The sequence below is a fragment of the Plecotus auritus genome, assembly GCF_963455305.1.
Source record: "Plecotus auritus genome assembly, chromosome: 10".
NCBI classification, from domain to species: Eukaryota; Metazoa; Chordata; class Mammalia; order Chiroptera; family Vespertilionidae; genus Plecotus; species Plecotus auritus.
In genome coordinates this window covers 6,811,555-6,955,733 of record NC_137785.1, presented here as the reverse complement: position 1 = coordinate 6,955,733, position 144,179 = coordinate 6,811,555, and the positions used below count along the sequence as shown (strand labels likewise).

At 43.0% G+C, this 144,179-nt stretch overlaps 5 protein-coding genes and 1 pseudogene across 12 annotated transcripts in view; 4 read left to right on the top strand and 2 right to left on the bottom strand.

Annotated features, from left to right (window-relative positions):
* Nucleotides 1-25,703, top strand: part of LOC308236426 (uncharacterized protein) — a 34,628-nt gene extending 8,925 nt beyond the window's left edge. Inside the window, exons 4-8 of one of the 2 annotated variants that reach the window (XM_080646097.1) lie at nt 10,971-11,044; nt 13,890-14,016; nt 18,877-18,950; nt 20,072-20,227; nt 22,922-25,703. In XM_080646097.1, coding sequence (XP_080502223.1) covers nt 10,971-11,044; nt 13,890-14,016; nt 18,877-18,950; nt 20,072-20,227; nt 22,922-23,035 — 545 coding nt within the window. In that variant the 3' untranslated portion in view covers nt 23,036-25,703. Of the gene's footprint in view, nt 1-10,970; nt 11,045-13,889; nt 14,017-18,876; nt 18,951-20,071; nt 22,642-22,921 lie in introns of those variants that run through there. The other variant, XM_080646096.1, reaches the window with a different exon arrangement.
* LOC308235771 (ATP synthase F(0) complex subunit C2, mitochondrial-like) lies at nt 6,779-7,337 on the bottom strand (the record flags this gene model as incomplete). Its single annotated transcript, XM_080644887.1, has 1 exon — nt 6,779-7,337. The coding sequence occupies one exon, from the start codon at nt 7,335-7,337 to the stop codon at nt 6,915-6,917; it is 423 nt and encodes a 140-aa protein (XP_080501013.1). The 3' UTR covers nt 6,779-6,914.
* Nucleotides 25,704-33,050: 7,347 nt separating the features above from the next.
* Nucleotides 33,051-59,834, top strand: LOC308235441 (uncharacterized protein). Its single transcript, XM_080644260.1, has 5 exons — nt 33,051-33,217; nt 39,200-39,344; nt 40,583-40,709; nt 56,692-56,765; nt 58,080-59,834. The coding sequence occupies exons 2-5, from the start codon at nt 39,330-39,332 to the stop codon at nt 59,307-59,309; spliced, it is 1,446 nt and encodes a 481-aa protein (XP_080500386.1). The 5' UTR covers nt 33,051-33,217; nt 39,200-39,329; the 3' UTR covers nt 59,310-59,834.
* A 20,735-nt stretch (nt 59,835-80,569) lies between these two features.
* On the top strand, nt 80,570-118,527 carry LOC308235435 (uncharacterized protein). Of its 6 annotated transcripts, XM_080644235.1 has the most exons (6): nt 80,577-80,734; nt 107,962-108,048; nt 108,596-108,695; nt 110,272-110,398; nt 113,186-113,259; nt 114,339-118,527. In XM_080644235.1, the coding sequence occupies exons 4-6, from the start codon at nt 110,365-110,367 to the stop codon at nt 116,607-116,609; spliced, it is 2,379 nt and encodes a 792-aa protein (XP_080500361.1). In that variant the 5' UTR covers nt 80,577-80,734; nt 107,962-108,048; nt 108,596-108,695; nt 110,272-110,364; the 3' UTR covers nt 116,610-118,527. The 6 variants fall into 6 exon arrangements, with proteins under 6 accessions (XP_080500360.1, XP_080500361.1, XP_080500359.1 ...); XM_080644234.1 differs by lacking the exon at nt 108,596-108,695 and having other exon boundaries at nt 80,570-80,734; nt 107,902-108,048; XM_080644233.1 differs by lacking the exon at nt 108,596-108,695.
* Nucleotides 118,528-123,408: 4,881 nt separating this feature from the next.
* Nucleotides 123,409-124,082, bottom strand: LOC308235326 (large ribosomal subunit protein P1-like; annotated as a pseudogene). Its single transcript has 2 exons — nt 124,033-124,082; nt 123,409-123,729 (listed from the first exon to the last, which is right to left on the bottom strand). The product of its transcript is annotated as a large ribosomal subunit protein P1-like (transcript).
* A 2,035-nt stretch (nt 124,083-126,117) lies between these two features.
* Nucleotides 126,118-137,726, top strand: LOC308235325 (uncharacterized protein). The gene is made up of 5 exons (XM_080644080.1): nt 126,118-126,256; nt 127,744-127,890; nt 128,946-129,072; nt 133,217-133,290; nt 134,375-137,726. Exons 2-5 carry the CDS (start codon nt 127,876-127,878, stop codon nt 135,914-135,916), a joined length of 1,758 nt encoding a protein of 585 aa, XP_080500206.1. The 5' UTR covers nt 126,118-126,256; nt 127,744-127,875; the 3' UTR covers nt 135,917-137,726.
* Nucleotides 137,727-144,179: the final 6,453 nt, after the last annotated feature.

The window sequence follows — 144,179 nt, the reverse complement described above, 5'->3', positions numbered from 1 at the left end:
GTAGTAAATATGACTTAATTGTATGTACTTCAGTATAAACTGAGTGGCCAGATTATAAGGATCTCTGATGGCATAATAATCTGACCACTCTGTGTGTGTGTGTGTTTGTGTGTGTGTGTATACATTCATGCACTGGGCCTCTAATATATATATATATGTATATATATATATTAGAGGCCCGATGCATGAATTCATGCGTGGGTGGGGTCTGGCCTTCCTGTTGGTCAAACTCCTGGTTGAGGGGACAATTTGCATATTAGCCTTTTATTCTATAGGATATACACTGAGTGGCCAGATTATTATGTGTTCAGAGATCATAATAATCTGGCCACTCAGTGTATTTATCTATTCACTTGTTGACTAACCTCTGCATTGCTTCCAATTTTTGTAAATTATGAATATGCAGCCCCTTGCAGGCTTTTGTGTAGATAAACGGCTTAACTTTTTGGTTTAAGAGTAAGGAGCCCTATTACTGGATCCTATGGCAAGTGTATGTTTAGTTTTATAAAAACCTCCAGACCATCTCCCCAAGGGGCTGTAGCATTAGGCATTTTCAGCAGCAGTGATTGGAGTTCCAGTTGCTCCACCATCACAAAGGCATTTGGTGGAGTCATTGTTCTGGATTCTGACCTGTTTGATGGTGGTTAGTGTTGCTTGCTTGTGCTCTCTGTTACTTCTCATTGTTATAATGTGCATTTCCTTAGTGACATAAGAGGTGCAGGATCTTGTCACACTGATTTTCTGTGTGCATATGTTTTGTAGTGCTGTGCGTTAAGGTGTTGGGCCCTTATCAGTCATGTGGGTTCTTTTGTCCATGTTGAGTTTGAAGGCTTCTTTGTGTGTTTTGCGTAATTGTCCTATACATGTTGACTTTTTTGTATATATGTATATATATTTATTGATGTCAGAGAAAAAGGGAGAGCGAGAGGTAGCTAGTAACATCAGTGATCAGAGAGAATCATTGATTGGCTGCCTCCTGTACACCCCCTACTTGGGATCGAGCCCGCAACTTGGTATTGTGCCCTGACCAGGAATCGGACTGTGACTTCCTGGTTTATAGGTGGATGATCAACTGCTGAGCCTTTCCAGCTGGGCCATGTTGACTTTTACAAATATATTTTCTCATCCTGTGGCTTCTTGTTTTTTTTCCAGTTGAGAATGCTATATTTATTGTTCTTGTTTTGTCTTTAATGGTTGAGTTGACACATTGGGGTTTCCATTTTAATACAATGGATTGAAATACAAACTTGGATATATATTTGCCTTTCAAAAATGTGAAGTGTATGAAATTAATGTAGTTTTATCTATATATAGAAAAGGCCTTGCCCTAACCGGTTTGGCTCAGTGGATAGAGCGTCAGCCTGCGGACTCAAGGGTCCCAGGTTCGATTCCGGTCAAGGGCATATACCTTGGTTGCGAGCATATCCCCAGTGGGGGGTGTGCAGGAGGCAGCTGATCGATGTTTCTCTCTCATCGATGTTTCTAACTCTTTATCCCTCTCCCTTCCTCTCTGTAAAAAATCAATAAAATATATTTAAAAAAAGAAAAAGAAAAGACTGATATTCAAAGTGTCCCCACTGAGTTCGACCGGGTGACCGAGAGTTCTATCAGTCACTATGACATGTGCTGACCACCAGGGGGCGGCGCGGAATGAAGGAAGGCCCTGGCTTGCAGCTGGCAGCTGGGGAAGGGAGGCCCCAGCCAGCAGCCAAAAGGAAGGCCCCAGCTGGCAGCTGGAAGGCCCTGATCGGCCCTGATTGCCGGCCAGGCCTAGGGACCCTACCCATGCATGAATTTCGTGCACTGGGACTCTAGTATTCAATAACATGGAAGTTATATTTGCAGCTATTGTGTCATTTCTGGAATAAACACATAGTGAGTCATATATTGAAGGAGATGAGTTGAGATTTAAATTTTGTCTCCTTACATGTCAAGTCAAATGAAGTCATTTAATTTATTTTAAACTAGGGGCCTGGTGCACAAATACATGCAGGGGTGTGGTCCCTTGGCCCGGCTGGTTATTGCTGTATCGCCCAGTCCCCACCAGGGCCAACCGGCTCGGAGAAGGGTTCGCAAGAGGTTGGTCAGCTCCGGGAGGTTGGCTGTGGAAGCGCCCAGACTACCATGGGGCAACTCCTGCTTTGAGCTTCTGTTCCTTGGTGGTCAGTGTGCGTCATAGCGACCAGTCAAGCTGTCAACCAGTCATAATGGTTGCTTAAGATTTATATATATAGACTAGAGGCCGGGTGCACAAAATTCATGCACAGAGAGGGGTGTCCCTCAGCCCAGCCGGCACGCTGTCCAATCTGGGATCCCTCTCACAATCCAGGACTGCTGGCTCCCAACCACTCACCTGCCTGCCTGCCTCCCCGCCTGATTGCCCCTAACTGCTTCTGCCTGCCAGCCTGGTCACCCCCTAACAACTCCCCTGCCAGCCTCATCGACACCTAACTGCTCCCCTGCTGGTCCGATTGCCCCTAACTGTTCTCCCCTGGCAGCCTTGTCCCCCTCAACTGCCTTCCCCTGCCAGTCTGTCCCTCCCCAACTGCCCTCCCCTGCAGACCTGGTCCGCCCAAACTGCCCTCCCCTGCCAATCTGGTCCCACCCCAACTGCCCTCCCTGCAGACCTGGTCCGCCCCAGCTGCCCTCCCCTGCAGATTTGGTCCGCCCCAACTGCCCTCCCCTGCAGGCCTGGTCCCCCGCAACTGCCCTCCCCTGCCAGTCTGGTCCCACCCCAACTGCCCTCCCCTGCAGACCTGGTCCGCCCCAACTGCCCTCCCCTGCAGGCCTGGTCTCCCCCAACTGCCCTCCCCTCCAGGCTTGGTTGCCCCAACTGCCCTCCCCTGCAGGCCTTTTCACCCCCAACTGCCCTCCCCTGCAGGCCTGGTCACCCCTAACCGCCCTCCCCTATTGGCCTGATCGCCCACAACTGCCCTCCCCCGGTGGCCATTTTGTGGTGGCCATATTTGTCCACATGGGTTTGGGCATCTTTGACTACACGGGAGTGGCCATTTTGTGTGTTGGAGTGACAGTCAATTTGCATGTTACCTCTTTATTAGATAGGATGGTACAGCATCATTATAAAAGTAGTTCTTTTTTTTCCCAGTCCGATATCTTCACTATTGCAAATAGTGCTGCAGTGGATATATGGGTGGGTATATCTTTTTGAATTTGTGTTCTCTGTATAAATCCCCAGAAATGGAATCGCTGTGTTACCTGGTACTTGTTTGTACATATTGGAAAACCCTCCATTGTGTTTTATTGGTGGCTGCACCAGTGTGTTTATGATCTTTCTGACAGTGCATGAATGTTCTCATTTCTCCACTTCATTGGTAATGCTTGTTGTTTTTTGATTTATGGATGATTGGCATCCTGTTAGGTGTTTGGTGGTATTTCATGGTGGTGTGCATTTCCATTTCTCTGATGATGAATGAGTTGAACATCATTTAATATGTTTATTGGGCATCTTTATGTTCTGTTTGGGAAATGTCTAGTCAGGTCCTCTGCCCATTTTTCTTTCTTTTTTTTTTTTTAATATATTTTATTGATATTTTACAGAGAGGAAGGGAGAGGGTTAGAGAGCTAGAAACATCGATGAGAGAGAAACATCGATCAGCTGCCTCCTGCACACCTCCCACTGGGGATGTGCCCGCAACCAAGGTACATGCCCTTGACCGGAATCGAACCCGGGACCCTTCAGTCCGCAGGCCGATGCTCTATCCACTGAGCCAAACCGGTTTCGGCTCCTCTGCCCATTTTTCAATCATATTGACTTTTGGTGTAAAGTTGTGAGAGTTCTTTATATATTTTAGATCTTTAGCTTTTGAGGATGTAACATTGTTGGACTTTTGTTCTTGTTATTTTGTGGTTTCTTTTGGTATGCCAAACTTATTATTTTGTCATCTCATTTCTTTATTTTGACTTCTTAGTTAGGCCTAGGAAGATATATCCAAACCAGTATTTTTAAGAGTGATGGCAAAGTTCATTGACTTTCCTTTGTTCCGGTGTTTTCAGGTCTTATATTTTAGTTGTTAATCCATGCCGAGTTCATTTTTGTTCATGGCCTATGAACGGGGTCTAGTTTTATTATCTTTGCATGTATCTGTTCCTTTTTTGTCACACCACTTGGTGAAGAATCTGTCTTTACCTATTGTGTATTCTTGACTTCTATCTAATACATTAATTCACCATATAGCTTTGGACATTTTTAAAGTTGTGTTACTTCTGTTTTCATGTTGATTTGTAAAAGTTCTGTATATATTCTGGATATTAACTACTTAGCAGACAATATGCTTTGCAGAAATGTTTTTCCATTTTACAGCTTGTATTTTGAACGCACTGACAATTTGCTTTAATGTGAAGTTATTTTTATATGGGTTGTAATGCCTTTTGATTATTATGCTTTATTTACCTTTTTAGTGCTACAATAAAAAATTAAATGTCATAAAAACTTTTCTTTTTGGCCTAGCCAGATTGGCTCAGTGGATAGAGTGTCAACCTGTGGACTGAAGGGTCCCGGGTTTGATTCCGGTCAAGGGCACATGACCAGGTTGCAGGTTGGACCCCCAGTCGGGGCCATGCAGGAGACAGCCAATCAATGAATCTCTCTTAATGTTTCTATCTCTCTCTACCTCTCCCTTCCTCTCTGGAATCAATAAAAATGTATTTAAGGAAAAAACAAAAACTTTTTTATAACTTTTTATTTTAATAGATTGAGTTATTAGGTTTATCTTTAAATCTTTTATCCATTTTGGTTTAATATTTGTACACGGTGTTTCATAACAGCCCAACTTCACTCATTCTTTTCCACGTAGACATCTAAGTATCCCAACACTATCCGTATATGTGAGAATATGCTTTACTTCTTTGTGGTTTAGGCACCCTTGTAAGAGATTATTTTACCTCATGCGGGAGAAGTTGTAAGCAGCCTCTTTATTCTACGGTGCTTCTTGTTTGTAGTTGTTGTTAATCCTCACATGACATTTTTTCCATTGCTTTTCAGAGAGAGTGGAAGGGTGGGAGCAAGGAGGGGGAAGAGAGAGGGAAACATCGATGTGAAAGAGACACATCGACTGCCCCTCCTGCACAAGCCGCAACCCAGGTGGGGTGGGAACTTGCAACTGAACTATGTGCCCTTTTACGGGCATTCAACCCGCAATCCTTAAGTGCACAGGATGATTTTTTTTAAAATATATTTTTTATTAATTTAAGGGAGGAAGGAAGAGAAGATAGAAACAGCAATGATGAGAGAGAGCCATTGATTGGCTCCCTCCTGCACGCTCCCCACTGGGGATTGACCCCGCAACCTGGGCATGTGCCCTTGACCGGAATCAAACCTGGGACCCTTGAGTCCACAGGTCAACGCTCTATCCACTGACTCAAACTGGCTAGGGCAGTGGTTCTCAACCTTCCCAGTGCCGGGACCCTTCAGTACAGTTCCTCATGTTGTGGTGACCCCCAACCATAAAATTATTTTCGTTGCTACTTCATAACTGTAATTTTGCTAATGTTATGAATTGTAATTAAATATCTGTGTTTTCCGATGGTCTTAGGCAACCCCTGTGAAAGGATCGTTCGACCCCCAAAGGGAGAACCACTTGGTTAGGGCAAGGATGATTTTCTAACGCAGAGCCACACTGGCCAGGGCCTCCCGTGCACCTTTGTTTACCTCTGTCTTAATGTGTCGATGACACTTTTATTTAACACCAGTTTTGAAATATTTTTTTAAATCAGGAAGCATGATGCCTTTAAGGTTATACTGTCTCTCCCATGTTTGTTTTGGTTCCCTGGTGTCCTGTGTCATTTCATATCAATTTTAGGATGAGGTTTGCTAATTTTGTGAAAAGTGTCATTGGGACGTGGATAATGACAGCTTTGAATGTTTATGCCAACCTTGGGTACCCGTGACGGCTTATCCTGTTAGCATTGCAGTTTAAGGTCATTGCATGTGTAGTTCCTTATTGAGTTCTTTTTATTTCTTTTTTTAAAAAACATTTAATCACCTTTATTCATTTATTTTTTGTTTGTTTTTGTTAATCCCCACCCGAGGAAATTTTCCATTGATTCCTAGAGAGAGTGGAAGAGAGAGGGGAAGACAGAAAGAAACATCAGTGTGGGAGAAACACATCAACCGGTTGCGTCCTGCATGCGGTGGATCCTGCAACCAAGGCATTTGCCCTTGAGGGGAATGGAACCTGGGACCCATTGGTCCGCAGGCCGACGCTCTTTCCACTGAGCCAAACTGGCTAGGGCTGAGTTTTTATTTAATGACAGCCAGCACTATTTTATTGTTTTTAGAGGAAGAGAGCAATAGGGGGAGGGAGGGAGAGAGAGACCACATTCTACACAACTGAACTACTTGGGGCAAGGCGAGAATGTCCTTTTCTTTTCTTTTTTTTTAATATATTTTATTGATATTTCACAGAGAGGAAGGGAGAGGGATAGAGAGCTAGAAACATCGATGAGAGAGAAACATCGATCAGCTGCCTCCTGCACACCTCCCACTGGGGATGTGCCCGCAACCAAGGTACGTGCCCTTGACCGGAATCGAACCCAGGACCTTTATGTCCGCAGGCCGACGCTCTATCCACTGAGCCAAACCGATTTCGGCTGTCCTTTACTTATCTGTGGTACAGGCACCCTTGGTGAAGATCTTTCGACCCCATCTAGGAGAATTTCTATGTAGGCCTTTTATTCTCCCTTGCTTCATTATTTCCCTTAATCTGTGTATTACAGGTTTTTTGTTTCTTTGTTTATAATTTTTTTATTTTATTAATACAGTATTTATTAGTCTTCCTTTTGTCAAACCCTGAGCCAACCACTTTCCCCAAGCTGCCTGGGGAGGTATAGGAAAAGGAACATACAGGGCAGACAAGACACGGGAAAAAGAACTATGGGAGGTGGAGACAGCTCCTTCACATGGCGAAGAGGATGAGAAAGGCCGCCATCAGGCAAAAGAGCCCCATGGCCTCTGAGAGGGCAAAGCCCAGAATGGCGTAGGAGAAGAGCTGTTGCTTCAGAGAAGGGTTCCTGGCATAACCAATGATGAGGCTCCCAAACACAGTCCCAATTCCAGCCCCAGAGCCTGCCACCCCTACTGTGGCAGCCCCAGCCCCAACGAACTTGGCTGCTGTGTCGATGTCCCTTGAAATGGCACTGGTTTGGAAGCTGCGGCTAGAAATAAGCCAGGTCAGGGGACGTGGGGCTGCCAAGCTGCTGAGGCTCTCATCTGTCAGTGTCTCTGGTCCTTTCAGCACCACTGAAGACATTGACCGGCTCAGCTGAGAGGCGCTCCTGACCAAGGAGGGGGTGGACACAAACTTGGTGCAGGCATACATTTTCAGGGGATGAGGGGAGCTGCTCCCAGTGCAGAGAAGACAGAGAGGGGCCTGTTTATAACTTTTTATTTATTTTATTTCAGAGCGGAAGGGAGAGGGAGAAATAGTTAGAAACATCAGTGATGAGAGAGAATCATTGATGGTCTGTCTCCTACATGTTCTCTACTTGGGATCGAGCCTGCAACCCTGGCCTGTGTTCTTGAGAGGAATGGAATCCAGTATCTTTCATTCAGTTCACAGGCCTTTCCTCTATCCACTGAACTAAACCGGCTAGGGCCGAATTACATTTTTTTGATAACAAGCTTTGAAGTATGTTTTAAAATCAGGAAGCCTAAAGCCTTTAATTTCATATATTCTTTTCACGATTCTTTGGTTACATGGAGTCCTGTGATATTGACATTAATTTTAGAAAGAGCTTTTCTGTTTCCACCAAAAGTGTCACTGGGACTTTGATAGGGATTGCTTTGAAGGTTTAGGTCACTTTGGGTACTAATGACAGCTGATACTGTTAGCATTTCACAGTAGGGTCATGGAATGTGTTTTCCAACTTACTGATTTCTTCTTTAATTACAGCCAGCACTGTGTATACGTTTGTGTATATATAAATATATATGTTTTATTTTCTTAATCCTCACACAATTATATTTTTCCCATTGAGTTTTAGAGAGAGTGGGAAGGAGGGGCTGGGTGGATTGAAAGAGAGAGAGAGAGAAATACCGATGGTGAGAGAGACACATTGTTTGTTTGGCTTCCTCACACGTCCCAAATGGGGTTGGGATCCAACCTGCAACCATTTGGTGGGTGGCCCCATGCTCTAACCACTGAGCACACTGCAAAGGGCAGCCAGCAGTATTTTATGATTGACAGCATACAAATCATGTGCTTCTTAGGAAGTAAACTGTTATTATTTAATTTTCAATTATGCTGTTATTCATGCAAACACATACTTAATTTGTTATTTTGTATTAATTTCATGAATGTGCAGGAACACAGCTAACTTCGTTGGTTAGTTTTATATACTATGTTTGGAGAAATTAATTGTACGCATATATATTATTAGAAATGTAGAATCTGTGATTTGCAATACAGAATTCTGTCACCTTTTTTTTTTAACATATTTTATTGATTTTTTTACAGAGAGGAAGGGAGAGGGAATTCTGTCACCTTTTAATGTGATCATTTTATTTATTTTCTATTTTTATTGTGACCATAGGAACATCAAAGGGAAAGAGTTGCTTACATTTGCCAAAATACCTTATTTTCTAAAGTTCCACAGGAGAAATCAATATTTTCTATATTTTTCTACATACAAGGAATCTTCATATGTTCACATTTTAGTGTTGTGTAGACTTTTTAAATTATCTCCAGAAGTATATATATATATATTTTTAATATATTTTATTGATTTTTTACAGAGAGGAAGGGAGAGGGAGAGAGAGTCAGAAACATCCATGATAGAGAAACATCAATCAGCTGCCTCCGGCACACCCCCCACTGGTGATGTGCCCGCAACCAAGGTACATGCCCTTGACCGGAATCAAACCTGGGACCCTTGAGTCTGCAGGCTGACGCTCTATCCACTTAGCCAAACCGGTTAGGACATCCAGAAGTATATTTCTTAAGGATTATTTATAAGGCACATCTAATAATGAGAAGGTCTGATAATGAGAAAGTTTTGGAGCTGGAAAAATTTTGACCTCTCCATTGTTGATGATCTGTTTTGTCAGTATTCTTCTTGGATGGTTTTTGTTCATTTATCAGTTCCGTGTTTTATTACATGTCCTTTTTTTACCCCCAATATTATTCCGCATAGAAACCCCCTAATGGTCTTAGAGGAGCTGTTTATTCCAAGAAAAGTTATCTTTATATGCTTTCAAGGTAGTATTCTGGAATTCATGATATTTTCATTGTTTTTTTTAATCTGTTCTCACATTTCTATTCATTCTACTTAGACTTCATTGAGCTGCTTGTATTTGTATGTCTCTTTCTCTAATTGTTAGGATCTTAAAAGATTAATTTTTTTTAAAAAATATATTTTATTGACTTTTTTACAGAGAGGAAGGGAGAGGGATAGAGAGTTAGAAACATCGATGAGAGAGAGACATCGATCAGCTGCCTCCTGCACACCCCCTACTGAGGATGTGCCCGCAAACAAGGTACATGCCCTTGACCGGAATCGAACCTGGGACCCTTCGGTCCGCAGACCGACGCTCTATCCACTGAGCCAAACTGGTTAGGGCAAGATTAATTTTTTATATAAGCTACCTTCTCCTTTTCATGATCCTGTCTTTATGGGATCCTCTTGGAGGTCGATTTGTTAATGTCTTAGGAATTCCTTAAATTGTCTTCACATTTCCACGTTTGTTGGCTTTTCTTAATCAAAATTTTAATGAATTAAAATTTTAATGATTTATGTACAAATTCTTAGATTGTTTAATTTTATTTTTAAAATATATCTTTATTGATTTCAGAGAGGAAAGGAGAGGGAGAGAGAGATAGAAACATCAATGAAGAGAGAGAATCACCAATTGGCTGCCTCTTGCATGATCGGGGATCGAGCCTTCAACCCAGGCCTGTGCCCTGACATGGAACCAAACCGTGACCTGGTTCATAGACGGACGCTCAACCACTGAGCCACCGCTTCCAGGCAAATTCTTTGATGTTTTAAGTTGAAAATGTCTTTCATTAATGATTCTACTGTATTTGTTACTTCTGGTATTATATTTTTCAATTTCCCCTTTGGTGTGATGTTTATAAAATACTTTCTCATTCCATTTTTATTTTGGTTATGTAATATTCTGGTGATATTATTTAGTTGTCTTTTTTTTCTTTTGGGCTTTAAGATATTTAGTTCCATTCTTTTTCAGGTAATTAATATATTTCCATTAATGCAGTGCCAGTTTGATTACATTTATTTTGTTTTCCTGATGGTACACTTTTTCTGTTTCTTTGAATGACGTGATATCTTTTGTTGAGATTCAGGAATTGTAAATAGGCATGCTTTTGAACATGCTTTCTGTAGGAGGAAACACATAATAACCATCTGTGGCACAAATTCTACTTTTGGCCAACACTGTTTTCAGGGTCTGTATTTGTGGCTAGGTTCTCTGTTTAATTTCCTAGTTGGAAATGTTCTCTGTTTCTTTCTCAGACCCACAATATCTTTTCAGGCTTGATACACATCTTCCGTACCGCAATCTTTGTAGGGCTTGAACACTTTCTCATTGTTTGTTTGTAGCAGCCACTGCAGGGCACTCACCATGTACTGCCATTCTGTTCTCACTGTGTCATCCACAACAGACACTTGTTATTCAAGATGCTTCAAAATAGGGAGATCATTGAGCATGTACTTCCCTCATCTCTCTCTCTCTCTCTCCAGCGAAGAAACTGGGAATTGGGAGTGTTTTTATAACATTGCCATTGTGTTCCAAGGTGTTTGAGCAGGTATCTTTGGCAAATGTAAGCAACTCTTTCCCTTTGATGTGAGTTTTCTTCATTGTACCTATCTTGAGCTTTATTTGAATTCTTCACTTGCTCTTGGAGTACTCCAAAATGTCACTTGGTCATTACTTGCTGGTAAGTTCAAAGTGCACTCACCTAATTGTCAAAACCTAAATATTTGTTTTCTTTCAGCTATGTCATTTGAAGATAACCAGGACTTTATGCCAAAGTACGGAATACAAGATTTATTCTCTGAAATAATACTGGTAAGATATAAATGGTGTTGCTTGACAATGTACACTTAATGAAAGCCTTTCAATTTGAGGAAGAGTGTGATGAGAACGGAGGATATTAATATAAACAGAACTAATCTGAAATAGTCTGGTATAATAAAAGCGTAATATGCTAAGTGTCTGACCAATTGGTCAACCATTTGGTTAACCATGCAACCAGTCGCTATGATGTGCACTAACCACCAGGGGCAGATGCTCTGACCAGTAGATTAGCTTGCTATTGTGGTCTGACCGATCGGGACTCAGCGAGAGGGCCTGATGCCCTGGAGAAACACACTGATCTACCAAGGGTACCTCTCTGGCCATGTTCCTTCTCTGGCTGGCTGGCCCCCATCCATCCCCATCGGGATGGGCTATCGCTGGCCAGGCAGAGGGACCCCACCCTTGCAGGATATCGTGCACTGGGCCTCTAGTTAACACAATAAAATTCTTGTTACCTAAAGAGGTCACGTGTATTATGCATTTGAGAAACCTCCCAATTTAAGGTAAGTTGCATTGGGAGATCTGTGCGTTTATGCACATGAGGGTCGAAAACAACTTTTTACTGTTATGCATTCATGGAAAGAAAATCTGGATAAACTAGTCTGTAGAGTAAATAATCATTTGAATTGTTTAAAATGTAGGGTGGGATTATACTTACATTCAGTCATTTCTAAAATGTATAGATTTATAATACTCTATACCTATAAAATGAAAATGTGCTCTATTTGGCAATCTTTTATGATTTTTTTTATTTAAAAATATATTTTTATTGATTTCAGAGAGCAAGGGAAAGAAAGAGGGAGAGGAAAACATCAATGATGAGAGAGAATCATTCCTTGGCTGCCTCCTGCATGCCTACGATGGGGGACCCATTCCGAAACCAGGGCATGTGCCCTCACTGAAAATGGAACCGTGACCTTGTTGAGACATCGAAGCTCAACCACTGAGCCAAGTTGGCTGGGCATATTGGCAATCTTTTCATCAAGGATTCATTATTCTTCCTCTGACAATATTTTTGCTTATTTTTGGTCTATAATTTTAATATATTAGGAAAGCTTTTACAGTATTTTATTGATTTTTTTTACAGAGAGGAAGGGAGAGGGAAAGAGAGTTAGAAATATCGATGAGAGAGAAACACCGATCAGCTGCCTCTTGCACACCTCCTACTGGGGATGTGCCCGAAATGAAGGGTACATGTCCTTGACTGGAATCGAACTCGGGACCTTTCACTCTGCACACCGATGCTCTATCCACTGAGCCAAACAGGCCAGGCTAAGAAAGCTTTTTTTATGCAACTATCTTGGTTTAATGAATATCACAAAATGGTACTTATGAAACAAGTGTACATGTTTAATGAAATTATGACTGTGACTAAAGGCCTTTCTATCTCCCATTATCACCAGAGTACACATAATGGAGATAGCAGTTATCAATGGATTGAACATTGGAAAAAGTTTAAGCAAGAGTCATATCTTAATCATCAGACAAGTGAACTTGCAGAGGAGCATTATAAAAGTGGAAAAGTCTTTGACCAAATGTCCAATCAGAACATACATGTGGTTATTCCTATTGTGGAGAAGACACACAAAGGATGTAAATGTGTCCAGTCTTTTCAGCAGTCTTCAAATTACACTGAACAAGAGAATATTCATGCTAGGGAGGAGGCTTACAAATGGAATCCGTGTGGGAGTCTCTTTAGTCAGTATTTTAGCTTTTTTTTCTTTTTTTTTTTTTGAAGTACATTTTTATGGATTTCAGAGAGGAAGGGAGAGGTAGAGAGAGATAGAAACATCAATGATGAGACAAAATCATTGATCGGCTGCCTCCTGCACACCCCACACTGGAGATTGAGTTCGCAATTTGGTCATGTGTCCAGACCGGATATCAAACCAAGTGACATCTTGGTGCGTGGGTCAGTGCTCAACCATTGGGCCACATCAGCTGGACCAGGCAGTAAAATCTTGTTCTAAGATTATTCATAGTAAATTTCCAATGAGTATTGAGGGTCCTATGTGTTCAATTCCATGAGAACTGAATTCCATTGACAAAGTCTTTTAGTGCAAAGTTCTATGTGAACTTTTCCTTGTGTTTTCTTTTTCTGTGTATTCAGAAGTATGGCACATGATGCAGAAACATTGCCATCACAAGTGAAAACTGAGCTTGTTACACATGTGGAAACACAGGCCCCATCACAGAACCTGGATCAGAATCTGTGTCTTTACAGAAGTTCATTCCTTTGTGGTCTGCTTCACACTTGAGAAGAAGTCCATATACTTCCAATCCAGCATGACATTGCCAGCTGAGAAACATGCACTACTGAAGCTGAACGATGCAAATGCAGCACTCAGAAATCCATATGCCTGTGTCCATGCCTTAATTTAATGAATTTTAAATATGTTTTTATTGATTTCAGAGAGGAAGGGACAGAGAGAGAGAGAGAATGAGAGAAACATCAATGATGAGGGAAAATCATTGATCTGCTGCCTCCGGCACACACCTTACCTAAGATGGAGCCCACAGCCCAGGCATGTGCCCTTGACCATAATCGAATCTGCGACTCTTCAGTCTGCAGCCCGACACTGGCTACGGTCATGCCGTAATTTTAAAGCTTATTTTCCTGTAAAGGTAAATCTCTACCTTGGATTTATGGACATGCGTCATCCTCATTTGTCAGTGTTAGAAAACACATCAGAGAATGTTACGGGTCAAAGTGATCTTATTGGATGATTCTGGATACTCCCCTAGGTCCAAACCTCTTCTCCTGACACTGTTTTCATGTTGGATGACATTGTGAATTCTTCTGGTGACCTCTTGGTAACTGTGTCTTTTCTTTCAGGGACTGTTGACCTTCAGGGATGTGACCATAGATTTCTCTCAGGAGGAGTGGGAATGCCTGGACCTGGCTCAGCAGAAGTTGTACCTGGATGTGATGTTGGAGAACTACAGCAACCTGGTCTCCCTAGGTGAGGATGACTCCTTCCCAAGTTCCTACTCCACCCGCAGGGTTTTATTTCCTTTATTTTAACATCTCCAGGGGCTTCTGCTTTCTGTGTTAGATTCTTCCTCTCAAGGAACAAATTGCACCCTAGCTGGTTGGGCTCAGTGGATAGGCTCAGTGGCCTGCAGACTGAAAGGTCCCAGGTTTGATTCTGGTCAAGGGCCAATGCCAGGGTTGCAGGCTCACTCCCCAGTAGGGGCGCAGGAGGCAACATATCAATAATTCTCTCTTATCAATGTTTTTAACCTCAGTCTCCCTTCCTCTGAAAGCAATAAAAATACGGTTTTTTAACAAGAACAAATTGGGGATTCTTTGGAGTAGTAAACAAAGGCTTTGTGATGTATGTGAATTTGGAACTCAGTGTTTGCACACATTACATGTTGTCTACACTAATTAAGGTACTATCACAAAATAGTATTTTGGATAATAATTTTCTAGAATATTATAACATTCTACCATGTCTTCTAGCCAGAGGACAACCTAGATTGGAAAGGGCAAAGCCTCTATCAAAATTCACACTCCATTTTCCTTTACTTTTTTAAGATTTTGTTTATTTTAGGGAGGAAGGGAGAGTTAGAGAGAGATAAAAACTTCAGCTGGGCATTAAGTGATGTATTTGTATGTGCCCTTACCAGAGATCAAACTTACAACGTTGGTATATGGGAACGATCCTCTAAGTAACTGGGATTCCTGGGCAGGCAGATTTGATTCTTTCATGTAGGTCTATATATTTAGGCTTCTATCATGTCTTTTCATGGCTTGATGTATTATTTCTTTACTAGTAGCCCTGCGCACGAATCCATGCACCAGTAGCTCGCTGCTGCCTTCCTGTAGCTCTCTGCCCGGTGCCCCACCCTCCTGTATCTACCTACCCCCACCCCACCCCTAATAGCTTGCTGCCCTGCCCCCTCCTGTAGCTCTCTGCCTCCCACATGCTTGTTGCGCTGCTCCCATCTGAGCTCTCCGCTGCCTGCTTGTAGCCAGTAGCTCGCTGCCACCCTTCTGTAGCTCTCCGCCCGCTGTCGCGCCCTCTTGTAGATCCCCCTATGGCCCCCCTCATAGCTTGCTGCCCTGCCCCCTCCTGTAGCTCTCTGCCACCCTCTTGTAGCTCACTGCCCCACCCACCTGCTGATCCATGATCCAGTTGCTACACGGTCGGTCCTTAGGTCTCACGGCGTAATGGGTAATTAGCATATTCCTCTATTATTATATAGGACTAGATGCCTGGTGCACGAAATTCGTGCATGGGGGTGTGTGTCCCTCAGCCCAGCCTGAACCCTCTCGAATCTGGGACCCCTCAAGGGATGTCTGATTGGATCGGACCTAAACGGGCAATCGGACATCCCTCTTACAATCCAGGACTGCTGGCTCTCAACTGCTAACCTGCCTGCCTTCCTTATTGCCCCTAACCTAGCCGTGGGCAAACTACGGCCCGCGGGCCGGATCCGGCCTGTTCGGCTGTTCTATCCGGCCCGCGGAGCCGAAAGAGCGGAAGGTTCTCTTGCTCTCCCCTCCGCTCCTTTACTTTGAATTTATATTAGTTCACACAAACACTCCATCCATGCTTTTGTTCCGGCCCTCCGGTCCTGTTTAAGAACCCATTGTGGCCCTCGAGTCAAAAAGTTTGCCCACCCTGCCCTAACCACTTTTGCCTCCAGGCTAATCACCCCCTAACTACTCCCCTGGCACCCTGTTTGCCCCTAACTGCCCTCCCCTGCAGGCCTGGTCACCCCTAACAGCGCTCCCCTGTAGTCCTGGGTCCCCCACAACTGCCCTCCCCTGCAGGCCTGGTCCCCTCCAACTGCCCTCCCCTGCAGGCATGGTCCCCCCCAACTGCCCTTCCCCGAGGCCCAGTTGCCCCCAACTTCCCTCCTCTGCCAGCCTGGTCACCCCTAACTGCCCTCCCCTGCAGGCTTGATCGCCCCCAACTGTCCTCCCCTACAGGCCTGTTCCCTCCCAACTGCCCTCCCCTGCTGGCCTGATTGCCCACAACTGCCATCCCTTGCAGGCCTGGTCCCTCCCAACTGCCCTCCCCTGCTGGCCATCTTGTGGTGGCCATCTTGTGTCCACATGGGGGCAGGATCTTTGACCACATGGGGGCATCCATCTTGTGTGTTGGAGTGATGATCAATTTGCATATTACTCTTTTATTAGATAGGATAGTAGTGAATAAGACTTCATTGTATGTACTTCAGTGTATTTATCCATTCACTTGTTGACTAACCTCTGCATTTTTTCTCATTTTTATAAATTATGAATAAGCAGCCCCTTGTAGGCTTTTGTGTAGATAAAAGGCTTAACTCTTTGGTTTAAGAGTAAGGAGCCCAATTACTGGATCCCATGGCAAGTGTATGTTTAGTTTTATAAAAACCCCCAGTCCGTCTCCCCAAGGGGCTGTAGCATTAGGCATTTTCAGCAGCAGTGATTGGTGTTCAAGTTGTTCCACATCACCAAGGCATTTGGTGGGGTCAGGGTTCTGGATTCTGACCTTTTTGATGATGGTTAGTGTTGCTTGCTTGTGCTCTCTGTTACTTCTCCTTGTTTTAATGTGCATTTCCTTAGTAACATAAGAGGTGCAGGATCTTGTCACACTGATTATCTATGAGTATATATTTTGTAGTGCTGTGCGTTACGGTGCTTGGCCCTTTTCAGTCATGTGGGTTCTTTTGTCCATGTTGGGTTTGAAGGCTTCTTCGTGTGTTTTGCATAATTGTCTGGTACATGTTGACTTTTTTATTAATGTTGTAGGGGCCTGGTGGACGGATTAGTTCACATTGGAAAGAAATTAATTAGAAGAAATATTTTAATATCGCTATTTTCCCTTTCTCTATAATAGAAGTGTCTGAGATGAAAAAAAATGAGTTAAATGTATATGAAAAAAATATATACCATAAATTAATAAATAAACAATAATAACATGATATAACAACAAAGACCTGATATAAAAAGAAGAAAAATATGATATAAAACAAAAAAAACATGATAAAAAGACAACATTGATACAAACAATGTTTGATAAATTGATTAAACTTATTCTAATATCTCCTTATATACCACATTAAAGAGTGAAATACTAACAAAACACCTAACAGGATATCAATCATTTAATAGTAAAAACACTTCCCGAGGGCTTAACTAATTACCCTTGTGATGAGGTATTTACAATTTTAACTTTAACGTCACATGCTCTTTGAACTCGAGACAAAGCGACATATAACTAGCCATGTCTGAATACGGATTCAGGTAGGAATATTCCTACTCTGTCTAGAGTTTGTCCTTGTGATTTATTAATAGTCATCGCAAATGCTGGCATCAAGGGAAACTGTCTTCAAATTAATTTGAATGGGAGGCCAGTGTCAGACGGGGACAAATATCGCACATATTTATTATTATTATTTTTTTATTTCTTTAAATATATTTTATTAAATTTTTACAGAGAGGAAGGGAGAGGGATAGAGAGTTAGAAACATCAACAAGAGAGAAACATCGATCCGCTGCCTCCTGCACACCGCTACTGGGGATGAGCCCGCAACCAAGGTACATGCCCTTGCCTGGAATCGAACCTGGGACCCTTCAGTCCGCAGGCCAACGCGCTATCCACTAAGCCAAACCAGTCAGGGCAATATTTATTTTTCAATTGCCAGTGCGCGTCATATGTTCTGGGTGGTCGGACGGATGTACGGTCGGTCACTTAGACTTTTTTATATATATATATATATATATACTAGAAGTCCAGTGCATGAAATTTGTGCACGGGTAGGGTCACAAGGCCTGGCTGGCGATGAGGGCCGATCGCGCCTTCCAGCTATAGGCTGGGGCCTTCCTTCCCTGGCTCTCAGCTGGGGCCTTATTTCCCTGGATGTCAGCTGACGGCCAGGTCCTTCCTTTATTCCAAGCTGTTTCCTGGTGGTTAGAGAATGTCATAGCGAGCAATCAAACTCCCTGTCTATTGGTCAAACTCCCAAAGGGAGACTTTGCATATTAAATTTTACATATATAGATTATATATATAGATGTTGGTAATATTATATAGTTGTCTTTCTTTTCTCATTTTCCGCTTTAAGATACTTAGTTCCATTCTTTTACTGGTAAATGATATATTTCCATTAATGTAGTGCCAGTTTGATTACATTTATTTTGTGTTTCTGGTGGTACACTTTTTCTGTTTCTTTGCATGACTTGATATCTTTTGTTTAGGTTCAGGAATTATAAACAAACGGGGTTCTAAACATGTTTTCTACAGGAGGAAACAAATAATAACTATCTGTGGAACCCACTTTGTATTCTGTCAAAATGGTTTTCAGGATCTGTATTCCTGGCTTGATTGTCTGTTTAACTTCCCAGTTGAAATGTTCCCTGTTTTTTTTCTCAGACCCACAGTATCTTTTCAGGCCTGATATACATCTTCACTACCGCAGTCTTTGTGGTGCTCGAACAGTTTCTTGTAGCAGCAACTACAGGACACTTACCATGTGCTGGCATTCTGTTCTCATCCTGTGTCATGCACAACAGACACATGTTCTTCGACCTCTATCTATCTATCTATCTCTCTATCTATCTATCTCCAGCAAAGAAACTGGGAATTGGGAGTGTTTTCATAATATTGCCATTGTGTGCCAGGGGGTTGGAGCAGGTATCATTGGCAAATGTTAGCAACTCTTTCTCCCCCTTCAATGTGAGTTTTCTTCATTGTACCTATCTTGAGCTTTCGTTGAATCCTACACTGGCTCATAGAGTACTCCAAAATGTCATTTGGTCATTACTTGCTGGTAAGTTCAAAATGTACTCACCTGATTATCAAAACTGAAAATTTGTTTTCTTTCAGATATACCATCTACGGATAACCGAGCCTTTATGCCAAGGCCCAGAATACAAGATTTATTCTCTGAAATAATACTGGTAAGATATAAAAGGTGTTGCTTTGATAATGTACACTTAATGAAAGCCTTGGAATTTGAAGAAGAGTGTGATAAGAAGGGAGGATATTAATATAAACAACTTATCTGGGACAATTATCAAAATAAATTTCTTTTTACCTAAGGAAGTGAAGTATGTTATGCATTTGGGAAACCTCAAAATTTAAAGTCAGTTACATTGGCAGATCACTGTGTTTGTGCACACGAAGGTTGAAAACAAGTTTTTACTGTAACGCATTTTTGGAAATGAAATATGGAAAGACTAGGAATTTGCATAGTCTGTAGTGTAAATAATCATTTCCATTCTTTAAACTGTAGGGTGGGATTAAACTTCGTCATTCATTTCTAAAATGTATAGATTTATAATGTACCTATAAAATTAAAATGTGCTCATTTTGGCACTTTTATGATTTTTTTATTTAAAAATATATTTTAATTGATTTTAAAGAGTAAGGGAAAGGAAGAGGGAGAGAAAAACATCAATGATGAGAGAATCATTCATTGGTTTCCTCCTGCATGCCTTCCACTGGGGACTGATCCTGCAGCTGGGCCATGTGCCCTTACTGAGAATGGAACTGTGATCTTCGTGTTCATATGTCGAAGCTCAGCCACTGAGCCATTCCAGCAGGCCAATTTATTAATCTTTTATTTATTCATTATTATTATTGTTATTTTAAAATATATTTTTATTGATTTCAGAGAGGAAGGGAGAGGGAAAGAGAGAAACATCAATCATGAGAGACAATCATTGATCAGCTGCCTCCTGAATGCCCCCTACTGGGGATCGAGCCCACAACCCAGGCTTGTGCCCTTGACTGAATTGAACCCCGGACATAATCAGTCTGCAGGCTGACGCTCTGTCCACTGAGCCAAACCAGCTGGGGCAGTTTGGTAATCTTTTAAACAAGGATTCATCCTTCTTACTCTTACAATAAATGTTTTGTATTTATATTTTGTGTATAATTTTAACATATTAGGAAAGCTTTATTTATACAACTATCTTGGTTTAATGAGTATCACAAAATGGTTCTTATGGAACAAGTATACATGTTTAATGAAATTATAACTGTCACTAAAGGTCTTTCTATCTCCCATTATCACCAGAGTACACATAACGGAGGTAGTAGTTATCAATGGATTGAACATTGGAAAAACCTTAAGGAAGAGTCATATCTTAATCATCGGACAAGTGAGTTTGCAGAGGAGCATTATAAAAGTGGAAAAGTCTTTGACCAAATGTCCAATCACAACATACATCAGGTTATTCCTATAGTGGAGAAGACACACAAAGTATGTAAATGTATCCAGTCTTTTCAGCAATCTTCAAATTACCCTGAACAAGAGAATATTTATACTGGGGAGGAGGCTTACAAATGGAATCCGTGTTGGAGAGTCTTCCATCAAATATTCAATCTAAATATAATGGAAAAAATGCATAATAGAGAAAAACCTTATAAATGTAAAGGTTCTGGTAAAACATGTATTTCACCTTCAGGTTGCAGTGTAAATCAGAAAATTCATACTGGAGAGAAGCCTTACAAATGTAAAGCATGTGGCAAAGCCTTTAAATGTCATTCATCTCTTATTGTACATAAGGGAAGAATTCATACTATTGCAAAATTTTATAAACTCAGGGAAAATGGAACAGACTTTAGTCAATCCTCAAGACATACTCAACATCATAGAAAGCATACAGGAGAAAAGTATTATAAATGTTCAGAATGTGGGAAAGCCTTTAGCTGGCCCTCAAACCTTATTTTGCATCAGAGACTTCATACTGGCGAGAAGCCTTGTAAATGTAAAGAATGTGGCAAATCCTTTGGCAGGCCCTCAGAACTTACTAGGCATCAGAGAGTTCATTCTAGAGAGAAGCCATATAAATGTAGAGAATGTGGCAAAGCCTTTAGCCAGTTTTCACACCTTACTTATCATCAGAGAGTTCTCCCTGGAGAGAAGCCTTATAAATATAGAGAATGTGGCAAATCCTTTCGCAGGCCCTCAGAGCTTACTCTGCGTCAGAGAATTCATACTGGAGAGAAGCTTTATAAATGTAGAGAATGTGGCAAAGCCTTCACCTTGTCCTCACATCTTAATCTGCATCAGAGAGTTCATACTGGAGAGAAGCCCATTAAAGGTAGAGAATGTGGCAAATCCTTTTGCAGGCCCTCAATGCTTACTCTGCATCAGACAGTTCATACTGGAGAGAAGCCCTATAAATGTAGAGAATGTGGCAAATCCTTTCGCAGGAGCTCAAACCTTACAATGCATCAGAGAGTTCATACTGGAGAGAAGCCTTATAAATGTAGAGAATGTGGCAAAGCGTTCAGTGAGTCCACAAAGCTTAATCGACACCAGAGAGTTCATACTGGAGAGAAGCCTTACAAATGTAGAGAATGTGGTAAAGCCTTCACACAATCCTCATCCCTTAATAAACATCAGAGAGTTCATACTGGTGAGAAGCCTTATAAATGTATAGAATGTGGCAAAGCCTTTAGCCAGTACTCACACCTTTCTTGTCATCAGATAATTCACACGGGGGAGAAGCCTTATAAATGTAGAGAATGTGGCAAATCCTTTGGCAGGTCCTCAGACGTTACTAGGCATCAGAGAGTTCATTCTAGAGAGAAGTCTTATAAATGTATAGAATGTGGCAAAGCCTTTAGCTGGTCCTCACACCTTACATCTCATCGGAGACTTAACCATGGAGAGAAGCCTTATAAATGTAGAGAATGTGGCAAAGCCTTCAGCTACTCCTCATCCTGTAATCAACATCAGAGAGTTCATACTGGAGAGAAGCCTTTCAAATGTAGAGAATGTGGCAAAGCCTTCAGCTATTCCTCATCCCGTAATCAACATCAGAGAGTTCATACTGGAGAGAGTTCTTTCAAATGTAGAGAATGTGGCAAATCCTTTTGCAAGTCCTCAGTCCTTACTAAGCATCACACAGTTCATTCTGGAGAGAAGCCTTATACATGTAGAAAATGTAACAAAGCCATTTATCAGTGTTCCTGCCTTACTCTACATCAGGGAGTTCATACTTGAGAGAAGTCTTACAGATGTGAGGAGCATGGTAAGTCCTTGACCAGCGGTGAGAACTTAATGAACATCACAGAATTCATACTGGAAAGAAACCTTTGAATGTGAATAATGTGAAAAGCCTTTAAAAGGCAATGTATTACTCTACTTGATCAACTTTAGAACAAAAAGAGACCTTACAAATGTAGAGAATGGGCTAGAGCGTTTATCTCTAGCTCAAAACTCACGGAATATCAGAGATTTTATAATGGAGGGAAGCCTTACACTGTAAAAAATGTGAGAAAGACATTAGCCTGTGGTCAAACTTAACATTTTTGTAATTATTCTAAAGAGAAATAGCAATAATATAAACTTTTCATCCAGCCCTGGCTGGTTTGGCTTGGCAGATAGAGCATCAGCCTGTGGACTCAAGGGTCCCAGGTTCGATTCTGGTCAGGGGCATGTGCCTTGGTTGCGGGCACATGCCCAGTAGGGAGTGTGCAGGAGGCAGCTGATTGATGTTTCTCTCTCATTGATGTTTCTGGCTCTCTATCCCTCTCCCTTTCTCTCTGTAAAAAAAAAAAAAAAAGAAAAAACCAATAAAAATATATGTTAAAAAAAAAAAAAGAATGTTAAACATCTTATGGGAGTGTAACTTTAAAAAAAAATCTTTTCATCCAAAGATTTAACCATGGTTGGAGTGTCTTTGAAAATGTTAAAATTATGCCTTAAAAACTATGAGGCATATGTCAAAGTGTATATCCTCATTTGTATCTCATACAACATCTGATAATTATTACTGGATCGAAGCCCAGCAGATATAAATAATGTGGGAAAGTTTACTCAGTATGCAAACCTTAACCAACATCAGAATTCATACTGGGGAGAAACAATACAACTTTTTTTTTAATATACATATATTTTATTGATATTTTACAGAGAGGAAGGGAGAGGGATATAGAGTTAGAAACATCGATGAGCGAAACATCGATCAGATGCCTCCTGCACACCCCCCACTCGGGATGTGCCCTTAACCAAGATACATGCCCTTGACCGGAATCGAACCTGGGACCCTTCAGTCCGCATGCTGACGCTCTATCCACTGAGCCAAACCGGTCAGGGCGGTCTGGCAGTCTTTAATCAGCATCTGTAGATTTTTCCTCACATTGGAATTCATTCTAGAGGGAAACCTTAAAATTGAAGAATGTGGGAAATCGAATAATTGGACCTACAGCTTCAGTGAATACCAGGGATTGTAATTGGGTAAAAGTACAGCATTTATGATATAGGAGGAAGGACTTTAAAAAGATATATATAGTTTACAAAATTCCAAGGAATTTATGTCTTAAAGTGACTTAAAAGATGTAAAAACTTTATCGAAGTTTGTAATTGTTTATGAATTTTAATGGATCACTGAATTTATACTGGATTGGTAGCCAAAATGCCTTTCAGGTATTTCTCTGCATCGTAAGGTTTATTACACAGTGTACTCCAAACTTTAAATGTACTTAGGTAATATTTTGTATACTTGAATATATAAAAAGATTTGACGTTTCCAAATGTACAAGTATTTAGTGTGTTATCTATTTTATATTGAAATCTGGGGAGGTGGAGTCTAAGGTGGTAAATTTCTGTAGAAGAGGACAAGGGGATATAGATGTCGTGCCAGGTTAGGTCATAGCACTGGGTCAAGCACTCAAATTCCTTAGTAAAGTTGGTCGGGTCAGTGGAAAAAGACCTGAGATGCCTCTCAATCTGTGTGAGGCTGGACATAGGGAATGGGACGTGGACTCAAACTGTGTCCTCAGTTCCTGCTACCTTCCTCAGGGGTTGAGTTGGCGTGGGCATAGAAGAGGCTGTTGAGGAAGGCAATCTTTAGGTGGCATGAGAACAAGTGTTAGATGGGAAAAGGCTGTTTTGGAGCTTGCATTCTTGGGAGTTGGGCTCCACGGGCTGAGGGAGCAGGTGGTTGCTGGTTAGGAGGGTCTGGTTTTGGGAATCTACTGCAGGTGGGAGAGGGGATGTGTAAGGGAGTGGAGGTTGGCAGTCTGCTGGGTCAAAAGTAGATTCAGAATCAGAAGTGTTAGGGGTATGATGTTTTGTGTGCGGGAGGAAGACTCATGGGTAGAGCAGGACTGAGAAAGAGGATTGGGATTGAAGGATGAAAAAGGCCTGACATAGGGAATCTCTGACCATTTTCCATTGCAATGATGATTATCTAAATTACCCCATGTGATAAAATTGAAAGTGCTGTTTTCATGCCATTGACACTTGTTATTTATTTTAGTGATCACCAACTGGTGGTCTGCAGTCCACTGGTGGTCCATGAGGTCCGAAAAGTTGTCAACCGCTGATCTAGTTTATGTTGTGGCCAAACAGTGTTACAAAATAAAGTGAGGTGATTAGGCATGATCTATCCCACGAGTGTGCAGAGGGAGTGTGGCATGGCCCACCAGAGAGGAAGGGTGAGCGACAGACCGCAAATCCAAAGGTGACTGTTTAGGGCAGGCATCCCTGTTGCTAAACACATCACTAAGAGAAAGGAGAGGTGGCCCCAATCCAGAAGGACCCAAAGCCAAATGCCTGAGGAGTCTTCTGGCCTAGCAAATAGGACTTTTGGATGAGAGACTTTCGAGAAGGAGGTGAGAGAGAGTGGGCAGTAGACTTGAGACAAGGGAAATTGTGGGACTTCACTCTCCTAGAGAAGATTGGCTAGTGTGGGATGGAGGTTCAGCAATGAAGAAGGGGAGATGCCCACTCCTGTGCCCTCCTGGGCTGGCTGGGGGGGACCCCATAAGGGAAGATGGCCTGAGAAACCAAGATGGCAGCATATGTAAACACCTAAACTGCTGCCTCGCACAACAATATCAAAACTACGACTAAAAGACAAAATGGACACCATCCAGAACCACAGGAAAGCTGGCTGAATGGAAGTTCTACAACTAGAAGAAAAGAGGAAAGCACATTGAGACTCAGAGGAGCTGCAAAAGGCTGAGATACGGAGGCTCTCACGCAGAGAGGACGGGCAGCTGTGTGCACAGGAGGCTGAGTGCGTGGCTGGCTTTCTAAAGCGGGAAGTAGAAGGAAACTCCCGACTGCACTCAACTCCAGTCCCGGGTGAGACCCTGGGAAACCAGACTCATTCAGGGTGAATCTGGATTGTCAGGAAAAAGAAAGCACACTGAGACTCAGGAGCTGTGGAAGGCAGAGTTCTGGAGGTACGCGCGCGCGCAGAGGACTGCCTGCTGAATGCACGGGAGGCTGAGTGCACGGCTGGCTTTCTAAAGCGGGAGGGAGGCAGAAGCTCCTGACTGCGTTGAACTCCAGTTCCAGGCAAGTTTCTGCGAACCCCGTCTCATTTGGGGAGAAACTGGACTGTCTGGCAGCAGGCGAAACTCAAGGGCGGCTTTCTCTCAGAGGTGCTTGCAGCGATTACCAAGGGACACTGAGACCCAGGGGCTTAATAGGGCAGGGCTGACGAGAAACCAAGGCTGTCTGCTCCGCCCTGAAACTCTGCTGCATCCAAGCTGGGCACAGAGGCTGTTGCAATTTTACAAGTCTTACCTCATAAGAGTGTCTCCAGCACAGAAGTGTTTCCAGCGTAGACACAGCTGGTCCTCACAGCCATTTGGCCTAGAGGTCAAATCCAGTGAAACCAACAACAATCAAGACTTAACTACAACAAGGCTGAGCACAGAGTCCACAAAGGGGTGCATCAAGAGTGTCCACCTCATGCCGAAACCGGTTTGACTCAGTGGATAGAGCGTCGGCCTGCGGACTGGAGGGTCCCGGGTTCGATTCCGGTCAAGGGCATGTACCTTGGTTGCGGGCACATCCCCAGTGGGAGGTGTGCAGGAGGCAGCTGATCGATGTTTCTCTCTCATCGATGTTTCTAGCTCTCTATCCCTCTCCCGTCCTCTCTGTAAAATATCAATAAAATATGTTTTAAAAAAAAGAGTGTCCACCTCAGGTAACTGGGGAGGCTGAGCCACTGTGCCCAAGAAGACACCTACCACACAAAGCTACTCTACCAACTCAGGAAAGCAGCAAAAATCCGGAGACAAAGAAACATCACAAATGAAAGAAATGGAGGAAAACAAACTACTAGATATAGAGTTCAAAACCACGGTTATAAGGTTTTTCAAGAATTTCCTAGAAAAGGCCGATAAATTTAATGAGACCCTGGAGGATATGAAAAAGGACCAGCTAGAAATTAAACATTCACTGATTGAAATAAAAATATTATACAGAGAACAAACAGCAGACTAGAGGACCACAAGAATGAAGTCAAAGAGTTGAAATACAACGAATCAAAAAACACTCAGAAAAGAAAAAAGAATCCAAAAATTTGAAGATAGTGTAAGGACCCTGTGGGACAACCTTAAGCGTAGCAACATCCGAATTATGGGGGTGCCAGAAGAAAGAGAGCAAGATACTGAAAACCTATTGGAAGAAATAATGACCAAAAACTTCCCCCACCTGCTGAAACAAAAAGATTTACAAGTCCAAGAAGCGCACAGAATCCCAAACAAAAGGAATACAAAGAGGACCACACCAAGACACATCATAATTAAAATGCCAAGAGTAAAAGACAAAGAATATTAAAAGCAGCAAGAGAAAAGCAGTTACCTACAAGGGAGCACCCATACGATTGTCAGCTGATTTCTCAACAGAAACTATGCAGGCCAGACGGGAGTGGCAAGAAATATTCAAAGTGATGAATACCAAGAACCTACAACCAAGATTACTCTACCCAGCAAAGCTATCATTCAGAATTGAAGGTCAGATAAAGAGCTTCACAGACAAGAAAAAGCTAAGGGAATTCATCACCACCAAACCAGTATTATATGAAATGCTGAAAGGTATTCTTTAAGAAGAGGAAGAAGAAGAAAAAGGTAAAGATAAAAATTATGAACAACAAATACATATCTATCAACAAGTGAATCTAAAAATCAAGTGAATTGAAAATCTGAGGAACAGAATAATCTGGTGAATATAAGAGAATCAGGGGTATATAAAGGGAGTGGACTGACAATTCTCAGGGGGGAAATGGTGTGGGAGGTGGGGGAAGAGATTAGATAAAAATCGTACACCTATGGATGAGGACAGTGGGGGGCAGGTAAGGGCAGAGGGTGGGGTGGGAACTGGGTGGAGGGGAGCTATGGGGGGAAAAAGACGAACAATTGTAGTAATCTGAACAATAAAGATTTATTTTTAAAAAATAAGGTAAGGAGGCCTGATTGAGGCTGGCAATCAAGTCACTTGAGTAGGAATCAGAGGTAATCCCAGGACAGACGAGCTGACACTGCCTACTGCTCTCCAAGTAGCAAACTCAGGGCAAGCGAAGCCAGGGCACTGGCTCCCCATCCCTTTAGAACCCTCCCGGGTTTTGGCACCAAATGTTAGGATATCAAAGGAGGAAGGCACCAGGCCAGAGTGGTGAGGGATTACAAATTTATTCAATCATCCCCTCACCAGGGGGCTGAGCCTGGATGGCTCCAAAACCCAGTGACAGGAGTCACAGGCTTTTAAAGGACTTTTGGTAGGGTTTTTCTGGGTGAAGAATTCTTTATGCATACCACAAGAGGAGATAATGGAATGTGGTTCCCGAAAGTGAAATATGGTTTCAGCAGAGAATGTCCATAGTGAAATGGGCTGAAAAGCCAGTTCCCAGGGGAGGGGTATCAATTCAATTGCTTGACCAAACCTAACATTAGTCAGGTCCTAGGCAAGAATCTTCCCTAATAAGAGGGAATCCTTGCCTAAGCCTGTCTATTGTCTTTTGCACCCAGAATCACATTCCTTTGGAATATCAGGGTAACTTCCCCCTTTCCAGAGCCCTCAGGACACAACCAGTGCCCCAGGGGCTGACCAGAAACCCTCTCATTATTATGTTAATTTTCACTGTTAATTAAGGTGTGTACTTACATAAAAGACATGTGTCAATCATTTTACTTTTCATCCACTCCCAGAGGCTTTCCCACTCGGCTCTCCCCCACCTCCCTAATCTATCACCAGTAGATTTCATATAACCCACTTGCATCTTCTCTTAATTATAATGTATAAAATAAGGTGCACAACTGCTGTACTGTGGAACATTATCTCAATTTGTTGAAATTTTGCTTCCTGGCATTTGTGGACAGTTGGGCTCAAATAAACCCACAAGAATTCTTTATAGTTTTGAATGTTTCTTATATTGATGGGAAGATGTTAAGATATGAGGAATCGGGCAATGTATTTCACCGAGAGTTAAACATCAGTCAATATCCATCTAAGAGAAACCTTAACGGTATAATGTGTGTGGGGAAGACCGTATCCAAAATTGCATCCTTGAAGGGTCCCCATGTGTTTTTGGACAGCAATGTTACAAATGACAGGAGTGATGATTGTCAGGAGGAAAATGGAAGGCCTTTTTCTTTGCTGTAACCTTCCATTCACTATGAAAAGCACCTGGTAATTACCCGCAGAGATGGCTGACTTCCTTAGTTCCAGCTGCCTCTTCTTCAATGGCAAGACCGAGGGGCTGAGAGAGCAGGCTGCCCGCCCCACTCCCCCCTCCTCACTGAGGTTTTAAGGACTGATGGGAAATTGGAGGCAGGAATTTTCTGGTTTCAAACCCAATCTGCCTGCCTTTGGAATTTTCTGTAACTTCATTGTAAGAATGTGTTACTGCCTTGTGAAGTTCCTGGGAAAGACACCTCCCTGGGACATGTGCAGCTGAAGGGCAGACCAACCAGTGGCTCTAAGCACAGCCTCTGGGATCTGGAAAACTGAATTCCCGTGATTCCCTCTGTAAGGTTCGAGGCACAGGAAACAAGGTCGGAGAGCCAGGCAAGTCAAAAGGAGGAACTTTAATCTGCACTCCGGCGAGGGTCACTGGTCGGAGGGTGGGGCCAGTGAACCCTCGCCAAAAGGGAGTTGAGGCACTTTTTTTATACAGCTGTTCAGTGAGGGCGGGGGAGCATGAGCTGTGGGAGTTTCCAGGAAGGAACCAGTATCTATGTCACCATCTGCCTGGTGCACTGGTCCGTCACGGGTTCCAGGAAGGAACCAGTATCTGTGTCACCATCTGCCTGGTGCACTGGTCCGTCACGGGTTCCAGGAAGGAACCAGTATCTGTGTCACCATCTGCCTGGTGCACTGGTCTGACCCGGGTTCCAGGAAGGAACCAGTATCTGTGTCACCATCTGCCTGGTGCACTGGTCCATCACGGGTTCCAGGAAGGAACCAGTATCTGTGTCACCATCTGCCTGGTGCACTGGTCCGTCACGGGTTCCAGGAAGGATCTAGTATCTGTGTCACCATATGTCTGGTGTACTGGTCTGTTGCGGGTTCCAGGAAGGAACCAGTATCTGCGTCTCCATCTGTCTTGCGGCTGCTCAGTAATAAAAACCTAATGCGTGTGAGATGGCCTTGGGACTGGCAGGTGCATAAAGGCTGGAAGGAGACTGTTAGTGGACACTCACTGCAAGTGAGGGAACTAGGATTGAAGTCTGGAAGCAGGAGAAATCATGTGGGGTTTTTTTGTTTTGTTTTGGAAAACCATGTTTTGATCTAGTGAAAAAGTTGACAAACCTTTTGCCAATAGCAAGCAGAAGAACCACCTGGGCAACCCAGAGACTGATAAGAAATATGAAATATTGTTGCATTAAGAGATTCAGTTTTGGGTGGTTTACATAACAGATAATGAACTTGAGATGCTGACTGTTAAGGACTGAATTGTGTTCCCTCAAAATCAATATTTTGAAGGCCTAACCCCCAATATGTCTGTATTTGTAGATAGGGGGTTTAGGGAGGTCATTAAAGTTATATGAGGTCACAAGAGTGGGGTCCTAATCTGATAGAAGTGGGTCCTGATAAAAAGAGATAGAATAACCTGTCTTTACATATTCTTGGATTTTTATATAGATAATATTATCAAGAAAGGATAGTTCAATATTTTTTTTTGAACTAAGTTGGCAATGTTTCTTTCTGATGTGTTTATTTAAATTTGGAATAGGTATTACATTCAAATGCTTCATGAAATAATAAAAGGTGTGTAGTGAAAAAACAGTATTTAAGGTAATTTAATTCAAGTGTTGGACACAACATTTGTTTTAGTAATACAGTTTACCTCCATTTTCTTTAAGAGGTTTATTTTAAAGCAATGCTATTGTCCTAAATGATCACATGTCTTAGGCACCCAAGTCTCATATCCCAGGTCGTGTCCCTCTGAAAGGCTCTGGAACTCAGCCATGTTGAGTCTTGGTCTCCCTGGGGAATGAGGAAGGGAGCAGGAAAGGCTGCTGGTGTATGAAATTGCCCGTCTACCCAGGGAGAGTTGAAGTTTCACCTTCTAGTTCTTCCTCCTCACACAGACCATTGCAACTCTTTGTTTAACGAAAGTGCTTACATGAATTCCAATTGCAATCATGTTCCTGGGTTCAAGCCCCTCCCCACCTCCAGCCCCTCCCTGAGATCCCAGTTCTGGCCGAGTTGCTTCAGCCTCACTACCAACATCTGCCTGCATGGCCCAGCGGAAGGTGGGGGCAAATTAGCTGCTGGCATTCTCCTCTGTTCCATTTGTGTATGTATATGTGTTAATCCAGGATCACTACCACTTGGTTACTCTTCCTTTGTAAAATGTTTCTCAGTGTAAAAAAGTGAATCTTCCAACTTTTCTATATTTGAAGTGTTTTGGCTGTCCCACATCTCTTTGGCTGTCCACAGCCAAAATTGCCTTGGAATTTTGATGGGTAATCTACTTATTCTGTAGAAGAGGGAATATTAAGGAATGTCTAAATTTATTTGTATCTGCTTTCTTTAGCATTGTTATGGCATTTTCAGTGTAGAAGTCTTTCACTGTCTTTGTAGAATGGATTGGTCTTTATGTATTTGTCTTATTTTGTACTTGTATTTGCAACGGTTATTTTCCAACAAACCTGGAAATCTTTCTGAATACTTTTATAATATACTAGAGGTCCTGTGCACAAATTTGTACACAGGTGGGGTCCCTTGGCCTGGCCATTGATCAGGGCTGATCAGGGCCATCTTGCCCAGTCCGGGGGAGGGGCCACGGGAGGTTGGCTGTGGGAGCACACTGACCACCAAGGGGCAGCTTCTGCATTGAGTGTCTGCTCCCTGGTGGGTAATGAGCATCATGGTGACCGGTCCTTCAGTCAACCAGTCCTTCAGTCAACTGGTCATAAGGGTCGCTTAGGCTTCTATATACAGTATATAGATTTGAAGTTAAATGAGTTTGTCACTGACTTCCAAAGTTCACTATTGGGAATGGAGTGGGATGTTGACCAGCAGACATCATTGCCCGAGGGTGTTTCATTCCATTATCGATTTCAAGGAGGAAATCCACAGGAATGTCTGAAATTTGGAGATCACTCTTAACACACCATTTCTGGAGGTTGCATTTGCCCCTGTGGATTGTATCCTCTGCCACAGAGAAGGCTCCTGTTTGATGCAGGTAAGGCTTCATCGGGGTTTCTGTCAGGGCATTCCCCTCCGTCCCATTGGTGTATGGATCTGTGTTAATCCAGGATCACACCCACTTGCTTACTCTTGCTTTGTAAAATGTTTCTCAGTGTAAAAAAATGAATCTTCCAACTTTTCTGTATTTGAAGTGTTTTGGCTGTCTCACATCTCTTTGGCTGTCCACAGACAACATTGCCTTGGAATTTTAATAGGTAATCTACTTACTCTGTAGAACACGGAATATTAAGGAATGTCTCAATTTAGCATTGTGTCATTTTCAGCACAGAAGTCTTTCACTGTCTTTGTAGAATGGATTGGTCTTGACATATTTGTCTGTTAGTTATATGTGGTGTGTTTTCTGGCTTTGGGTGGCAATACTGAGGGTTGATATTTTATTGGCCTAAACCTAAAGTGAAATAAATATTTATATAGGTTAAACATAATCCTCTGGTCTGATTTACTCTAAATTACTTACTCTAAAGTAAATAGTTTCATAAAGCTCCAGGGAATATCTATATTCATAACAATATTGGAAAATAATCAAAATAAAAAAATGGTGATGAGACTAAGTAAACTTATAATAGTTATTATTTTTATAACTTTAAAATATTGTTGATTTTTAAATTATTTTGTTTCCCAAATATAAGGAATACTAACAGGAGGGAGTCTACATTAGGGTATAGGGATTACTAAATTAATGACATTCATATCAAAATGCACTCCCAGAACACAAAAACTTCCAAAGACCACAACTTACACACAAAATTTTTATCCCTTGAAAACACCTGAATAAAACTATCTCCCCCACAGTGTTGTTTGGGACCTTATGTCATCAGGTGCCTAACCATGAATGGATATCTGGGTCTGTCTCTGACACCCCCATCCACCTGCTTCCCTAACTCAAGCTGCGTCTCCATTCAGATGGGGGGACAGGGAGGGGCTGAGAGAGCAGGCTGCCCTTCCCCTCCCCCTCCTCACTGAGGGTTTAAGGATCCAGGCAAATCAGAGGCAGGAAGTTTCTGGTTTCAAACCCAATCTGCCCGCCTTTTGAATTCTCTGTCACTTCACTGTAAGAATGTGTGACCGGCCTGTGAAGATCCTGGGAAAGACACCTCCTGGGACATCTGCAGCTGAAGGGCAGGCCAGCCAGTAGCTCTAAGCACAGCCTCTGGGATCTGGAAACTTCTGTGTGAATTCCAGATTCCTCCTCCCCTCTTTATGCTTTGCCACAGCTGCCATTTACTCGCTAGCACCCTAATAAAAGAACAGCCCCTCTACCTGGGGAGCCTTGTGCCATCAAAGGGCACCTGGCCCTTTCCTCCCTTTAAAGAAGTAAAATAAACGCCCTCTCCCTGCTCCTGTCTCTTCTCTCCCTTGTGAATCCTTTCACAGCCCGTCACCAGCCAAACCCCAACAATGACGTGGAAACTCCACCAGGAAGGGCTGTCCCTGTGGGAGGAGGTGAGGGAACCAGGGCTGCCCCCCTGCTCCTGCCCCGCCCTCCCTCCCTCTGTCCCTGCAGCTCGGCCCCTCCCCCATCGGGATTCGCTCAGCTCAGGCTCTGGCCCCGCCCATCCCGCAAGGGAGGAGCATGCGCAGTTCCGTACAGACGCGGAAGCGTTTGTGGAGGGGAAGGTGGCGGTTCCCCCTGAGGCGGTGTTTGTGCTTTAAAGCTGCTGCTCTCCGTCCTCCTCCCAGCAGGGAAGGCTGAGGGGCGCTGCAGGCGCTGAAGTCCTTGTTGAGGTCCCCGCCCCGGAGCCCCTCACGGCGGTGAGTCCGCGTCCCGGGCGGCTGCGCAGTGGAGGCGCCGCGTTCCTTTGGGCGGAAACTGAGGCCCCGGCCCGCGGTCTGTCCGCCTTTGGCTGTGGGCCACCGCCTGCCGCGTGGTTTTCCTGCTGAAAACCATTCCCGGGGCCGCCGGTCCTCCCCGCGGGGCTGAAAGTGTGGTCAGGGGGTTCCCGCCCTTTGCGCCCCTCCCCCCGCCCGGCGCTTTCCGCCCAAAGAGCCCGGATGGCTCCCCGGCCTGGGGGTCTGCTCCCCGCCTTCCTAGGCCCACCCCCATTAATAAGGGGTCTGAATGCCAGGGGAGCACAGTTTCCATGGGGTGGGGCTCAGGGGGAAGAACGCGGTGTCCCCAGAAGAGGTGACCTGCCCGCAGGGAGGGGCTTTGTGGGAGCGGTGACTGCGGGGGGCGGGGAACCGGGCTGGGGGGTCAGGAGAGGGAGTGAGAGAGACAGACACGTGGGAGGGAGAAAGGGCAGTGAGGGGTCCACAGAGAGGGGGCCCATAGGGGGTGTGGGAGGGACTGGACGGTGACGGTAGGAGTGAGGGGGTAACTCGGGAAAGGAGCCTGAGGAGGAAGGAAGTGGGGAAATAGGGAGGAGGGGGAGCCCAGAGAGAGGAAGGGGAGCTGAGAGGGAGAGGGTCCTGGTGAGCAGAAGTGGGGGCCACACAGGAGGAGGCACGTCAGACAGACACTGGTTCAGAGGAGAAGAGTTAGGGGAGCGAGTGCAGGGACAGAAAGGGGGGCTCAGGGATGAGGGGGCAGAGGGGGAAGCAGCACGGAGTCAGCCAGCTGTGGGGAGCAGGACAGACTGTAACAGGCAGCAGAGGGGCCAGAGGCGTGGGGTGGGGGGGAGGACTGAGAAGTGTGTGGAGATGGGAGCAATCAGAGAGACCCGGAGAAAGAGCACCTAAAGGGAAATAGTAAGTTTCAGGAGTTTCATGGCCCAGGTGTAGGGACAGACAGACAGAAAAGTGGAGAAAGATGGAGGGAGAGGGAAGTGAAATATAGGAAAGAACCACAGTGGAGAATGACAGTGAGACAGAAACAGATCCATGGACATAAATACTTTGTAGTGGGAAGGAGGGGAACCCTAATTTGAATGAGAGGTGAGCTGATGGGATGTGGATGATTAAGTTGTGATATATGGGCTTGTGTGTTTATATGGTTAAATTAACTACTGAATTATTTAAACATTTGAGAATTATAAATTTCCACTTTATAAGGTTTGCTTAATATATACTTACTAGAGGCTCAGTGCATGAAATTTGTGCACAGGGGGTGTGTCCCTCAGCCCAGCCTGCACCCTCTCCAATCTGGGACCCCTCGAGGGATGTACGTCCCTCTCACAATCTAGGACTGCTGGCTCCCAACTGCTTGCCTGCCTGCCTTCCTGATTGCCCCTAACTGCTTCTACCTGCCAGTCTTTTCACCCCCTAACCACTCCCTGCCAGCCTGATTGATGCCTAACTGCTCCCCTGCCAGCCTGTTTGCCCCTAACTGCCCTCCCCTGTGGGCCATCTTGTGACCACATGGGGGCAGCCATCTTGTGTGTTGGAGTGACAGTCAATTTGCATATTCTTTTATTAGATAGGATAGAGGCCTGGTGCATGGGTGGGGGCCGGCTGGTTTGCCCTGAAGGGTGTCCCGGATCAGGTTGGGGGTTCCCTTGGGGTGTGGGGCAGCCTGGGTGAGGGGCCTGTGGTGGTTTGCAGGCCGGCCACACACCCTCGGGGACCCAAGCGGAGGCCCTGTTATCTGGGATTTATCTATCTTTTATAATTGAAATTTTGCAGCCTTGAGCACAGCAAGCCTCCTGCTCGCTTGGTGGCTGCAGCCATTTTTGTTGGGATTTATTTATCTTTTATAATTGAAACTTTGTAGCCTTGAGCGGAGGCCAAGGTAGGCCAGGGCAGGTGGAAAGCTTGGCTTCCTTCATCGCCGGGGAAACCCAAGCCTCCTGCTCTCTCCGTGGCAGCAGCCATCTTGGTTGGGTTAATTTACATGCTCGCTCCTGATTGGCTGGTGGGCATGGCTTGTGTGTGTAGTGGAGGTATGGTCAATTTGCATATTACTCCTTTATTAGATAGGACTAGAAGCCCAATGCACAAAGATTTGTGCCAGTATGGGCCTTTCTTTCCCTGGCTGCCGGCACTGCTTTCGCTCTGGCCGGAGCCACCTTTCTACCTTCCTATACTGCTCAGAGGCCCAGAGTGGGGGGTGTGGGGTGGAACGCCCCCAGCCTCTTGGCGGCCCCATATGCAAGTTAACCGCCATCTTTGCTGGGTTAATTTGCATACTCAGTCTTGATTGGCTTTGGGTGTCTTGAAGGTACGGTCAAATAGCATGTTTGTCTATTATTAGGTAAGATTAGATTCCATTTGAAACCCTTATTCACTCATAGGGGAGACTTGTATGTTCCTCATGGGCCCCCTGTCATTTCCTGGGATGGCAAGAAAGAGGTGACTTGGGACAAGAAATGACTGAGTCTGCCCCCACAGAATGCTTTTTATCAAGGAACTAGGAGCCCAGCCTTGTGAGCGCCCACGCCCTCTCTGGCCCCTCAAGCAGCCATGGCCGTTGCTGATCAAGCCCTTCCCCAGCGCAGGTGCCCGGAGGCCCCTGCCTCCCCACCCCCAATGCTGGGGCCCGCAACCTCCTGCTGTCCTGTGAACCCATTATGGTGTCTCGGCTAATTAGCATAATTCTCTATTTTATATATCTATATAGATATTAGAATGATCAATCTTTTTTACTCTCCCATGGATTTGCATTTCCTATCGCTGACATTTCATTCATGTAAATAGTCATTAACTGCTGAAATAATCATTGGTGACATCTCACAAGCAGCTATTACCATTCTTTGCTTATATAAGGTAGTCTCCACCTTTTTAAAATTTTAAATGTACAAGTCATTACATTAAAAAAACAACCACCCTAATTGTTTTTGTTTGTTTGTTTGTTTTCTTACACTGTTCCCAGAGGTACTTCAATACCGGCTTGGTGCATGGAGTGGGCGGAGCAAGCTCCTGTTCCATCTCCCTGCTCCAAAAATACATCCTAGCTGATAAAAGAGTAATATGCAAATTGACTGTCACTCCAACTCACAAGATGGCTGCCCCCATGTGGACACAAGATGGCTGCCACAAGATGGTCAGCAGGGGAGGGCAGTTGGAGGGACCAGGCCTGCAGGGAAGGGCAGTTGGGGGGGACCCAGGCCTGCAGGGCAGAGCAGTTGTGGGGGACCAGGCCTGCAGGGGAGGGCAGTTTGGGGGGACCAGGCCTGCAGGGGAGGGGAGTTGGGGGGGAACCAGGCCAGCAGGGGAGAGTAGTTAGGGGCGATGAGGCTATCAGGGGAGAGCAGTTAGGGTGACCTGGTCAGCAAGGGAGGGCAGTTGGGGGGGACCAGGCCTGCAGGGGAGGGCTGTTGGGGGCAACCAGGTCAGCAGGGGAGGGCAGTTGGAGGGACCAGGCCTGCAGGGAAGGGCAGTTGCGGGGGACCCAGGCCTGTAGGGCAGAGCAGTTTGGGGGGACCGGGCCTGCAGGGGAGGGCAGTTTGGGGAGACCCAGGCCTGCAGGGGAGGGGAGTTGGGGGGGAACCAGACCAGCAGGGGAGAGTAGTTAGGGGCGATGAGGCTATCAGGGGAGAGCAGTTAGGGTGACCTGGTCAACAGGGGAGGGCAGTTGGGGGGGGACCAGGCCTGCAGGGGAGGGCTGTTGGGGGCAACCAGGTCAGCAGGGAGGGCAGTTAGGAGTGACCAGGCCAGCAGGGGAGTCATTAGGGGGTGATCAGGCTGGCAGGCAGAAGCGGTTAGGGGCAATCAGGAAGGCAGGCAGGCGAGCAGTTGGGAGCCAGCAGTCCTGGGTTGTGAGAGGTATGTCCGACTGCCCGTTTTGGCCTGATCCCGGTAGGCAGTCGGACATCCCTCAAGGGGTCCCAGATTGGAGAGGGTGCAGCTGGGCTGAGGGACACCCCTCTAGCTTAATATAATGTCCTCGAATAGAGGATGTATCAGATATTAAACTGATAAGAACAGATACTACACTTAATCTTAGACAAAAGGCAGAGCAGCCTTTTTTTTTGGTTTGAAATACATTGTGTGTAGTTCAGATTGAGACCTGTATCATTTCCACTGTTTATCATACCTCAGTGCATTCATTGACAGTCAATAATGTGAGGCTATCTCAGCGTACACTTGGTAAGGATGTCAGTGATCTTAACAGTCAGAGTCTAGTTCTGTGAGTTGGTCTAATGTTCAGCAGCTGCTTCCTTTCCTTTATGTGATTTGTTGAATTTGTGTCTATGAGCCACAAAAGAGCCATTCCCCTCAAGTACCTGTTGTCCATTCTCAGAAAATATTTAAGGATGGACTGGATTGACCAGGAATTGGTTCCCACAGAGCCCATCTATTCATGGTGAATTCACTTGATCAGTGTATTTGAATATCTAACGTTTCCCAAAGATTTTATCATGAAGATCTATTCTCTGTAATTTCCTGGGAAGAGAGGAAGGTAATCTACCTAGGACACCTGCACTGGTAAAACTTCTTGGTTCAAGCCACCTGTGGGAACCATGCCAGTGATACCAGATAGTCAAGGGTAATTAGAGTGTGAAGGACTCATCTGTAATACGCCAGACAGCCAAGGACACTCTGAGCATGGGAATCTCAATCAGGGTGATCAAGGACTATACACAGATACAAGGCCACTGCAATCTTCACTGTGCCCTTCTATAACCCAAAGGATTGATGTCACTGTTGGCAGGAAGCCTCTTTTGTCTAAGTAGTATTACAGTATATTAGTAAGGCTGGAGCCCTCAGATGAAGCTGAGAGCTGGTACTGCTATGACAGTGGTTCTGAACCTTCTAATGCCGTGACCCTTTAATACAGTTCCTCATGTTGTGGTGACCCCCAACCATAAAATTATTTTCGTTGCTACTTCATAACTGTAATTTTGCTACTGTTACGAATCGTAATGCAATACGGATGGTCTTTCGGATGGTCTTAGGCGACCCCTGTGAAAGGGTCGTTCGACCCCCAAAGGGGTCGCGACCCACAGGTTGAGAACCGCTGTGGTATGATGTGAGGCTAAGAGCTTATGGAGAGCTCAGATATAGCTACCATGTGAAGCCAGCGTGCTACAGAGGCTGGGGAGATGCAGGGAGCTCAGGTGCTGCTACTCTGTGAGGCCGTGAGTATGAGGCAGCGTGTGGCTGCTCAGATGATAGATGTAGGCACAGAGGATACTGCTGCTGCTTGAGGCTGTGGGTACAGAGGCTACTGCTACTTTGTGGGAAAGATGTATTTGTTTATCAGCCGGTGTGGGTTGCCTGTATAGGAGTGTTAAGAAGAAAGGTTTTGTGTGATGGCTCATTGTTAGCAGTGCCTACAGGGCCACTAGCTTCCGTAATAAAGACTCCTATATACCCACGACTTCTCATGGCTTCTCCTTTTACTATTTGGTGTTCAAGAAGGTCCAGCCCCTGGCAGAGGAGCTCGAACCCCACAGTTGGTGTACTTGAGCTGAGGATAAAGGAGGGACTTAGACTACTAGTGAGTTCCCAACACTTAGTTCAGCGAGCAGGGTTCAAGGAGGAACTTGATCTCACAGTTAGCACTATGGGCAGGATTTAGGAAGTAAGCACTCCTGGAGATGGATCCTGCTCTGACACATGGCATAGTCGAGCAGAATTCAGAAGAACATATGGACTCAGAGCAGCTGTGCTGGGACACCATCAGTACCCACAGGTCTCAGGTGTGCTGGGACTTGCAGGGGAAGTAAGCGGTGCTCTGTCGGTTGGGTGTTTCAGGAAATGAGCACATGCTCTCGTTGCTGTAGGAGTGTGTGGAAGTCTTTGGAAGGACAGACACATGAAGACAGAATAAAACCCCTCACATGTAGGAGCTCATTGTTCCTGACTCTCTCCTGTCACAAACGCAGGCGAGCATGGCTCTTTCCTCATTTCCAGGTCCTTCTGACTGTGGGTGTGAGGTGAGCCGATTAACAGGCTGTGCGGACGCCATTGACGGCTCATTCTGTGACTCCTTGGTTGTCACCTGAGGAAACATCGCAGGACCAGCATCCGTAACCAGGACCAGATGGCTGCTTCTCAGGTAAAAGATGCGGCTACGTTTGCTTTTCCTCTACCACCTTCGAAGATTTTTCTCGACTTCTGAAATTTTGCTTTGCCAGGTTGTTTTCCTTCCCTTATTTCTTTCCTGTTTTCTTACGATAGTCAGTGTCAGCAGTTTCTATACTTCCCTCTCTCCTTCTTGTTGATGTATAATTTTATTGATTGCAAAAGGAAGAGGAGAAGAGAGAGAGGTAGTAAAATCAGTGATGAGAGAGAATCATTGATTGGCTGCATTCTGCATGTCCCACACTAGGATCTTTCCTGCAACCTGGGCATGTGCCCTGACCAGTGACCTCTTGGTTAATGGGTCAATGGTCAAGCACTGAGGCTCACCCTCTGGACCAGGCAGAATAATCTAGTTCTAAGATTACTCATAGTGAAATTTCAAATAGGATTGTGGCTCATATTCCATGAGAACTATAAATTCCATTAACAAACCCCTTGAGTTCAAAGTTATTTGTGAATTGTTTCCTGTGTTTTCATTTTCTGTGTGTTCAGACATATGGCATGTGATCCAGTAACATTGGTATCACAAGTAAAAAGTGAACTTCTTACACATGTGAAACAGAGGCCCCATCTCAGAACATGGAACACAATCTGTATTTTTAGAAAAGTTCAATCGTTGTTTATCTTACACTTGAAAAAGTGCTTATATTTCTGACTCACCATGTCATCTCCAGCTGAGAAATATACACCACTGATCCTGAATGATGCAAACACAGCACTCAGAAGTCTATATGCCTGTATCCATGCCTTAATTTAATTTTATTTATTATTATGATTATTTTTTAAATATATTAATTTTTTTACAGAGAGATAGGGAGAGAAATAGAGAGAAACATCAATGAGAGAGAAACATCGATCAGCTGCCTCCTGCACACTTCCTACTGGGGATGTGCTCGCAACCAAGGTACATGCCCTTGACCGGAATTGAACCTGGGATAGAGCAGGCCAATGCTCTATCCACTGAGCCAAACCAGTTAGGGCCATGCCTTAATTTTAAAGTTTAGTTTACTGAAAAGCAAATTCTGTACTATGGATTGGTGGACATGTTTCATCCTCATTTGTCACATCAGAGAATGTTACTGGGGCAAAGTGATCTTATTGGATGATTTAGGATACTCCCCTTGGTCCAAACCTCTTCTAACACTGTTTTCATGTTGGGTGACATTGTGAACTCTTCTGGTGGCCTCTTGGTAAATGTGTCTTTTCTTTCAGGGACCATTGACCTTCAGGGATGTGGCCATAGATTTCTCTGAGGAGGAGTGGGAATGCCTGGACCCAGCTCAGCGGAAGTTGTACCTGGATGTGATGGTGGAGAACTACAGCAACCTGGTCTCTGTGGGTAAGGGTGACTTCCTTCCCGAGTTCCTACTCCACCCACAGGGTTTTGTTTCCTTTATTATTTTAACATCTCTATGGGCTTCTGCTTTCTAGGGTAGATTCTTACTGTCTGTGTTGTGTATCTGATCTCTCAAAACTTTCATCTTGTAGAAATCTCGCATTATGTATTAAACCACCCCTTCCTCATTGGCTTTAAAAGCAAGGTTCATAACTCCCATTTTTTTCTATAGCGTGGACAACATTTGATTACTCACCTGAGGGGAATCCTGTAGTATCTGTCTTTTGGGACTAGTGTGCTTCACTTAAAAGTTGTCATCAACGTTTCTCATTGTGGTATCAGGTGACAATATTTTTATTTTATCGCAGAAAAACATTCCATTGCATGTATATGGTAAATTTCCTTCATTCATTCAACTCTCCATGGAAATTTGAGTTGTTCCCATCTGTGGAAGCCTCTTGTGAATAACGTTATAATGGACACAAATGTGTAAATGGCTCTTTCAGATCCTTTGTGAATACTTTCTGATCTATACCTGGAAGTACGATGGCAGCCAGCAATATTTATACTTTGCAGCATGCAAATCATGCACCTTCTTCATGAAGTAAACTGAATTATTTTATTTTTCTTTATGCTCTTATTCATGTAATCACACACTTAATTTGTTATTTTGTATTAATTTCTGTTCCGTGAGGACCCATCTCCTGCATGGTTCAGGGTTCGGGATCTGGAGAATGTCCGAGCACAAATGACAGATGAGACAAGAAATAATAATTGGGAAATACTGGGCCCGGCGGGAAGCCCAATGCAAGGAGAAGGAGGTCACTGGTGCCCAGGCTTTGCCAAACTTTTATTCAATTTTGGGTGCAAATATAGCCCTTAGGCAGGAAATTCTGGTAACAGACAATCTTAACGGTCAGTAAATATGAGTAAATATTTTCTCTGAGACTATTTGGACAGGAAATTGCTTGAACTACCATTGTCTCGACTAAACAATCGGTGCATACCTCTGGCCATTGCCAGGGCTCAAGGTTCACCAGCATTGTGGGCTCCTTGTTTACACTTCTCTGGTAGTGAAGACAATGGGTGGCTTCCCACATTTCCCCCGTTTATTTTCCTTCGTAAATCTTGAAAAGTGAATGCCACCTGAAGGGCTCGAGTCCTTTTAAAACTCTTCATTCCGCATCTGCAGACTAGAAATAAACATATGAGAACAAAAATGAGACAAGCAGCCCTAACCATTTTGGCTCAATGAATAGAGCATCGGCCTGTGGACTCAAGGCTCCCAGGTTCGATTCCGGTCAAGGGCATGTACCTTGGTTGCGGGCACATACCCAGTGTGCAGGAGGCAGCTGATAGATGTTTCTCTCTCATTGATGTTTCTAACTCTTTATCCCTCTCCCTTCCTCTCTGTAAAAAATTAGTAAAATGTATTAAAGAAAAAAAGAATAACAAAAAAAATGAGACAAGCAATAGTGGTTATGCTGAGAGGCAAATGTAATGAGATCCAGTGGAAGGGGTTAAATTCTTTTTTTTAATAATATATTTTATTGATTTTTTACAGAGAGGAAGAGAGAGGCATAAAGAGTTAGAAACATCGATGAGAGAGAGACATCAATCAGCTGCCTCCTGCACACCCCCTACTGGGGATGTGCCCGCAACCAAGGTACATGCCGTTGACTGGAATTGAACCTGGGACCCTTCAGTCCGCAGGCCGACGCTCTATCCACTGAGCCAAACCGGTTAGGGTGGTTAAATTCTTTCATGTCCTTTTTAAATTGTTGCCAGGCATCTAAGGAATTAGTTTGTAAGTTTGCCTGGGATAATTGTACAATAATGCGGTTTTAATTCTAAAATATCAAGGGTTGTGTTACCTTTACCCCTAGCATCAACAAGGTGATTTTTTATTGATTTCCAAGGGTTAAAGGTACTATGATAGGGAACGGGGGTAACACAAATCTGGGAAAAATTACAATGACACTGCAAAAATATTCTTTTTTTTTTTAATTTAATAAATTTTTATTGTTCAGATTATTACAATTGTTTCTCCTTTTTCCCCCCATAACTCCCCTCCACCCGGTTCCCACCACACCCTCTGCCCTTACCTCCCTTCCACTGTCCTCATCCATAGGTGTACTATTTTAGTCCAGTCTCTTCCCGTACCCCCCACACCCCTTTCTTTCCCGCTAAGAATTATCAATCCACTCCCATTCTATGCCCCTGATTCTATTATATTCACCAGTTCATTCTGTTCCTCAGATTTTTAATTCACTTGATTTTTAGATTCACTTGCTGATAGATATGTATTTGTTGTTCATAATTTTTATCTTTACTTTTTTCTTCTTCTTCCTCTTCTTAAAGAATACCTTTCAGCATTTCATATAATACTGGTTTGGTGGTGATGAACTCCTTTAGCTTTTTCTTGTCTGTGAAGCTCTTTATCTGACCTTCCATTCTGAATGTAACTTTGCTGGGTAGAGTAATCTTGGTTGTAGGTTCTTGCTATTCATCACTTTGACTATTTCTTGCCACTCCCGTCTGGCCTGCATAGTTCCTGTTGAGAAATCAGCTGACAATCGTATGGGTGCTCCCTTGTAGGTAATTAACTGTTTTTCTCTTGCTTCTTTTAATATTCTCTCTTTGTCTTTTGCCCTTGGCATTTTAATTATGTGTCTTGGTGTGGTCCTCTTTGGATTCCGTTTGTTTGGGGTTCTGTGCACTTCCTGGACTTGTAAGTCTATTTCTTTCACCAGGTGGGGGAAGTTTTCAGTCATTATTTCTTCCAATAGGTTTTCAGTATCTTACTCTCCCTCTTCTTCTGGCACCCCCATAATTCTGATGTTGGTACGCTTGAAGTTGTCCCAGAGGCTTCTTACACTATCTTCAAATTTTTCGGTTCTTTTTTCTTTTTGCTTTACCAGTTGAGTGTTTTTTGCTTCTTTGTATTTCAAATCTTTGACTTCATTCTTGCGGTCCTCTAGTATGCTGTTGGGTCTCTGTATAATATTTTTTATTTCAGTCAGTGTATGTTTAATTTCTAGTTGGTCCTTTTTCATATCCTCGAGGGTCTCGTTGAATTTATTGGCCTTTTCTAGGAAATTCTTGAAAAACCGTATAACTGTGGTTTTGAACTCTATATCCAGTCGTTTGTTTTTCTCCATTTCTTTTGTTTGTGATCTGTTTCTTTGTCTCCACATTTTTGCTGTTTCCCTGAGTTGGTAGGGTGGCTTTGTTTGCTAGGTGTCCTATAGGGCCCAGTGGGTTGGCCTCCCCAGTTACCTGAGGTGGACACTCTTGGTGCACCCCTTTATGGACTGTGTGTACGGCCTTGTTGTAGTTAAGTCTTGATTGTTGTTGGTATCACTGGGAGGAATTGACCTCCAGGCCCATTGGCTGTGAGGATCAGCTGTGTCTATAATGGAAGAACTGCTGCACTGGAGACAAGCTTATGGGGGCAGAACTTGCTTCAGTGGGGCTTTGGTGCTCACTGAGTCTGCCTCTTAAATGTGTCACTTATGGATGTGAGTTGTTGAAATCTGGTGTCGTCTCGCACTGACCCCTAGATACACTAGCTTCTGGATCTCCAATGGGGTGCTGGTCAGCTACTGACTGAGGCCACCCAGCAGGAGGTACAGCGAGAACTACAGTTTTCTCCTCTTTGCTTGGGGTTTGGAGGTTTTGGAGCTGTCTGACCAGAGCTGCAGTTTGTTTGGTTAAGCTGCAATAGGGCAGGCCATTTATATGCAAAAGCCGCTGCTCGGAGCTTGGGTGGGTTTGTAGATTGTGTGGGGTGGGGTCTCAGGGAGTCACTAGGCTAGGGCGTGGCAAACAGCAATGGCTGCCAGTCAACCATCTCTGCCTTTCCAAGTCCACGCATCCCACGCCCCAGCGCAGTAAACGATTGCTGCGCACAGCTCTGCAAGAAAGTCACCCTCACTTTCCGACCCGATGGCAGACAGTCCAGCTTCTCCCCGTAGGAGTTTGGGTCCTCAGCATCTCCCCAGAAACTGGAGTTCAGAGTAATCAGGAGCTTGTCTCCCTTCGGGTTGAAAAAAACCAGCGCTCCCAGTCGCCCGCCGACCAGCCCAATTTGCATGCCTCTGTACCTTAGCTTTTCAGCGCTTGTGTGCATCTCAATGCTCTTTTCTCTTTCCTTCTAGTTGTAGACCTTCCACTCAGCCAGCTTTCCCGTGGTTCTGAGGGACAGATGTTTTGTCTTTTAGTTGTAGTTTTGAAATTGTTGTGCGAGGCAGCAGTTTAGGTGTTTATCTATGCCGCCCTCTTGGTTTCTCCCTGCAAGGATATTCTTTGCTCTAGTCTGTGGATTTTTATCACCCATCCACAAGACGGTAGACTTTAGTGCCGACAAGTCAATCTCAAACTGGCTTGCAATTCTTTTTTGTATAGACAAGGTCTTAGTTACATTTTCCTTAACTTGTTCTACAAACTGTGAATTTTGAACAGGTTGTACCATGGATGAAGCAGAAATTCCCACTGAAGTAAGTAACATTATGAGGGCAACGATTCCTGCAATTAACATTCCCAGAAATCTTTTTTGTCTTTTTAAGATTTTTACCAGTTCATGTAACAGTTGGTAGGTTTGATGAGATTCCCAAGGCTCGGTTAGGTTAGTAGGAACCCAAGCGAAAGCCGGTTGTTTTAAAATCATGAGGGAATCATTTTGGAATGTAGAATTAATACAATGGGATGGTGTGCAGCCTGTCCATGACATCTCATACGGATGGCTTGTAACATTAAGGTGCATCTGGATGGGGCCTGAGAGGAGTTCAAACGGATCAAACACAGAGGTGGTGGCAAATACTGTCCTATTGGGAGTTCCCAATAGGTACAAAGGGAATTATCTGAGCTATAATTAAAACTATACCATTTATAGGTGTAAGTGCAGCAGCTAATTTCCATTGCGTATTTTGTAGGGGCCAATTGTCATGTTGTAATTGAGATCCAACAAATCCTCTTCCATGCCATGAAATGGAGTGATTAGCTTCAACATATAGATAGGATATGTTCCCCTTCCATTTTACGGTGTGATTGTTACTATACGCAGACCTGTGGGGGCTCCAATCCAGAAAGGAAAAACTGTTATTAAGTTTTCTGGTGGTAGGTTAATCACTATAACAGTCTTGCTAATTAATTTCTTCCTCGGTGGGGTGCCATTCATAAGATTTTTTACATATGGTGGGCGGGCAGGGGGTGTCTTAGTACAGTTACATTATCTGCACCTCTCCCCAGAGCAAGGAGTGATAGTAGACGTATTTGGGCTTTTTCTTCTCCTTCCTTTGGTGTCCATGCAAGCCAGAAGCCTCTCTTTAATTTTACACACAAAGGAGCAATGGTTTGATTCTGTGTCATACAAAAGGGACGGTGGCTGGCAACACCAATATAGGTATACTTTACCCATATATTCCTTTCTCCACCCATGGTCCTCCTGGGTGACTAAGGTGTTTGGTATTATTGATGACTACATTAGGCAGGGGATCAGCCCAGGTAAGGGGTCCTACCAAATTCCCCATTTGCCCCCAGTAACATTACCGCACAGCTGATTATTGCTAGCATGGCAAGAAAGACATTCTCAGGCGTTCTTGGGGTTCTGGTCTCCTCACAAATTTGCTCAGCTTTCTGGACCATCTTCTTCACGATGCCCCAGGTGACCTCCAGGCTGTTCACCGTCCTCCTTGTCCTCCTTCCACTCCTTATTTTCAGTGGGTTGTTTGGGGCTGCTGCTATCTGCAGCTGGGTTAGCCAATTGTCTGCAGCTGTAAGGTGTGGTTCCAGGTGCAGGGTCCTCATTAAGCTGGCCAGTTCCTCCCTCGGATCCATGTGAAGTTTAATATTTCTTGAAGGAATCCACACAGGCTTGGAGAAGTTTTCTGAAAATATACCAACATACTCTCGACCAAAGGTTAATAAAGGAATCTTTTCTATAAACTATATGTGGGATCCTTCTTTCTTTTCATTGTGCCCAAACCATTTTCCTTTGGCTTATTTTGACACCATGTGTGTTTTCATGGGTGTCTTGTCTTCAGCATTGCAAGTGAAAAATAATTTTTAAAGTAAAAAATTTTCTTTTTTTTTTTTTTAATACATTTTATTGACTTTTTACAGAGAGGAAGGCAGAGGGAGAGGGATAGAGAGTTAGAAACATCGATGAGAGAGAAACATCCATCAGCTGCCTCCTGCACTCCCCCTACTGGGTATGTGCCCGCAACCAAGGTACATGCCCTTGACCGGAATCGAACCTGGGACCCTTCAGTCCACAGGCCGATGCTCTATCCACTGAGCCAAACCGGTTAGGGCGTAAAAAATTTTCTTGATGTAATTTACTCATGGGATTATTTCACTATCACCCTTCTTTTTTTATTTAAATAATATTAAGAGGCTTTTGGAAATCCTGCAATGCAGTCTTAATAGCTTTTAATTTTATGCACAGAAATATGACTGGTTTGGATTCATTCCATGTTAAGCAAGTTTATGAACTATGAGATAAACCATTAGTAAAATAGTAGTTAATGCTTTAGGAACAGTTTCCTGCCCAGTACAACAAAGTTTTTATGAATATTCATTTATTTTAATTACCCAATTTAAATCGACCTGAAGCAAGGTTTTTTAACTTTACTTGTCCTAGGTTATGGACGGTAAATGACATTAATTAAATTTCTACACTTAGTCTTTGAGTCACTTTACATAAGCTTTGTCAGGGAGGCAAAAACAAATTACTTACTTTTCTTCTCAAAGCCTAATATGTTGATTTTTTTTAAAAAATATATTTTATTGATTTTTTTATAGAGAGGAATAGAGAGTTAGAAACATTGATGAGAGAGAAACATCGATCAGCTGCCTCCTGCACATCTCCCACTGGGGATGTGCCCGCGACCAAGGTACATGCCCTTGACCGGAATCGAACCTGGGACCCTTCAGTCCGCAGGCCGACACTCTATCCACTGAGCCAAACCAGTTAGGGCATAATATGTTGATTTTTTAAAAATATATATTTTAGCTCTAGCTGGTTTGGCTCAGTGGATAGAGCGTCGGCCTGCGGACTGAAGGGTCCCAGGTTCGATTCCAGTCAAGGGCATGTACCTTGGTTGCGGGCACATCCCCAGTGGGGGGTGTGCAGGAGGCAGCTGATCGATGTTTCTCTCTCGTCGATGTTTCTAACTCTCTATCACCCCTCTCCCTTCCTCTCTGTAAAAAATCAATAAAATATATTTTAAAAAAAAAAAGATTTCAAAGCCAATTACTGTCCTGGACATTTTCATTTGGTAAATTTTGTAACAGAGCTAACTTATTGACTTGTAGTGGCTTCAATGCTAAAGTATTATTTTTATTTTGTGGAAAAATAGGAGTTCCTCCAAGATTTGGGAGGCAATCTTGGAATGCAGTACATTATTATTAAAGAACTATCATTATTATGAAAACATTAATCTTGTTGCCCAAATATAGCCTGTGTATTTTCTTTGTGTCATTTTTTGCCATCTTTTAAAGAAAAAACAATCTGGATTATTCTATAGCATCTGTGAAAAGATTGGGGCTCAAGAAGTCACCCAAAATTGGGTGGAATACGCACGTTTTCTTAAGCTTTTCTATTCACGGGTACAGAAATCCCAGATGCATCCCCAAATTCTGGGAAATGTTTCATTTGTCTAAATTTTAAATGACAGAATGTGAAATAAAAACATGGCAAAAATGAGACTTTTAATAACATTCTCGAGAGTGGGTGCCCATTTTACAGGATCACCAAAAGACCTAGTAATTTTTTAATTCCCTTTGTCTAGGGAATTTTCTTAGAACCTGTATTATTGGCCACGTGTACCACTCATATTCTTTCTCTCCCCATTCCTGCATTCTGTTTGTTCTTGGGAAATACAGCAATGGCCTGGCCATCTATCATTTCTTTCTTATTAAGTTAAAGTCATGTTTAATAAACTAACAATAAACAACAAAGACATAATAATTAATAGATAAGTACCCAGTAATTTCCTTTTTAATATCTAGGACATAAAAGAGGTTGAATCTGCATTTATTAAATCGGGAAGCGGATTGCACGCGCCTTTCCCTTGAGCGCAACCTTGTGTCCTTCTTGGATGCCTACATTCTCTTTTAAAATGCCCTGTTTTTCCACGATTATAACACCTTTTATTCCCCACTGTTACAGGGGCAGCAAGTAAATTTGCTTGAAAAGTGCCTGACCCATATTCTGACATGCTCGAATCATTTCTGTACATTTCTGTAATGGTACTATTTTTTTCTCAGAGGCGTCAGGCATTTCTTACAATCAGCATTGGCATTTTCATAAGCTAATTGCTGAATTAAAATGTTCCTGCTGCTGAGCTTTTTTTAAGTTTTGACCCACTCTTTCCCAACATTCAAGATCTATTGTACCTTCTTCAGGAAACCAAGGATTATGTTCTATAATAACATGCAAAAACTGTAAGAGAACAAATTCTGACACTTTAATTTCTATATTCTTAAGCATGCAAATCAAAAATCTACAATAAAGCTTCTTACTTTTTAACTGAATTCGTCCCCATTAGCCCGCCTAAAAAAAAATGTTCCCACCCTACTTACAGATCATGATTTCTGCAGCTGGCTGTGGGCTTTACACGCAGTGAATTTCCCCACCTTTTCAGTGAATTCTTCCTCACCTATCCAGTGAAATCTTCCCCACCTTGCCAGTGAAACTTCGTATTTGCACTCTACACGAAGTCTTCTTCTCCAGAAGTCCCTCGTTGAGGCGCCAGATGTGATGGCCCACGTCCTGCGTGGTTCAGGGTTCAGGATCTAGAGAAGGGCCGCGTGTAAATGACAGAGATGAGACAGAAAGTAATAATTTGGAAATATTGGGGGCCAGGCAGGAAGCCCAAAGCAAGGACAAGGGCTTCCACTTGTGCCCAGGCCTTAACAACCTTTTATTCAATTTTGCATACCCTTTAGCCCTTAGTCAGGCAGACAAATGCTCTAACAGACAAACTATCTTAAAGGTCAGTAAATATTAGAAAAATTTACTCTGAGACTTTTTGGTCAGGAAATTGCTTGAGCTACCATTGTCTGGACTAAACAATCAGTGCATAGCTCTGGCCCTGCCAGGGCTCAAGGTTCACCAGTGTTCTGGGCTCCTTGTTTACGCTTCTCTGATAGTGAAGGCAATGGGTGTCTTCCCACACTTCTTCATGAAGTAAACTGTTAATTATTTTCTTTTTCTTTATGCTGTTGTTCATGTAATTACACACTTAATTCGTTATTTTGTATTAATTTCTGTTCCTGTAGAGGGACACAGCTAACTTTGTGACTTGGTCTTATATATCGTATTTTTAGAAATTCATTGGATGTATATATATATTTCTAGAAATGTGGAGTCTGTAATTTGAAATACATAATTCTGTCCCTTTTAATGTGTTCATTTTATTATTTTCTATTTTTGTTGTGACCATGGGAGCTACTTAAAATATTTTAAGGCTCTAGCTGGTTTCACTCAGTGTATAGAGTGCCAGCCTGCAGACTGAAGGGTACCGGGTTTGATTCTAGTCAAGGGTACATGCCAGGTTGCATGCTCCATTCCCAGTTTGAGGCATGAACGAGGCAGCCAATCAGTGATTCTCTCCCATCATTGATGTTTCTATCTCTCTCCCTCTCCTTCCTCTCTGAAATCAATAAAAATATTTTTAAAATATATTTTAATGTTATAACAATATACATTGAGTGGCCAGATTATTATGATCTCTGAACACATAATAATGTGGCCACTCAGTGTATATCCTATATAATAAAAGGCTAATATGCAAATTGTCCCCTTGACCAAGAGTTCGACCAGCAGGCAGGCTGGCCAACCACCCATGTCCCCTCCCCCTGGCCAGGCTGGCCGGACCCCATCCATGCACAAATTCATGCACCAAGCCTCTAATATACACTGAGTGGCCAGATTATTATGACCACCCCATCAGTACTTCATTGGGCCACCTTTTGCCTTCAATACTGCGCGATTTTTCTTGGCACTGACTCCGCGAGATGCTGAAAGGTGATGCGAGGAATCTGACACCATGCCTGATGAATAGCACTGTCCAGTTCTGTGAGATTTGATGGTTGTGGAACCAGCTGCCTGATTGCTCTTTTAACTTCGTCCCACAAATCCTCAATTGGATTGAGATCTGGTGATTGTGGGGGCCACCTAAGCAAGGTAAAGTCTCCCTCATGTTCTTGAAACCACTCCTGAACAATACGAGCACCGTGGCCTGGCACATTGTCTTGTTGGAAGAAGCCATCTCCATTGGGATAAGCCATCAACATGATAGGAGGAACTTGATCAGCAACGATACTTAGGTATGTTGTGCTCTTCAGACATTGCTCCACACGAATTAAAGGGCCCAAATCATGCCAGGAAAACATGCCCGAAACCATAACACTGTCCCCACCAGTTTGAAGGGTTGTACTCTTGCATGTGGGGTACACATGCTTTCATGCTGTTTCTGCGAAATTCTCTGCCATCTGCGTGATGCAACTGTAAACGACCACATGACTTTTTTCCAATGCTCGACTGTCCAATCCTTGTGTTCCTGTGCGAATTGGAGACGTTTTGTCTTGGTAACTGCAGACAGCAAAGGTGTTCAAACAGGCCTTCAGCTTCCATATCCCACATGATGCAGTGTACGGCTAATTTGCCTACAAACGTCAGGTGGTCATAATAATCTGGCCACTCTGTACCCGTGTACCCACTTAAGTTATTGATATCACATTATCTTACCAAGTATACGTTGTGTATCTTATAGCAGAGATGTAAGATTTTATTCCTTTTATTTTTTATTTATTTTTAATAGCATCTTTTTATTGATTTCAGAGAAGAAGATGGGGAGAGATATAGAAATATCAACGTTGAGAGAGAATTATTGATTGGCTGCCTCCTGCCTGCCCCTCACTGGGGATCGAGACCTCAACACAGGCATGTACCCTGACTGGGAATGGAACCATGGCAACCATCTACAACTGAGCCACACCTATTGGGCTATTCCTTTTATTTTATAAAGTTCCAAAAGAGAAATCAAAATGATATATGTTTCATTATTAAAACACCACAAAATTTAATATTTCTGTATCTTTTCCCACATACAAGGAATGTTTCTATGTTCATATGTTAGTTTTGTGTAGACTTTTAAAATTACCTCCAGAAGTATTTTTCTTAACGATTTTTTATGGGGCCATTCTATTAATGAGAAAATTTTGGAGTTGGAAACTTTTTTTTTCCTCTCCATTGTTGTTGATGTGTTATGTCAGTATTCTTTTTGGATGGTTTTTGTTCTTTGATCAGTTCAGTGTTTTATTTCATGCCATTTTCACCCCAATAGATTTCTGTTTAGTAACCCCCAATAATATTACAGGGGTTGTCTTTTCAATGAGAATTTATTTTTCATATGCCTTTAGGGTAGTGGGTAGTATTCTGGGATTCATGATTTTTCATATTTTTTTTTATCTGTTCTCATGTTTATATTCATTCTACTTAGAATTCTCTGAGCTGCTTGCATTTGTGTTTCTCTTTCTCCAATTATCAGGATCTTAAGTAATTTTTATATAAGCAACCTCCTCTTTTTCACTATTCTGTCTTTATGGGCTCCCCTTGGAGGTCGGTTTATTAGTGTCTTAAGAGTCCCTTGGGTTCTTTCATATTTCCACATGCTTGTTAGCTTCCCTGAATCAAAATTTTTAATGAATTATGACAAATTTTTTATTTTTATTTTTTAAATACATCTATTGATTTCTGAGAGAGAGATAGAAACATCAGTGAAGAAAGAGAATCATCAATTGGCTGCCTCCTGCATGATGGGGGTTTGAGCCTTCAACCCGGCATGTGGCCCGACCTGGAACCAAACTGTTACCTCCTGGTTCATAGGTCTAAGATACACCTCTGAGCCACTGCTGTCGGGCTAATTCTTTGATTTTTTTAAGTTGATCATGTCTTTCATTGATTCTATTGAATTTTATTTTTCAGGAAGAGCAATTTTAATTTTCAATTGAACATTCTTCCATTATGTTACCCCATATCTTACTGAGTTATAAGAAATAACATTAGCATTAGAAAAACTAGGAAGAAAGATAAATATGGATAATTAATTAAACATTTGAAAAGAAAAATTATAACAGTATTGAGCTTTATAAATAAACTAGAGGCCCGGTACATGAAATTCATGCACGGGTAAGGTCCGTAGGCCTGGCCAGCGATTAGGGCCAATTGGGGCCTTCCGGCTGTCAGCCAGGGCCTTGCTTCATTCTGTGTCACCCCCTGGTGGTCAGAGCTTGTCATAGGGAGCGATAGGTCTCCTGGTCGAACTCATGTGGGGACAATTTGCATATTAGGCTTTTATATATATAGATATAATTTTTAAACTGTACATATCAAAGCAAATTTTTTTTAAAATTTATTTTTTTATTGATATTTCACAGAGAGGAAGGGAGAGGGATAGAGAGCCAGAAACATCGATGAGAGAGAAACATCGATCAGCTGCCTCCTGCACACCTCCCACTGAGGATGTGCCCGCAACCAAGGTACGTGCCCTTGACCAGAATCGAACCCAGGACCTCTCAGTCCGCAGGCCGACGCTCTATCCACTGAGCCAAACCGGTTTCGGCAAAGCAAATTTTATTATTAAAATAATTTAACACTGATTTTCCAAGGATGAAACTAATTTAAAAATATTTTTATTTTAAAAATAGGCCTGTGTCCCCCCCAAGCTCTGATATTTCTTTTATTCAGATTCAGGAAGAAAATACCATTCTTATTGCACAAAATGCAAAAATTTTAGTTGTTTTAATCCCAATACAGAATTTTAAAAACTATCCTATATAATAAAGAGGGAATATGCAAATTGACCATCACTCCATCACAAAGATGGCTGCACCCACAGCTGAAGCCAAGTTCCCATAAGAAGCCTTAATGAGCAATCAGCAGGGACCTGAGGTTACGCCCTCCCCCGCCCCTGTGGGGCTTGACAGGGTACCTCAGGCCATGCCCTGGCGCCCGGCCCGGGGACCTGAGACCATGCCCCCCACCTGTCAGGGCTTGACGGGGGGACCTCAAGGTGCGTTTCCCGTCCTGGTGCTGCGCTAAGGGACCTCAGGCTGCTCCTCCCACCCCAGTGCCAGACCGGGGGACCTCAGGCCGCGCCCCCCACCAGGTGGGGCTTGACAGGGCACTTAAGGCCGTGCCCCACCCCCCCCCGGCACCAGGCCAGGGGACCTGAGGCTGCGCCTCCCTGCCTGGCAGGGCTTGACAGGGGACCTCAGGCTGTGCTCCCCACCCGGTGGGGCTTGACAGGGGACCTCAAGGTGCACCCCCAGTGCTGGGTTGGGGGAATTCAGGCCGTGTCCCCCGCCCAGCGGGGCTTGACTGGGGACCTGAGGCTGAGCCCCCCTGCCAGTGAGGCTTTACCGGAGACCTGAGGCTGTGCCCCCTCCCGGTGCCAGGCCAGGGGACCTGAGGCTGCGCCCCCCCCCACCACCTGGTGGGGCTTGATAGGGGACCTCAGGCCATTCCCCCAACCCAGCGGGGCTTGATAGGGGATCTCAGGCTGTGTCCCCCACCTGGCAGGGCTTGACGGAGGACCTCAAGGCATGCCCCCCCCCATCCCGGTCTGGGCTGGGGGACCTCAGGCCACATCCCCCGTCCTGGCACTGGGCCAGAGGACCTGTAGCTACACCCCCTGCCTGGCAGGGCTTGATAAGGGTGGGACTGGCTGGGTCGATCTAGTCCAATGCGGGGGGCCGGCCAGGTCTGGGTCTCATGTGATTTTGAGGTGCATGTGGGTGGGTGGGGACTTGACTCTGGATCCCGTGGTGAGCCCCAGACTCTGACAGGAGGGAGGTGTTCTTATACATTTTACAGGCAGGCAGGCAGGCAGGCAGGCAAGCGGTTGGGAGCCAACAGTCCTGGATTGTGAGAGGGATGTCCCAGATTGGAGAGGGTGCAGGCTGGGCTGAGGGACACAACCCCCCTCTTGTGCACGAATTTCGTGCAAAGGGCCTCTAGTTAATTTAAAACAGATTAAAGTCATTAAGTGCACAACACTGATTTCTGGCCAGCTTCTGGTATTTTGTTTCTCCCCTGGTTCTCCCAAGGAAAACTTCAATTGAATCTTCAGCCGAATAATCCTCAAATGTACTTCATAAGCAAAATGAGAGCTTTTGTTTACATCGTTTTTGGATTTTGCTGTTCTTAATTTAATTCTGGAGCTCAATTTTACTCCTGAACCATAATTACCGTATGACCTTTTTAATACATAGTTGTATGCAATTCACGAAAGCGGTAGTATTCCATCAGACTCTATTCACCCAGAGCTTAGGAAATACAGCATTGGTCGCACCCATTTTAAAACAAATCTCATGCTATTTGCCAGTGCATGGTTTCAGTGTAAGTTCTGAGAGTGAAATATATGGTATATGTCTCTAAGTCTCATCTTGAGTTTCAAAGGTAGTTCTTCACAGCTCAGCTTTGACCGGCTGGAGCTGAAGATTTTGTAACTTCCTAGTGAGACCCATGTTGCCAGGTATTTTCAATTTGCCTTGAAAGAAGACCCACTGAGGATTCATTTTACCCGTCATTAAAGCCATCAAGTCCAAGTCATCCTTTGTGACTGTACAGTCAGCCTTCGTATCTGAGCCAGGAAGCACTGATCCTTTGCCGGTTAGAACAGCTTCAATTTGATGAGTCCTGGAAGCTTCGGGAAAACCCATCTTACAGATTGCGACCACTACAGCTCCTCTGAGGCCTAAATTATGCTGCAGAGCAACCTTTGCACCAGGAACTTGCCTTTTCTCTACTGTATTTTTGCATTCCGGTATTGAGTTTTTTAATTTCCCTCTTCAGAGTGGCTTTTTAAAAATATACTTTCTTTCTCATTGTATTTTTATTTTGGTCATAACATTTTCCTGATATTATATAGTAGTCATTCTTTTCTACATTTTGTTTTTAAGATATTTATTTTCCATTTTTTTCAGGTAATTAATATATTTTCATTGATGTAGTTCCAGTTTGATTACATATATTTTGTGTTTCTGATGGGACACTTTCTGTTTCTTTGCATGACTTGATATCTTTTGTTGAGATTCAGGAATTGTAAACAAGCAGGCTTTTGAACATGCTTTCTATAGGAGGAAAGAAATATTAACCATTGCCCTAACGGGTTTGGCTCAGTGGATAGAGCATCGGCCTGCGGACTAAAGGGTCCCAGGTTGGATTCTGGTCAAGGGCATGTACCTTGGCTGCAGGCACATCCCCAGTAGGGGGTGTGCAGGAGGCAGCTGATCGATGTTTCTAACTCTCTATCCCTCTCCCTTCCTCTCTGTAAAAAATCAATAAAATATATTAAAAAGAAAAAAAAGAAATATTAACCATCTGTGCAACAAATTCTACTTTTGGTGAACACTGTTTTCAGGATCTGTATTCTTGGTTTGGTTGTGTGTTTAATTTCCCAGTTGGAAATGTTCTCTGTTTCTTTCTCAGGCCCACGGTATCTTTTCAGGCTCCATATACATCTTCAGTACCGCAGTCTTTCTGGTGCTCAAACACTTCCTCATGGTTTCTTTGTAGCAGCCACTACAGGGCACGAACCCTGTACTGCCGTTCTGTTCGCACTCTGTGTTAGGCACAACAGACACGTGTCCTTCAAGATGCTTCAAAACAGGGAGATCATTGAATATGCACGTATCTCATCTCTGTGTCCAATGAAGAACTGGAAATTGGGAGTATTTTTATAATACTGCCATCGTGTACCAGAGGGTTTAAAATTAAGCAGGTATCATTGGCAAATGAAAGCAACTCTTGGTCCGACTTTGATATGACTTTTCCTCATTGTACCTATCTTGAGCTTTTTATGAATCCTTCACTTGCATTTGGAGTACTCAAAACTGTCATTTGCTTAACATTTGCTGGTAAGTTGAAAGTATAGTCACCTGATTGTCGAAACTGAAAATTTATTTCTTTCAGCTATGTCATCTGAAGATGACCTGGCCTTTTTGCCAAAGCCCGGACTACAAGATGTATTCTCTGAAATAATACTGGTAAGATATAAAAGGTAGTGACTTTCATAATGTACACTTAATGAGAGCCTTGGAATGTGAGAGTTGATGAGAAGAGAAAATATTAATATAAATAGAACTAACCTGGAATAATTATTAATAATAAAATTCTTTTTTTTAAAAAATATATTTTATTGATATTTTACAGAGAGGAAGGGAGAGGGACAGAGAGCTAGAATCATCGATGAGAGAGAAACATCGATCAGCTGCCTCCTGCACACCCCACACTGGGGATGTGCCCGCAACCAAGGTACATGCCATTGACCGGAATCGAACCCGGGACCCTTCAGTCCGCAGGCCGACGCTCTATCCACTGAGCCAAACCGGTTTTGGCAATAATAAAATTCTTGTTATCTAAAGAGGTCAAGCGTTGTCAAAACCGGTTTGGCTCAGTGGATAGAGCGTCAGCCTGCGGACTGAAAGGTCCCAGGTTCGATTCCGGTCAAGGGCACGTAACTTGGTTGCGGGCACATCCCCAGTAGGAGGTGTGCAAGAGGCAGCTGATCAATGTTTCTCTCTCATCGATATTTCTAACTCTCTATCCCTCTTCCTTCCTCTCTGTAAAAAATCAATAAAATATATTTAAAATAAATAAATAAATAAAGAGGTCAAGCGCATTATGCATTTGAGAAACCTGCCACTTTAAAGTCAGTTACATTGGCAGATCAGTGTATTTCTGCACATGCAGGTAGAAAATGACTTTTTAATGTTATGTATCCTTGGGAAGGAAATCTGAAAAAAACTAGAAACTCAGTCTGTGGTATGAATAATCACTTAATTGTTTAAAGTGTATGGTGGAATTAATTGTTCAGTTAATCCTTTCTAAAATTTTGAGATTTATAATGTACTTATGCAATTTAAATGTGCTCAATTTTGCAATATTTTTTTTAAATACATTTTTTATTCCCGAGAGGAAGGGAGAATGGGAAGAACATCAATGTTGAATCATTGATTGGCTGTCTCCTGCACACCCCTCACTGGGGATCGAGCCCACAACTCAGGCATGTGTCCTGACCAGGACTCAATCCCTGACCTCCTTGTTCATACATCTTCACTCAAACACTGAGTCACGCCTTCCAGGCATTTTGGCAGTCTTTTAAAGAAAGATTCATTATTCTTCCTCTGACAATTTAAAATTTTATTTTTTGTCTATAATTTTTATAGATTGGGAACGCTTTTTTTACACAACCATCTTGGTCTAATGAGTATCACAAAATGGTTCTTATACAACAAGTGTACACGTTTAATGAAATGATAGCTGTCACTGAAAGCCTTTCTATCTCTCGTTATCACCAGAGTACATACACTGAAGACAGAAGTTGTCAATGGAACGCATATTGGAAAAACTTTAAGCAAGAGTCATATCATGATAATCATTGGAGAAGCGATCTTGCAGAGGACCATTATGAAAGTGGAAAACTCTTTGACCAAATGTCCAATCACCATATACATCAAGTTATTCCTATTGTGGAGATGACACTCAAAGGAAGTAAATGTGTCAAATCTTTTCAGGAATCGTCACGTTACACCGAACAAGAGGGTATTCATGCTGGGCAGGAGGCTTACGAAGGGAATGCCTGTGGTAGAATCTCCAGTCAGATATTCAATCCAAATAAACTGAAAGAAATCCAGAGTGGAGAAGAACCGTATAAATGTGAAGGTTCTAGTAAAACATCTAATTGGCTTTCAGGTTGTACTCTAAATCAGAAATGTCATACTGGAGAGAAGACCTACAAATGTAAAGCATGTGGCAAAGCCTTTAATCACTCCTCACACCTTAATCGTCACCAGCGTATTCACACTGGAGAGAAGCCTTATACATGTACTGAATGTGGCAAAGCCTTTGGGTCGTCCTCACAACTTATTCTGCACCAGAGAGTTCACACTGGAGAGAAGCCGTATCAATGTAGGGAATGTGGCAAATGCTTTGGGTGCTCCTCAGGCCTTACTAAGCATCAGAGAGTTCACACCGGAGAGAAGCCTCATGTATGTAGAGAATGTGGGAGAGCGTTCAGTGAGTCCTCGGGCCTTAAGCGACATCAGAGAGTTCATACTGGACAGAAGCCCTATCAATGTAGAGAATGTGACAAAGCGTTTAGCCACTCTTCATCCCTTACTTCTCATCAGAGAGTTCATACTGAAGAGTGGCCTTATAAATGTAGAGAATGTGGCAAAGTTTTAAGTAAGGCCTCAACCCTTATTGAACATCAGAGAGTTCATACTGGAGAGAAGCCTTATAAATGTAATGAATGTGGCAAAGCCTTTAGTCAGTCCTCTGGCTTTAATAAACACCAGAGAGTTCATACGGGAGAGAAACCTTATAAATGTAATGAATGTGGCAAAGCCTTTTGGCATTACTCGGGCTTTACAAACCATCATAGAATTCATACTGGAGAGAAGCCTTATAAATGTAATGAATGCGGCAAAGACTTCAGGGAGTCGAGAAAGCTTACTCGCCATAAAAAAATTCATACTCGTGCCCTAGGTGATTTGGCTCAGTGGATAGAATATCGGCCTGCAGACTGAAGGGTTCTGGGTTCCATTCCAGCCAAGGGCACATGCCCAGGTTGCGGCCATGATCCTCAGTAGGGCGGGGTGCAGGAGGTGACTGATCAACTAGTCTCATCATTGATGTTTCTATCTCTCCCTCTCCTTTTCTCTCTGAATCAATAAAAATAAAAAAGTTGCAGGTTTGATTCATAGTGCAGAAAGTCCCGGATTGGGAGTGTGATTCCTGATCTGCTCAGGTGGTGTTCCGGAGGCAACCAATAAATGTCTTGCACATGGATGTTTCTATCTGTTCCTTTATAAAATTACTCTTTAAAAAAACGTCTAAAGCTCTGACTGGTTTGGCTCAGTGGATAGAGCATCGGCCTGCGGACTCAAGGGTCCCAGGTTCGATTACGGTCAAGGGCATGTACCTTGGTTGCGGGCACATACCCAGTAGGGGGTGTGCAGGAGGCAGCTGATTGATGTTTCTCTCTCATTGATGTTTCTAACTCTCTATCCCTCTCCCTTCCTCTCTGTAAAAAATCAATAAAATATATATTTAAAAAAAAACATGTTTAAAAATTGTTTCAAAGAAAAGTTTCCCAGCTCCCTGCAGCCCCAGATGGATGCACCTGGATGTATGACCCTAAGTGAAAGCAGCGGAAAAGGGCTCAGCCACCATGGAATTATGTGAAAAGATGAATTTTGGATGATTTAAGCGATTAAACTTAGGGGTGTTTTATTCTACAACAAAGACTAGTTGAAAGAGAAAAGAGTTCCTAAGATTGAGGTGCTCAGTAATAAAAACCTAACGCCTGTGACATGGCCTTGGGACTGGCGAGTGGATAGAGGCTGGAAGCAGACATAGTGGACAGGTACATGCGAGGGGCTATCATTGAAGGAACTAGGATTGACGTCTGGAAGCGTGGGAAATCATGTTTTGATTTAGGGAAAAGTTGATCTAAAGTAGAGGTCCCAGTTCCTACACAGTTGCTTCAGCCTCACTACCACCATCTGCCTTCCTATACCACATGAAGCAGAACCACCTGGCCAATCCATAGATTCATAAGAAATACTGAATTACTATTGCATTAAGGGAATCAGTTTTGGGGTGGTTTATATAACATAATGAACTTGAGATGCTGAGTGTTAAGGACTTAAATGTGTCCCCTCAAATGGATATTTTGAAGCCCTAACCCCCAATATGTCTGTATTTGGAGATAGGGGGTTTAGGGAGGTTATAAAGGTTATATGAGGTCACAAGAGTGGGGTACTGATCTGTTAGAAATGGGGTTCTTATTAAAGGAGGAGATAGAATAACCTGTCTGTACATGTGCTTGGAGTTTCATTTGGATAATATCAAGAAAGAAGAGCTCAGTGTGTTTCTGAGCTAAGTCAGCAATATTTTTGGTGTGTTTAGTTTTGGAATGGGTGTTACATTAAAATGCTTCATGAAATAATAAAAGGTGTATAGTGAAAAAACAGTATTTAAGGTAATTCAAGTGTTGGACACAACATTTGTCTTAGTAATGGAGTTTATCACAATTTTCTTTAAAAGGTTTATTTTTAAGCAATGCTATTGTCCTAAATGATCACATGTCTAAGTCACCCAAGTCTCATATCCTAGGTCGTGTCCCTGTGAAAGGCTCTGGAACTCAGCCATGTTGAGTCTTGGTCTCCCTGGGGATTGAGGAAGGGAGCAGGAAAGGCTGCTGGTGTGAGTATGAAATTGCCCATCTACCCAGGGAGAGTTGTGGTTTCACCTTCTAGTTCTTCATCCTCACACAGACCATTGCAACTTTTTGTTTAATGAAAGTGCTTACATGAATTCCAATTGCAGTCATGTTCCTGGTTTTAAGCCCCTCCCCACCTCCAGCCCCTCACTGAGGTCCAGTTCCTGCAGAGTTACTTCAGCTTCACTACCAACATCTGCCTGCATGGCTGGGGGATGGAGGGGCAACTTAGCTTCTCACATAACCCTTTGTAATTGTTATTTTCTAACACACATGGAAGTCTTTCTGAGTGCTTTTATAATAAATATTTGAAGCTAAATGTGTGACTGACTGACTTGAAAACCTTCACCATTGAGAATAGAGAGGGATGTGGACAAACAGACATGACTGCCAGAGAGTGTTTCATTCCATTATCAGTTTTAAGGAGGAAATCCACAGGAATGTTGGAAAGTTGGAGATCATTTCTGGAGGTTGCATTTGCCACTGTGGACTGTATCCTCTGACACAGAGAACGCTCCTGTTTGATGCAGGTAAGGCTTCATCAGGGTTTCTGTCGGATTCTCCTTCATTCCATTGGTGTATGTACCTGTGTTAATCCCGGATCACACCCACTTGGTTACTCATGCTTTGTAAAATGTTTTCCAGTGTAAAAAAGTGAATCTTCCAGCTTTCCTACATTTGAAGTGTTTTAGCTCTCCCACATCTCTTTTGCTTGGTTCCATATGAATTCTAGTGTTTATTAAATTACAGCCAAAATAGCCTTGGAATTTCCATAGGTAATCTATTTATTGTATAGACACTTGGACATAATAAGGAATGTCTCAATTTATTTGTGTCTGCTTTCTTTAGCATTGTTGTGTCATTTTCACTGTAAAAGTGTTTCATTGTATGTGTAGAATGGATTGTCTTTATGTGGTTATTTGCGGTGTGTTTTCTGGTTTTGGGCGGCAATACTTAAGGGTGATATTTTATTGGTCTAAAGAGATGAAATACTTATATAGATTAAACATAATCAGGTCTGACTGTAAATTAGAGTTTTCTAAACTCTAGGCTGTATCTTTAAAGTAAACAGATTTATAAAACTCAAAGGAATACTGATCTTCATGAAAATACTGGAAAATACTCAAACAGAAATGGTGATGGGACTAAGTAAACTGATAATAGTTATTCTATATACTAGAGTCCCATCGCATGAAAATTCCTACAATACACCTTCCTTTCCCTGGCTTCCTGCACCAGTTTTCCTCTGGCACCCAGGACCCAGGCCTTCGCTCTGGCCGCCACCTTCTGCCTTCGCTGCTACCAGAATCTGCTGCCTTTGCTGCTGACTCCAGCCGGAGTCTGCCGTCTTCATCTTTGCTGCGGCCAGAGTGCCTCTCCTGTAGATCCCTTGGCCTCCTGCCTTCCCTCTCATAGCAGGCGTCCTGCCCAGCCCGGCACTCCAGGCCTGGAACGGCTGGGTGGTGGGACCGCAACCACCTTTGTCCTTCTAATTTGCATATTCCCTCCTGATTGGCTGGTGAGCATTGTGGAGGTACGTCAATTTGCATCTTTCTCTTTTATTAGTGTAGATATGTAAAAGGCTAAGTGACCGACCTGCTGGTTGTGCGCACTGACAACTTGAAAATAAACATTGATTCCTGTGCATGTGATACATACAAAGCTCTCGCTGGCGCCTAATGCAGGGTGTTTTAATTATATAACACTATACTATATATACTATTTTGACATGTAATTTCTTGCAGTAATGTAATTACCCCAGGAATATTCTAATTAATTTACTTTCAATATGCAGGAATCCATGCACCGGGCCACTAGTATTCTTATAACTCTGCTTTAAATATTGTTGATTTTAAAATTGTTTTGTTTCCCAAATATAAGGAAAACTTAACAGGAGACATACTACATTAATATCAGTGTCCTATTAACTAGGTTATAGGGACTACTAAAGTCAAAATATTCATGTAAAAATGCATTCCCAGAGGGAGAAACCAAGATGGCGGCATAGGTAAGCACCTAAACTGCTGCCTCACACAACAATTTCAAAACTACAACTAAAAGACAGAACGGACACCATCCAGAACCACAGGAAAGCTGGTTGAGTGAAAATTCTACAACTAGAAGGAAAGAGAAAAGCTCACAGAGAATTGGAGGTACGGCAAAGGGTCTTTGTGCGCGCAGAGAGGAAGGGCGGCAGAGAGCCTGGCTGACTTTCTCTGGCGGAAGGGGGAAGGAAGCCCCCGACCGCATTGAACCCCAGTTATGACTGCACTGAACCCCACTCCCAGCCGAAACCCCGTGGACCCAGGCTCATACAGGGGGCGTCTGGACTGTCAGAGAGAAAGGCACCCGGAGACTCAGAGACCCGGGGGAGCCCTGGTGGGCAGGGGGTCTGGAGACGCATGCGCCAGTGTGCACAAAGGCTGTGGAGGTTGCCACAGGCTTTCCCTAGCAGAAGGGAGTCGGACACACCAGACTGCACTGAACCCCAGTTCCAGGCGAGCCCCTGGGGACCCACACTCTTACTGGGGGGAATCTGGACTCTCAGGCGGAGACTCGGGAGCCAGGGAAGGCAGAGGTCTGAAGGCGCGCACATGCCAGTGCACACAAAGGCTGCGGAGGTTGCCACAGGCTTTCCCTAGTGGAAGGGAGTCAGAAGCTCCTGACTGCACTGAGCCCCAGTTCTGACTGCACTGAACCCCAGTTCCAGGTGAGCCCCTGGGGACCCATGCTCTTGTGGGGGGGAATCTGGACTCTCGGGCGGAGACTCGGGAGCCGGGGAAGGCAGAGGGCTGAAAGCGCGCGCAAGGGCAAGGCTGACTGGAAGCCAAGACTGTCTGCTCCGCCCTGAGACTGCACCCCATCCAAACTGAGCACAGAGGCTATTGCAATTTGGCAAGTCTAATCCTCTAAGGCTGTCTCCAACACCAAACTTCTCCCAGCGTAGACACAGCTGATCCTTACAGCCAACTGGCCTGGAGGTCAATTCCTCCCAGTGATACCAACAACAATCAAGACTTAACTACAGCCCTGACCGGTTTGGCTCAGTGGGTAGAGCGTTGGCCTGCGGACTCAAGGGTCCCGGGTTCAATTCCGATCAGGGGCATGTGCCTTGGTTGCGGGTACATTCCCAGTGGGGGGTGTGCAGGAGGCAGTTGATCGATGTTTCTCTCTCATCAATGTTTCTAACTATCCCTCTTCCTTCCTCTCTGTAAAAAATCAATAAAATATATTTAAAAAAAAAAAAAGACTTAACCACAAGGCTGTACACACAGTCCACAAAGGGGTGCACCAAGAGTGTCCACCTTAGGTTAACTGGGGAGGCCGACCCACTGGGCCATATAGGAAACTTAGCACACAAATCTACCCTACCAACTCAGGGAAGCAATGAAAATGCGGCGTCAAAGAAACTGGTCACAAACGAAAGAAATGGAGGAAAACAAACGACTGGATATAGAATTCAAAACCACGGTTATAAGGCTTTTCAAGAATATCCTAGAAAAGGCCGATAAATATAATGAGACCCTCAAAGATATGGAAAAGGACCAACTAGAAATTAAACATACACTGACTGAAATAAAAAATATTATACAGAGACCCAAAAACAGACTAGAGGAACACAAGAATCAAGTCAAAGAATTGAAATACAAAGAAGCAAAAAACACTCAACCGAAAAAGCAAAAAGAAAAAAAAATCCAAAAAGTTGAAGATAGTGTAAGAAGCCTCTGGGACAACTTAAAGCGTACCAACATCAGAATTATGGGGGTGCCAGAAGAAGAGAGAGAGCAAGATACTGAAAACCTATTTGAAGAAATAATGACTGAAAACTTCCCCCACCTGGTGAAAGAAATAGACTTACAAGTCCAGGAAGCGCACAGAACCCCAATCAAAAGGAATCCAAAGAGGACCACACCAAGACACATCATAATTAAAATGCCAAGAGCAAAAGACAAAGAGAGAATATTAAAAGCAGCAAGAGAAAAACAGTTAATTACCTACAAGGGAGCACCCATACGATAGTCAGCTGATTTCTCAACAGAAACTATGCAGGCCAGACGGGAGTGGCAAGAAATTTTCAAAGTGATGAACAGCAAGAACCTACAACTAAGATTACTCTACCCAGCAAAGCTATCATTCAGAATTGAAGGGCAGATAAAGAGCTTCACAGATAAGAACAAGCTAAAGTAGTTCATCACCACCAAACCAGTATTATATGAAATGCTGAAAGGTATTCTTGAAAAAGAGGAAGAAGAGCCGAAACCGGTTTGGCTCAGTGGATAGAGCGTCGGCCTGCGGACTGAAGGGTCCCAGGTTTGATTCCGGTCAGGGGCATGTACCTTGGCTGCGGGCACATCCCCAGAGGGGGGTGTGCAGGAGGCAGCTGATCGATGTTGCTCTCTCATCGATGTTTCTAGCTTTCTATCCCTCTCCCTTCTTCTCTGTAAAAATATCAATAAAATATATTTAAAAAAAAAGAGGAAGAAGAAAAAAGTAAAGATAAAAATTATGAACAACAAATACATATCTATCAACAAGTGAATCTAAAAATCAAGTGAATTAAAAATCTGAGGAACAGAATAATCTGGTGAATATAATAGAATCAGGGACATAGAAAGGGAGTGGACTGATAATTCTCAGGGGGAAAGGGGTATGGAGGGGTTCAGGAAGAGACTGGACAAAAATCATACACCTATGGATGAGGACAGTGGGGGGGAGGTAAGGGCAGAAGGTAGGGTGGGAACTGGGTGGAGGGGAGCTATGGGGGGAAAAAGGAGAAACAATTGTAATAATCTGAATAAAGATTTATTTAAAAAAAAATGCATTCCCAGAACACAAAGACTTCAAAGACTAAAATTTACAACCAGAAATTTTTTTCCCCTTGAAAAATGCATAAATTTCTTTCCCACTGTGTTGAGTGGGACCTAATCTCATCAAGTGCCTAACAATGAATGGATATCTGATTCTGCCTCTGACACCCCCATCCACCTGCTTCCCTAACTCAAGCTGCCTCTCCATTCAGATGGGGGGACAGGGAGGGGCTGAGAGAGCAGGCTGCCCTTCCCCTCCCCCTCCTCACTGAGGTTTTAAGGATCCAGGCAAATCGCAGGCAGGAAGTTTCTGGTTTCAAACCCAGTCTGCCTGCCTGTTGAGTTCCCTGTACCTTCATTGTAAGAATGTGTTACCGGCCTGTGAAGATCCTGGGAAAGACACCTCCTGGGACATCTGCAGCTGAAGGGCAGGCCAGCCAGTAGCTCTAAGCACAGCCTCTGGGATCTGGAAACTTCTGTGTGAATTCCAGATTCCTCCTCCCCTCTTTATGCTTTGCCACAGCTGCCATTTACTCGCTAGCACCCTAATAAAAGAGCAGCCCCTCTACCTGGGGAGCCTTGTGCCATCAAAGGGCACCTGGCCCTTTCCTCCTTTAAAGAAGTAAAATAAACGCCCTCTCTGTGCTCCTGTCTCTTCTCTCCCTTGTGAATCCTTTCACAGCCGCGTCACCAGCCAAACCCCCAACAATGACGTGGGAACTCCACTAGGAAGGGCTGTCCCTGTGGGAGGAGGTGAGGGAACCAGGGCTGCCCCCTTGGTTCTGCCCCGCCCTCCCTCCCTCTGTCCCTGCACAGGCCTGGCCCCTCCCCCATCGGGAGTCGCTCAGCTCAGGCTCTGGCCCCGCCCATCCCGCAGGAGGAGTATGCGCAGTTCCGTGCAGAGCCGGAAGCGGCTGTGGAGAGGAAAGTGGTGGTTCCCCCTGAGGAGGTGTTTGTGCTTTAAAGCTGCTGCTCTCCGTCCTCCTCCCAGCAGGGAAGGCTGAGGGGCGCTGCAGGCGCTGAAGTCCTTGTTGAGGTCCCCGCCCCGGAGCCCCTCACGGCGGTGAGTCCGCGTCCCGGGAGGCTGCGCAGTGGAGGCGCCGCGTTCCTTCGGGAGGAAACTGAGGCCCCGGCCCGCGGTCTGTCCGCCTTTGGCTGTGGGCCACCGCCTGCCGCGGGGTTTTCCTCCTGAAAACCATTCCCGGGGCCGCCGGTCCTCCCCGCGGGGCTGAGAGTCTGGTCAGTGGGTTCCCGCGCTTTGCGCCCTTCCCCCTCCCCGGCTCTCTTCGCACAAAGAGCCCATGAAAACTTGCTCAAAGTCACTAATTATCTGAGAGATGCAAATCAAAACGACAATGCGATACCATCTCACACCTGTCAGAATGGCGATCATCAACAAATCAGCAAACGACAAGTGTTGGCAAGGATGCGGAGAAAAAGGAACCCTCGTGCACTGCTGGTGGGAATGCAGACTGGTGCAGCCACTGTGGAGAACAGTATGGAATTTCCTCAAAAAACTGAAAATGGAACTCCCATTTGCCCTAGTAATCCCACTCCTAGGACTATATCCTAAGAAACCAGAAACAGCCGGGACCGGTTTGGCTCAGTGGATAGAGCGTTGGCCTGAGGACTGAAGGGTCCCGGGTTTGATTCCGGTCAAGGGCATGTGCCTTGGTTGCGGGCACATCCCCAGTGGGAGGTGTGCGGGAGGCAGCTGATCGATGTTTCTCTCTCATCGATGTTTCTGGCTCTCTACCCTCTCCCTTCCTCTCTGTGAAATGTCAATGGAATATATTTAAAAAAAAAAAAAAAGAAACCAGAAACACCAATCAGAAAGGATATATGCACCCCTATGTTCATAGCAGCACTATTTACAATAGCTAAGATTTGGAAACAGCCTAAGTGCCCGTCAGCAGATGACTGGATCAGAAAACTATGGTACATCTACACAATGGAATACTATGCTGCCATAAAAAGAAGGAATTACTACCATTTGTAGCAACCTGGATGGAATTAGAGAACATTATGCTAAGTGAAATAAGCCAGTCAATGAGAGAAAAATACCACATGATCTCACTCATTTGTGGATAATAAAAAATATTATAAACTGATGAACCAAAAGATAGATACAGAGGCAGTAAAGCATCAAACAGACTGTCAAATTACAGCGGGAAGGTTAGGGAGAGGTGGGGGAAATAAGAGATCAACCGAAGGACTTATATGCATGCATATAAGAATAACCAACAGATGCAAAACATTGGGGGGTGAGGGCATGTATGGGAGTGGGGTGGGGGGGGGCAATGGTAAGATATGTACACATATAATACCTTAATTTAAAAAAAAGAAAGAAAAATTAGTTTCCCCCAGCTTGGTGTGGATTAGTGGTTGAGGGTTTGATTCCTGGTTCCTGGGTACCTTTGGTAGGTAACCAATCCATCTGTCTCTTTCACATTGATGTCTCCTCTCTCCCTCTCCCTCTCCCTCTCCCTCTCCCTCTCCCTCTCCCTCTCCCTCTCCTCCCTCTCCCTCTCCCTCTCCCGCTCCCTCTCCTCCCTCTCCCTCTCCCTCTCCCTCTCCCTCTCCTCCCTCTCCCTCTCCCTCTCCCTCTCCCTCTCCCTCTCCCTCTCCTCCCTCTCCCTCTCCCTCTCCCTCTCCCTCTCCCTCTCCCTCTCCCTCTCCCTCTCCCTCTCCTCTCCTTCTCTTCCTTCTTCTCTCTCCCTCTCTCCCCCTCTCTCCTTTTCATGCCTCTAACCTCCTACCTTACTCTCTTGAAAAGTCAATGGAAAAAATCTTCCCACGTGAGGATTTACAACCACAAAACTGAAACAATAGGTCTGCGTTGTTTGGTATCGTTACGTTTCTCTCCTTAATTGGATTTATAAAACACAAAGGGGATCATACACAAATAGATTCATGAGCTTCGCAGAATCACTAAACCGTCTTGGTTTCATAGTTGTAAAATGTGTGACTCTGAGTCGAAATTTAACCTTATTTCAGCTATTTTTTTAAGTATATTTTCATTGATTTCAAAGAGGAAGGGCAAAGTAGAGAGAGCTAGCAACATCAGTGATGAGAGAAAATCATAGATAGGCGGCCTCCTGCACAACCCACAAGGAATTGCACCCACAAATTGCTTGTGTGTCCAGACCAGATACCAAACCAGTGACCTCTTAATGCATGGGTCAGCGCTCAACCACTGAGCCACACCGGCTGGACCAGGCAGAATAGTCTTGTTCTAAGATTACTCACAGTAAATTTTCAAATAGGATTGTGGTTCCTATGTGTCCTATTCCATGGCAACTATAAGTTCCATTAAGAAACCCTTTCAGTTCAAAGTTCTGTGTGAATTTTTTCCTGTTTTTTTATTTCTGTGTATTCTGAAGAACACCATGTGCACCAGAAACATTGCCATCACAAGTGAAAAGTGAGCGTGTTACACATGTGGAAACACAGGCCCCATCTCAGTACAAGAATCGGAATCTATTTTTACACAAGTTCATTTCCTGGTGGTCTGTTTTACACTTGAGAAGAAGTCCATATACTTCCAAGCCAGCCTGCCATTTCCAGCTAAAAACTATACACACTGATCCTGAACGATGCAAATGCAGCACTCGGAAATCCATATGCCTGTGTCCATGCCTTTATTTTAAAGTTTATTTTCCTGAAAAGTAAAATCTGTACCATGGGTTTGTGGACATGTGTCCTCCTCATTTGTCAGTGTTCGAAATCACATCAGAGAATGTTACTGGGCAAAGTGATCTTATTGGGCTTGATCTTTTTTGGTCCCATTATGAACTCCTCTGGTGGCCTCTTGGTAAATGTGTCTTTTTACAGGGAGCATTGACCTTCTGGGATGTGGCCATACATTTTTCTCCGGAGGAGTGGGAATGCTTGGACCCAGCTCAGCGGAACTTATACCTGGATGTGATGTTGGAGAACTACAGCAACCTGGTCTCTGTGGGTAAGGGTGACTTCCTTCTTGAATTCCTACTCCACCTGCAGGGTTGTTTTCCTTTATTATTTTAACGTCACTAGGGGGCGTCTGCTTTCTATGAAAGATTCTTCCTCTCATGGAACAAATTGTGGGTTCTTTGGTGTAGAAAAGAAAAGCCTTTTGATGTTTGTGAATTAGGAAATCAGTGTTTGCACACTTTCCATGTTGTCTACAATAATTGACTTATTGATTTCAGAGAGAAAGGGAGAGGGAGAAAGAGATAGAAACATCAGTGATCAGAGTGAATCATTCTGGGGCGTGCCACAGGACCCAGAGTCAAGTCCTCCCTTACCCACGTGTGCACTGAAATCGAAGGAGACCCATACCTGGCCAGCCCTACCCCCATTAGGCAAGATCCAGACCTGGGCGGCCCCATCCCTGTCAAGCCCCACTGGGTGGGGGTTGCTGCCACAGGGCCCCCGTTACGCCCCAACAGATGCGGGGGGGTAGCCTCAGGTACCCAGGCAAACACGGGAAAGGGGGCGTGGCCTCAGGCCCACCGACCCGCACAGGAGCACGGAGTGTGCTTTGAGGTCTCCCGTCAAGCCCCGCAAGGCAGGGGGAATGTCCTGAATTAAATTTTAATTATTTATGCACAAATTGTTTGATTATTTAATTTTTAATTTTTAAATGTATCTTTATTGATTTCAGAGAGGAAAGGAGTGGGAGAGGGAGATAGAAAGATTGTTGAAGGGAGAGAAGCATTGATCAGCTGCCTACTATATGATTGGGGTTCCTGTCTTCAATCCAGGCCTGTGCCCTGACGTGGAACCATCCCGTGACCTCCTGGGTCATGGGTGGAAGCTCAACCACTGAGCCACCGCTGCCAGGCAAATGCTTTGATGTTTTGAGTTGATCATGTCTTTCATTCATGATTCTACTGTATTTTTTTTTAAATGAGACAGAACTCTTTTTTTAAATATATTTTTTATTGATTTCAGAGAGGAAGGGAGAGGGAGAGAGAGATAGAAACATCAATAATGAGAGAGAATCATTGATTGTTTGCCTCCTGCATGCCCCCTACTGCAGCCAAATGCTCTATCCACTGAGCCAAACCATCTAGGGCTCTACTGTATTTTTTACTTCTGGTATTATGTTTTTCAACTATCCCTTTTGGTGTGGTGTTTATAAAATACTTACTCATTTTATTTTTATTTTAGTTATATACACCGAGTGGCCAGCTTATAATGATCTCTGAGCACATAATAATCTGTATCTAAAATGGGTACCGAAAGTATTCTAGACGTTTGCTGGAGATCAACCACCTATTTCCCCTGAGCTTTCTATGACCAGTGCAAAGGGGAAAACTGATCAGGTGCATGATTTATAGTATCTTTGATATCAAATAAATGAGGTTCTCAAGAGAAGAACACTGAGTGGTCAGATTTTAATGCATTCAGAGATCATAATAATCTGCCCATTCAGTGTTATATTTTGGTGATGTTATATAGGTGTCTTTTTTTCTTCTCACTTTTGGCTTTAAGATATTTATTTTCCATTCTTTTTGAGGTAATATATTTCCATTAATGTGGTGTCCATTTGATTATATTTATTTTGTTCTCCTAATGGCACACTTTTTCTGTTTGTATGCATGACTTAATATCTTTTGTTGAGATTCGGGAATTGTAAATAAGCTGCCTTTTGAACATGCTTTCTATAATAGGAAACAAATAATAACCATCTGTGGAACAAATCCTATTTTCTGTCAACACTGTTTTCAGTATCTGTCTTCTTGGTTCAGTTGTCTGTTTAATTTCCCAATTGGAAATATTCTCTGTGTCTTTCTGAGACCCACAGTATCTTTTCAGGCTTGATATACATCTTCAGTACCGCAGTCTTTGTGGTGATCAACCAATTTCTCATTGTTTCTTTGTAGCAGCCACTACAGGGTACTCACCGTGTACCACCATTCTGTGCGTACTCTGTGTCATCCACAACAGAAACATGTTTTTCAAGATTCTTCAAAACAGGAAGATCATTGTACAAGCACTTCCCTTGTCTCTCTCTGTCTCCAGCAAAGAAACTGGGAATTGGAAGTGTTTTTATAATATTGCGTATGTAATATTGTGTGCCAAGGGGTTTCAGCAGGTTTCATTGGCAAATGTAAGCAACTCTTTGTCCCTCTTTGATGTGAGTTTTCCTCATTGTACCTATCTTCAGCTTTGTTTGAATTCTTCACTGGCTCTTGGAGTACACCAAAATGTCCAATTTGGCTTATAGTTGCTGGTAAGTTCACCTGATTGTCAAAACTGAAAATTTGTTTTCTTTCAGCTATGTCATGTAAAGATGACCAGGCCTTTATGCCAAAGCCCGGAATACAAGATTTATTCTCTGAAATAATATTGGTAAGATATAAAAGATGCCACTTTGATAATGTACACTTAATGAAAGGCTTGGAATTTGAGGAAGAGTGTGATGAGAACAGAGGATATTAATATAAACAGAACTAATCTGGGACAATTATCATAATAAATTTCTTTTTTCCTAAAGAGGTCAGGTATATTACGCATTTGGCAAACCTCCCAATATAAAGTCAGTTTCTTTGGCAGATCAGTGTGTTTCTGTAGGTGAAGGTTTAAAACAAGTTTTAACTGTTATGCATTCATGGAAAGGACATCTGGATAAACTAGGAATTCGCATTATTTAGTGTAAATAATCCTTTGAATTGTTTAAAATGTAGCGTGGGATTAAACTTTCATGCAATCATTTCTAAAATATAGAGATTTATAATAATCTATAAAATTTAAATGTGCTCAAGTGAGCAATATTATTATAATTTTTTAATATATTTTTATTGAATTTAGAGAGGAATGGAGAGGGAGAGAGATGGAAACATCAATGATGAGAGAGAATCATTGATTGAATGCCTCCTACACGTCCCCCCACTGAGGATCGAGCCCGCAAACGGAACATGTACCTTGACTGGAATGAAATCAAGGGCCATTCCTTCCGCATGCCAATGCTCTATTCATGAGCCAGTCCAGATAGTGCTTTTATTATTTTTAGTCAAAGTATATTTTATTGATTTCAGAGAGGCAGGGAGATGAAGAGAAAGAGGCAGACATTAGTGATGAGAGAGAAACTGACTGACTGCCTCCTGCATTCCTCACACTGGAGATTGATCCCGAACCAAGGGCTTGTGCCTGATGGGGAATGGAACCGACCCTCTTGTTCAATCTTCGGACCTCAACCTTGGACCCATTCTGGCTGGGCAATTTGGCAATCTTTTAAATAAGGATTCATTTTTCTTTGACAATTAATGTTTTGTATTTATTTTTTCTGTATGATTTAATAAATTAGGAAAGTTTTTTCTCTACAACCATCTTCATTTAATGAGTATCACAGAATGGTTCTTATGGAACAAGTGTACATATTTAATGAAATTATAACTGTCACTAATGGCTTTCTATCTCCCGTTATCACCAGACTACACATAATGGAGATAGCAATTATCAATGGATTGAACATTGGAAAAACTTTAAGCAAGTGTCATATCGTAACCATCGTAGAAGCGATCTTGCAGAGGACAATTATAAAAGTGGGAAAGTCTTTGACCAAATGTCCGATCCCAATACATGTCAGGTTATTCCAATTGTGGAGACGACACACAAGGAAAGTAAATGTATCCAAACTTTTCAGCAGTCTTCAAATTACACTGGACAAGAGAATATTCATACTGGGGGGAGGCTTACAAATGGAATCCTTGTGCCAGAATCTCCAGTCAGATAGTCAATACAAATAAAATGAAAAAAATTCCATAGTGGGGAAAAAACCTTATAAATGTAAAGATTCTTGTAAAAGATCTAATTGGCCTTCAAGTTGTACTCTAAATCAGAGAATTCATCCTGGAGAGAAGCCTTACAAATGTAAAGCATGTGGCAAATCCTTTAAATGTCATTCATCTCTTGTTGTCCATAAGGGAAGAATTCATACTATTACAAAATTTTACAAACTCAGGAAAAATGAAAAAGACTTTAGTCAGTCCTCAGGACGTACTCAACATGATAGAAATCACATGGGAGAAAAGCTGTATAAATGTTCAGAATGTGACAAAGCCTTTAGATGGCCCTCAACCCTTAGTATTCATCAGAGAGTTCACACTGGAGAGAAACCTTATAAATGTAGAGAATGTGGCAAATCTGTTGGCAACTCCTCAGACCTTACTAAACATCAGAGAATTCATTCTGGAGAGAAACCTTATAAATGTAATGTATGTGGCAAAGCCTTTAGCCAGTCCTCATCCCTTTCCTGTCATCAGAGAATTCACACTGGAAAGAAGCCTTATAAATGTAGAGAATGTGGCAGATCTTTTGGCAGCTCCTCAGACCTTACTAAGCATCAGAGAATTCATTCTGGAGAGAAACCTTATAAATGTAGAAAATGTGACAAACCCTTTACCAAGTCCTCATCCCTTAATTATCATCAAAGAGTTCACACCGGAGAGAAGCCTTATACATGTACAGAATGTCGCAAAGCCTTCACTGGGTCATCAAACCTTACTAACCCCCGGAGCATTCATAATGCAGTTAAACCCTATGAATGTAATGAATGTGGCAAAGCCTTCAGACAATCCTCATCCCTTAACACCAGGGACTTCATACTGGAGAGAAGCCTTATAAATGTAGAGAATGTGTCAAATCCTTTGGCAGGTCCTCAGGCCTTACTAAGCATCAGAGAGTTCACACTGGAGAGAAGCTTTTTAAATGTAGAGAATGTGACAAATCCTTTTGCAGCTCCTCAGAACTTACTAAGCATCAGAGCATTCATTCTGGAGAGAAGCCTTATAAATGTAGAGAATGTGGCAAAGCCTTTACCAAGTCCTCATCCCTTTATTATCATCAGAGAGTTCACACCAGAGAGAAGCCTTATACATGTACAGAATGTTGCAAAGCCTTCACTAGGTCATCAAACCTTACTAACCACTGGAGAATTCATAATGGAGAGAAACTCTATAAATGTAATGAATGTGGCAAAGCCTTCAAACATTCCTCATCCCTTAACACCAGAGAGTTCATACTGGAGAGAAACCTGATAAATGTAGAGAATGTGTCAAATCCTTTGGCAGGTCCTCAGGCCTTACTAAGCATCAGAGAGTTCACACTGGAGAGAAGACTTTTAAATACAGAGAATGTGGCAAAGCCTTCACTGAGTCATCAAACATTATTAACCACCAGAGAGTTCATTCTGGAGAGAAGCCTTATACATGTAGAGAATGTGGCAAAGCCTTCACTGAGTAATCAAACCTTACTAACCACCAGAGAATTCATACTGGAGAGAAGCCCTATAAATGTAATGAATGTGGTAAAGCCTTTAGCCAGTCCTCATTCCTTTCTTGTCATCAGAGAGTTCACACTGGAGAGAAGCCTTATAAATGTAGATAATGTGTCAAAACTTTGGACAATTATGTATAGGTATATTAGACTGGAGAAAAGGCACGGGGAAGGGATCAGACCCCACAGCCAGTTCCTAGGCCACTAGCCGTTTGGATTCAAAACTGCCAGATTTTCCCTTAGAAATAACATGCTACGGTTTGGGAGATAATGCGCTAAGTTTCTGATAATAGCTGGACTGTTAAGTATGTGCAGTAAAGAAAGTTGTTCTTTGGGAAAGGTGGGGTGGGGGAGGTGAGAAGGCGCTGAGGTCAGAGCAGTTTTCAGAGCATTGAAGAGGGAGAGAATGCTGGCCATGGGATCTAAAGGCTCAGTGAGCCGAAAGCGGTTTGTCTCAGTGGATGCAGCGTCGGCCTGCGGACTGAAAGGTCCCAGGTTCGATTCCGGTCAAGGGCATGTACCTTGGTTGCGGGCACATCCCAGTCGGGGGTGTGCAGGAGGCAGCTCATCGATGTTTCTCTCTCATCGATGTTTCTGACTTTCTATCCCTCTCCTTTCCTCTCTGTAAAAAATCAATAAAATGTAATAAATAAATAAAAAATAAAGGCTCAGTGAGTGGTCCCTTTGCTCAGTGAAACAAAACTAAAGTTGGGTACCCAGAGGTGAAAGTATCCAGCGATCCCAAGAAAGAAGTCCATTTCTCATTTAGAGGAGGGGAGAGTCGTGAAGGAGATAAGACGTTTACAGTCCAAGGAATGGCTTGGCCTTGTGTGGTGAGAGTGAATCTGATGTGGGTGACTGTGTTTTGGGACAACTGGGCTTTATGAGGGGATGCTTGATAGCTCTGGTTGGGCATTGAGGTAGAATGAGAAAAGAATAAATGGGGGTATTTAGTAAGATGCAGTGTAGAGGTGAGGTGGCTAATGGCTGTGAGACTAATCCATCAACCCCATAATAGAGACTGAGGAGTGGACAAGGGTCCGAGTGAATTCAGAGAGGGCAGAATAAGTGGCCCCAGTGTCAATTAAAAAGGAGATCGAGCTGACACCGGTTTGGCTCAGTGGATAGAGCGTCAGCCTGCGTACTGAAGGGTCCCGGGTTCGATTCCGGTCAAGGGCATGTACCTTGGTTGCGGGCACATCCCCAGTGGGAGGTGTGCAGGAGGCAGCTGATCGATGTTTCTCTCTCATCGATGTTTCTAGCTTTCTATCCCTCTCCCTTCCTCTCTGTAAAATATCAATAATATATATTTTTTTTTAAAAAAAAGGGAGATTGGGCCCTAACAGGTTTGGCTCAGTGGATAGAGCGTCGGCCTGTGGACTGAAGGGTCCCAGGTTCGATTCCAGTCAAGGGCATGTACCCTGGTTGCGAGCACATCCCCAGTAGGGGGTGTGCAAGAGGCAGCTGATTGATGTTTCTCTCTCATCGATGTTTCTAACTCTCTATCCCTCTCCCTTCCTCTCCGTAAAAAATCAATAAAATATATTTTTAAAAAAAGGAGATCGGCTTACCTGCCAATCATTACCCGAGGCTCTGTCCTGTTGATGTAAATCTGCGGGGCACTGTTAGGGCCTGGGTAGCTTCTGTGGCCAGTCCCAGGGGGTCTGGGAGCTCCAAACCTGATCCAGAGGGCAGCGCTGCTGGACTGGCTGAGGTTCGACCCAGAGGGGCCACACTACCGTCTGATGTCCAGTGGCCTTCCCTTCCACACCTTGGGCAGGGCACATGCAGGGGTCTTGGGTTTGAGCAGGACTTGGCTCAGTGTCCTTCCTTGCTGCATTTGAAGCATGGCCCCGGTGGAGGCTTAGCCCCTGACTTAGCCCTGGTTTGGTACTTTGGGGTTCATGACAGTAGTGGCTAGGAGCTGGAAGGCTTCCATCTGGGCCTCAGCCTTGGCCTGATCTCGCTTTTGTTTTTGGATTTGGGTCTCCTTGTCTGTATTATTAAAGACCTTAAAAGTCAGGTTAACAAGGTCTTTTTGAGGGATTTGTGGACCTCTGTGTATTTTTCGAAGTAGATGGTTTGTGTCCGGGGCTGATTGGGGTATAAAATGGGTGTTCAGAAGTAGGGCTTCCTCTGGGGAGGTGGAGTCTAAGGCGGTAAATTTCTGTAGAAGAAGACAAGGGGATTTAGGTGTTGTACCAGGTTAGGTCATAGCACTGGGGCAGGCACTCAAATTCCTTAGTAAAGGTGGTCGGGTCAGTGGAAAAAGACCTGAGATGCCTCTCAATCTGTGTGAGGCTGGACATAGGGAATGGGACGTGGAAACTGTGTCCTCAGTTCCTGCTACCTTCCTCAGGGGTTGAATTGGCCTGGGCATAGAGGAGGCTGTTGAGGAAGGCAGTCTTTGGGTGGCATGAGTACGAGTGTTAGATGGGAAAAGGCTGTTTTAGAGCTTTCATTCTTTTTTTTAAAAAATATATTTTATTGATTTTTTACAGAGAGGAAGGGAGAGGGATAGAGAACTAGAAACATCGATAAGAGAGAAACATTGATCAGCTGCCTCTTGCACACCTCCTATTGATTTTTTACAGAGAGGAAGGGAGAGGGATAGAGAACTAGAAACATCGATAAGAGAGAAACATTGATCAGCTGCCTCTTGCACACCTCCTACTGGGGACGTGCCCGCAACCAAGGTACGTGCCCTTCACCGGAATCGAACCTGGGACCCTTCAGTCCGCAGGCTGACGCTCTATCCACTGAGCCAAACCGGTTTTGGCTAGAGCTTTCATTCTTGGGAGTTGGGCTCTCGGGCTGGAGGAGAAGGTGGTTGCTGGTTAGGAGGGTCTGGGTTTTGGGAATCTACTGCAGGTAAGGGAGGGGATGTGTAAGGGAGTGGAGGTTGGCAGTCTTTCAAAAGTAGATTCAGAATCAGAAGTGTTAGGGTTATGATGTTTTGTGTGAAGGAGAAAGATCTGATGGGTAGAGCAATTGAGTCAGCCAAGTAGGATTTGGAGGTAAGCCCATGACGAGCTGCCACTGCCTACTGCTCTCCAAGTAGCAAACTCAGGGCAAGCGAAGCCGGGGCAATGGCTCCCCTTCCCTTTAGAACCCTCCCAGGTTTCAGCACCAAAGGAGGAAGGCACCAGGCCAGAGTGGTGAGGGATTACAAATTTATTCAATCATCCTCTCACCAGGGGGCTGAGCCTGGATGGCTCCAACACCCAGTGACAGGAGTCACAGGCTTTTAAAGGGCTTTTGGCAGGGTTTTTCTGGGTGAAGAATTCTTTTTTTTTTTTTAATATATTTCATTGATATTTTACAGAGAGGAAGGGAGAGGGATAGCGAGCTAGAAACATCGATGAGAGAGAAACATCGATCAGCTGCCTCCTGCACACCTCCCACTGGGGATGTGCCCGCAACCAAGGTACATGCCCTTGACCGGAATCGAACCCGGGACCCTACAGTCCGCAGGCCGACGCTCTATCCACTGAGCCAAACCGGTTTCTGCAGGGTGAAGAATTCTTTATGCATACCTGGAGGGGAGATAATGCAATGTGGTCCCCACTAGTGAAATGTGGTCTCAGCAAAGAGAATGTCCACAGTGAAATGGGCTGAAAAGCCAGTTCCCAGGGGAGGGGTATCAATTCAATTGCTGGATCAAACCTAACATTAGTCAGGTCCTAGGCAAGAATCTTCCCTAACAAGAGGGAATCCTTACCTAAGCCTGTCTATTGTCTTTTGCACCCAGAATCACATTCCTTTGGAATATCAGGGTAACTCCCCCTTTCCAGAGCCCTCAGGACACAACCAGTGCACCAGGGGCTGACCAGAAACCCTCTCATTATTATGTTAATTTTCACTGTTAATTAAGGTGTGTACTTACATAAAAGACATGTGTCAATCATTTTACTTTTCATCCACTCCCAGAGGCTTCCCCACTCGGCTCTCCCCCACCTCCCTAATCTATCACCAGTGGATTTCATATAACCCACTTGCATCTGCTCTTAATTATAATGTTATAAAATAAGGTGCATAACTGCTGTTCTCTGAAACATTATCTCAATTTGTTGAAATTTTGCTTCCTGGCACTTGTGGACAGTTGGGCTCAAATAAACCCACAAGAATTCTTTATAGTTTTGAATGTGTTTTTTTTAATATATTTTATTGATTTTTTTAAAATATATTTTATTGATTTTTTACAGAGAGGAAGAGAGAGGGATAGAGAGCCAGAAATATCGATGAGAGAGAAACATCGATCAGCTGCCTCCTGCACACTCCCCACTGGGTATGCGCCCGCAACCAAGGTACATGCCCTTGACCGGAATCGAACCTGGGACCCTTGAGTCCGCAGGCCGACGCTCTATCCACTGAGCCAAACTGGCCAGGGCTTGAATGTTTCTTATGTTGACAGGAAAGTGTTAAGATATGAGGAATAGGGCAATGTATTTTACCGAGAGTTAAACATCAGTCAATATCCATCTAAGAGAAACCTTAAAGGTATAATGTGTGTGGGGAAGACCGTATCCAAAATTGCATCCTTGAAGGGTCCCCATAATATGATTTTGGAAAGCAATGTTACAAATGACAGGAGTGATGATTGTCCGGAGGAAAACGGAAGGCCTTTCTTTTTCTTTGCTGTAAGTTTACATTCGCTATGAAAAGCACCTGGTAATTGCCCGCAGAGATGGCTGACTTCCTTAGTTCCAGCTGCCTCTCCTTCAATGGCAAGACAGAGGGGCTGAGAGAGCAAGCTGCCCTTCCCCCTCCCGCCTTCTCACTGAGATTTTAAGGACTGATGGGAAATTGGAAGCAGGAAATTTCTGGTTTCAAACCCAATCTGCCCGCCTTTTGAATTCTCTGTCACTTCACTGTAAGAATGTGTTACCGGCTTGTGAAGATCCTGGGAAAGACACCTCCTGGGACAAGTGCAGCTGAAGGGCAGGCCAGCCAGTAGCTCGAAGCACAGCCTCTGGGATCTGGAAACTTCTGTGTGAATTCCCCTGATTCCCTCCTGTTTGGTCCCACCTACAGGAGCCAGCCCCAGAGACATGGTGAGACTTTAGGAAATTGCACTCCATACCCTCACCGCAGGCTTTGACCAGTGTATTGGTGTCAGCCCTGAGAGGGTGACTAGGTTTCCTCTAGGGTAGAAGCATGCAATATAGGGTCAGGATGCGGGTGCAGGCGTTGGTCAAGAGGAGGGGAGGCAGGATTTGGTCAAGGGAGTCCAGGGAGGAGATTTCACCAGTGGGTCAGGGGGAGGGCAGTTCTTAGGTTGCCTCTGGGGGCGTCAGCCATCAGCCCCAAGCTGTGAAAGAGCTGCTGAAACAAAAGAGAGTCTAGGCTGCCCCCTAGCTCCTGCCCCGCCCTCTCTCCCTCCCTCCCTCCCTCGGTCCCTGCACAGGCCTGGCCCCGCCCCCATCGCGGAGTCGCTCAGCTCAGGCGCTGGCCCCGCCCATCCCGCAGGGAGGAGCATGCGCAGTTTCTGGCAGGCGCGGAAGCGGCTGTGGAGGGGAAGGTGGCGGTTCCCCCTGAGGAGGTGTTTGTGCTTTAAAGCTGCTGCTCTCCGTCCTCCTCCCAGCAGGGAAGGCTGAGGGGCGCTGCAGGCGCTGAAGTCCTTGTTGAGGTCCCCGCCCCGGAGCCCCTCACGGCGGTGAGTCCGCGTACCGGGAGGCTGCGCAGTGGAGGCGCCGCGTTCCTTTTGGCGGAAACTGAGGCCCCGGCCCGCGGTCTGTCCGCCTTTGGCTGTGGGCCACCGCCTGCCGCGAGGTTTTCCTGCTGAAAACCATTCCCGGGGCCGCCGGTCCTCCCCGCGGGGCTGAGAGTCTGGGTCAGGGGGTTCCCGCCCTTTGCGCCCCTCCCCCCCCGCCCGGCGCTTTCCGCCCAAAGAGCCCGGATGGCTCCCGGCCTGGGGGTCTGCTCCCCGCCTTCCTAGGCCCACCCCCATTTAATAAGGGGTCTGAATGCCAGGGGAGCACAGTTCCCATGGGGTGGGGCTCAGGGGGAAGAACGCGGTGTCCCCAGGAGAGGTGACCTGCCCGCAGGGAGGGGCTTTGTGGGAGCGGTGACTGCGGGGGCGGGGAACCGGGCTGGGGGGGCTCAGGAGAGGGAGTGAGAGAGACAGACACGTGGGAGGGAGAAAGGGCAGTGAGGGGCCCACAGAGAGGGGCCCATAGGGGGTGTGGGAGGGACTGGACGGTGACGGTAGGAGTGAGGGGGTAACTCGGGAAAGGAGCCTGAGGAGGAAGGAAGTGGGGAAATAGGGAGGAGGGGGAGCCCAGAGAGAGGAAGGGGAGCTGAGAGGGAGAGGGTCCTGGTGAGCGGAAGTGGGGTCCACACAGGAGGAGGCAGGTCAGACAGAGACACTGGTTCAGAGGAGAAGAGTTGGGGGAGCGAGTGCAGGGACAGAAAGGGGGGCTCAGGGATGAGGGGGCAGAGGGGGAAGCAGCACGGAGTCAGCCAGCTGTGGGGAGCAGGACAGACTGTAACAGGCAGCAGAGGGGCCACGGGCGTGGGGAGGGAAAGACGCAGACGTGTGTGGAGATGGGAGCAATCAGAGACCAGGAGAAAGAGCACCTGAAGGGAAATGGGTTTCAGGAGTTTCACGGTCCAGGTGTAGGGACAGACAGAAAATGGGAGAAAGATGGAGGGACAGGGAAGTGAAATATAGGAAAGAACCACAGTGGAGAAAGGGAACAGTGAGACAGAAACAGATCCATGGACATAAATACATTGTAGTGGGAAGGAGGGGAACCCTAATTTGAATGAGAGGTGAGCTGATGGGATGTGGATGATTAAGTTGGGATATATCCGCTCGTGTGTTGATATGGTTAATTTAACAATTGAATTATTGAAACAGATTTCACTGAGAATTATAAATCTCCAGTTTATAAGGTTTGCGAAATGTATACTTATTTGCTTCCATTTGCAAACCTTATTCACACACACAGGGAGAGACTGGTATGTTCCTGATGGGCCCCTTGTCATTTGCTGGGATGGCAAGAAGGAGGTGACCTGGGACAAGAAATGACTGAGTCTGCCCCCATAGAATGCTTTATCAAGCAATATTAGAAGGATCAATCTTTTTTTCTCTGCCATGGATTTGCATTTTCTACCTCTGACATTTCCTTCATGTAAATAGTCGTTAACCGCTGAAATAAGCATTGGTGACATCTCACAAGCTGCTCTTATCATTCTTTAATATAAGGTAGTCTCCACACTTTTACACCTTTAAACCTAGATATCATTACATTAAAAAAATAATCACCCTAGCCGAAACCGGTTTGGCTCAGTGGATAGAGCGTCGGCCTGCGGACTGAAGGGTCCCAGGTTCGATTCCGGTCAAGGGCATGTAACTTTGTTGCGGGCACATCCCCAGTGGGAGGTGTGCAGGAGGCAGCTGATGGATGTTTCTCTCTCATTGATGTTTCTAGCTCTCTATCACTCTCCCTTCCTCTCTGTAAAATATCAATAAAATTGCCGAAACCGGTTTGGCTCGGTGGATAGAGCGTCGGCCTGCGGACTCAAGGGTCCCAGGTTCGATTCCGGTCAAGGGCATGTACCTGGGTTGCGGGCACATCCCCAGTGGGGGGCGTGCAGGAGGCAGCTGATCGATGTCTCTCTCTCATCGATGTTTCTAACTCTCTATCCCTCTCTCTTCCTCTCTGTAAAAAATCAATAAAATATATTTAAAAAAAAAATCAATAAAATATATATATAAAAAAATAATCACCCTAATTGTTTTGTGGGTTTTGTTTGTTTCTTTGTTTTTCTTCTTGCACCGTCCAGAGGTACTGCAATACTGCCTTGATGCGTGGAGTGGACGATGCATGGTGTGGACGGAACAAGCTCCTGTTCCATCTCCCTGCTCCAAAAATATATTTCATATAGAGGACGTAACACATATTAAACTGATAAGAACAGACGCTACACTTGATCTTACACAAAGGCTGAGTAGCGATGATTTTAGTTTTAAATATATTGTGTGTAGTTCACATTCTGAGTCCTGTATCCTTTCTACTGTTTATCATTTCTCAAAACATTCATTGGCACTTAGTAAAGTGAGGTGATCTCAGCGAGCATCTGGTAAGGATGTCAATGATCTTAACAGAGCCTAGTTCTGTGAGCAGCTGCTTCCTTTCCCTTTATGTGATTTGTTGATTTACTGACTGTGAGCCACAAATGAACTGCTCCCCTCAAGTCTCTCTTCTTTTTTTAAAAATAAATTTTTTGATTTTTTTACAGAGAGGAAGGGAGAGGGATAGAGAGAAACATCAATCAGCCACCTCCTGCACACCTCCTACTGGGGATATGCCCACAACCAAGGTACATGCCCTTGACAGGAATCAAACCTGGGACCTTTCAGTCCGCAGGCCAATGCTCTGTCCACTGAGCCAAACCTGTTAGGGCTCAATTCTCCCTTTTCCATTCTCACAAAATGTTGAAGGATGGACTGGATTGACCTGAAACTTTGCTTCCCACAGAGCCCATCTATTCATGGTGAATTCACTTGATCAGCATATTTGAATATCTAACCTTTCCCAAATACTTTAGCATGAAGATCTATTCTCTGTAATTTCCTGGGAAGAGTGGAAGGTAATCTACCTAGGAAACCTGCACTGGTAAAACTTCTTGGTTCAAGCCATCTGTGGGAACCATGCCAGTGATACCAGATAGTCAAGGGTAATTAGAGTGTGAAGGACTCATCTGTAATACGCCAGACAGCCAAGGACACTCTGAGCATGGGAATCTCAATCAGGGTGATCAAGGACTATACACAGATACAAGGCCACTGCAATCTACACTGTGCCCTTCTATAACCCAAAGGATTGATGTCACTGTTGGCAGGAAGCCTCTTTTGTCTAAGTAGTATTACAGTATATTAGTAAGGCTAGAGACCTCAGATGAAGCTGAGAGCTGGTACTGGTATGATGTGAGGCTAAGAGCTTATGGAGAGCTCAGATATAGCTACCATGTGAAGCCAGTGTGCTAAAGAGGCTGGGGAGATGCAGGGAGCTCATGTGCCACTACTCTGTGAGGCCGTGAGTACAGAGGCAGCGTGTGGCTGCTCAGATGATAACTGTTGGCACAGAGGGCACTGCTGCCTCTTGAGGCTGTGGGTATAGAGCAGGGGTGGGCAAACTTTTTGACTCGAGGGCCACAATGGGTTCTTAAACTGGACCATAGGGCTGGAACAAAAGCATGGATGGAGTGTTTGTGTGAACTAATATAAATTCAAAGTAAAGGAGCGGAGGGGAGAGCAAGAGAACCGGATAGAACAGCCGGATCCAGCCCGCGGGCCGTAGTTTGCCCAAGGCTGGTATAGAGGCTACTACTACTTTTTGAGAAAGATGTATTTATCAGCCGGTGTGCGGCTGCCTGTATAGGATTGTTGTGAATTGCTGTTTTGTCTGATGGCTTATTGTTAGCAGTGCCTAGAGGGCCATAAAGACTTCCTTATATACCCACAACTTCTCATGGCTTCTCCTTCTACTCCTTTGCATTCAAGAAGGTCCAGTCCCTGGCAGAGAAGCAAGGACCCCACAGTTGGGGTAGTTGAGCTGAGGGTAAAGGAAGAACTTAGGCTAAGTTCCCAACAGTTGGTTCAGTGAGCAGGCTTCAAGGGGGATCTTGCTCTTGCAATTAGGACTATAAACAGGATTTAGGAGTAAGCACTCCCAGAGAAATGGATCCTACTCTGACACATGGCGTCATCGAGCAGAATTCAGAAGAATGTAGGGACTCAGAGCAGCTGTGCTGTGACACCATCACACTACCCAGAGGTCTCAGGAGTGCTAGGACTGATGTCTGTTACCCAGCGCTACTGAAATCATCTCTGGGGGAGCCTCGCAGGCCTCAGGAGTTAAGTGGTTCAAGACGGCATAGCATGAGCCTCAGTGCAGGCTTTTTTGGGGGGGAAGTAAGGAGTGCTCTGTTGCTTTTGGTGTTTCAGGAAATCAGCACATGCTCTCATTGCTGTAGGAGTGTGTGGAAGTCTTTGGAAGGACAGACACATGAAGACAGAATAAAACACCTCACATGTAGGAGCTCATTGTTCCTGACTCTCTCCTGTGACAAATGCAGAATGGGGTGGCCTTTTCCTCATTTCCAGGTTCTTCTGATTGTGGGTGTGAGATAACCTATTGTCCCCTGAAAAAACAGCCCAGAACCAGGATCAGTAGCTGGGACCAGATGGCTGCTTCTCAGGTAAAAGATGTGTCCTGGGTCACAGGCTGTATTTGCTTTTACACTAATATCTTCAGATTTATTTCTCTACTTTTGATGTTTTGCCTTGCTAGGTTGTTTTCCTTTCCTTATTTCCTATTTTCTTGTAATAGTCAATGTCAGCAGTTTCTATATTTCCCTCTCTCATTCTTGAAGTATATTTTTATTGATTGCAAAAAGGAAGAGAGACAGAGAGATAGTAACATGAATGATGAGAGAGAATCATTGATTGGCTGCATTCTGCACGCCCCACACTGGAATCAATCTGGCAACCAGGGCATGTGTCCGACCAGTGACCTCTTGGTTAATGGGTCAGTGCTCAACCACTGAGGTGCTGGACCAGGCAGATGAACTCATTCTTAGATTACCCATAGTAAATTTTGAAATAGGATTGTGGCTCCTATATGTCCTATTCCATGAGAACTATAAATTCCATTAACAAACCCCTTGTTTTCCTTTTCTGTGTATTCAGACATATGGCATGTGATCCAGTAACATTGGTATGACAAGTAAAAAGTGAGCTTATTACACAAGTGCAAACAGAGGCCCCATTTCAGATCATGGATCAGCATCTGTATTTTCAGAAAAGTGCAGTCGTTTTCTGTGTTACACTTGAAGAGGTGCTTATATTTCGGACTCATCTTGACATTTCCCATTGAGAAATATACTCCACTGACCCTTAATGATGCAAACACAGCACTCAGATGTCCATATGCCTGTGTCCACGCCCTAATTTCAAAGTTTATTTTCCTGAAAAGCGAAATGTGTACCATGGATTGTTGGACATGTGTCATCCTTATTTGTCAGTGTTCCAAAACACATCAGAGAATGTTACTGGGGCAAAGTGATCTTACTGGATAATTCAGGATACCCCCTAGGTCTAAACCTCTTCTCCTAACACTGTTTTCATGTTGGGTGACATTATGAACTCTACTAGTGGCCTCTTGGTAACTGTGTCTTGTTTTTTCTTTCAGGGACCTCTGACCTTCAGGTCTTGGTAACTGTGTCTTGTCTTTTCTTTCAGGGACCTCTGACCTTCAGGGATGTGGCCATAGATTTCTCTCAGGAGGAGTGGGAATACCTGGACCCAGCTCAGCGGAACTTGTACCTGAATGTGATGGTGGAGAACTACAGCAACCTGGCCTCTGTGGGTGAGGATTTCTTCCTTCCTGAATTCCTATGCAGGGGTTTTGTTCCTTTTATTATTTTAACTAGAGGCCCAGTGCATGAATGCATGCACCAGTGGGGTCCCTTGGCCTGGCCTGCGTGGTCAGGCCGTTACCGGCTCACTGACATCCCCTAAGGAGTCCCGGATGGCAAGAGGACACAGGCCTGCCAAGGGACCCTACCGGTGTACGATCAGGGCGGGGAAAGACACGATCAGGGCGGGGAAAGACACGGGAGGTTGACTAGGCGGAGGGACTGTGGGAGTTCTTTAGGGTGTATCTGCCCCTCTTGTTCAGTCCCAATTGGCTGGAACCCAGTAGCAAGGTATCCTACCGGTCAGCGTGCCTGCCCCCTGGTGGTCAGTGCACATCATAGCAAGTGGTTGACTGTCCCTGGTGGTCAGTGCATGTCATAGCAAGCAGTTGAGCTGCCTTAGCATATCATTAGCATAGTACACTTTGGTTGAACAGCCGACTGGTCAACCAGACACTTAGCATTTTAAGCTTTTATTGTATAAGACATCTTTTGGGGGCTTCTGCTTTCTAGGGTAGATTCTTACTCTCTGTGTTGTGTATGTGATCTCTCAAAACTTACATCTTGTAGAAATCTCTCATTATGTATTAAACCACTACTTCATTTTCTTTAAAAGGAAGGTTTGCTTGAAACTACCTTTTTTTTTTTTTTTTTTTAATAACATGGACTACATTAGATTATTCACCTGAGGGAAATCCTATAGTTTCTATCTCTTTGCAACTTGTGTGCTTCAGTGAAAAAGTGTCATCAATGTTTCTCTTTGTGGTATCTGGTGATAATATCTCTTTTTATTTTTTAGCAGGATAGTATTACATTACATGTATATGGTAAATTTTACTCATCCATTCAACTATCCATGGACATTTGAGTTGCTTCCATCTAATGCCGGCTCTTCTGAATAACATTGTAATGAACACAAATGTGTAAATGTCTCTTGCAGATCCTCCGTGAATATTTTTCAATATATACCTAGAAGTTGTATGGTGGACAGCAGTATTTTATACTTTACAGCAAACAAATCATGCATCTTCTACATGAAGCAAACTATTAATTATTTCACTTTTTGTTGCTATTCATGTAATTACACACTTAATTTGTTACTTTGTACTAATTTCTGTTACATTACAGGAACACAGCTAACTTTGAGGGTTGGCTTTATATACCATGTTTTGAGAAAATAATTGGATTTATATATATTTTTACAAATGTGTATTCTGTGATTTGCAACACACAATTCTGTCACCTGTTAGATCATTTTATTATGTTCTATTTTTGTTCTGACCATTGGAGATACTTAAAATATTTTAAGGCTATAACAATATATTTTAAACTCAGTATGTCAATTGCATACAAAATTGTGCTACTTGCCATCTCTACCCCTGTACCCACTTAAGTTATTGATATCACATTATCTTTTTTTTTTTTTTTTTTTCAAATTTTTATTAAGGTATTATATGTGTACATATCTTACCATTGCCCCCCACCCCCACCCCACTCCCATACATGCCCTCACCCCCCAATGTTTTGCATCCGTTGGTTACTCTTATATACATGCATATAAGTCCTTCAGTTGATCTCTTATTTCTCCCACCTCTCCCTAACCTTACCACTGTAATTTGACAGTCTGTTTGATGCTTTACTGCCTCTGTAACTATCTTTTTGTTCATCAGTTTATAATGTTTTTCATTATCCCCAAATGAGTGGGATCATGTGGTATTTTTCTTTCATTGACTGGCTTATTTCACTTAGCATAATGTTCTCTAATTCCATCCAAGTGCCTACAAATGGTAGTAATTCCTTCTTTTTTACGGCAGCATAGTATTCCATTGTGTAGATGTACCATAGTTTTCTGATCCAGTCATCTGCTGATGGGCACCTAGGCTGTTTCCAAATCTTAGCTATTGTAAATTGTGCTGCTATGAACATAGGGGTGCATATATCCTTTCTGATTGGTGTTTCTGGTTTCTTAGGATATATTCCTAGGAGTGGGATTACTGGGTCAAATGGGAGTTCCATTTTCAGGTTTTTGAGGAAACTCCATACTGTTCTCCACAGTGGCTGCACCAGTCTGCATTCCCACCAGCAGTGCACGAGGGTTCCTTTTTCTCCGCATCCTCGCCAACACTTGTCGTTTGTTGATTTGTTGATGATAGCCATTCTGACAGGTGTGAGATGGTATCGCATTGTTGTTTTGATTTGCATCTCTTGGATAATTAGTGACTTTGAGCATGTTTTCATGTGTCTCTTGGCCTTCCTTCTGTCTTCTTTCGAAAAGCTTCTATTTAGGTCCGTTGCCCATTTTTTTATTGGATCATTTATCTTCCTTTTATTAAGTTGTATAAGCTGCCTGTAGATGTTGGAAATTAAACCTTTATCAGTGATACCATTTGCAAATATGTTCTCCCATACAGTGGGGTTTCTTGTTGTTTTGTTGATGGTTTCTTTTGCTGTGCAAAAGCTTTTTATTTTGATGTAGTCCCATTTGTTTATTTTCTGTTTGGCTTCCATTGCCCTAGGGGCAGTATCACTGAAAAAGTTCTTTTGGCATATGTCTGAGATTTTGCTGCCTGTGGATTCCTCTAGTATTTTTATGGTTTCCCGTCTTATATTTAAGTCCTGTACCCATTTTGAGTTTATTTTTGTGTATGGTGTAAGTTGGTGATCTAGTTTCATTTTTTTGCATGTATCTGTCCAATTTTCCCAACACCATTTATTAAAGAGACTGTCTTGACTCCATTGTATGCTCATGCCTCCTTTGTCAAATATTAAATGCGCATATTGGTTTGGGTCGATATCTGTTCCATTGATCTATATGTCTGTTCTTGTGCCAGTACCAGGCTGTTTTGAGGACAGTGGCTTTGTAATACAGCTTGAAATCTGGTATTGAGATCCCTCCTACTTTATTCTTCTTTCTCAGGATTGCTGTGGCTATTCGGGGTCTTTTTTTATTCCAGATGAATTTTTGGAGAGTTCTTTCTAGGTCTGTGAAATACGCCGTTGGTATTTTAATGGGGAGTGCATTGAATCTATAGATTGCTTTGGGTAGTATGGACATTTTAATGATGTTGATTCTACCAATCCATGAACATGGTATGTTCTTCCATCTGTTTACATCTTCCTCTATCTCTTTTTTCAGTGTCCTGTAGTTTTCCGCATATAGGTCTTTTACCTCCTTGGTTAGGTTTATTCCTAAGTATCTTAATTTTTTTGGTGCGATGGAAAATGGGATTGCTTTTTTAGTCTCTCTTTCTGTAAGTTCATTGTTGGTGTATAGAAATGCCATAGATTTCTTGGTGTTAATTTTGTATCCTGCTACATTGCCGAATTCATTTATTAAGTCTGTTAGTTTTTTGATGGAGTCTTTCGGGTTTTTTATGTACAATATCATGTCATCTGCAAATAAGGACAGCTTTACTTCTTCTTTTCCAATTTGGATGCCTTTTATTTCTTCTTCTTGTCTAATTGCAGTGGCTAATACTTCCAGTACTATGTCAAACAGGAGTGGTGAGAGTGGGCATCCCTGTCTTGTTCCTGTTCTTAGGGGAAATGGTTTTAGTTTTTGCCCATTGAGTATGATGTTAGCTGGATATCACATTATCTTTTATGTTGTGTGTCTTCTGGCAGAGATTTAAGATTTTATTTCTTTATTTATTTTTAAAATATTTTTCGAGAAGTTATTTTTTCATATGCTTTCAGGATTGTATTCTGGGTTTCATTATTATTTTTTTTTTTTTTTACCTCTTCTCATGTTTATATTCTATTCTAATTCAGTGAGCTGCTTGTATTTGTCTCTTTCTTCAGTTGTCATGACCTTCAACTGTTAGTTTTTTGTATTAAGCTGCCTAATTGATTCTGTTCACTATTCTGTCTTTGTAGAGTCCCATTGGAGGTTGATTTGTAAGTGTCTTAGGAGTCCCTTAGGTTCCCTTCATATTTCCACATGTTTGTTAGCTTCCCCGAATCAAAATTTTTAATGAATTATGTACAAATTCTTTGGTTTTGTTTTTGTTTTTTAAATAGACTTTATTGATTTCAGATAGGAAAGGAAAGGGAGAGATAGAAACATCAGTGAAGAGAGAGAACCCTTAATTGGCTGCCTCTTGCACAATTGGGGATTGAGCCTTCAACCAGGCCTGTGCCCCAACCTGGAACCAAACTGTGACCTTTTGCTTCATAGGTCGAAGCTCAGTCACTGAGCCACTGCTGCCAGGCCAATTCTTTGATTTTTCAAGTTGATAACGTCTTTCACTGATGATTCTACTATACTTTTTAATTCCGTATAATGGTTTTCAATTTCCCGTATCTGTGTGATGTTAGTATAATATTTTCTTATTGTATTTTTATTTTGCTTATGTAATATTTTGGTGATATTATGTAGTTCTCTTTTTTTTTCTACCATTTTGTTTTAAGAAATTTTTCATTTTTCTTCATGTAATTAATGTATTTCCATTAATGCATTGCCCGTTTGATTACATATATTTTGTGTTTCTGATGGGACACTCTTTATTTCGTTGCATGATTTTTTTTTTTTTTTTTTTTTTTAAATATATTTTATTGATTTTTTTACAGAGAGGAAGGGAGAGGGATAGAGAGTGAGAAACATCGATGGGAGAGAAACATCGATCAGCTGCCTCCTGCACACCTCCTACTGGGGATGTGCCCGCAACCAAGGTACATGCCCTTGACCGGAATCGAACCTGGGACCTTTCAGTCCGCAGGCTGACGCTCTATCCACTGAGCCAAACCAGTCAGGGCTCGTTGCATGATTTGATATCTTTTGTTCAGATTCAATAATTATAAACAGGCTTTTGAACATGCTTTCTATTGGAGGAAACAACTAATAACCATCTGTGGCATAAATTCTACTTTCCGTCAACACTATTTTTAGGATCTGTATTCTTGATTTGGTTGTCAGTTTAATTTCCCACTTGAAATGTTCTCTGTTTCTTTCTCAGACCCATGGTATCTTTTCAAGCTTCATAAACATCTTCAGTACTACAGTCTTCGTTGTGCTCAAACAATTTCTCATTGTTTCTTTGTAGTAGCCACTACAGGGCACTCATTGTGTACCGCCATTCTGTTTGCACTCTGTGTCATGCACAACAGACACTTGTTATTCAAGATGCTTCAAAACAGGGAGATCATTGAACACGAACTTCCATCAACTCTCTCTCTCCAGTGAAGAAACTGGGAGGTTGGAGTGTTTTGATAATATTGCCATTGTGTGCGAGGGTGTTTAAGCAGGTATCATTGGCAAATATAAACAACTCTTTGTTCCTCTTCGGTAGGACTTTTATTCATTGTACCTACATATCTTGAGCTTTCTTTGAATCCTTCACTTGCATTTGGAGTACTCAAAAATGTCATTTGGTCAATACTTGCTGGTAACTTCAAAGTGCACTCATCTGATTGCCAAATTAAAAATTTGTTTTCTTTCAGCTATGTCATCTGAAGATAACCAGGCCTTTTTGTTAAAGCCCGGAATTCAAGATTTATTCTCTGAAATTATACTGGTAAGATATAAAAGGTGTGGTTTTGATAATGTACACATAATGAAAGCCTTGGAATTTGAGGAAGAATGTGATGAGAAGAGGGGATGTTAATATAAACTGAACTAACCTGGAAACGTTATTCATAATACAATTCTTGTTAACTAAAGAGATCAAGTGTACTATGCATTTGGGAAACCTCCCACTTTAAAGTCAGTTACATTGGCAGATCAGAGTGTTTCAGCACATGATGGTTGAAAACTTTTTACTGTTATGTATCCTTCAAAAGGGAATCTGTGGTGTGAATAATGATTAGAATTGTTTAAAATGTAGGGTGGTGCCCTGACTGGTTTGGCTCAGTGGATAGAGCGTCGGTCTGCGGACTGAAAGGCCCCAGGTTCGATTCCTGTCAAGGGCATGTACCTTGGTGCAGGTATATCCCCAGTAGGGGGTGTGCAGGAGGCAGCTGATTGATGTTTCTCTCTATTTGATGTTTCTAACTCTCTATCCCTCTCCCTTCCTCTCTGTAAAAAATCAATAAAATATTAAAAAAATAAAAAAATGAAATGTAGGGTGGTATTAAATTTTCAGTCATTAATTTCTCAAATTTAGATATTTATTATGTTCCTATAAAATTAAAATCTCAATTTGCCCATCTTATGATTTTTAAAAAATATATATTTTTATTGATTTCAAAGAGGAAGGGAGAGGGAGAGAGATAAACATCAATAATGAGAGACAATCATTTATTGGCTGCCTCTTGTATGCCCCCTATTGGGATCTAGCCTGAAACCCAGGCATGTGCCCTAACGGGAAATTGAACCATGATCTCCTGTTTCATAAGTCAATTCTTAACCACTGAGCCCTGCTGGCTGGGCAATTTAGCAATCTTTTAAACAAGGATTCATTATACTTTAAAAAATATATATATTTTATTAATTTTTTACAGAGAGGAAGAGAGAGGGATAGAGAGTTAGAAACATCGATGAGAGAGAAACATCGATCAGCTGCCTCCTGCACACCTCCTACTGGGAATGTGCCTGCTACCAAGGTACATGCCCTTGACCGGAATCAAACTTGGGACCTTTCAGTCCGCAGGCCGGCGCTCTATCCACTGAGCCAAACCGGTTAGGGCGGATTCATTATTCTTCCTCAAACAATTTCATTTTTATGTTTTGTCTATAATTTCAATAAAATGGGAATTTTTTTTACACAACTATCATGGTTTAATGTGTATCACAAAATAGTTCTTATGCAACAAGTGTACGTGTTTCTTGAACTTATAGCTGTCACTAAAGGCCTTTATATCTCCCATTACCAGCAGAGTAAATGTAATGAAGACGCAAGTTATCAATGGAACGAACATTGGAAAAACTTTAAGCAAGAGTCATATCTTAATAATCAAGGGAGAATTGAGCTTGCAGAGGACCATTATAAAAGTGGAAAAGTCTTTGACCAAATGTCCAATCACCACGTAGGTCAGTTATTTCATATTGTGGAAAAGATACATAAAGGAAGTACACGTGTCAAATCTTTTCAGGAATCTTCAAATTACACTGAACAAGAGAATATTCATGCTGGGGAGCAAGCTTACACAGGTAATCCATGTGGTAGAATCGTCAGTCAAATAATCAATCTAAATAGACTGAAAGAAATCCATAGTGGAGAAAAAAATTATAAATATAAAAATTCTAGTAAAACATCCAGTTGGCCTTCAGGTTGTACTATAAATGAAAGAATTCAGACTGGAGACAAGCCTTACAAATGTAAAGCATGTGGCAAAGCCTTTAAATGTCATTTAACTCTTATTGTACATGAGGGAAGACTTCACACTAGGGCAAAACTTGACAAACTCAGGGAAAATAGAAAAGGCTTTAGTCAGTCCTCAAAACATACTCAACCTCATAGAAATTCAGAACAAAAGCCTTATAAATGTTCAGAATGTGGCAAAGCCTTTAGCTGGCCCTCAACCCTTATTCTTCATCAGAGAATTCATACTGGAGAGAAACCTTACAAATGTAGAGAATGTGGCAAAGGCTTTAGCCAGTCCTCTTACCTTAATCGTCATCAGATTATTCATACTGGAGAGAAGCCTTATAAATGTACAGAATGTGGCAAAGCGTTCAGTGACTCAGCAACCCTTAATCATCATCAGAGAGTTCATACTGGAGAGAAGCCATATAAATGTAGAGAATGTTACAAAGCCTTTAGTCGACACTCAACCCTTACTTTTCATGAGAGAATTCACACTGGAGAGAAACCTTACAAATGTAGAGAATGTGGCAAAGCGTTTTGCCAGCCCTCCTCCCTTAGCCATCATCAGAGTATTCATTCTGGAGAGAAGCCTTATAAATGTACAGAATGTGGCAAAGCGTTTAGGGAGTCTGCAACCCTTAATCAACATCAGAGAGTTCATACTGGAGAGAAGCCGTATAAATGTAGAGAATGTGACAAAGCCTTTAGCCGACCCTCAAAACTTAGTATACATCAGAGAATTCACACTGGAGAGAAACCATACAAATGTAGAGAATGTGGCAAAACCTTTAGCAGGTCCTCAAACCTTACTGCACATCAGAGAATTCACACTGGAGAGAAGCCTCATAAATGTGGAGAATGTGGAAAAGCCTTTATCAGCCATGGATATCTTACTAAACATAACCGTATTCATACTGGAGAGAAGCCATACAAATGTGGAGAATGTGGCAAAGCTTTCAGCCAGTCTTCATCCCTTACTAATCATCGGAGAGTTCATACCGGAGAGAAGCCTTATCACTGTAGAGAATGTGGCAAAACATTTAGCCAGTCCTCATCCCTTATTTATCACCAGAAAGTTCACACTGGAGAGAAACCTTATAAATGTAGAGAATGTGGCAAAGTCTTCCGTGTTGTATCATTACTTACTTATCATCAGAGAGTTCATACTGGAGAGAAACCTTATAAATGTAGAGAATGTGGCAAAGCCTTTAGCCAGTCCTCACACCTTACTTCTCATCGGAGAGTTCACACTGGAGAGAAACCTTATATATGTAGAGAATGTGGCAAAACTTTTTGCAGCTCTTCAGACCTTACTAAACATCATAGAGTTCACAGTGGAGAGAAGCCTTATAAATGTAGAGAATGTGGCAAAGCCTTTAGCCAGTCCTCATCCCTTATTAATCATCAGAGAGTTCACACTGGAGAGAAACCTTATACCAGGTAAATGTAGAGAATGTGGCAAATCCTTTGGCAGCTCCTCAGGCCTTACTAAGCATCAGAGTTCATTCTGAAGAGAAGCCTTATAGATGTAGAAAATATAACACAGCCTTTCAACAGTGTTGCCTTACTCAACAACACAGTTCATACTACAGAGAAGACTTACAGATGTGAGGAGTGTCATAAGTCCTTTACCAGAACTTACTGAATATCGCAGAACTGATACTGGCAAGAAGCCTTATGAATGTGAAAAATGTAGAGAAGCCTATAAATGTACCTGAGAGACGTCATACTAAAGGGAATCCTTACAAATGTAGAGCATGGGCAAGAGCCTGTAACCACAGCTCAAAATTTACTGAATAACAGACGTTTATAGTGGAGGGAAGCCTTACACTGTAAAAAATGTGAGAAAGCCTTTAACCTGAGGCCTAACCTATTCAACATTTTAGGAATCATTCTAAAGAGAAAGTGCAATATTATTATCCAAAGATTTAACTATAGCATTGAGAATAATAAAATAAGCTCTTACAAATTATGAGGCATATGTCAAAGTGTATATCTTCATTGATATGTCATACAACATCTGATAATTATTACTGGATAGAAACCCAGCAGATATAAAGAATGTGATAAAGCTTACTCAGTATGCAAACCTTACCTGACATCAGAATTCATACTGGGGAGAAACAATACAAATGTAAACAATATCCTAAAGTCTGTAATCAGCATCTGTAGCTTATTGCTTACATTGGAATTTATTCTAGAGGGAAACTTCAAATCTGAAGAATGTGGGAAATCATATAGTTGGACCTACAGTGCTGGTCAATTTTAGGGATTGTAATTGGGTAGAAATTCTACATTCATGATATCGGAGGGAGGATTTTTGTTCAAAATAAACAGTTCACAAATTTACAAGAAATTTATGCTGTAAAGTGATTAAATGTAAAAACTTGACCCAAGTATGTAATTGATTATGAATTTAAAAGTATCACTGAATTCACACTAGATAGATAGCCTCAATGCCTTTCAGGTATTGCTCTAAATCAGAAAGTTTCTTACACAGTGTACTCCAAACGTTAAATGTAGTTAGGTAATATTTTGTATGCTTGAATATATTGAATTGATGTTTCCATTTGTACAATTTCTTAGTGTTACCTCATTTATGTTGAAATCACTTGAAGTATTTTGAGAAGGAAATATTAATGTAATTCTACTCCCATATTACTTGATGCTGCTATGTGTTATTCCTAATGCATGTGTGAAATGATGTGGTTAATAGTTCTGCTTTAAAGATCTGTGAGCTGTTGTATATTATATGGACTTCACTTATGCATTTTTGTGTGGAATATTGGATACATTGTAAGGTGTACATTTTTTATGTTACAGAATTACACTATAGAATGAATCTTTTAAAATAGCTTTTGAGTTTTATAAATGATATCATCAAAGTTACTTCCTTTTCTGTGCCAATGTGTTTGGATGAAAACTTTATGAGAGCATGTCCATTTGCGGTTTTGATGTTTAGGTGAAAGGAAGTACACTTAGGACAGTGCTGTCTGTGTAATAGGTTTTCCATAATTAAGAGGAATATTGTAATACCAGTGAAATTGTTGTACCCAGGATGCAGATTTGCCATGAACTGTGCATGTGGAGTGAGGACAACTTTCCCAGGCTGTACTCCTAGCTGAACTCAGAAAAATTAATTCTATTTATTTCATTTCCTGTTTCTCTCTGGTTTTTCACTCTGTCTTCTAGGCTGCCATTCTTTTTGCAGTGCTATGACCACAGCATGTAAATCTCTTCCTGTCCCACATCAGCCCCTGAAGCCCATGTAGCTTCTGCTCAGTTGTTTGCAATTCATTAATGCAATGACTGACAGAATTTGGTGAATATTTTGCTTTATTTTGATGAGGTAGGTAGCCCTGCCACGCGTGTGCTCATGCAGACACCTATAGTTTTTAATACAAATTTTTGAATTTTTGGAATACCACAAATTGGCATCTGTGTACTTCTAATTGGAATGAGTTTTCTTGTCCTGATTTTCATTGGAAACGTTAACTGTTTCTCAGTGTTACGTCAGTAATTTTTTTATTGGGGTTGGATTAGCTCATGTTAAACAGGTTTTGTTCTCAGCCTCATGTTGGTCATTCTTTCTAGAGGAACCCCAGAGACCATGGAAGCTTTGCAGTTGAAACCTTTTATTATTTTGGATGCAGAGTTATTTTGTATATTCACAGCCTGACCAGAGGTATGTCCTTTGGCATTAGCTGTCCCTGGGGTGTTTGCCAAGCCATCACTGTAAGTTCCAGGGACAGCAGGATAGCAGAGTTGAAATGAAGCTCCGTATTTATTTTACAGTGGCCAGTGCTGAATTTGTATAAGGTGGTAAACATTAGTTCCTATGCATGTGCCATCCAAAGGACTGACAAAATCATTGCAGAGTCAAGATGTTCAATATTCTTCTACTCTACTTTCTGACATACCCCTGGGGCATTCGTATGTATATGTATCTCCTGATATTTTGTGACTGGGACTCATCTGGACCAGGGGCTTTATGAATTTGTTCTGTTACAGGACATACTATGGGACCCAGAGCAATCATAGAATTCAATCCCATCTAGACAATAGTTGCATTTTCTGGTACTGTAGTGAGGAAAGTTCAGGAGGTGTATTGATACAAAATACATGTAAGAGCTTTTTTTTTTTTAAACGTGGCCCTTAGGAAAATAGATGAAGCAGACACCGTCCCTTGGGTTGGTGGGCATTCTGTCATCAGTTTCTTCAGAATGCATATTCTTCTGCATTGGGGTGAAAAACTTTAAATCAGATTTCAAATTTTTTTTTTACTTCACGGCACACATGAACTAACTATTGAAATTCAGTGGTCCACAAAATATATATTTTACCTATCTTCCAAAAAAGTCTGATTTTGATCCATGCAAACCACACAGCTATTATTGTGTTGGCTGTTGTAACTTATTTTACTCCACAATCTATGGGTAATGTAGTCTGTGTTATTGACTAGTCAGTTGTTGCTTTTTCAAAAAATTATTGCAGCACACCAATTTGCCTGTGTGACACTCCAGTTGATAATCACAGCTTGTAAACATACAAAATTCATCTTTTCTACTGTGTCATTTAAGACCACTTTTTCCTTATTGATTTGTCTGGAATACCTATCCACTGATGTGAATGGCAAGTTAAATTTCCCTACAATTACTGTACTAATTAATTTTAAAAATGCCAATAACTATATACCTATCAATATTCATTCACAATATAAATGGTTTAATGCTTCAACCAGAAGACACAGAGTAGCTGAATGGATAGGAGAACAAGACCCTTACTTATGCTTTCTACAGGAGACCCACTTCAGATCAAAAGACACAGCATGGCCAAAACCGGTTTGGCTCAGTGGATAGAGCGTCGGCCTGCGGACTGAAGGGTCCCGGGTTCGATTCCGGTCAAGGGCATGTACCTTGCTTGCGGGCACATCCCCAGTGGGAGGTGTGCAGGAGGCAGCTGATCGATGTTTCTCTCTCATCGATGTTTCTAGCTCTCTATCCCTCTCCCTTCCTCTCTGTAAAATATCAATAAAATATATTTTTTTTAAAAAAGACACAGCATGAAAGTAAAGTGTTGGGAAAAAGTTATTTCATGTCTACCTTTGGGCCTCAAAGAAATTACTCTGCAGAGAATGTTGCTGTAGTGAGAGCTCTAATACTGGACTGTGTTCATTTAATAGGTATGAGGATAACCGTCGTGAGTTAGCTGACCCATGTGGAAGCGCTGACTTTCAGTGAAGTCAGCACATACACAGTTTTTCAATTCCCAAAGTTGTGGAAGGAGCTGGAGCAGGTCTGAGCTGGCCTGCTGGGAATCTTGGGTAAAGATGCCTCTCTTTAAAAAAAAAAAAATACTTTATTGATATTTTACAGAGTGGAATGGAGAGGGATAGAGAGTTAGAAACATTGATCAGCTGTCTCCTGCACACCTCCTGCTGGGGATGTGCCCATAACCCAGGTACATGCCCTTGACCAAAATTTACCCTGGGACCCTTCAGTCCGCAGGCCGATGCTCTATCCACTGAGCCAAACTGGCTAGGGCAAGATGCCTCTCTTTTTTTTATATTCTTTTAATTGATTTCAGAGAGGTAGGGAGAGGGAGAGAGAGGTAGAAACATCAATGATGAAAGAGAATCACTGATCAGCTGCCTGCCTCCTGCTCACCCCCCAACTGGGGATCGAGCCTGAAACCCGGAATGTGCCCTTGACCAGAATTGAACTTGGGGTCCTTCAGGCCGAGGCTCTATCCACTGAGCCAAACCAGCGAGGGCAAGATGACTCTTTTATGTGAACAACTTAATTGATGGCTTTACAGTATCTTTAGAATATTTGGAATTCAAATAAAGAAAAAATTCTGCCCTTGGGATAAAACAAGTGATTTCATGGAAATGAAAATTTTAAAATGCTGGGGAAGCAATACTAATGTCACACAAAATAGAGGCTTTATAAGAAAGGCCATAGTAATGGAGGGATAATTCCTAATAATAAAGGGATCAACTTATCAAGAGGATAAAACCCTTTTAAACATAGATGCAAAGTAGGAGGACCTCAGTAAATAAAGCAAATATTGGTGGACATAAACGCAGAGATTATCTTTTCCTCTAGGATCTTTGTATATTGGTTGATGACTTGTAGGACTTGGGGAAATAGGGATATTAGATGCTTCAAGATGTGTGACTTAAAATCACTTTTTCCCATCTCAGACTGTATTTTCCCTGATGTGCTACTGTCTTTGAATGCACAGAGCATATATTTTGATGATGACTAATTTATTTAACCTTTCTCTGTTTTTGTGTTGCTGTCATATCTCTTGTAAAATCCCAGGTCATAAATATTTAACCCTATGTTTTTATCTCAGTTCTTACATTTAGCTCACATATGGCTACTATGTCCTGGATGAATTGTAACCATTTCTATTGCAGTCACCTGCTCAATTAGAGTCCCCAGCTGAATACCAAGTTTTTTTGTGAGAAGAAGGCACAGAAAATAACAGATGCTTACTGTTCAAACATCACATTCATGATACATTTTAACACTAATTATGTCATTTAAAACCCTTCTTTTCACCTTAATTCTATCTCTGAACTTTCTATTTTGTTACCAGTTATTCAGACTTTTCAGTCAGAAAAACCCTAATTCTATTCTGTAACCTCTGATGCATTAATGTAATCAGGCAAAGGTGTTTCTTCTATCAGTGTTTTTTCCCATCGATTCCTGCGCATTTGTGCACATTAATACATCACTTCATATGTAGTGTCTTATTTCCTGGTTTGTGTAGAGCTGCCAGGGCATCCATCCCGATGGGGCCCCTAAGCAATCCTTACTGACCAACCTGGCTGATAGTCCAGAGCCTACTTGCAGGCTCTAGTCCACGTGTGAATGGACACCCCTTCTCAACATGATCACCTCATCAAAGCTTGTGGCCGAGTTGCATGTTACTGCCTCATGCGGAGACGTGTGGTAAGGATGTTAATTTCCTTATGTGAACATAAAAGGAAACAGGAAACATAGCTTTCAAGTTTTTAGTGGCATCAGTTAAACCCAAAATAATATTAATATTGGAATAAATAACCTAGCATTCATTATTCTGTTTCCTGTGGAAATTCTGAAGATGGTGCTGGTGGAGTTTGCAACAACCTGATCACATCTGTATGTTCCACAGACATTTCTAAAAGCTTATTTCCGATACAAGGGCCTCCTGGTTTTTGCAAATAATAGGAGTTTTGAAAAATGTTTAAAGTATTTTTATCCTAATATTTTAATACAATTTTATTAGCTTTTTGTTAATTTTAAAAATATTTCTTTTCATTGCAGAGACAAAAGGAAAGGGAGAGAGAGAATCATGGATCCCCTGCCTCCTGCATACCCAACACTGAGGATGCAGCCCTCAACCGGGGCATGTGACCTGAGCAGAAGTGGAACCCCGACTTCTGGTTCATAGTCCTAGGCTCAACCACTGAGCCACACCGTTTGGGTAAGTTATTATTTTTAATAATTGAATGCTTATTTGAGAAAGATTGAAAGTTTGGAAGATGCTTTGCTTTTTTTTTTTTAATATATTTTATTGATCTTTTACAGAGAAGAATGGAGGTGGATAGATAGTTAGAAACATCTATGAGAGAGAAACATCCATCAGCTGCCTCCTGCACACCTCCTACTGGGGATGTGCCCGCAACCAAGGTACATGCCCTCGACCGGAATCGAACCCAGGACCTTTCAGTCCACAGGCTGATGCTCTATCCACTGAGCCAAACCGGTCAGGGTGATGCTTTGCTTTTGGAGAATAAAAAAACAACCAGCTCCCAGGACTCAGCTTACTCCCACTCATGTCTACTCACTACGCAGAGAATGTCCTGCTGTTTGTCTGTAGATGGAACCTTTTTCAATGAAACATACTTCACATTGGATGCTCACTAACACATATTGTGGTAAAAATTATTGTGGGTATAGAGGGAGATGTAATTATTGCGTATTGATCAGTGGTTTTACTTCTTTTTAGACTTACATTACAGAGAATGTGCCACCATACAATCTGTTGCAGAATTAATGATATTCCTTTCTTATATTTATTTTTGACCCCTGGATGTGCCCCAATCTGGGCTCGACCCGTAATCCTGGCACATTGGGATGAGGTTCCAAACAGCAGAGTTACTCCTTGGCCAGGACAATATTAATCAATCTTTCTGTTGTTGTGAATTCTTACCTGAGGCCATTTTTCCATTGATTTTTAGAAAGAGTGAAAGGAAGGGGGACAGAGAGAAATGTCTTTGTTGGAGAGACACGTAGATTGTACCTCCTGCAAGGGGCAGGATTGCACCCTGCAAGGTAAATACGTCCTCTTTACCGGAATCAAAGCCAGCAGCTCAGTCCATGAGCCAATGCTGTATCCAATAAGCGACACCAGCTGGGGCCAGAATTAATGATTCTTGAGATAAAAATATGTCCCAGTATCTTCTTCAGTGTATATATATTTGGCAGGTTTGTTATCCATATGTGACAGATCATTCAGAAATAGAAAACAAGAAATGGGGATTCGGAAGTCAGGGAGTGGTCAAATAGGTTATAATCCTATGTATGCTAAGTGTCCGAATGTTAGTTCGACCATTTGTCCGGTCGCTATGACATGCACTGACCACCAAGGGACAGACACTCTGACCAGTAGGTTAGCTTGGTGCTGGGGTCCAGCCAATCGGGACTGGGCAAGATGGGCCGGACAAGTCCTTTAGCCCTCCCACGGTCTCTCCCAGGCCCTGATTGTGCACCGGTGGGATCCCTCAATCTGGCCTGCACCCTCTCACAATTCGGGACCCTTCGGGGGATGTAGGAGAGCTGATTTCGGCCTTATCCCCACAGGCCAAGCAGAGGGACCCCATCTGTGCACCAATCCGTGCACCGGGCCTCTAGTAGTATAAGAAGTAAATGTCTGGCCCCGGCCTCTATTGCTTGGTGGATGAGCATTGACCTATGAACCAGGAGTTTGCGTTGGATTCCTGGTCAGGGCACATGCCTGGGTTTCCCCTTCAATCCCCAATAGAGGGCATGTAGGAGTCAGTGGAACATTGATTCTCTTTCATCATTGATGTTTATTTCCCCCTACCTCTCTGAAATCAATAAAATATTTTCAAAATAAATGTAGTTTCTCTTTCTTTAAAATCCTTATCTAGGGACATTTTTTCCATTGATCTTAGAGAGAGTGGGAAGTATAGTGGGTAGAAAGGGCGAGAGAGAAAGAAACAGTGATATGAGAGAGACACATCCATTGGTGCCTCCCTCAGGCACACAGGGTAGGCTGAAGATCACACCTTCCACCCAGGTACCAGACCTGAGTGGGGATCAAATCTGTGACCCTGTGGTGGGAGGGATGGCACTCTAACCACTGAGCCACACCTGCTGAGCTGTACCAGTAGATTCTCTTTGAAGGGGCATATAATAAATTTGATGTTACATTATATGAGATATGACTGACAAATATATCACGATGTAAGGAAGTTTATTTCAAAGGTATTTCAGGCCCTGTCCCATTTGGCTCATTTGTCTGCATGTAGTGCCCTCCACCTACAGGCTGCAGGTTTGATTCCTGGACCTGCAAATGCTGAATTGGGGGTGCGATTCCAAATATCGGGGCACCTCAGGGAGGCAACCATTGGATGTTTGTCTTGCACATGGATGCTTCTCTCCATCTCTGCCTTCCTCTCTAAATTCAATTTTTAAAAAAACTTTAAAAATATTTTCCAAACAAGGTATTGTCCAGCTCCCTGGGGCCCCAGACAGCTGCCGTGCCAGCTGGAGGCACCTGCGTGTATGAACCTAAGTGAAAGCAGCAGAGAAGGGCTCAGCTACCCGGAATTACGTGCAGGGATGAGTTTTGGTTGATTTAAGCCACTAAACATTGGGGTGTTTTATTCCACAACAAAGACTCATAAGAGAAAAGAGTTCCTGAGATTGAGGTGCTCAGTAATAAAATCCTTATGCATGTAACATGGCCTTGGGACTGACTAGTGGATAGAGGCTGGAAGGAGACTGTTAGTGGACTCTGCAGGCGAAGGAAGTAGGATGGAAGGACGGGGAATGGTGTTTTTGGTTTTGTTTTGGAAATCATGTTTTGATCTAAGGAAAAACCTTTTGCACATGAAGCAGAAGAACCACTTGGCCAACCCATAGACTCATAAGAAATACTGAAGTATTGTTGCAGTAAGAGAATCCGTTTTGGGGTGGTTTTATATAACAGCTAATGAACTTGAAGCACTCTTAAGGACTAAATTGTGTCCCCTGAAAATGGATATTTTGACAGCCTAACCGCCAATATGTCTGTATTTGGAGATAGGGGGTTTAGGGAGGTCATTAAGGTTATATGATATCACAAGAGTGGGGTCCTATTCTGATAGAAGTGGGGTCCTTATAAAAGGAGGAGATGGAGTAACCAGTCTGTTTATAGTATTGAAATTGTATTTGGAAAATATTATCAAGAAAGGATAATTCAGTGTCTTTTTCTGAGGTAAATGAGCAATGTTTATTTTTGATGTGTTTATTTTGGAATAGGTGTTATATTCAAATGCTTGATAAAATAATAAAAAGTGTGTAGTGAAAAAGCAGTATTCAAGGTAATTTAATTCAAGTGTTGGACACATTTGTTTTAGTAATGTAGTTTTTTTTTTTAATATATTTTATTGATTTTTTACAGAGAGGAAGGAAGAGGGATAGAGAGCTAGAAACATTGATGAGAGAGAAACACGGATCAGCTGCCTCCTGAACACCTCCCACTGGGGATGTGCCCGCAACCAAGTTACATGCCCTTGACTGGAATCGAACCTGGGACCCCTCAGTCCGCAGGCCGACGCTCTATCCACTGAGCCAAATCGGTTTTGGCAGTAATGTAGTTTTTAACAAGGTTCTTTAAAAGGTTTATTTTTAAGCAGTGCTGTTGTCCAAAGGATCACATATCTTAGTCATCAAAGTCTCATATCCCAGGTCGTATCCCTCTGAAAGGCTCTGGAACTCAGCCATGTTGAGTCTTGGTCTCCCTGGGGAATGAGGAAGGGAGCAGGAAAGGCTGCTGGTGTGAGCATGAAATTGCCCATCTACTCAGGGACACCCCCATCCACCTGCTTCCCTAACTCAAGCTGCCTCTCCATTCAGATGGGGAGACAGGGAGGGGCTGAGATAGCAGGCTGCCCTTCCCCCCCCCTCCTCACTGAGGGTTTAAGGATCCAGGCAAATCCCAGGCAGAAAGTTTCTGGTTTCAAACCCAATATTCCCGCCTTTTGAATTATCTGTACCTTCACTGTAAGAATGTGTTGCTGCCTGGGAAGATCCTGGGAAAGACACCTCCTGGGACATCTGCAGCTGAAGGGCAGGCCAGCCAGTAGCTCTAAGCACAGCCTCTGGGATCTGGAAACTTCTGTGTGAATTCCAGATTCCTCCTCCCCTCTTTATGCTTTGCCACAGCTGCCATTTACTCGCTAGCACCCTAATAAAAGAACAGCCCCTCTACCTGGGGAGCCTTGTGCCATCAAAGGGCACCTGGCCCTTTCCTCCCTTTAAAGAAGTAAAATAAACGCCCTCTCTCTGCTCCTGTCTCTTCTCTCTCTTGTGAATCCTTTCGCAGCCGCGTCACCAGCCAAAACCCCAACAATGACGTGGGAACTCCACCAGGAAGGGCTGTCCCTGTGGGAGGAGGTGAGGGAACCAGGGCTGCCCCCTTGCTCCTGCCCCGCCCTCCCTCCCTCTGTCCCCGCAGCTCGGCCCCTCCCCCACCGCGGAGTCACTCAGCTCAGGTCCTGGCCCCGCCCATCCCGCAGGGAGGAGCATGCGCAGTTCCTTGCAGACCCGGAAGCGGCGGTGGAGGGGAAGGTGGCGGTTCCCCCTGAGGAGGGTGTTTGTGCTTTAAAGCTGCTGCTCTCCGTCCTCCTCCCAGCAGGGAAGGCTGAGGGGCGCTGCAGGCGCTGAAGTCCTTGTTGAGGTCCCCGCCCCGGAGCCCCTCACAGCGGTGAGTCCGCGTCCCGGGAGGCTGCGCAGTGGAGGCGCCGCGTTCCTTTGGGCGGAAACTGAGGCCCCGGCCCGCGGTCTGTCCGCCTTTGGCTGTGGGCCACCGCCTGCCGCGCGGTTTTCCTGCTGAAAACCATTCCCGGGGCCGCCGGTCCTCCCCGCGGGGCTGAAAGTCTGGGTCAGGGGGTTCCCGCCCTTTGCGCCCCTCCCCCGCCCGGCGCTTTCCACCCAAAGAGCCCGGATGGCTCCCTGGCCTGGGGGTCTGCACCCCGCCTTCCTAGGCCCACCCCCATTAATAAGGGGTCTGAATGCCAGGGGAGCACAGTTTCCATGGGTTGGGGCTCAGGGGGAAGAACGCGGTGTCCCCAGAAGAGGTGACCGGCCCGCAGGGAGGTGCTTTGTGGGAGCGGTGACTGCGGGGGGCGGGGAACCGGGCTGGTGGGGGGGGGGGGTCAGGAGAGGGAGTGAGAGAGACAGACACGTGGGAGGGAGAAAGGGCGGTGAGGGGTCCCCAGAGAGGGGCCCATAGGGGACGTGGGAGGGACTGGACGGTGACGGTAGGAGTGAGGGGGGGTAACTCGGGAAAGGAGCCTGAGGAGGAAGGAAGTGGGGAAATAGGGAGGAGGGGGAGCCAGAGAGAGGAAGGGGAGCTGAGAGGGAGAGGGTCCTGGTGAGCAGAAGTGGGGGCCACACAGGAGGAGGCAGGTCAGACAGAGACACTGGTTCAGAGGAGAAGAGTTGGGGGAGCGAGTGCAGGGACAGAAAGGGGGGCTCAGGGATGAGGGGGCAGAGGGGGAAGCAGCACGGAGTCAGCCAGCTGTGGGGAGCAGGACAGACTGTAACAGGCAGCAGAGGGGCCACGGGCGTGGGGAGGGAAAGACGCAGACGTGTGTGGAGATGGGAGCAATCAGAGACCAGGAGAAAGAGCACCTGAAGGGAAATGGGTTTCAGGAGGTTCATGGTCCAGGTGTAGGGACAGACAGAGAGAAAAGGGGAGAAAGCGCAGGGGACCAGGGAGGGGGGGAGAGTGAGACACAGCAAAGGACCGCAGTGGAGAGAAAGGGAACAGGGAGACAGAGACAGATCCATAGACAGAAATACACAGCAGTGGGAGGAGGGGAACCCTGATCTGGGTGAGAGGTGAGCTGATGGGATGTGGATGATTTAATTGTGATATATTGTGTGTTTATGTCTGTGTGTGTGTGTTTGTACAAAGATATCACTATCTCAGAGAGGCATGGAGAGGGAGAGACATAGAAACATCGGTGAGTAGAGTCAGTCATTGATCAGCTGCCTCCTGCACGCTGGTCACTGGGGATCAAACCTGCAACCTGGCCACATGCCCTGACTTGGAATCCATGACCTCATGGTTCATAGGTCCAAGCTCAACCACTCAGTCATGCCTCCTAGGTGTGCCTTTATATATTTAATTTAACAGCTGAATTGTCTTAGTTATACAGATTGAGTGACAATTATAAATCTCCAGTTTATAAGTCTTGGGAATTTTATTATTATTTGCTTCCAGTTGCAACCCTTACTCACTCAGAGGGTGGAGACTTGTCTGTTGGACATGGGTCCCTTGTCATTTCCTGGGATGGCAATGAGGAGGTGACCTGTGTCTCTCACCACCTGATGCTTTTTCAAGGAATATTAGAAGCCTTACCTTTTTTGCTGTGGTGTTGTGTGTGTGTGTGTGTGTGTGTGTGTGTGTGTGTGTGTGTGTGTGTGTGTTGCTTTCATGGATATACTTTTTCTATCTGTGACACTTCATTTATTATTTAAAAACATCCTGAGGTAAATCCTCTGGGTCTTCTCAGATCCCCTGAGGCGCTTTAAGAAATGCCCTCAGGGGCACTTTTCCCCATGGAGGTGGACAGCTGCACTGGGTGGGGCATCATTGGTTACTGAGGACTTGGAAGATGTCTTTGTGAGAGTGGGGAGCAGGCTTTGTTCAGGAGAGGTAAGGGGAGTCACTGTTTGCTTTGGGGGGTCAGGACAGCAGCTCACATTCTCATTTCTGTAGGAGTTTGTGGATGTCTTTGGGAGGAGAGACACATAAAAACGAAATAAAACCCCTCCCAGTGTGGTCTCCATGTAGGAGCTCATTGTTCCTGACTCTCTCCTGTGACAAAGGACAGGAGGGGTGGTCTTTTCCCCATTTCCAGGTCCTTCTGACTGTGAGTGTGAGGGGAGCTGATTAACAGGCTGTGCTAACTTCTTTGAAGGCACATTCTGTGACTCCTCAACATAGTGTCATCTGAGGAAACATCCCAGACCCCAATCAGGACATGGACCAAATGGCTGCTTCTCAGGTAAAAGATGTGTCCTGGGTCAGAGATTATGTTTGCTTTTCCTCTAACATCTGGTGATTCATTTCTCTATTTCTGATGTCCTTACCTTTGCAGGTTGTTTTTCTTTCCTTATTTCATTACTTTATTTATCATAGTCAATGTCAGCAGTTTCTGTATTTCTCTCTTTTTCTGCATGTTTTTCTTCTTTTTTTCTGTCTCTTTTTTAAAATATATTTTTATTGATTTCAGAATGGAAAGGAGAGGAACAGAGAGGTAGAAACATCAATTAGATTGGAGAATCATGGATCAGCTGCCTCCTGCACCCCACCCTGCACTGGGTATGGAGTCTGATACCTGGTGTGTGCCCTGACCAGGAACCTAAGCCTGCCCTCCTGGTTCATAGGTCAACCCTCTACCTCTCAGCCCCACTGGCTGGGTTATACTTCCCTCCTTTGTGCCAGAGCCTTGTCTGCATTCATTTTGTCACCCTCCCCAGGTCAGGAAGCATTCCCATCTTTATTTTTTTTATTTTTTATTTTTTTAAATATATTTTATTGGTTTTTTACAGAAAGGAAGGAAGAGGGCCAGAGAGTTAGAAACATCGATGAGAGAAACATCGATCAGCTGCCTCTTGCACACCTCCCACTGGGGATGTGCCCGCAACCAAGGTACATGTCCTTGACCGGAATCGAATCCGGGACCTCTCAGTCCGCAGGCTGACGCTCTATCCACTGAGCCAAACCGGTTTTGGCCATTCCCATCTTTAATTAGTGATTTTCAACTACTCAAAATGTCCCTTTTGGGACAGATCAAACTTGGTAGGCAGCCATCTCTAACATCCCTACAACATAGCTCTCCACTAATGATACATAAAATTTTTGAAAGAAATGTATTAGTAAGAAAAATTAGTTCCCCCAGGCTGGTGAGGATCAGTGGTGGAGGGATTGATTCCTGTTCCAAGGCAAGTAGCTCCTGGGTCCCTGCGGTAGGCAGCCAATCCATGTGTCTCTGTCTCCCTTTCACATCGATGTCTCTCCTCTCTCTCTCTCTCTCTCTCTCTCTCTCTCTCTCACTCTCTCCCTCTATCCCTTTTGTCCCTCTATCTCCCTGCCTTCCACTCTTGAAAAGTCAATGGAATATATCTCCCCAGGGGAGGATTTACAACCACAAAAAGGAAACAGTAGGTCTAACTTGTTTTATATCATTAAGATTCTCTCCGTATTGTGTTTATAAAACACAAAGGGGATCTTACACAAATAGATTCATGAGATTTATGCAATCACTAAACCATCTTGATTTCATAGTTGTAAAATGTGTCTCTGTGCCTAAACTGTTAACATTATTTCAGCTATTTTTTCTTTGTGTTCTTTTTTTCAAGTATATTTGTATAGATTTCAGAGAGGAAGAGAGAGGTAGAGAGAGATAAAAAAAATAAATGACGAGAGAGAATCATTGACCGGCTGCCTCCTGCACACCTCACACTGGCTATGAGCTTCCAACCTGGTTGTGTGTCCAGACTGGAATCGAATCAGTAACCTCTTGGTGCATGGGTTAGCACGGAACACTGAACCACGCCAGCTGGACCAGGCAAAATAATCCTGTTCTAAGATTTCTCATAGTAAATTTCCAACTAGGATTGTGGTTCCTATGTGTCCTATTCCAGGAGCACTGATTCCATTAACAAACCCTTTAGTTCCAAGTTTTGTATGAATATTTTATGTGTTTTCACTTTCTCTGTATTCAGAAATATGGCACATGGATCGGAAACATTGACCTTACAAGTAAAAGTGAGCTTGTTACACTTGTGGAAATACAGGCCACATCTCAGAACCTTGATCAGAATCAGTATATTTATAGAAGTTCATTTCCTTGTGGTCTGATTTACACTTGAGAAGAAGTGCATATACTTCCAACTCAGCATGACATTTCCTGCTGAGAAGTATACACCACTAACCCTGGACGATGCAAACACAGCACTCAGAAATTCATATGCCTGTGTCCACGCTTTAATTTTAAAGTTTATTTTCCTGTAAAGTAAAATCTGTACTATGGATTTGTGGACATGTGTCAACCTCATGTGTCAGTGTTAGAAAACATAAGAGAATGTTACTGGGGCAAAGTGTTCTTACTGGATAATTTAGGATACTCCCTCCGTCAAAACCTCTTCTGCTAACACTGTTTTCATGTTTGGTGACGTTATAGACTCTTCTGGTGGCCTCTTAGGAACTGTGTCTTTTCTTTCAGGGACCATTGACCTTCAGGGATGTGGCCATAGATTTCTCTGAGGAGGAGTGGGAATGCCTGGACCCAGCTCAGCGGAACTTGTACCTGGATGTGATGGTGGAGAACTACAGCAACCTGGCCTCTGTGGGTGAGGATGACTTCCTTCCTGAGTTCCTCCTCCACCCGCAGGGTTTTGTTTCCTTTATTATTTTAACATCTCTAGGGGCTTCTGCTTTCTATGTTAGATTCTTGTTCTCGAGGAACAGATTGGGCCCTAGGTGGTGTGGCTCAGTGGAGAGAGCACGGTTCTGCAGACTGAAAGGTCCCAGGTTTGATTCTGGTGCAGAGCCAATGCCAGGGTTGCTGCCTCGATCCCCAGTAGGGGCCTGCAGGAGATATCTTTTAAGTGATTCTCATCATTGATGTTTCTCTCTTTCTCTCCCTCTCACTTCCTCTCTGAAAGCAATAAAAATATATGTTTTTAAAAAATAGGAACAAATTGGGGTCCTTGGAATAAAAAAGAAAGGGTTTGTGTTGTATGTGAATTAGGAAGTCAGTGTTTGCACACATTACATGTTGTCTACACTAATTAAGGTACTATCAGAAAATAATATTTTAGAAAATCATTTTCTAGAATATTCTAATATTCTACTATGTCTTCTGACCAGAGGACAACCTGGATTGGAAGTGGCAAAGTCTCTATCAAAATTCACACTTCATTTTCTTTTATTATTATTTTTTAAAATTTCTTTATTGATTAAGGTATTAGTATGTGTCCTTATCCCCTAATTACCCACCGACCCTTCCCCCCCGCACTGATGCCGTCACCCCTCTCTTGTCTGTGTCCATTGGTTATGCTTATATGCATGCATAAAAGTCCTTTGTTTGTTATCTCCCCCTTACCCCCACCCTCCCCTTCCTTTCTTCTGAGGTTTGATGGTCTGATTGATGCTTTTCTGTCTTTGTATCTGTTTTTGTTCATCATTTTATGTTTTTCATTATATTTTATAAATGACTGAGATCATGTGATATTTATCTTTCTCTGACTGGCTTATTTCACTTAGCATAATGTTCTCCAGTTCCATCCATGCTGTTGCCAATAGTAAGAATTCCTTCCTTTTTACCACAGCATAGTATTCCATTGTGTCGATGTACCACAGGTTTTTAATCCACTCATCTGCTGATGGGCTCTTAGGCTGTTTCCAAATCTTTGCTATGGTGAATTGTGCTGCTATGAACATAGGGGTGCATATATCCTTTCTGATTGGTGTTTCTAGTTTCTTGGGATATATTCCTAGAAGTTGGATCACTGGGTCAAATGGGGGTTCTATTTTTAGTGTTTTGAAGAAACTCCATACTGTTCTCCACAGTGGCTGCACCAGTCTGCATTCCCACCAGCCTTGCACGAGGGCTCCTTTTTCTCCGCATCCTCTCCAGCACTTGTTGTTTGTTGATTTGTTGATGATAGCCATTCTGACAGGTGTGAGATGGTACCGCATTGTCGTCTTGATTTGCACCTCTCGGATAGTTAGTGATTTTGAGCATGTTTTCATATGTCTCTTGGCCTTCCTCTGTCTTTTTTCATTTTTTTTTCTTCCTCTCTCTTCTTTCGAAAAGTATCTATTTAGGTCCATTTGCTATTTTTTGATTGGGTTGTTTATCTTCCTTTTTTTAAGTTGTATGAGTTCCCTGTAAATGTTGGAGATTATGCACTTATCTGTGATATTATTGGCAAATATGTTCTCCCATGCAGTGGGCTTTCTTGTTGTTCTCTTGATGGTTTCTTTTGCTGTGCAGAAGCTTTTTATTTTGATGTAGTCCCATTTGTTTATTTTCTCTTTAGTTTCCATTGCCCTAGGAGCAGTATCAGTGAAGAAATTGCTTCAGCATATGTCTGAGGTTTTGCTGCCTGTGGATTCCTCTAGTATTTTTATGGTTTTCCGTCTTATGTTTAAGTCCTTTATCCATTTTTAGTTTATTTTTGTGTATGGTGTAAGTTGGTAGTCTAGTTTCATTTTTTTGCATGTATCTGTCCAATTTTCCCAACACCATTTATTGAAGAGACTGTCTTGACGCCATTTTATGTTCGTGCCTCCTTTGTCGAATATTAATTGAGCATAGTGGTTTGGGTCGATTTCTGGGTTCTCTATTCTATTCCATGGATCTATACGTCTGTTCTTGTGCCAGCAAGATGGTACACTTTTCTTTCATTTTTTTCATGACTTGATATCTTTTGTTGAGATTCCTGAATTGTAAAGTAGCAGGCTTTTGAACACACTTTCTATAGGAAGAAACATATAATAACCATCTGTGGAACACATTCTATTTTCGGTCAACACTGTTTTCAGTATCTCTAATATTGGTTCCGTTGTCTGTTTAATTTCCCAGTTGGAAATGTTCTCTGTTTTCCTCTCAGGCACATGATATCTTTTCAGGGTTCATATATGTCTTAAGTACTGCAATCTCTGTGGTGCTCGAACAATATCTCATTGTTTCTTTGTAGCAGCCGTTACAGGGCACTCACCCAGGGCACTCACCGTGTACTGCCATTCTGTTTGCACTGTGTCATGCACAACAGACGCTTGTTATTCAAGATGCTTCAAAACAGGGAGATCATTGAACATGCACTTCTCTCATCTCTCTCTCTCTCTCTCTCTCTCTCTCTCTCTCTCTCCAGTGAAAAAACTGGGAATTGGGAGTTTTTTTTATAATATGGCCATTGTGTGCCAGGGGATTTGAGCAGGTATCATTGGCAAATGTAAGCTACTCTTTGTCCCTCCTTGAAGTGAATTTTCCTCATGGTACCAATATTGAGCTTTCGATGAATCCTTCACTGGCTCTTGGAATACTCAAAACTGTCATTTGACTTATAGTTGCTGGTAACTTCAACGTACACTCACTTGAATCTCAAAACTGAAAATTTGTTTTCTTTCAGCTATTTCCTCTGAAGTTAACCAGGTCTTTATGCCAAAGTCCAGAATACAAGATTTATTCTCTGAAGAAATACTGGTAAGATATAAAAAGTGACACTTTGATAATGTACACTTAATGAAAGCCTTGGAATTTCAGAAGAGTGTAATGAGAAGAGAGGGAATTAATATAAACAAAACTAATCTGGAAAGGTTATCATGATAAAATTGTTGTTACCTATAGAGGTCAAGTGAAGTATGCATTTGGGAAACCTCCGATTTAAAAGTCAGTTCCATTGGCATATCAGTGTGTTTCTGCTCGTGAAGGTTGAAAACAACTTTTAATGTTATGCATTTTTGGAAAGGAAATATGGAAAAACTAGGAATTCGCATAGTCTGTAGTGTAAATAGTCCTTTGAATTGTATAAAATGTCGGGTGGGATTATACTTTCACGGAATCATTTGTAAAATGTACAGATTTATAATGTACTTATAAAATTTAAATGTACTCAATTTGGGAATCTTATTATTATTATTACTGTTAAATAAATTTTTATTAAATTCAGAGAGGTAGTGAGAGAAATAGAGAAACATCAATGATAAGAGAGAATCATTGATTGGCTGCCTCCTGCATGCCCCCCATGAGGTTTAAACCTGCAACCTGAGCATGTGCCTTTGATTGGAATTGAACCCGGGACCCTTCAGTCCTCAGGGAAATGATCTATCCACTGAGCCAATCCAGCTAGGGCTTTTATTTTTTATTAAAAAATATATTTTTACTGATTGTTGATAGGAAGGTAGAGGAAGAGAGAGGCAAACATCAATGATGAGAGGCAGTCATTCCTTGGCTGCCTCCTGCTTTCCTCATACTGGGGAACCCTGGGCTTGTGCCCTGACCTGGAATGGAACCTCGACCAACTTGTCCATACGTCGAAGCTCAACCAACCACTGAGCCACGGTGGCTGGGAAATTTGGCAATTTTTTAAATAAGGATTCATTATTCGTCCTCTGACAATGTTTTCTATTTTTTGTGTATAATTTTAAGAAATTAGGAAAGCTTTTTTTATACAACCGTCTTCATTTAATGAGTATCACAAAATGGTTCTTATGGAACACGTGTACATGTTTAATGAAATTATTACTGTCACTAAAGGACTTTCTATCTCCCATTACTACCAGAGTATCCATAATGGAGACAAAAGTTATCAATGCAATGAACATTGGAAAAACTTTAAGCAAGGGTCATATCTTAATCATCATTGGAGAAGCGAGCTTGCAGAGAAACATTATAAAAATGGAAAAGTCTTTGACCCAAGCTCCAATCACAATATATGTCATGTTATTCCTATTGTGGAGAAGACACACAAAGGAAGTAAAAGTGTCCAGTCTTTTCAGCAGTCTTCAAATTACACTGAACAAGAGGATATTCATCCTGGGGAGGAGACTTACAAATGGAATCCTTGTGGTAGAATACCCAGTCAAATACTCAATCTAAATAAAATGAAAAAAATACATAAAGGAAAAAAACCTTATAAATGTAAAGATTCTGGTAAAACATCTAATTGGCCTTCAGGTACTCTAAATCAGAAAATGCATACTGGAGAGAAGCCTTACAAATGTAAAGCATGTGGAAAAGCCTTTAAATGTCATTCATCTCTTATTGTACATAAGGGAAGAATTCATACTATTGCAAAATTTTACAAACTCAGGGAAAATGGAAAAGGCTTTAATCAGTCCTCAGGACATACTCAACATCATAGAAATGATATGGGAGAAAAGTCTTATAAATGTTCAGAATGTGACAAAGCCTTTACCTGGCCATCAACCCTTAGTATTCATCTGAAAATTCACACTGGAGAGAAACCTTATAAATGTAATGAATGTGGCAAAGCCTTGAACCAGTCCTCATTTATTTATCATCAGAGAGTTCACACTGGCCAGAAGCCTTATAAATGTAGAGAATGTGGCAAAGCCTTTAGATGTTCCTCACATTTTATTACCCATCAGTTAGTTCATACTGGAGAGAAGCCGTATAAATGTAGAGAATGTGGCAAAGCCTTCACTGCGTTATCAACCCTTACTATCCACCAGAGAGTTCACACTGGAAAGAAGCCTTATAAATGTGGAGAATGTGGCAAATCCTTTGGTAGAACCTCACACCTTGCTTATCATCAGAGAGTTCACACTGGAGAGAAGCCTTATCAATGTAGAGAATGTGGCAAAGCCTTTAGATGTTCCTCACATCTTATTACCCATCAGAGAGTTCATACTGGAGAGAAGCCTTATCAATGTAGAGAATGTGGCAAAGCCTTTAGAAGTTCCTCATACCTTACTAATCATCAGAGAGTTCATACTGGAGAGAAACCTTATAAATGTGGAGAATGTGGCAAAGCCTATAGATGGTACTCACACCTTACTAAGCATCAGAGAGTTCACACTAGAGAAAAGCCTTATAAATTTAGAGAATGTGGCAAAGCCTTTGGTGGAAACTCACAACTTAGTAAGCATCAGACAGTTCACAATGGAGAGAAGCCTCATAAATGCAGAGAATGTGGCAAAGCCTATAGATGGTCCTCAGAACTTACTAAACATCATAGAGTTCATACTGGAGAGAAGCCTTTTAAATGTAAAGAATGTGACAAATCCTTTGGTGCATCCTTAAACCTTGTTTATCATCAGAGAGTGCATACTGGAGAGAAGCCTTTTAGATGTATAGAATGTGGTAAAGCTTTTAGATGGTCCTCATCCCTTATTAAGCATAAGAGAGTTCACACTGGAGAAAAGCCTTATAAATGCAGAGAATGTGGCAAAGTCTTTAGTTGCCCCTCAAACCTTATTAAGCATCAGAGAGTTCACACTGGAGAGAAGCCTTATAAATGTAGAGAATGTGGGAAAGCCTTTGGTGGAAACTCACAACTTAGTAAGCATCAGACAGTTCACACTGGAGAGAAGCCTCATAAATGCAGAGACTGTGGCAAAGCCTTTAGCTACCCCTCAGAACTTACTAAACATCATAGAGTTCATACTGGAGAGAAGCCTTTTAAATGTAAAGAATGTGACAAATCCTTTGGTGCATTCTCAAACCTTGTTTATCATCAGAGAGTTCATACTGGAGAGAAGCCTTTTAGATGTATAGAATGTGGTAAAGCCTATAGATGGTCCTCATCCCTTATGAAGCATAAGAGAGTTCACACTGGAGAAAAGCCTTATAAATGCAAAGAATGTGGCAAAGTCTTTAGTTGCCCCTCAAACCTTATTAAGCATCAGAGAGTTCACACTGGAGAGAAGCCTTATAAATGTAGAGAATGTGGGAAAGCCTTTGGTGGAAACTCACAACTTAGTAAGCATCAGACAGTTCACACTGGAGAGAAGCCTCATAAATGCAGAGACTGTGGCAAAGCCTTTAGCTACCCCTCAAAACTTATTAAGCATCAGAGAGTTCATACTTGACAGAAGCCTTATACATGTAGAGAATGTGGCAAATCCTTTGTCAACTCCTACCTAACTAAGCATGAGAGTTCATACTGGAGAAAAGCCTTATACATGTAGAAAGTGTAACAAAGCTTTTATTCAGTGTGCCTGCTGCACTATACAGCAGAGAGTGCATACTTGAGAGAAATCTTACAGATGTGCTTTGTGTTGTCAGTCCTTGATCAGCAGTGAATACTTACTGAATATCACAGAATTCATACTAGAAAGAAAAATGTAAAAAAGTCTTTAAAAGCCACTCAGGTAGTATTGTACTTGAGAGACTTCATAGGAGAGAGAGACCAAACAAATGTAGAGAATGGGATGGAGCCTTTACCCACAGCTCACAATTCACTGCACATCAGGGATTTTAATAGTGTAGGGACGCCTTACACTGTAGAAAATGTGAGAAAGCCTTAACCTGTGGTCAAAGTCAACTAAACATTTCAGGAATCATTCCAAAGAAATGGCAGTGATATAAAGTTTCCATCCGAAGATTTCTCCATGGTTGAAACTTCATTGAGAATGATAAAATGAGGTCTTACAAATTATGAGGCATATGTCAAAGTGTATGTCCTCATTTATATGTCATACAACATCTGTTAATTATTACTGGATTGACGTCCCGCCGATATAAAGAATGTGACAAAGCTTACTCAGTGTGCAACCCTGACACGACATCAGCATTCACACTGGGGAGAAACTACAAATGTAAACAATGTCCTAAAGTCTTTAATAAGCATCCATAGCTTATTCCTCACATTGGAATTCATTCTAGAGGGAAACCTTAAATCTGAAGAATGTAGGAAATCATATACTTGGACCTACAGCCTCAGTCAGTATCAGCTATTGTAATTTTGTAGAAATTCTACATTCATGATATAGGAGGAAGGATGTTTGTTCAAAATGGACAGTTTGCAAAACTCCAAGGAATTTATGCCTTAAAGAGATTTTAAAGATGTAAAAACTTTATCCAAGTATGTAATTGATTATGAATTTCAAAGTATCACTGAATTCACACTAATAGGTAGCCAAAATGCCTTTCAGGTATTGTTTTAAGTCAGAATGTTTATTAAACAGTGTCCTCCAAACTTGAAATGTAATTAGGGAATATTTATATACGTAAATATATCAAAAGAATTGATGTTTCCATATGTACAGTTACTTAGAGTGTTATCTCATTTATATTGAAATCATTTGAAGTCTTTTGAAAAGGAAATATTAATGTGATTGTAATCCCATATCACTTGATGCTGCTATGTTTTATTTCTGGTGTATGTGCGAGTGAAATCATGGGGTTGTTTGTTTCTGCCTTAAAGATCTGTGAGCTGTTGTATATTATATGGACTTCACTTGTGTACACTTTCCCATGGAATATTGGATACATTCTAAGGCGCAGTATTTTCTTCTATTAGAGAATAATACTAAATCTTTTAAAATAGTTCTCCACTTTTGTAAATGATGTCATCAAAGTGACTTCCTTTTCTGTGCCACTGTTCAGCTGAAAACTTTTTGAGGGTATGTCATTATGTGGTTGTCACATTTAGGTGACTGGAACTACACTCAGGACGGTGCTGTCTGTGTAATAGATTTTCCATAATTAAGAGGAATATTGCAAAACCAGTGATATTGTTGTACCCAGGATTCAGAACTGACATGATCTCTGTATGTGGGAGAGGACACTTTTCCCAGGCTACATTGCTGACTGAACTCGGAAAAATTAATTCTATTTCTTTCATATCCTATTTCCTATTCCTCTGGTTTTTCACTTTGTCTTCTAGGCTACCATTCTTTTTGCAGTGCTATGACAACAGCACGTAAAGCTCTTCCTGCCCCACATCAGGCTTTCAAGCCTTTGTAGCTTCCACTCAGTAGTTTACAGTTGACTAATTAAATGACTGACATCAGAATTTGGCGAATATTGTTCTTTATTTTCATGAAGTTGGTGGGCTACTCATGCTGACATCTATAGTTTTTAATATAAATATGAAGTTTTGGAATACCACAAATTGGCATTTGTGTACTTGTAATTGGAATGCTTTTTCTTGTCCTGATTTTCATTGCAATCCTTAATAATTTCTCATTGTCAGGTCATTTACTTCTTTGTTGGGATGGAATTAACCCATGTTATATCAGTTTTATTCTTTTTTTTAAAAATATATTTTATTGATATTTTACAGAGATGAAAGGAGAGGGATAGAGAGTTAGAAACATCGATGAGAGAGAAACATCGATCAGCTGCCTCCTGCACACCTCCTACTGGGGATGTGCCCACAACCAAGGTACGTGCCCTTGACCGGAATCGAACCTGGGACCTTTCAGTCCGCAGGCTGACGCTCTATCCACTGAGCCAAACCGGTTTCGGCATTTTTTTTTTTTTAATATTTATTCTTACTTTTTTAATATATATATTTTATTGATTTGATAGAGGAAGGGTGAGGGGGAGAGAGAGAAATAGAAACATCAATGGTGAGAGAGAATCATGGATCCCCTGCCTCCTTCATACCTCATAATGGGGATGGAGCCCTCAACCAGGGCATGTGCCCTGACCAGGAATGGAACTCTGACCTCCTGGTTCATGGTGCTATGCTCAACCGCTGAGCCACGCCATCTATGCAGGTTTTATTATTTTATTTTATTTTTAAAAAATAAATCTTTATTGTTCAGATTATTACAGATGTACCTCTTTTTTCCCCCATAGCTCCCCTCCACCTGATTTTCCACCCTCCCATGTCCTTACCCCCCCGCCAGTGTCTTCATCCATAGGTGTAAGATTTTTGTCCAGGGGGGAGGTCAGTGGGAAAAAAAACAAAAGGAGACATATGTACTACTATGTGTAATACTTCAAACAATTTAAAAAAAAATAAAATTAATTTAAAAAAAAAAGATTTTTGTCCAATCTCTTCCCGCACCCCTCACACCCCCTTCTCCCTGAGAATTCTCAGTCCACTCCCTTTCTATGCCCTGGATTCTATTATATTCATCAGTCCATTCTGTTCATCAGATTTTTTTATTCACTTGATTTTCAGATTCACTTGTTGGTAGGTATTTGTTGTCCTTTTGTTGTTGATAATTTTTATCTTTACCTTTTTCTTCTTCCTCTTCTTAAAGAATACCCTTCAGCATTTCATATAATCCTGGTTTGGTGGTGATGAACTCCTTTAGCTTTTCTTTATCTTTGTCTCCACATTTTGGTTGCTTCCCTGTGTTGATGGAGTGGTTTTCTGTGGTAGGTGACCTATAGGGCCCACTGTTTCAGCCTCCCCAATTACTGAGGTGGACACTCTTGGTTTACCCCTTTTTAAAAAATGTATTTTATTGGTTACAGAGAGGAAGGCAGAGGGACAGAGTTAGAAACATTGATGAGAGAGAAACATCAATCAGCTGCCTCCTGCACACTCCCCACTGGGGATGTGCCTGCAACCAAGGTACATGCCTTTGACCAGAATCGAACCTGGGATCTTTCAGTCCACAGGCCGACGCTCTATCCACCGAGCCAAACCGGTTTGGGCATGGTTCACCCCTTTGTGGGCTGTGTGCACAGTCTTGTTGTAGTTAAGCCTTGATTGCTGTTGGTACACTGGGAGGAATTGACCTCCAGGCCAATTGGCTGAGAACCCGCTGTTTCTATAATGATAGATCTGTTCTGGAGACACCCTTATGGGGCAGGACTTGTTTCTGTGGGGCTTTGGCACTCACTGAGTCTGCCTCTTGAATGTGTCACTTATGGATGTGAGGCGGTGAAATCTGGTGTCGTCTCACACTGACTACTATGGGGTGCAGGTCAGCTACTGTCTGAGGCCAACCAGCAGGAGCTACATCGAGATCTGCAGATTTCTCCTCTTTGCGTGGGGTTTGGAAGTTTTGGAGCTGTCTGACCAGAGCTGCAGTTTGTTAGGTTAAGCCGCTATAGGGCAGGCCCTTTATATGCAAATGCCGCTGCTCAAAGTTTGGGTGGGTTTGTAAATTGGGCGGGGCGGGGTCTCAGAGAATCACTAGGGCATGGCAAACAGCGATGGCTGCCAGTCAGCGGTCTCTGCTTCCCCGCGTTTCCGTGTCCCTGCGCCCCGAGCCCCAGCGAAGTAAACAATAATTCCTGCGCGTACCTCTACAAGAAAGCCACCCTCACTTATCAACCCGATGGCAGGCAGTCCAGCCTCTCCCAGTAGGAGTCTGGTTCCCCAGAGTCTTGCCGGAAACTGAAGTTCAGAGTAATCGGGAGCTTGTATCTCTCTTTGGGTTGAAAAAAACAGCGCATCCAGTTGCCAGCCACCAGCCCGATTCACGCACCTCCGTACCTCAGCTTTTCCACGGTTGTGCACGTCCTACCCTGTCTCAATGGTCTTTTCTCTGTCATTCTAGTTGTAGAACTTCCACTCAGCCAGCTTTCCTGTGGTTCTGGGTGATAGACGTTTTGTCTTTTAGTTGTAGTTTTGGTGTGGTTGTGAGAGGCAGCACTTATAGGTGTATACCTTATGCCACCATCTTGGTTTTTCAGGTTTTATTATTTTAAATAAATGCTTATGCTGAGATAGAAAGTTTCTAAGATACATTGCTATTGGACACAAAAACAAAAAAAAAAAAGAAAAAAAATAAGCGGAAGCTCTCACGGCTCAGCTTACTCCCACTTATGTCTACGCAGTACACAGAGAATGTCCTGCTGTTTGTCTATAGATGGAATCTTTTTCAATGAAACATTCTTCATATTAGATCTTCAATAACACATATTGTGGAAAAAATTACTGTGAGTATAGAGTGAGATGTAATTATTGGATATTTGATCAATGGTTTTACTCCTTTTTGGGGTTATATATCAGAGAATGTACCACCATACAAAATGATGCAGAATTAATTATTCCTGTCTTGTTGTTTATTTTTGATCCCCGGATGTGTCCCAGCCTGCGCTCGAACCCACAGTCTTGGCACATTGGGAGGATGCTCCAATCAGCAAAGTTACTTGTTGGCCAGGACAAAATTAATGAATCTTTTTGTTGTGAATCCTCACCTGAGGCTATTTTTCCATTGATTTTTAGAGTGAGTGAAAGCAAGGAGACAGACACAGAAAAAGAAACATCAGTGAGAGAGAGACACATAGATCGGCTGCTTCCTGTACGATCGGGGATTGAGCCTTCAACCCAGGCCTATGCCCTGATGTGGAACCAAACCGTGACCTAGTTCCTAGGTTGAAGGTCAACCATTGAGCCACCACTGCCAGGCAAATTCTTTGATGTTTTGAGTTGGTCACGTCTTTTATTCATGATTCTATTGTATGTTTCAATTCAGGTAATATGTATTTCAACTTCTCCTTTTGGTGTGGTATTTATAAAGTACTTTCTCATTATATTTTTATTTTGGTTACATAATATTTTGGTGATTTTTGGACAGTTTATTTTCTCCTTTTCGGCTTTAAGATTTTCCATTCTTTTTGAGGTAATTAATATATTTCCATTACTGTAGTACTAGTTTGATTATTTTGTTTTCCTGATGGCACACTTTTTCTGTTGTTTTTTGTTGTTGTTTGTTTGTTTTTCATGACTTGATATCTTTTGTTGAGATTCCTGAAGTATAAAGTAGCAGGCTTTTGAACATGCTTTCTATAGGAAGAAACAAATAATAACCATCTGTGGAACAAATAGTTTCGGTCAACACTGTTTTCAGACTGTATTCTTGGCTCAGTTGTCTGTTTAATTTCCCAGTTGAAATGTCCTCTGTTTCTTTCTCAGACCCGCTGTATCTTTTCAGGCTCCATATACATCCTCAGAACCGCAGTCTTTGTGGGGCTCGAACCATTTCTCATTGTTTCTCTGTAGCAGCCACTATAGGGCAGTCATCGTGTACTGCCATTCTGTTTGCTCTCTGTGTCACGCACAACAGACATTGTTATTCAAGATGCTTCAAAACAGGGAGGTCATTGAATACGCACTTCCCTTATCTCTCTCTCTCCAGCAAAGAAACTGCGAATTGGGAGTGTTTTTATAATATTGCCATTGTGTGCCAGGGGGTTTGAGCAGATATCATTGGCAAATGTAAGCAACTCTTTGTCCCTCTTTGATGTGAATTTCCCTCATGGTACCTATCTTGAGCCTTGTTGAATCCTTCACTGGTTCTTGGAGTACTCAAAACTGTTATTTGGCCTATAGTTGCTGGTAACTTCAACGTGCACTCACCTGATTGTCAAAACTGAAAATGTGTTTTCTTTCACCTATGTCATCTAAAGATGACCAGGCCTTTATGCCATGTACCAGAATACCAGATTTATTCTCTGAAATGATACTGGTAAGATATAAAACATGTCACTTTGATAATGTACACTTAATGAAAGTCTCGGTATTTGAGGAAGAGAGTATTGAAAGCAGAGGTTATTAATGTAAACAGAACTAATCTGGAGCAGTTTTCATAATAAAATTGTTGTTACCTAAAGAGGTCAAGTGTATTAGGCATTTGGGAAACCTTCCACTTTTAAGTCAGTTCTATTGGCAGATCGGTGTGTTTCTGCACGTGAAGGTTGAAAACTTTTAATGTTATGCATTCTTGGAAAGGAAATCTGGATATAGTAGGAATTCACAAAGTCTGTAGTGTAAATAATCATTTGCATTTTGTAAAATGTAGGATGGCATTCAAGTTTCATGCAATCTTTTCTAAAATGTAGAGATTTACAATATACCTATAAAATTTAAATGGGCTCAATTGGGCGATCATTTTTTGTGAGTTTTTTTTTTGGTGGGGGGGGGTGGGGATTTGCAGCAGGTCAGCTTTTATTGACTGCTACAAAAGAGCTAGTTCAGTCAAAAAGACCAAACCCATCAGACTCCTCAGATTCTTCTTTCTTTGCTTCTATTTTTTTCTCAGCTGGGGCAGCAGCGGTGATGGTGCAGCACTAGCTTCAGGGCAGGTCCACCAGCCCCTACACTGCAGATGAGACTCCCAATGTTGACATTAGCCAGAGCCTTTGCAAAGAAGCCTGGCCAGAAAGGTTCAGCATACACACCAGCTGCTTTAATGAGGGCGTTGAGTCACTTCATCGTCCTGCAGGATACTGGCGGAGTAGATGCAGGCAAGCTCAGAGACTGAGGCCAGGGTGAGGGTGAGTGCTGGGCAAGCACTGCCGGGAGCGAGGCCAGATGAAGTGAGGGCCTCACCCCAAGGCGGCCTTACCTGCCTTGGAAGAACTGAGCACCTTACCTGCAGCTGGGAAAAGAGTGGGGCAATCATTGTTATCACTTTCAAATATTTTTATTGAATTCAGAGAGGACCTCACTGTGTACACTTTCTCATGGAACATTGTAAGGCACACTGTTTTCTTCTGTTAGAGAACTAGAGGCCCAGTGCACGTGCACAGGTAGGATCTTTATTTCTGGCTGCTGATCAGGGCCGATCAGGTCCCCCCACCTCCTCACCGCCTTACCTTCTCCTTCCCTGGCCACCCACACACCACCGCCACTGGTCGCCCGCCATGTTCCATGCCATCCCCTGGTGGTCAGCGCACATAGTGAGTCCCCGAGGGGGCAGTTTCCATATTTGCATTTTATTATATAGGATAACACTAGTGAGAACCTTTTAAAATACTTAACTAGCTTTGTAAATGATATCATCAAAGTTACTTCATTTTCTGTGCCAATGTGTTCAGATGAAAACTTTTTGAGGGCATGTGAGTTTGTAACATTTAGGGGACAGGAACTACACTCAGGACAGGGCTGTCTGTGTAATAGGTTTTCCATAATTAAGAGGAATATTGCAATACCAGTGACAGTGTTGTACCCAATATGCAGAATTGCCATGAACTCTGTATGTGGGAGAGGACACTTTTCCTAGGCTGCACTGCTGGCTGAACTCAGAAAAATTAATTCTATTTCTTTCATTTCTTATTTCCTGTTCCTCTGGTTTTTCACTTTGTTTTCTAGGCTGCCATTCCTTTTGCAGTGCTATGACCACAGCATGTGAAGCTTCCTGTCCCACATCAGCCTGTCAAGCCCCTGTGACTTCCACTCAGTAGTTTGGAATTTATAATGCAGTGACTGACATCAGAATTTGGGGAATATTTTGCTTTATTTTCATGAAGGAGGTAGCCCATCATTTGGGTTCTCATGTTGACACCTATAGTTTTTAATATGAATATGAAATTTTGGACTACCACAAATTGGCATCTGTGTACTTTGTAATTGGAATGCTTTTTCTTGTCCTGATTTTCATTGGAAACCTTAATAATTTCTCAGTGTTATCCCGTTAACTTCTTTATTGGGATGGAATTAACCCATGTTATAACAGTTTTATTCTCATTGGCTTTTATATATGTGTATAAACACACACACACACACACACACACACACACACATATATATATATATATATATGTTACATGTATATGTATATATATATATTTTTTTTCATTAATTTCAGAGAGGACGGGAGAGGGAGAGAGATGGAAACATCAGTGATGAGAGAGAATCTATTCTCACTTTCCTGAATGTAGCCTCATGTTGGTCATTCTTTCTAGAGGAACCCCAGAAACATGGCAGCTTTGCAGTTGAGACCTTTTATTATTTTCGATGCAAAGTTCCTTAAAAGCCAATTTTCCTGTTTGCTTGTGTTCACATAAAGAAATTAACATCCTTACCACAAGTGTGAGGGCCTCACCTCACACTGACCTGTATACTCACGGCTTGAGCAGAAATATGTCCATTGGCATTAGTTGTCCCTGGAGTGTTGGCCAAGCCATCACTGTAAGTCCCAGGGACAGCAGGTAAGCAGAGATTGAAATGAAAGCCGCACATTTATTCTCCAGTGGCCAGTGCTGAATTGGTACAAGAAGGTAAACATCAGTTCCTATGCACGTGACACCCAAAGGACTGACAGTCATTACAGAATCAAGATGTTCAATATTCTTCTTTCTGAAATACCCATGGGGCATTCATATGTAGATGTATCTCCTAATACTTTGAACTGGGACTCATCTGGACCAGGGGCTTTATGAACTTGTTCTGTTACAGGACATACTGTGGGATCCAGATAATTCAAAGAATCCAGTCCAAACTAGACAATAATTCCATTTTCTGGTCCTGTAGTGAGGAATGTGGAGGAGGTGTATTGATACAAAATACACATAAGATCTTTTTTCTCAATTTGGCCCTCTCTCTGCTCCTGTCTCTTCTCTCCCTTGTGAATCCTTTCACAGCCGCGTCACCAGCCAAACCCAACAATGACATGGAAACTCCACCAGGAAGGGCTGTCCCTGTGGGAGGAGGTGAGGGAACCAGGGCTGCTCCCTTGCTCTGCCCCGCTCTCCCTCCCTCCCTCCCTCCCTCCCTCCCTCTCTCCCTCCCTCCCTCCCTCCCTCCCTCTCTCCCTCTCTCCCTCTCTCTCTCCCTCTGTCCCCGGAAAGGCCTCCTCCCTCTCCCCTACCCCGGAAACAATTATCTCATGCTCTGGCCCCGCCCATCCCGCAGGGAGGAGCATGCGCAGTTCCTTGCAGACCCGGAAGCGGCTGTGGAGAGAAGGTGGCGGTTCCCCCTGAGGAGGTGTTTGTGCTTTAAAGCTGCTGCTCTCCGTCCTCCTCCCAGCAGGGAAGGCTGAGGGGCGCTGCAGGCGCTGAAGTCCTTGTTGAGGTCCCCGCCCCGGAGCCCCTCACGGCGGTAAGTCCGCGTCCCGGGAGGCTGCGCAGTGGAGGCGCCGCGTTCCTTTGGGCGGAAACTGAGGCCCCGGCCGCGGTCTGTCCGCCTTTGGCTGTGGGCCACCGCCTGCCGCGCGGTTTTCCTGCTGAAAACCATTCCCGGGGCCGCCGGTCCTCCCCGCGGGGCTGAGAGTCTGGGTCGGGGGGTTCCCGCCCTTTGTGCCCCTCCCCCCGCCCGGCGCTTTCCGCCCAAAGAGCCCGGATGGCTCCCCGGCCTGGGGGTCTGCTCCCCGCCTTCCTAGGCCCACCCCCATTTAATAAGGGGTCTGAATGCCAGGGGAGCACAGTTTCCATGGGGTGGGGCTCAGGGGGAAGAACGCGGTGTCTCCAGAAGAGGTGACCTGCCCGCACGGAGGGGCTTTGAGGGAGCGGTGACTGCGGGGGGCGGGGAACCGGGCTGGGGGGTCAGGAGAGGGAGTGAGAGAGACAGACACGTGGGAGGGAGAAAGGGCAGTGAGGGGTCCACAGAGAGGGGCCCAAAGGGGGTGTGGGAGGGACTGGACGGTGACGGTAGGAGTGAGGGGGTAACTCGGGAAAGGAGCCTGAGGAGGAAGGAAGTGGGGAAATGGGGAGGAGGGGGAGCCCAGAGAGAGGAAGGGGAGCTGAGAGGGAGAGGGTCCTGGTGAGCAGAAGTGGGGGCCACACAGGAGGAGGCAGGTCAGACAGACACTGGTTCAGAGGAGAAGAGTTGGGGGAGCGAGTGCAGGGACAGAAAGGGGGGCTCAGGGATGAGGGAGCAGAGGGGGAAGCAGCACGGAGTCAGCCAGCTGTGGGGAGCAGGACAGACTGTAACAGGCAGCAGAGGGGCCACGGGCGTGGGGAGGGAAGGACGGAGACGTGTGTGGAGATGGGAGCAATCAGAGACCAGGAGAAAGAGCACCTGAAGGGCCCTGACCAGTTTGGCTCAGTGGATAGAGCATCGGCCTGCGGACTGAAGCTTCCCAGGTTCGATTCTGGTCAAGGGCATGTACCTCTGTTGCGGGCACATTCCCAGATTAGCTTCTATAATAAAGACTCTGTCGTGTACCCACAACTTCTCTCATGGCTTCTCCTGCTGTTTGGCGTTCAAGAAGGTCCAGCCCCAGAGAAGCTGGAACCACACCATCACACTACCCAGAGGTCTCTGGTGTGCTGGTACTGATGTCTGTTAACCAGCTCTACTGAAATCAGCTCTGGGGGAGCCTCGCAGGCCTCAGGAGTGAACTGGTTAAAGATGACAATTCATGAGCTTCAGTGCAGGATTTTGTGGGTGGGGGGGACGTGAGGGGTGCTCTGTTGCGTTTGGTGTTTCAGGGAATGAGCACATGCTCTCGTTGCTGTAGGAGTTTGTGGAAGCCTATGGAACGACAGACACATGAAGACAGAATAAAACACCTCACATGTAGGAGCTCATTGTTCCTGGCTCCTGTGATAAACGACAGGAGGGGGTGGCCTTTTCCTCATTTCCAGGTTCTTCTGACTGGGTGTGAGGTGAGCTGATTAACAGGCTGCGCATACGCCTTTGAAGGCACGTTCTGTGACTCCTCATCATATTGTCACCTGAGAAATCATCCCAGGACCAGGATCAGTAGCCGGGACAAGATGGCTGCTTCTCAGGTAAAGGATGTGTCCTGGGTCAGAGGCTGTATTTGCTTTTACACTAATATCTTTGGATTTATTTCTCTACTGTTGATGTTTTGCCTTGATAGTTTGTTTTCCTTTCCTTATTTCTTTCCTATTTTCTTGTGATAGTCAATGTCAACAGTTGCTGTATTTCCCTCTTTTGTTCTTGAAGTATATTGTTATTGATTACAAAAAGGAAGAGAGAGAGAGAGAGAGAGAGAGAGAGAGAGAGAGAGAGAGAGGTACTCATATGAATGATGAGAGAGAATCATTGATTGGCTGCATTCTGCACGCCCTACACTGGCATCAGTCTGGCAACTTGGGCATGTGTCCTGACCAGTGACCTCTTGGTTAATGGGTCAGTGCTCAAACACTGAGGCACACCCGCTGGACCAGGCAGATGATCTTGTTCTTAGATTACCCATAGTAAGTTTTCAAATAGGATTGTTGCTCCTATATGTCCTATTCCATGAGAACTATAAATTCCATTAACAGACCCCTTGAGATCAAAGTTATATATATTAATTTTTCCTGTGTTTTCATTTTCTATGTATTCAAACATATGGCACGTGATCCGGTAACATTGGTATCACAAGTAAAAAGTGAGCTTGTAACACAAGTGGAAACAGAGGGCCCATCTCAGAACATGGATCAGCATCTGTATTTTCAGAAAAGTGCAGTCATTTTTTTGCGTGTTACACTTGAAGTGCTTATATTTCGGACTCATCTTGACATTTTCTGCTGAGAAATATACACCACTGACCCTTATTGATGCAAACACAGCACTCAGAAATCTACATGCCTGTGCCCACACACTAATTTTAAACTTATGTTCCTGAAAAGCGAAATGTGTACCATGGATTGTTGCACATGTGTCATCATTTGTCTGTGTTCAAAAACACATCAGAGAATGTTACTAGGGCAAAGTGATCTTATTGGATGATTCAATATACACCTGTAGGTCCAAACCTCTTCTCCTAAAACTGTTTTCTTGTTGGGTGACATGAACTCTTCTAGTGACCACTTGGTAAATGAGTCTTTTCTTTCAGGGACCTCTGACCTTCAGGGATGTGGCCATAGATTTCTCTCAGGAGGAGTGGGAATGCCTGGACCCAGCTCAGCGGAAATTGTACCTGGATGTGATGGTGGAGAACTACGGCAACCTGGCCTCCGTGGGTGAGGATGACTTCTTTCCTGAATTCCTATGCAGGGGTTTTGTTCCTTTTATTATTTTAACCAGAGGCCCAGTGCACGAATTTGTGCACCACTGTGGTTCCTTGGCCTGCCCTCCCTGATCAGGCCAAAACTGGCTCTCTGATGTCCCCTAAGAGGTTCTGTATTGCAAGAGGGCACAGGTCGCCAAGGGACCCCACTGGTGCACGAATGGAGCCAGGGAAAGACGCGGGAGGTTGACTAGCTGGGAGGGACTGCGGGAGTGCCCCAGGGTGTGTCTGCCCCTCTTGCTCAGTCCCGATCGGCTGGACCCTATCAGCAAGGTAACCTATTGCTCAGAGCGTCTGCCTCCTGGTGATCAGTGCACACCATAGCAATTGGTCAACTGTCTGCCCCTGGTGGTCAGTGCAGGTCATAGCGAGCAGTTGAACTATCTTAGCATATCATTAGCATAGCACGCTTTGATTGGTTGAATGGCCAATTGGTCGACCAGACACTTAGCATATTAGGCTTTTATTGTATAGGATATCTTTAGGGGGCTTCTGCTTTCTAGGGTAGATTCTTACTCTCTGTGTTGTGTATCGGATCTCTCAAAACTTCCATCTTGCAGGAATCTCTCATTATATATTAAACCACTACTTCCTCACTTGCTTTAAAAGGAAGGCTTTCTTGTAACTACCTTATTTTTTTTTTTAATAACGTGGACTACATTAGATTACACGCCTGAGGGAAATCCTGTAGTATCTGGCTCGTTGTGACTTGTGTACTTCAGTGAAAAAGTGTCATCGATGTTTCTCTTTGTGGTATCAGTTATAATACCTCTTTTTATTTTTTTAGCAGGATAAAATTGCATTACATGTATACAGTAACTTTTATTCATTCATTCAACTATCCATGGACATTTGAGTTGCTTCCATCTAATGCAGGCTCTTCTGAATAACATTGTAATGGACACAAATGTGTAAATGGCTCTTGCAGATCCTCCGTGAATATTTCTCAATATATATACCTAGAATGGTGGCCAGCAGCATTTTATACTTTATAGCATACAAATCATGCACCTCTACACGAAGCAAACTATTAATAATTTCATTTCTGTTTATGCTGTTATTCATGTAATTATAGACTTAATTTGCTATTCTGTACTAATATCTGGTACGGTACAGGAACACAGCTAACTTTGATGGTTGGTTTTATATACCATGTTTTGAGAAATTCATTGGATTTATATATATTTTTAGAAATGTGTAATCTGATTTGCAGTACACAATTCTGTCACCTCTTAACAGCGTTCCTTGTATTATTTTCTATTTTTGTTGTGAACATGGGAGCTACTTAAAATATTTTAAGGCTATAACAATATACTTTAAACTCAGTATGTCAATTGCATAGAAAACTGACCTCCTTGCCATCTCTTCCCCTGTTCCCACTAATGTTATTGATATCACATTATCTTTTACGTTGTGTTTTCTAGCAGAGATTTAAGATTTTATTCCTTCTATTTATTTATTTATTTTTAAAATATTTTTCTAGAAGTTACTTTTTCATATGGCTTTTAGGATTGTATTCTGGGATTCATGATATTTTCATTGTTGTTGTTGTTTTTTAACTATTCTCATATTTGTATTGTATTCTACTTATAATTCAGTTAGCGGCTTGTATTTGAATGTCTCTTTCTCCAATTCTCATGATCTTCAACTAATAATTTTTGATATAAGCCGCCCAATGCTTTTCACTATTCTGTCTTGATGGAGTTCCCTTGTAGGTTGATTTTTTTAGTGTTTTAGGAGTCCCTTGGGTTCTCTTCATATTTCCACATGTTAGCTTCCCTGAATCAAAATTTTTAATGAATTATGTACAGATTCTTTGGCTTTTTATTTTTTATTTATTTTATTTTATTTTTTTTAATATATTTTTATTGATATTTTACAGAGAGGAAGGGGGAGGGATAGAGAGCCAGAAACATCGATGAGAGAGAAACATCGATCAGCTGCCTCCTGCACACCACCCACTGGGGATGTGCCCACAACCAAGGTACATGCCCTTGACCGGAATCGAACCCGGGACCCTTCAGTCCGCAGGCTGACGCTCTATCCACTGAGCCAAACCGGTTTCGGCTGGCTTTTTATTTTTTAAATAGTCTTTATTGATTTCAGAGAGGAAAGGACTGGGAGAGATAGAAACATTAATGAAGAGAGAGAATCCTCGATCGGCTGCCTCCTGTGCGATTGGGGATTGAGCCTTCAATCATGCCTGGGCCATGACCTGGAACCATACCATGACCTCTTGGTTCATAGGTGGAAGCTCAATCACTGAGCCACTGCAGACAGGCAGATTCCTTGATTTTTCAAGTTGATAACTACTTTCATTGATGATTCTGCTGTACTTTGTTTTTTTAATCTTTTACAGGGAGGAAGGGAGAGGGATAGAGAGTTAGAAACATTGATCAGCTGCCTCCTGCACACCTCTACTGGGGATGTGCCTGCAACCAAGGTACATTCCCTTGACCGAAGCAAACCTGTGACCTTTCAGTCCGCAGGCCAACCCTCTATCCACTGAGCCAAACCGGTTAGGGCTCTACTGTAATTTTTAATTTGGGTATCATGTTTTTCAATTTCCCATTTCCATTTGGTGTTTGTAAAATACTTTCTCATTGTATTTTTATTTTGGTTATATAATATTTTGGTGATTTTATATAGTTGTCTTTTTTTCTACATTTTGATTTTAAGATATTTATTTTTCTTTTTTTCCCGGGAATTAGTATATTTCCATTGATATATTGACCGTTTAATTACGTTTATTTTGTGTTTCTGATGGGACACTTTTTCTGTTTCTTTGCATGATTTGATATCTTCTGTTGAGATTCAGGAATTGTAAACAAGTAGGCTTTTGAGTATGATTTCTGTAGGAGGAAACAAATAACCATATGTGGAACAAAGAGTACTTTCGGTCTGTGAATGACCCACATCCTGCGTGGTTCAGGATTCAGGCTCTGCAGAAGGGCAGCGCGCAAATGACAGAGACGAGACAATAAATAATAATTTGGAAATTGGGGGGCCAGGCGGGAGCGCAACTCTAGTGGGAGGACGCCACTTGTGCTCAGGCCTTGCTATCCTTTTATTCAGTTTGGGATACACCTACAGCCCTTAGGCAAGCAATTCTCAGTAACAGACAGACCATCTAATCCGTAAGGATTTACATTTTTATCTGGTCAGGAAGTTGATTCAGCTACCATTGTCTGAGCTAAACAGTCTGTGCATACCTTTGACCTTTTCCAGGGCTTAAGGGTCACCGGCATTTTGGGCTCCTTGTCCACACCTCTTTGCTAGTGAAGACAATAGGTGACTTCCCACATGGTCAACACTCTTTTTCAGGATCTGTATTCTTTGTTCAGTTGTCTGTTTAATTTCCCAGTTGGAAATGTTCTCTGTTTCTTTCTCAGGCCCATGGTATCTTTTCAGGCTTCATATACATCTTAAGTACCGCAGTCATTGTGATGCTCGAACAATTTCTCATTGTTTCTTTGTAGCAGCCGCAACAGGGCACTCACTGTGTGTGGACATTCTGTTCGCACTCTGTGTCATTCACAGCAGACACTTGTTATGCAAGATGCTTCAAAACAAGGAGATCATTGAACATGCACTTCCCTCATATCTCTCTCTCTCTCTCTCCCTCTCCCTCTCCCTCTCCCTCTCCCTCTCCCTCTCCCTCTCCCTCTCCCTCTCCCTCTCCCTCTCCCTCTCCCTCTCCTTCTCCCTCTCCCTCTCTCCCTCCCTCCCTCCCTCCCCTCCCCCCTCTCTCTCTCCCCCTCTTCCCCTCTCCCTCTCTCCCTCTCTCCCTCTCTCCCTCTCTCCCTCTCTCTCTCTCCCTCCCTTCCTCCCTCCCTCCAGTGAAGAAACTGGGAAGTGGGAGTGTTTTGATAATATTGCCATTGTGTGGCAGGCTGTTTGAGCAGGTATCATTAGCAAATGTAAGCAACTCTTTGTTCCTCTTTGATGGGACTTTTCCTCATTATACCTATCTTGAGATTTCTTTGAATTCTTCACTTGCATTTGAAGTACTCATAAATGTCATTTGTTCTGTACTTGCTGGTAATTTCAAAGTGCACTCATCAGATTGTCAAAACTAAAAATTTGTTTTCTTTCAGCTATGTCATCTGAAGATAACCAGGCCTTTTTGCTAAAGCCTGTAATTCAAGATTTATTCTCTGAAATTATTCTGGTAAGATATAAAAGGTGTGGTTTTGACAATGTACACTTAATGAAAGCCTAGGAATTTGACGAAGAATGTGATGAGAAGAGGGGATGTTAATATAAACCAAACTAACCTGGAACAGTTATTCATAATACAATTCTTGTTAACTAAAGAGCTCAAGTGTACTATGCATTTGGGAAACCTCCCACTTTAAACTCAGTGACATTGGCAGGTCAGTCTGTTTCTGCACGTGATGGTTGAAAACAACTTTTTGCTCTTATATATCCTTAGGAAGGAAATTTGGAAAACTAGGAGCTAACACAGTCTATGGTGTGTATAATGATTAGAATTGTTTAAAATGTAGGGTGGGATTAAATTTTCAGTCATTTTTTTCTAAAATTTGGATATTTATAATGTTTCTATAAAATTAAAATCTCAATTTACCTGTCTTATTACTTTTAAATATATATATATTTATTGATTTCACAAAGAAAGGGAGAGGAGAGAGAGAAACATCGATTATGAGAGACAGCCCTTAGCTGGTTTGGTTCAGTGGATAGAGTGTTGGCCCGTGGAATGAAGGGTCTGAAGTTCGCTTCAAGTCAAGGGCATATGCCTGGTTTGCGAGCTCAATCCCCATTAGGGGATGTGCAGGGAGGCAGCTGATCAATGTTTCTCTCTCCTCATTGATATTTCTGTCTCTATTGCTCTCCCTTACACTCTGAAATCAATAAAAATATATTTAAAAATAAATAATGAGAGAAAACCATTGATTAGCTGCCTCCTGCATGCCTCTTTTTGGACGTAGCCTGAAACCCGGGCATGTGCCCTAATGGGTAATTGAACCATGATCTCCTGTTTCATATGTCAATGCTCAACCACTGAGCCCTGCCGGCTGGCAATTTAGCAATGTTTTAAAGAGGATTCATTATTCTTCCTCAAACAATTTTATTTTTATGTTTTGTCTATAATTTCAATAAATTGGGTATGCTTTTTTAAACAACTTTCATGGTTTAATGAGTATCACAAAATGGTTCTTATGCAACAAGTGTACATGTTTCTTGAACTTATAACTGTCACTAAAGGCCTTCCTATCTCCCATTACCAGCAGCATAAATATAATAAAGACGCAAGTTATCAATGGAATGAACATTGGAAAAACTTTAAGCAAGAGTCATATCTTAATCATAAATGGAGAATTGAGCTTGCAGAGGACCATTATAAAACTGGAAGAGTCTTTGACGAAATGTCCAATCACCATATAGGTCAATTATTTTATATTGTGGAAAAGACACACAAAGGAAGTACATGTGTCAAATCTTTTCAGGAATCTTCAAATTACACTGAACAAGAGAATATTCATGCTGGGGAGCAAGCTTACACAGGTAATCCATGTGGTAGAATCGTCAGTCAAATAATCAATCTAAATAGACTGAAAGATATCCATAGTGGAGAAAAACATTATAAATGTGAAAATGCTAGTAAAACATCTAATTGGCCTTCAAGTTGTACTCTAAATGAAAGAATTCAGACTGTAGAGAAGCCTTACAAATGTAAAGCATGTGGCAAAGCCTTTAAATGTTATTTAACTCTTACTGTACATGAGGGAAGAATTCATACTAGGGCAAAACACTACAAACTCATGGAAAATGGAAAAGGCTTTAGTCAGTCCTCAAAACATACTAAACATCATAGAAATCATTCAGAACAAAAGCGTTATAAATGTTCAGAATGTGGCAAAGCCTTTAGCCAACCCTCAAAACTTATTGTTCATCAGAGAATTCACACTGGAGAGAAACCTTACAAATGTAGAGAATGTGGCAAAGCCTTTAGCCAGTCCTCCTCCCTGTACAAACATCAGCGAGTTCATACTGGAGAGAAGCCTTATAAATGTACAGAATGTGGCAAAGCCTTTACCCAGCCCTCAGACCTTAGGATTCATCAGATAATTCATACTGGAGAGACACCGTACAAATGTAGAGAATGTGGCAAACCCTTTAGCAGCTCCTCAAAACTTACTGTACATCAGAGAATTCACACTGGAGAGAAGCCTTATACATGTAGAGAATGTGGCAAAGCCTTTATCAGCCACACATATCTTAGTAAACATAACCGTATTCATACTGGAGAGAAACCATACAAATGTAGAGAATGTGGCAAAGCCTTTAGCCAGTCCTCAAACCTTGGATATCATCAGAGAGTTCACACCGGAGAGAAGCCGTATAAATGTACAGAATGTGGCAAAGCCTTTACCCAGCCCTCAGCCCTTACGATTCATCAGAGAATTCACACTGGAGAGAAACCGTACAAATGTAGAGAATGTGGCAAACCCTTTAGCAGCTCCTCAAAACTTACTGTACATCAGAGAATTCACACTGGAGAGAAGTCTCATATATGTAGAGAATGTGGCAAAGCCTTTATCAGCCATACATATCTTAGTAAACATAACCGTATTCATACTGGACAGAAACCATACAAATGTGGAGAATGTGGCAAAGCTTTCTTCCATTCCTCATCCTTTACTAATCATCAGAGAGTTCATATTGGAGAGAAGCCTTATAAACGTAGAGAATGTGGCAAAGCCTTTACCCAGTCCTCAAGCCTTGGATATCATCAGAGAGTTCACACTGGAGAGAAACCTTATACCAGGTAATTGTAGAAAATGTGGCAAATCCTTTGGCAGCTCCTCAGGGCTTACTAAGCATCAGAGAGTTCATTCTGGAGCGAAGCCTTATAAATGCAGATAATATTACAGTCTTTCATCCGTGTTCCTGCCTTACTGCACAGCAGAGTTCATACTTGAGAGAAGACTTTCAGATGTTGGGAGTGTTGTAAGTCTTTTACCAGCTGTGCGAACTTGCTGAACATCACAGAATTCTGAGTGGAAAGAAGCCTTATGAATGGGAAAATTTTGTAGAAAGGCCTTTAAAAGCCATTTATGTCTTACTGTACCTGAGAGACTTCATACTAAAGAGACTCCTTAAAAATGTCAAGCATGTGAAAGAGCCTGTACCCGCAGCTCAAAATGTACTGAATAAGAGAGATTTCTATAGTGGAAGAAAGCCTTACACTGTAAAAAATGTGAGAAAGCCTTTAACCTGAGGTCTATCCTACTCAACATCTTAGGAATCACTCTAAAGAGAAAGAGCAATAATACAAAGTTTTCATCCAAAGATTTAACCATGATTTATCATTGAGAATGACAAAATAAGGTCTTAAAATTATGAGGTATGTAGTGAATGATCCACCAACGTCCCACGTGTTTCAGGGTTCAGGCTCTGGAAGAGGGGCCGCACGCAAATGAAAGAGACAAGAAATAATTTGGAAATATTAGGGGACCAGGCGGGAGCCCAGCTCAAGAGGAAGGACTCCGCTTGGGCTCCGGTCTTGCCATCCCTTTATTCAATTTTTGTTTTTCTTTTTTCTTTTTTTTTTTTAAATATATTTTATTGATATTTCACAGAGAGGAAGGGAGAGGGATAGAGAGCTAGAAACATTGATGAGAGAGAAACATCGATCAGCTGCCTCCTGCACACCCCCTACTGGGGATGTGCCTGCAACCCAGGTACATGCCCTTGACCAGAATCGAACCCGGGACCCCTCGGTCCCCAGGCCGACGCTCTATCCACGGAGCCACACCGGTTTCGGCAAATTTTTGGATACACCTATAGCCCTTAGGCAGGCAATTTCCAGTAACAGGCAGACTATCTTATCAGTATGTATTTACACTGAGTGGCCAGATTATGATGACCACCCCATCAGTACTTCAATGACACTTCCAAAAATACTGAATATTAAAAACTTCCCTTTTTTTATTATATATTCCTTATTCAGATTATTACAATTGTTTCTCCTTTTTCCCACCACAGCTCTCCTCCTCTCAAGGTTTTATTATTATTTTCATAACTCATTCACTTCATTGTACTGATGAGGTTGTCATAATAATCTGGCCACTCAGTGTACATGACTGTTCCTTGTCCATACCTCTCTGCTAGGGAAGACAATGGGCAGCTTTCTGGATCTCCACTGTTTCGTTTCCTTAAAAATATGAGAACAAAAATGAGAAAAGCAATAGTGGTTATGCTGAGAGGCAAATGAATCAGTCTGTAGTAAGTTTCTTTCTGGGCCAACAGTTTTTTGAGTCCCAATTTCAATGTCCAACAGTTCCTTATGTGTACATGCTAGTAAAGATATGCTAGTCTGGATGGTGGGTGAACGGTGGCAATGCAGGTCCGACCTCTGTCATGGTCCTGGGCAACCTGCAGCGATGCACAGCTGCTGACTACTAGCATGGCAAGGCGTCTTCACCATCTCCATCTCTGGACTGTTTCTCTTGTCTTCGTGGCTGGAGCAATCTGGTCAGAGTCTCTCTGGGATCCGTTGTTGCAGGAATCCACACAGGCTTGGAGGATTTTTCTGGAAATATACAAACATTCTCAACCAAAGGTTAATAAAGGAATCTTTTCTATAAACTAGACTTGGGAGTCTTTCTTTTCATTGTGCCCAAATCATTTTCCTTTGGCTTATTTTGACACCATGTGTGTTTTCATGGGTGTCTTGTCTTCAGCATTACAAGTGAAAAATAATTTTTAAAATAAATTTTCTTGATGTGATTTACTCATAGGGGATTATTCCATTATCCCCCCTTCCTTTTTTTATTTAAATAATATTAAGAGGCTTTTGGAAATTTTGCAATGCAATCTTGATAACTTTTTAATTTTCAATTTTATGCACAGAAATATAACTGCTTTGGATTCATTGCATGTTAAGCAAGTTTACTATGAGATGAACTATTAGTACAAAATTAGTTAATGCTTCAGGAACAGTTTCCTGCCTGAACAACAACGTTTTTATGAATATACATTTATTTTAATTAGCCAATTTAAATCAATCTGAAATAAGATTTCTTTTTTAACTTTACTTGTCCTAGGTTATGGAAAGTAAATGACAATTAAATTTGTGCTATTAGTCTTTGAGTAACTTTATATAAACTTTGTCTAGGGAGGCAAAAATACAAATTATTTTTCAAAGCCAAATACATTGACTTTATAATTACTGTTTCCCAGACATTTGAAGGAAATCTCTTTATTTCCTTCCAGAATAATTTCCAGGCCAGCTTTTAGAGAATTTCTCTTAAAAGTTTTTGTCTTTTTTTTTTTTTTTACACCAAGCAACCTACAGGGCTGCTGCTTGGATACTGAGTCATGTGGCCTAATAGCTATATTACAATGACTCTCTTTACATTATGTTGACTATTTATGATCAGATTTAAGGTTGAATAATAATTTTCAGTTTACCCAGTAAATATTAGTGGAAAAGATTTCAAAAATTTAAAATTTCTCGTTTTTATTAAGCTTCTCCTTTGGCTTATTTGCATATACAGAGGGATTATGGGAGGTCTCAGTAATTTTATTCAATTGTAGTTTTAGCATATAAGTAATAAGATTTTAAAATGAGGCATATGGCGCCGAAACCAGTTTGGCTCAATGGATAGAGCGTCGGCCTGCGGACTGAAGGGTCCCGGGTTCGATTCCGGTCAAGGGCATGTGCCTTGGTTGCGGGCACATCCCCAGTGGGGAGTGTGCAGGAGACAGCTGATCGATGTTTCTCTCTCATCAATGTTTCTAGCTCTTTATCCCTCTCCCTTCCTCTCTGTAAAAAATCAATAAAATATATTTAAAAAAATAATAATAATAAAATAAAAAAATAAAATAAAATGAGGCACATGGCTTATTGCAAGCAGTGTGTTGAGCATTGAAAATCATAAACTCCCAATCTGTGAAACGCAAATACCCAGAGTATCAATGGCAGACGCCCCCAGAAGGGAATCATGACTCTTGGCTTGCCCGGTTTCCCTGAATACACATGCTACATCCTTGAAAATTTCCTGTGTGAACTTTGCTCTGAATCTTTGCAAGTTCCTTTCTGAAGCAAAGTGCCTTAACAATGCACATGAGCTGTCCATTGCTCTTGATTGGAGTTCAAGTGCATGGTCTTTCCCGATTGGCTAATTCAATGGGCGGGGTTGGCTTTTGCTGTTTCAAGATGGGGGCCCCCAGGGGAGCAGCAAGCCATGTGACCAACATGGCGGCTGCCAAGTCAGGCACTCCAAAATGGCAGCTGTCTAAACTATTTTTTGACTGAACAGATGGTTTGTTTATTCTCACAATAAAAAAGGGAAGAGCAACCCAAAATCCCTAAAAGATAGACAGTCAGCCGAAACCAGTTTGGCTCAGTGGATAGAGCATCGGCCTGCGGACTGAAGGGTCCTGGGTTCGATTCTGGTCAAGGGCATGTACCTTGGTTGCGGGCTCATCCCCAGTGGGGGGTGTGCAGGAGGCAGCTGATTGATGTTTCTCTCTCATCGATGTTTCTAGCTCTCTATCCCTCTCCCTTCCTCTCTGTAAAATATCAATAAAAAATATATTAAAAAAAAAAAGATAGTCAAAATTATATTGCAGACAAACAGAAATCTCACTAGCTGTTTCTGGTGGCTGAACCCTGAGAAGGGAGAGCAAGAAGAGCCCCCAAGATTAAGAATTCTCGGCAGCTGCTGGGACGTTCTTGCAATCTCTCTCACGCTTTCAACCCCACCACACAACTAGGCTTCCCCAAAGCGAGACTTGCCTCTTCTTTAAACAACAACAAAGAGACACAAAAACATCAACACTCTTATATAGGCATGTGGGACACACTAAAAGTTTACAACAGAGAACATGCAGCATTAGAAACTACCAAAGCAGTGTCTTTTGTCCCTGGTTCAGGAATTGCCCCTCTAGAATTTCAGTATATTCCCAATGGACAGTTCAAAAATAAATAAAATAAAAATGGGCTGGGGTCTTTTCTAGTTACCTCTACCTCCCTTTGTCTGGGGGAATCTTCTATGAAGATAAGTCAGAGTCCTAAGGGGAAAAATGGGGTATAGACATTAACTTCAGAATAGTTCTGAGACAGTCTCTAAAATTTTATTAATTTCCATCTTATTAATAAAATTTATTTTCTATGCTTTTCCTTAGATCCTTCTAATTTCAGTTAGCAAGTTAAATACTTAGCATTTCCCAAATTAATAATACTTTTACATTTTTAAGGATATATTTCAAATAAAATACAAGGCATATTCAATTAATAGATTAAATTATATCCTCTAGATTTTTCATAGGAGGCAAATTTAGACTAATATTTTAGTATCTTGTTATTTTAAAATACCCAGATGTCCTGTAATTTTTATTATTTAATTTAGCAATGTTCTAAAGTCTTAAATTACTAAAGGCTTTGGAAAACTATGTTTCTGGCAAAAAGGCAGGGGGGGTGGAATTTTAAAACCACCACATTTTTCCTTAGAGGTAAGACGTTGCTGCTGGAGGCTTCTCTGCTTTTTTTTTTTTTTTTTTTAAATATATTTTATTGATATTTTACAGAGAGGAAGGGAGAGGGATAGAGAGCCAGAAACATCGATGAGAGAGAGACATCGATGAGAGAGATACATCGATCAGCTGCCTCCTGCACACCTCCCACTGGGGATGTGCCCGCAACCAAGGTACATGCCCTTGACCGGAATCGAACCCGGGACCCTTCAGTCCGCAGGCCGACGCTCTATCCACTGAGCCAAACCGGTTTTGGCAAGCTTCTCTGCTTTTATATGGAGAAAAGTGACTGGCCCTTTATCATTGATATATTATTACTGAAAAGCTTTACCACAGATTCTTTATTTTAATTATTTTTATTATTTATGTTCTAACAAATTTTAGATTTCAAAGCTAATTATTGTCCAAGGCATTTTCTTTTGGTAAATATTGTAACAGAGATAACTTATTGACTTTTAGTGGCTTCAATGCTAAAGTATTATTTTATAAAAACAGGAGTGCCGCCAAAACCGGTTTGGCTCAGTGGATAGAGTGTCAGCCTGCGGACTGAAAGGTCCCAGGTTTGATGCCGGTCAAGGGCATGTACCTTGGTTGCGGGCACATCCCCAGTGGGAGGTGTGCAGGAGGCAGCTGATCGATGTTTCTCTCTCATCGATGTTTCTGACTATCACTCTTCCTTCCTCTCTGTAAAAAATCAATAAAATATATTAAAAAAACAAAAAAAAACCAGGAGTGCCTCCAAGATTTGGGAGGCAACCTTATAATGCGATACATTATCATTCAAGGACTATCATCATTATGGAAGCATTAATCCTACTGCCCAAATACAGCCTGTATATTTTCCTTGTGTCATTTTTGCCATATTTATAAAGAAAAAACAGTTTGGTTTATCCTGTAGCATCCGTGAAAAGATTGGGGCTTAAGAAGTCACCCAAATTTGGGCAGAGCACACACATTTTCTTAAACTTGCTTTTCTATTCACAGCTACAGAAATCCCAGATGCATCCCTAAATTCTGGGAAATGTTTCATTTGTCTAAATTTTAAATGACGGATTGCGAAATAAAAACCTGGCAAAAATGAGACTTAATAACACTCTTGAGAGTGGGCGCCTATTTTATAGGATTGCCAAAAGGCCTAATAATTTTTTTGTCCTGTTTTTCCAGAATTATAACACTTTTAAAAAATATATATATATTATTGCTTTTTCACAGAGAGGAAGGGAGAGGGATAGAGAGTCAGAAACATCGATGAGAGAGAAACATTGATCAGCTGCCTCCTGCACACCTACTGGGGATGTGCCCACAACCAAAGTACATGCCCTTGACCGGAATCGAACCTGGGACCTTTCAGTCTGCAGGCCGACGATCTATCCACTGAGCCATACCGGTTAGGGCTATAACACCTTTTATTCCCCACTGTTACAGCAATAAAATTTGCTTGAAAAGTTCCTGACCCCACATTCCGACATGCTCAAATCATCTCCAAAAATTCTCCCTTCCGTAGTAAATGATCTCCTCCATCCAGAGTTGCAGGAGCTAGAGAATACCAATCATTAAGGAGCTAAGAAATATTCGTAATTTCTCCTGAAATCTTCTCAGATAGCTCTTTGCACAGGTGATTCTATTAATGGCAAATTAGACATTTCAGGATTAGGACATGGAGGTGGAGGCCGCCATGAAGGCCATTCCTCCAATTTTTCTTTCTTTTTTTAACCCCCTAGGAACAGAGGGTGCAAGGCTCTCTGAAAGGCTCTAGCAAATGAAATACAGCGTCCCACAAGGAGAAACAGTTTGGAGGCAAGTTTTTTCCCTGCCGCTGAGCTTTTTTCAAATTTTGACCAACTTTTTGCCAAACATTCAAGATCTAATGTACCTTCTTCAGGAAACCAAGGGTTATATTCTATAACATCAAGCAAAAACTTCAACAGAATACCTTCTGAACCTTTAATTCCTTTAGCATGCAAACCAAAAGTCTATAATAAAGTTTATAATCAAATTCTGCCCCATTAACCTGGTTAAAGAAACATTCCCACCCTACTTACAGATCACGACTTCTGAAGCTGACCTTGGGCTTTGCATGCAGTGAAATTCCCCACCTATACGGTGAAATCTTTTTCCCCATCTTGCTGGTGAAACTTTGTTTTTTCGCTGTAGGTGAAGTCTTCTCCTTCAGAGGTCCACTGAGGCACCAGATGTGAATGATCCCTCCATGCCCCACGTGGTTCAGGGTTCAGGCTCTGGAAGAGGGGCCACATGCAAATCAAAGAGACAAGACAAGAAATAACTTGGAAATATTGGGGGACCAGGTGGGAGCCCAGCTCAAGAGGTAGGACTCCAGGCCTGCCATCCCTTTACTCAATTTTGGGATACACCTATAGCCCTTAGGCAGGCAATTTCCAGTAACAGGCAGACCATCTTATCCCTAAGGATTTACATGACTGACTGGTAAGGAAGTTGCTTCAGCTACCATTGTCTCCACTAAACAGTGGGTGCATAGCTCTGACCTTTGACAGAGCTCAAGGGTCACCAGCCTTCCGGGTTCCTTGTCCACACCTCTCTGTTAGTGAAGACAATGGGCAGCTTTCCACAGTATGTCAAAGGGTGTATCTTCATTTATATGTCATACAACATCTGATAATTATTACTGGATAGAAGCCCAGCAGATATAAAGAATGTGACAGACGAAACCGGTTTGGCTCAGTGGATAGAGCGTCGGCCTGTGGACTGAAGGGTTCCGGGTTCGATTCCGGTCAAGGGCATGTACCTTGGTTGTGGGCACATCCCCAGTGGGAGGTGTGCAGGAGGCAGCTGATCGATGTTTCTCTCTCATCAATGTTTCTAACTCTCTATCCCTCTCCCTTCCTCTCTGTAAAATATCAATAAAATATATTTAAAACAAAAAAAGAATGTGACAAAGCTTACTCAGTATGCAACCTGACTCGACATCAGCATTTATACTGGAGAGAATCAATACAAATGTAAACAATTTCCTAAAATCTTTAATCAGCATCCGTAGCTTATTCATCACATTGGCATTCATTCTAGCAGGAAACCTTAAAACGGAAGAATATGGGAAATCCTATAGTTGGACCTAGAGCCTCAGTCAATATTAGGGATTGTATTGGGGTAGAAATTCTACATTCATGATATAGGAGAGAGGACTTTTGTACAAAATATACAGTTTACAAAAGTCCAAGGAATGTATTTTTTTTTAATATATTTTATTGATTTTTTACAGAGAGGAAGGGACAGGGATAGAGAGTTAGAAACATCGATGAGAGAGAGACATCGATCAGCTGCCTCCTGCACACCCCCCACTGGAGATGTGCCCGCAACCAAGGCACGTGCCCTTGACCAAAATCGAACCTGGGACCTTTCAGTCCGCAGGCCGACGCTCTATCCACTGAGCCAAACCGGTTAGGGCAAGGAATGTATTTCTTAAAGTGACTTTAAAATGTAAAAACTTGACCCAAGTATGTGATTGATTATGAATTTTAAAGTTTTAATTGATTAAGAATTCACACCAGATCAGTAGCCAAAATGCCTTTCAGG

Coding starts and splice junctions, on each gene's coding strand:
- LOC308235435 (XM_080644234.1), top strand. CDS start 108,025: ATGGACCAAATGGCTGCTTCTCAG. Junction 110,399..113,185: donor CAGCAACCTGGCCTCTGTGG/GTGAGGATGACT, acceptor GTTTTCTTTCAG/CTATTTCCTCTGAAGTTAAC. Junction 113,260..114,338: donor TATTCTCTGAAGAAATACTG/GTAAGATATAAA, acceptor CATTACTACCAG/AGTATCCATAATGGAGACAA.
- LOC308235441 (XM_080644260.1), top strand. Junction 40,710..56,691: donor CAGCAACCTGGTCTCTGTGG/GTAAGGGTGACT, acceptor TATTTCTTTCAG/CTATGTCATCTGAAGATGAC. Junction 56,766..58,079: donor TATTCTCTGAAATAATACTG/GTAAGATATAAA, acceptor CGTTATCACCAG/AGTACATACACTGAAGACAG.
- LOC308235325 (XM_080644080.1), top strand. Junction 129,073..133,216: donor CGGCAACCTGGCCTCCGTGG/GTGAGGATGACT, acceptor GTTTTCTTTCAG/CTATGTCATCTGAAGATAAC. Junction 133,291..134,374: donor TATTCTCTGAAATTATTCTG/GTAAGATATAAA, acceptor CATTACCAGCAG/CATAAATATAATAAAGACGC.